General features: G+C 43.1%; 1 protein-coding gene across 4 annotated transcripts; it reads right to left on the bottom strand.

The window, feature by feature from the left end:
• Positions 1-65,509: 65,509 nt before the first annotated feature.
• Positions 65,510-135,052, bottom strand: CYRIA (CYFIP related Rac1 interactor A). 4 transcript variants are annotated; one of them, XM_066611893.1, is made up of 14 exons: positions 134,949-135,052; positions 113,529-113,579; positions 111,463-111,523; positions 109,643-109,678; positions 90,563-90,642; positions 85,003-85,124; positions 83,063-83,168; positions 79,868-80,004; positions 79,676-79,753; positions 77,216-77,332; positions 77,047-77,126; positions 73,942-74,068; positions 71,846-71,916; positions 65,510-71,150 (listed from the first exon to the last, which is right to left on the bottom strand). In XM_066611893.1, the coding sequence occupies exons 5-14, from the start codon at positions 90,630-90,632 to the stop codon at positions 71,087-71,089; spliced, it is 972 nt and encodes a 323-aa protein (XP_066467990.1). In that variant the 5' UTR covers positions 90,633-90,642; positions 109,643-109,678; positions 111,463-111,523; positions 113,529-113,579; positions 134,949-135,052; the 3' UTR covers positions 65,510-71,086. The 4 variants fall into 4 exon arrangements, with proteins under 4 accessions (XP_066467990.1, XP_066467973.1, XP_066467997.1 ...); XM_066611876.1 differs by lacking the exon at positions 90,563-90,642 and adding an exon at positions 90,324-90,403; XM_066611900.1 differs by lacking the exon at positions 90,563-90,642.
• Positions 135,053-144,179: the final 9,127 nt, after the last annotated feature.

The following is a 144,179-nucleotide window of genomic DNA, read 5'->3' as shown; positions in this document are numbered from 1 at the left end:
TTCTTACACAGTAATCCGTAATAATCCATATACAGTAATCCTCATACATGTCCTCTGCCAGTGGTGGAAGAACATAACTAAATACTGCTAAGACCATTCAAAGTTTGGTTTAAGATGGGGATATGAACTTCTTAAAAAAATTGTCAGGTTCTGATCATTTTTGTTTCAGGTGCATTCAGGTCAGTGTTTCTTCAGCTCAGGGCCCATTCAGAAGGTTCCATTTTGTTTTCATAACCCCATTTGTTTGATTGTTTTAAAGAAAAGAAATAAAACAGGGTGACACAGTGATGAGCGCATCTGATCGCAAAAATTCCCTTTATAGATTGAAACACCCTTCTATGAATGGAAGTAGTTTCTGTTCATGGAAAGCATTACCAGTGGTGAAAGAGTTAGTCATGGTAATACCCTTCAACTCTTACTTATAACTGTAGTTCTCTACAGAGGCTCCAATGCAGAACCTCCTCTTGGTGAGGTCTATCTTCCATATCCTAGGGATATGCCCTGACTTCTTGTTCAGGTGAAGCATATGATGTCACAGTATCCTGTGATCTGGAAGTGATCTGACTTCCGGAAGTTATGTCACTTTCAGGTCTCCTCCTGATGCAACCCCTCTGATCATGTCTGGAGGTGTTCCAAGGGCCGGAGAGGCTGCGTGCAGCCTCTCCGGCCCCTGGAAGGCATCCTAAGACCTCTGGAAGGCTTAGAAAAGCACTTCTGGTTTTTCCTTTCTAAGGCCTTCTGAGTACCTTTCTCAGGCATTCTGGAGGCCTCAGAATATCTTCTGAGGGCCACAGAGGCTGCAGGTGGCCCTTGGAAGGCTTTTGGAATGCCATAGAAAGGCCTGGAAAACCCAGACTAGCAAAAATCCATATTTATACATTTTAAAGTAGAAAAATAGCCTTGCTTCTATAGCATGTGCATCTTGCAACAATTATATTCTCAAGCATCAGTGAATGCCTGACGTTCATCCCACTTCACATATTATAGCCGCTTACACATTTTCTCATCCCACTTTTAGGTAGACAACATACTACGATGCACACAGCTGTCACATAGTAATAATGGCCAGGTAACCTGCAAGGCTTTTGGCTCTCATTCAGGCTTGAATCTGCAAAGCGCTGCCATTTGACTACTCTCTTACTGTCAGCATTGGGCAGGTATAGAGAAGGAGGCAAAAGAAGAGAGCGAATGAAAGTACCACGTAGTACTTTAGCAAGTTATCTAGCAGCCACCCTGTGGTCTCTGCTAGTACTTCAATTTACAGCAATAGTAGAGGAGAGATGAGGTCAGGTTGCTTTCCTCAGTTTCTTCCTAGCTCCCTAAGGAAATAGCACAATGTGTTTCATGCTGCTGAAGCAGGAAAATGACCATGGAGTGGAGTGGGGTGGGGTGGGCAATGGAAAGAAAGTCTGCAGCACATGATAACCACAGTTTCAAACAGCACAGTGAGCAAGTCATTGAAGGGTGCACAAGAGAATCCCCTCTGTAGATACAGGGTGATCACATAAGATGGAGGACAGAGTGCCTATACCTTTAGCCATTGCACAGAAGAGGGAATTTTGGCAGGTGCAGCTTTTTAAATCCTTCCCTGTTGAGCAGCACCTGACAAAATTCCCTCTTCTGTGCAATGGTTAAAGATATTGGCACTGGGCAGTGGCATCACTAGGAGGGTGCTGGGGGTGCAGTTCCCACCGGGTGACATGCATGGGGGGGTGATGCGCACTGGGGTTTACACCAATAGTTACCAAAATCACTAAAATTGTGGTTTGTAGGAATAATACCATCATGTCATATATCATTTGAGTGTAATTTACAGCAGAAAGCAATGAAACAAACTACTTTGAAATATCTCTATTCTAACAAAAGGTATGGCTAAAAAACCAACAGGGTGGGGTGATGGTACATCACCAAGCCCACCACTTGGGTTGTTACCCTGCCTACTGCATGGGAGGAGGTCCATCATGAGACAACACTCTGGCCTCCCTCACCGGTTGACACAAACCCTAGTGATGCCACTGGCACCGGGTCCTCCATTGTATCTGGTCACCGTATGTAGACATCTTGTGGGTTCAGGATAAGGGGATTGCTTTATGCGGGGGGGGGGGGGGCGGTGTTAGGGTTCCTTTACCCAAGCCCCACTAAAACCTTTCATCGTACCTGCCTGACTTTGTGAAATCATCAGCAGCCTTCTTCCATCCTGTTGAAATCCTTAGATTGAATCCATATGAAAAGTGTGTAGAAGGGTGACACAAGGGAAACCGGGAGGCAGATGGGGACATTTGTACACCTCTTTGGCTTCTCATCTCAGTGATCTCTCTCTCTCTCTCTCTCTCTCTCTCTCTCTCTCTCTCTCTCTCTCTCTCTCTTTGTGTGTGTGTGTAGCTGCTGTCAGGTACTGGTTATGTGAATACTGATTTGTTATTTTACTATTTCCTCTTTTCTTAATTGTTTTGCTTTCACTTCGATGTTCCCCTTGGATGTAAGGGTGAGATATACCTTAATATTTTGCCTACCTTCAAAGAATTCCTCTAAAAATTAGTATTGGATTGGTTTTCCTTTTTCTCTTCTCTTTGCTGTGAGACTCCACTCTGGCACAAGTTTTCTGTGGTCATTCAATAATATGCAACTACTGTATATGACATCACTAAGCCCTGACTTGTATGATCATTGAGCCCCACCTCTGAATGGAAGGGTACCTCTGGCTACTTCCCAAAAGCATCAGGTTGGCCAGTATAGGAAACAGGATGGTGGACTGGATAGAAGTTTGGTCAGCTCCAGCAGGGCTCTATAGTTGTATTACCTAGTTTATATGTGTATTGGATTGTGGCCTATTTTTGTTGAAAAAAGTGCATGTCTAGTCTTGGTCATTCACAAAAGCAAATTTTATTGTAAATTATATCTGCAGAGATGTATTCAAGTCCCTAAACCCAAGTCTCGAATCAAGTCTCTACCCTCAAGTCTCAAGTCTTCACTCAAATTCTTGAGAAGTCTGAGTCTCAAGTTTCTGAGCCAAATTTAACAGAAAAAGGGAGGTGGTGGTGGGATGTGCAGATAGGGGAGATGCCAACACTCCCTGATGGCAGGCACTTCTGGCTGCCTACTCCCACTGATCAGTTGATTGACAGCAATCATAGTGCTGCAGGCAGCATGGAGCCTTCCCACCTTGCCTGGGTAATCGTGCTTGCTTCCGGATTTGATCGCCCATGAGGTCTCGCGGTGCAACATGGAAGCACGGGGGGGGGGGGAAGACTAGCAATAACATACACACACTTGGACTTGAAAATGGCTTTGAGTGCCTATCAGTCCCAAGTCAAGTTCAAGACTATGACTGATGGGACGTAAGTCCGACTTGGGAGCAAGTCAAAGGTCTCGAGTCTGTATCACTGCTTTTCAGTACATGAATGTTCACGTAGCAAACATTCGGCATTTACATGCATTTCACTCAATGTCCATATTTAAGATGGTGATATAATTTTGCAAGATGTTGTGTATGTGGATCAACTCTGAGGGTTGTTTCAGTAACTCAAACCAAAGCTACCCAACAGGCATAGTCACCACAGTGAAGCAAATTAACAGCTTAACTTCTGTTTGTACTACAGTTCTAATTCTTTTAAAACAACGTATGTTAACATCCATCATAAATTTATTTTAACTATTGCAAGTGAGGATTTTTTTTTTTTTAACTTAAGAAAAAAATCCATCATTTGACCAGGGCCTTTTAAACTATAAAATGACTTTGCTTTTAAACGTCTGTACAGTGATTTAATAGAACTTGCATCTGGCAATTTTAATGGGAAGAAATAGGCATCTTATTAGTGGTTCCTTTCATGTTAACAATTATGACTTGTAAGGGATTGTCCTATAATTAGCTAAAGGTTAAAAAATGGTAGCAAGGCATAAATGCTTAAGGGTATCGTCAGCTACCTGGATGTTAAATGAAATCATGGCAAGTATGCACTGCATGTTTCCCCTTTTATTGCATGTAATTTTTGGCTTTAATCAAGAATCAGATGGTCTTTTTTATGTGAGAGAAATAATTCCCACACTCCTTACTGCCTCTAGCACCCATTAGTTCATGTGTTTTTCTCAAGAGGGATTATCCTCCTTGTTTTTACAGGAGTCTTGCGGGTAACCAGCTGATCAGCAAATGGAGAACTTCTTAATTTTTCATGATGTGCTCTTACGACTGATGTAGTTTAGGGGACATATTTGTGAAAATATTCTGAGAAGCTGTAAGTGTGCAATTCACTGGAATGGGTTCATTCTCAGCATGAAAGTCTTGCTGAGTCAAACTGAAGCTGTCCTTGTGGGCATGCTTACCTATACATGTTTTACACGAGGATTGCATTTTTGAAAAGTAGCATGTACTGGTGCTGGTTAGGGGAATGTTGCTCCACATGTTCTACTGTAGAACACTGAGCATAAGTGGTTTCCTTTGCACTTGCAAAGGTCCCCGATTGAGCATTTTTCTTTATCTTCTCAGTACTGGGTCAAATGTTACGAACAGTGCTTCCTCTTAAACCAAGCATGCAGCCAATATCCAATACTGTATACACTCTCCTCTCTGAAGGCAGTTGATCACATCTAATTTTGCATCAATTGTGATGGTTTTTTGTACCTTTTTTTTTTTTAGCTTTAGGCTGCCCAGACAAGGCAGATGGACATTTTCGAGACATGGCTGATAGGTAAAACAGAGTATCACAACTAACCACTCAAGAGTATGTGGGATCATGTTTTTTTCAAAATTTGTGCATGCAAGTTAGGTTTTGGAATTAATTAAACAAGCATGTTCTTCCAAAAATGTGGAGTAGTGGGCTAGGATTTGGCGCCCACTCCTCCTGGTGAACCCGCCCCAATCCTAGAGCCCTTTTCTCACCCCATCACTGCCCTGTTCTGCACTCTCCCTGACACCATTGCCTCCTCGTTCCACTCTCCCTGCTCCCATTTTACCTCCCACACTCTGTCTTGCCTCCCCCACAGCTTATGTGTGTTGGCAGGTCCATGGTGATCCTCTGATGTGCAGGGAAAGGCTCTGGCCTTTCCTCTGGAGCTCAGCATGCCTCTTTCTTCCACTGGTGGCCAGTCTCATGGATGCAGCATCAGTGGGGCAGCACAGGCCTCTCTGCCAGCGCTGCTTACTCTCCAGTAATGGTACATTTGTGACACCCTCGGCCTGCTTACTCTTCAGGTGTGCTTTTTAGCATATTTGTGTCACCCTCGGTTGGTGCAAGGACCACTGCACCAGCAGATCTGCAGGTTTAGACTCTGAGTTGCGCTCACTGAGTCGTGCTCCCACTGACATCACTGTAACGTAGTTCTGAGTTATCCAGTAGTATCAGGCTGTTAGGAGAATATCTAACTCTTCAGCTTATGCTTGAAATTTTCTTGGGAATCTCCAAGCCAGGAACTGCTCAGGCTATTAGGCACCATCTGAAGTTGTGCAAGTCATTGTGTTATGGCATAAATGAGCGACTATGATCCATTTTACTGTGCTATAGTATTCACCAATAGCGAATGGCATTTTCTGTTGCTGGCAGCCATAAGATAAAAGCTTGCATTGCAAATTCCACATACAGCTGAAATACTGTTAGCCATTTTATCCATTTTGTGTCAGTCTCAATGTACATTAGTGCTTCTTTGCCTCTCCAAAGTAACATTAGGTTTTTTAAGCAAAAAAAACAAAGAAGCATAAGTAATAGTGAAGCATCCTTAAGGCAAAGATTAGGACCAGATGAGAGCAATTTTCTACAGCTTCCAATCAACCAATCTTAAAAATAAACATGAAGGGCATCTACATGACAAACAAAACATGTCTGAAACCAGCTGAACTATCATGGCTTCTCTCAAAATTGAGGTTTTGTCAGAGTGCTTAGAACTTTTTTGTTAGAGACCCCTAGTGATTCCTTCACGGAAATTGTACAGTTTGAATAACTATGACACTCGCTGGTATACAAAGTATGATAAAAAGAAATTGGTGAAAGCAACTTTAATTAAATTATATTAAATCATCTACCTCAGAAAGCCAGATGCAGGGGAGAGTACTAGGATGCAAGTTTTGTCTTGTTGTCTTGTATGCTCCCTGAAGCATTTGAGGGCCCACTGTGAGATACAGGAACCTGGACTCAAAGGGCCTTTGGCCTAATCCAGGACTCTTCTTATGTTCTTATAACCAAATGAAAAATGTGGAGTGTCATTTATTTTCTCCATTTCATAAGTTTTCAGTGGCAAGGCCTCTAAAAGAGGGGAGCAGGGACTACACTGTACCTGGCCCAGGGTCAAAAAGGGAACTGAGGATCAAAAGGGAGCCAAAAAGATGGACCCAGGAGTCAAATTCATATCTGAAGGGAGAAGGGGTCCCAAATAAATTTTGTACCTCCAGATAAAATTCCTCTCAGTGGCTCTGATCAATGGTTTCTATACACCTGGAATAGGAATACAAGCAGTTAAAAAATATGTTAAAGGGTCGTTTTTGATTAAATTAATTATATTGAAAGCTTAAAATAGTTTGAAGTTGTTGTGGAGTTTGATTCAAACCATATTATCTGTTCCTCAAGCATTTTTTTCCCTGCTCACCTAAGGGAAAAGTGTGATCTGAAAATGATTCAAGGCAGTCCAAGAGATAGTGAGGCAGGGAGCATGAAGCAGGTCTGGGACCTGGCTGTTATGCAGGATCCCAATCCCATTCCCCAAGTAGCACCGAGCAGCTTGAAGCCTTTCCATTCTTCTCAGACTTTGCCACCTCCTGAGGTGGCGCAATTCTGAGGAGACCCATTGGGGCCGTGGAGGCTTACCCGGGAGGAAGGGGAACATTATTATTAATTATTATTAACAGTATTTATATACCGCTTTTCAACTAAAAGTTCACTAAGCGGTTTACAGAGAAAAGTCAAATAACTAAATGGCTCCCTGTCCCAAAAGGGCTCACAATCTAAAAAGATGCAAATGAATACCAGCAGGCAGCCACTAGAACAGACACTGCTGGGGTGAGGTGGGCCAGTTACTCTCCCCCTGCTAAAAAAAGGAGCACCCACTTGAAAAAGTGCCTCTTACCCAATTAGCAGGGGTTAGTAAACAGTTTCCCTTTACATCCGAGTGAGCCACTTTTGGTTCCAATCTTGCACTAGATACCCTGCAGGTCTCCTGGCCTGCCTGTTCCAGTGCAAGGTAGGATTGTGCTGTCAGTCTTTTTTTCATTAACTGCCTCTGGACTGGATGTTGAATGATGATGTTGAGCTCTTGAGAATGGCACTTGAGAAATAAGGGCACAAGGATGAGGGTGGGTGGCCATAGGAGAATTTATGACCATGGATGACTGAGATCACTAAGGGCACAATCCTAACCAGGTCTACTCAGAAGTAAGTCCTATTTTGTTCAATAGAGCTTACTCTCAGAAAAGTGTGGTTAGGATTGCAGCCAAAACCAAGGTACACATTCAAAATGCCATTGTCATAGCCTGACTAGTCCCCACCTTTCATCTCATATCATAAGCTAGTTGAGGTAGGGCGGCCTGATTAATCAAAGGAAATCAAACTAAAGAGGCGGTCACTTCACTGAAGGCAAAACCCTTCAGTTTCAGTTAGTCATCCCAAGGCAACTTTTATTGCCTGTTTCTTTAGTCTATTTGTGGTTTGAATGTTTGAGTCATCTGAATGGGATACGTCCTTAATACCATATTATGGTCCCCCAAATTCTGACAAAAACAGCTGGAAGTAGATTGAAAGGTGGGTGATGGAACTAACCGATGAGCAATTGACTGCTTGAGAATTTGTAACTGTCAGGAAATTTAAAAATACATTTTCTAGTTCTCAGATTCCAGCAAAGATGAAACGCAGCCAGTCTGAGCCTTCCAACACACAGCATATTTCTCTGCTGTCTACACTTGTTTATGCTGGATGGACCAAACAGAACCCGTGAAACATTTTCCTCTTCACCAGACATACGAGGTCAAAAGTTCATATTACAAATTGCGCGATGTGGTCCTCTAACAAGAGGCCTGCATATCAGAGATAGCAAACATCCCATGTGTTGCTGCTGATATTACATTATAAGGAAAGAACTATTTTTATTGAACAGCAGAGAAGATAATTGCACAGACTTTATGTAAATAACCTCTGCACACATGGCTGCCACCACTATTTCAATCCGCCCTTTTCTTTGATGCCTAATGTGTTTACAATGTTGCTGTAGCTATCTGGTTTTTTTGCTTTTCCACTTACTCTTCAGTGTGCAATGGCTCAGAAGCAAATATATCGTTATTTAAATATATGCATTTTCAAGGATCTGATCTCACGCGAATAACAGTTTTGTAGCAGTACTTAAAAGAAAGATAATTAGCTATATGAAGTACATAATGCAATTATCATACCTTCAGTTTTTTCCTGTGCAACCTGTCGGCTGTTCTAGGGATGAGTATGATTTTAAAGTGTTATTTTGGTTTGAGAACATCTGACGACCAATTTACCTGATCAGCACATAGAGTAAAATCTTTCGTTTTCTACATGGTACTACTCCAGGCTGCACTTGGGGAAGAATGTGCATACTTGAATATTCCCCATATACACATACATATAATTCTCCATATTTAATATTCCTCATATAATACACATATAATCACAAACTTTATAGTTAAAGGTCACTATGAGCCAAACATGGAGGTGGTCTCAGGGATCAGCAGTGGGCCCTGATGGGGACAATGGGTTCTTGGCAGCTGCCCTACAATGATACACCTGTTACCAGCTCCAATAACAAAATTCATGTATTACCTGAACTTGTGTTATTTGAAATACTAGAGTTTTCTAAATCCATTGTCTCCCTGCCATGCACCTAATGGGCCCAGACAATATTATCTGAAGGTACTTCATGTAGTTCCATCTTTGAAACAAGTATGGGCTTGGCTAGTCCCCAGATGAGCTACTGCTAGGAACATAAGCCTCTTTCACTGAAGTAAGGGTTAGCTATAAATGTAACAATAAATTAAGACCTGTCTTGCTGACTAGATCCTGCAAATTAACCCTACCTCTTATTCACAGAGTGTGCTTTGAGACATAGTGAAGGAAAGGGCTATTAACATCATGAACACATGCTGCATTTTGATACTTGCGAATGTAATAATAAACACACACATAAATAATAAACACACACATGCTGGCAGGGTCCCATTGACTGGGATTGCAGCCTTGATCATTATTTGCTCCATGCAGCTAAAATAGCCAATGCTTCTCAGGGATGGTCTAACGCTGTAAACATGGAAATAAGAGGTTCCCTTAATGGACCAAGGTATGTTTAAAAATGAGAACCATGGTGCTCTGCTTGATGAGACTTTCCTCAAAGCATTCATTCTCTTGCTGCGTTCAAATAATCCATCGGCATCTACAATGCAAATCAGCAGGAGCACAATGGATAGCATTTGGCAGCACAAGTTGCCATTTCCTCAGTCTATCAACACTGTGCGCATGCTTCAGACCCTTGTAGCAGAGCACATAGTGCTTAAGAAAGGATCCATAGCTCAGTGGTAGACCACCAGATTTGCATGCCAGACTCAAATATCTGGCATCTCCAGACTGGGTTGGGAAAGACTTCCTCTGTGAGCCCCTGCTGTCCCCTGTGAGCCTCTGCTGTCAGTCAGCACAGACAGTACTGAGCTAGATGGATCTATGAGGCAACTTCATGCACTTATCCACCCCAGCAACTAATGCTAAATGAAGGGCTTTAATATCACAGGAATACATGTAGATTAGCAAAGCAGGACCTCTAGATAAACAAAGGACATGGAGAGAAATGTATAGTAAGTAGCTGAGGACCTTCACATAAACAAAGCGCTTGACAGCCCTGCTGATGGGTATAAAAATGCATTTATGAACAAATACAATGGTTGCATACCCACAGGCTGCTTCCATGCCTCCACGCCCTCCTTATCATCCCTTTCGATGCTATTGTCAAGGAATCCAAAGCAAAGGAATCCAAAGCAAAGGCATTCGTGTCCCATCCCCCCCACCTAAAAAATGGTACCTACAGAGAGGTGGCAAATAGTTGAGAGAGCAGATAAAAGATAATTTAACAAGAAGCAAATTGCAAAGGGTGACAAAGTGTTATTTCCATAATAAGCTTATCTGAGCAAACTTTCCCAGAGCCTTAGTGAGTTCCTGAACAGGGTGTGGATTTGGCAATCGTAAAGAAACAGGCCACACAAAGAATGTCTGTTGAGCTAATGAATGCCACTGAAGTGGTTGACTTTCATTTCTCTGGCTTGGATCCCTGCCACCTTTACTCTCATGTCAGACTTTGCTTAATTGGCAAATACGCCTTCAAAGGACTGTAGACCCCTCCACATTGCTCCCTAGGCTGTTAATGTTTAATTGTGATTTGTTAAAGGCATACTAGCAGTTGATAAAATGAAGAGTCTGGGTGCTTTATTGTGGTACAGGCCAGCAACAATACAGTATGTGTCTCTCGTTGGCAAACATAAGCGTTTTTATAGAGAACCCTTCATTTAAGGCGATGATTAACATTTTACCTGTTCTGATATAATGAAAAAGTACTTTTGGGAAGAAAATTATGACCCTGTTCTGCTTAGTGCTACAGAATCTTTGCTTTCAGAGGGATTTAAGTAAGATATGTGTAAATGTAAACCAAGGACCGAGAAGAGGGCCTCTCTGAAAGATCTTATCAAACAGACAGGTTCAGATGAAGGAAGAAGGTGCTCCAGAAACTTTAACCTGCCTAAGCCATTTAAAGGCTTTACAGGTGAGCAACAGCACCTTGAACTGCACCCAAAAACATGATCAGCCAGAACGACAAGAACATGATAGAGCTTGAGGGGTAGCATGGGGGGATTCATGAGCCTGAAACCCATTCACAACCAGCCCAGAATGGAAGAGGTAACACATCACTTTAAAAAGTATATTAATTTCCATAACCTGCTGATTTGTCATCACTGGCTAACAAGGAAGAGTAATGCTAGTTCTCATTGTGTGATCAGCTATATTATGGAACATTGCCTCTTATCCTGTCAGCCAATCACCCACCACCAAGAGAACAAAGCTGTTTGGCGATAAGCACATTATGAGCTACCTATCAGTCACTGTCTGTGAGCTCAGACTTTGACGTCCTCAAATCTCAAAGAAGAGGGATTTCCACTTCAGTTTAACATTTGTCTGAATGAAAACAGTTTGGACAGCTGTAAAACTTGTTCACTTTCATACTCAGGAGCATATTCCTGGGGTTTTTGAACTCCAGAAGTCAAAACAAGTCAGAACCATGACTGGGAATAGTGGCTTTCCTTTCTCACAAAATCGACAGCTTGTCAGCTGTAAGGAATTACCACTATTTCCAAAGACTTCTGCTGAAAGCAAGCACTAATAAAATGATTAACAGATTTTTCTCCCCCTCCCTCCTTAGCTTGTTTAACACTCAGCACCTTTCCTTACCTTTCAGCTTAATTTCATTGGTTCATTTATTTTTACAAGGCCTGTTCAAGAATACCTTGGCATTTTCTTTAAACAGCTAGTTTACAAGGAGGCCTAGCGAAGGAGATTTGAATACACTCAGCGGGAAAGAGTGATGTAAATATCACTGCACAGAAAATAATGTGGCTTGTATCCAACCGAGGGTGATCAATGATCATTGATTTATCTCATGTTGCCGCTTCCTCCTCCTGCATTCCAGAAGGAACTTTTGAAATCTTTTTTCCGTTCCAAAGTACAATTCTCTTTGTCAGTCCAGGCAAGTAAACAAATGCAGCAAAAAAATTAGGGATGTATGACTATAGTTATCACTAATGTATTTCGTATATACATTTATTTACATAATAATCATTCACATTAACTTATCGTAGAATATAGCAAATGGGGATATCTCTGGAAGGATTAGAATGAAAGAGACTTGAGTATATCAATTCCGGTGGCTGTTATTGGGCCTTTCTGTGATCCATGTCAGCTTTCTTCCCTGACTTTCTCTATATTCCTCCCATGCACCCACCACCTCTCTCACCAAGAGACAAGGAACAAAGACCTTCATGAATTTGTCTCATGCTAAAAGAAAAAAAAAAGCCACTAAGCCACTAAGTTTCAGAACATCATATATATTCCCAATTCTGTGGAACATTCAATAACAAGTGTCAAAATTCTTCATAAGCTTCCATATTGTGCAGTGCAATCATATCTTGTGCTGGAACAGGCAGGCCAGGAGGCCTGAACTGTATCCAGCGCAAGATTGGGGCCAGAAGTGGCTCAGCAGGAGGTAAGGGAAACTCTTGCCCTTACCCCCGTGTCGTACACTTGGGTCTCACTCCCAGGGTTTTGGGTGCTCAGAGTTGTTGGTTCTGAACCCTAGAGCCCTCAAAGATCCCTGTTCAGTAGTACTGCCACCACCCTGTAAGAGCCAGTGCCTCAGTTCAGGGAAACCAAGACCCTTTAGGCTTAACTATATCCCTTGTAGGCACTGAGCACTTTCTTTACTTAAAGTCTCAGTCCTCAAGTTTCTAGTCCACAATGAGGATTTTTGGTAGCTTGCTGAACGGCTAGGCAGGATTCTGAACCTTTGTCCCCAACAGACAATGAACCAACATGGTAAAAAGATTTTCTACTTTATTAAATACATAGGGTTACAAAAGGTTACAAAAGGCAGCAAATGCTAGAGGCATAAAACTTCTAGGCAACATAACAGCATAAAACAACAAAGCTAACTGGCTAACTCTATTATTTCCTAACCCTCACCTGGGTCAGCTTCTTTTGTAGATCCTCAGGCCAGTTACCTATGGCCACATGGTCCTGGTAGGCAGGATGTGCACCCACCACCTCTCTCACCAAGAGACAAGGAACAAAGACCCTGTCCTCCGGAAGTGGGCTGGAAGCTAGCCCTCCCAGCTCTTCCCTCCCCCTGGAGATCTGCAGCTGCATTCCATCCTTGATGGGCATCTTTCTGGCTACCTAGGTGCTACATTATCACCTTCCATTGAATTGTAAATCCTGGCAGCTAGGACTGCAAGCCACTTCTGTGTTACTGTTTTAGCTTGGTTCAGGCCTTGCAATGCTACTAGGCCTGAACTGTACATGTTCATGACACCCCGGTAAGCCACTATGGCTCCAATGGTTCTCCTTGGACTTGTGCCACCTCAGGAGGTGGCGATATCTGAGGAGAATGGAGCGGCTTCAAGCTGCTCCACGCTGCTTGGGGAACAGGTTTGGGATCCGGCATAACATCCGGGTCCCAGCCCCGCCTCCCACTCCCCACCCACCTGCCCCCAGGACCACCCCCGCCTGCCCTCCCCCACCCCAGAACACCACCCTCCGTTTCTCCCCGCCCTCCCCAGTCCCCTGCACTGGCCAAACTTGGATTTATGGACTGATGTGCTCCAAAAAAATTGGTACAGATCAGAACTTTCAGTATATCAAAATCCTGTCCTTACAGGCAACTGGACTTCACTAACTATATATCTGAAATTATGACACCTTTGAATTAGACCTGTCAGATGGACATTTCAAAAGCACCAGACAACATAGTCCTCCTGTGGTGTTCCTTTGGTGGAGCTCTATGAAGTGCTTGTGTTTTGAAATAAAAGCTATCCATATGTGTCTATGATGTTCTGGAAGAAGGAACAATCCCTTGAGATAAGGGTCATTACTTAAAATACGAGACATCTGGCAACCCTATTAGACACATTCTTCTTGCACATGAAACATTATTACAAATCAGACAAAATCAAAGGGCAAATTCCCTGGAGTTCTGGTGGTTTCTCTGTTCCCAAAATTCCAATTTCTGCACTTGTAACATCCAAGCTGCATTCTGAAGAGACACCAATGTTGTAACTAAGGGCGTAATCCTAACTGCACCCTAGGCCAGTGCAAGTCCCTTGTGCCGGCTAAGGAGGGTCACAAACATGCCTTACAGCACCTCCTCTGAAGTTGTGTTTACTCAGAAGTAAGCTCCATTGAATTCAGGGGACGGATAGCCCAATTTTGGGCTTCCCAGCACCCATGGCTGCAGCAGCACCAAAATGGCTACCACTACATCCCATGGGGCTGGGAAGCAGCGCTGGGGCAGTGTATAATGGCCAGGTGGCCCTGATGAGTCTCCTCATCAGATCTGCAGCCACTATTGAGTGGGCGCAGATTCGAGTAGACCCATCTGAGGTCTCCCAGACTCCCAGAGCCTGCCGCCACCTCTGTCTCCCTCCTGCTTTCCACCATGCCTTCCCCACCCTCCCTCACCCCAGAACACCTGCCCCCCATACCCCAACTTACGATTTTGCTACCTGGTGCTTACTCAGAGTCTGGGCGGTGGTCTTCTGTCCACCACCTGGTGCTGGCTCAGCGCAGGCTCGCGCTGAGTCTGTGCTGGTGCCAGAGTAGCACAGAGTGTTGCTGGCTTACAGCACCTTTGTGACACTGAGCGCTGGCATTGGGCCAGCATGATGCTGATAGGATCGGGCCCTCAGGGAGCTGAACAGAGGATTGCAACGGTAAAGAACTGATAACATGCATGCAAGTTTCAACAAAGCTGTTTCAAAATAAATAAATAAATAAATAAATAAATAAATAAATAGCGTGCGGAAGGACATGTGATCAGCCTACAAAGATACTCCCCCAACTCCCCCAGCTGGGTTTTCAGGCTGTTCTGTTTGTCGCTCCTCCTATTTGCTTATGAAGAAATAATTAAAAGGCCAAATGCATGCTTGTCTGATTTTAGTTTTTACCACATTTAAATGTGATTTTAAGCCCAATTTGAGTGAGCTACAAACTGGATACAGTCCTAGGTATTGTGTGAATGAAAGTATGCCAGTTAGCATCCCTTTTCCATTACACCATATGTAGTTTGTATAATATTTAAATAGGATTTTAGTGTTGAGGGTAGTCAGTCAGAAAGAGTTGTGGTTAGTGCAAGCCTATGACAGCTGACATTTTATACTTGTGTACAAATAAGTGTTTACATGGATCGACAACTATCGCATCATCTTTAACTGAAACAAATCAGTCACATTCTCACTATGTTGTTTTCAAGACAGTCAAAGAGAGCACGATTCATAAAGATATACAGTTTTTGGTGAATCGGCAATACAGAAGGTACAATAAAAGACCACTAGAAGCTGTGTTTTCACAATACCAGGTTTGCTTTTGCAAGATGACCAGAAAAATGCCCTGAAGTGCTGACTTAAAAGACGTACCTAAGCACTTACTAATCTAATCAGACTTTGTGTTCAGATGGATTAAAAAATACAAGGTTGGCCTTTGTCTGCTTGTGAAAGAATTATGAACCATGGTTTTCCTCAACTAAATGAAAGGATGTCTTCCTTCATACAGATTTCCCGGCCAGGTCCAGCAAACAATCAGTCACCAGAAGCTATATTTTTTTAAAGAAATGAAAACTCTTTAAAGAAAGCTTTTTCTATTTCTTTGGGTCCAGGGAATAAACTGACCACAACTTAGACTCCTGCAGACGTGGTTTCCCCATCACATAACTCTTACCTTACAGGACAATGCCTTTTTCATCAGGGCAGAAGTCAGTTGACTCATGAACAAAAATGTGCTCAAGTCTGATAAATTCTTTAAAAGATACAGAAACTAATTTGCAAGCTCAGACATAGAGGATTTATTTATTTAAAAGATTGCAAATATCTCTTCTACCCTTCCAAACTGTAGTGTATGTGGGGACTGAGGTATTATTATTATTATTATTATTATTATTATTATTATTATTATTATTATTATTATTATTATTAACAGTATTTATATACCACTTTTCAACTAAAAGTTCACTAAGTGGTTTACAGAGAAAAATCAAATAACTAAATGGCTCCCTGTCCCAAAAGGGCTCACAATCTAAAAGATGCAAAAGAATGCCAGCAGACAGCCACTAGAACAGACAGTGCTGGAGTGAGGTGGGCAAGTTACTCTCCCCCTGCTAAAAAAAGGAGCACCCACTTGAAAAAGTGCCTCTTACCCAGTTAGCAGGTGTTGTGTATTGTTGCCTTTTCTAGCAGCGAAAGTTTACACACAGCCAAATCCTATTCCCCACCATCAGCACTGATGTGGCCATGCCCAAAAGTAAAAATTATTTTCATGTACCTTTGCATAAGCCCTGAAGCCACTTATGGGTCTCCTCCGACATCTACCACCTACTTTGGTGGCATATGTCTGAGGAAGGAAAAGGGGTGGGGAGGTTTGAGAAACAGGGGTTAAGATCCAGCATGTGCCACTGCCACCAGATCTACCCCTCCTGCCTCCTCCCTCCCAGTTCCCCCCCCCCCCCGCACAGAAACCCTGTTCCCTCTACCGCTCAGCCTCACCACCAACTCGTTAACACAGGTGGCGGTAACCTCTCCACCAGCTTGGGCATGTGGCTGCCAGCCATTGTGCTGGTGGTCTCATTGTACTCGCTGGTGGAACATCACTTCTGCCAGCATCCCTGCACTTCCACCAGTGGATAGGATTGGGCCATAAAAGAGGAGGAGGCCTTTGGACAGCTGAGTTTGAAGGAGCTGGACAAGTCAAGGGATATCTTGGGGTATATATATGAGGGAGATCAAAGTGCAAGGCCATTTGATCAGAAGTAAGGACAAGGAGTTTATGTTGTATCTCCAAGTAGAAAGAATTAGAACAGTTTATGACAGTTTTACAGCACTCGGATTTGTCTATATGTACATCCTATCAACCCCATCATCTCCTGTTAGGCTGTTTTCAGTTCTCCTGAGGTTCAAATACAGACACTTAAGGAGTGGAGATAGTGAGTCCAAGGGAGGCTTCTGCTGAAGCAGGGGATGGAGCCTGCTGATATTTTATTGTTGAGAGTTTTGTGTTGTTTTTTTTAAAGGGCCAAACTACACAAGTACTCAAGCATGTCCTGCTCAAGCATGCTTCCAACAGGTGGAGACTTTTTTTCTTAAAGGCTCCTTGAGGACAGCGTTTTTCATTTTTTCATCATGACCTGTTTTTCATCATGGTGGCATCCATTTTTTTACCCATTCCTCTCTGGGATAATGCTCCATGCCAGGACAGTATCAGGATTCGATAGCTTGTGGTGAAAACAAATGGAAAGTGAGCATTTTTTTAATTAAAAAAAAAAAAAAAGACTATACCTCAGATCAAATGGAGCTTCCATCAGGACATTCTAAATAGGTCACAAAACAAATGAGCTTCCAAAATTATGTTTATTCAAATGCACATGCCTCAACACCTGCAGTTGTTTAGAAACAACATTTTTATGCATCTCCCAATTTTCCTCCTGCTGTTAAATACTTTCATGAAGAACGACTATTAAGTTTACAAAATTATTGCACCCTTACTTCTAGCTGCCACTCAGTGGAAAGGAATGCTTAAGACGGTCTTTTCAAGCATTTAGAACAAACATTTGAAACACAAGAAAACAATTCTATTTTGTCATATAGGATAAAAATATATCTTCTTCAAAGCCTTGTGTGTGGTCCAACGTACACACACAGACCCGTATGCATGTAGGTTGCCCCATTCATTTCACTGAAAGTACCACATTTATGAACACAACCAGAGAGACCCTTTGGTGACATTCAGGTACACATGACAGGATTTCTCACTTTCCCCCTCTGACAGCTGCCTCTTGTGCTGTGTTAGAAGCTATTTTTGAGTTTCAAGGGGAGATAGTTATGTGATGAGGACTTGCTACATTCATATAGTTTTCCATGCAGTTCTCTGGATCAAGACCACGTGTGTAAAGGACTGCACACATGCATCGTCTATCTCAAGTAAAATTATTTATAGCATCATAAATGTGTATGGAACTTGACTTATAAAAGTACAGGTCCCTACTCTGTGAATCTTATAGTCTACTACAGTTTAACATAGGGAGAATGGAGAAAGACGGAGGCAAGGTTAATAGGAGAAGAATTTGTATTCAGTTCTGTTACTTAGAGCTAACTTCAATATGGGATGAGGACTAACAGCCCAATCTTGAGCTGCCCGGCGCATGGGGCTGCAGTGGCACCGAAAATGATTGCTGCCGCATCTTGTGCACTTCAAGTAGTCGCTGGCAGCTCCTCGGGAGAAGGGGACTTTTGTCCCCTTCCCCCAGGTAAAGCAAGTAGCCCTGCAATGGGGCTACTCTATCCTACAGCAACCCAAAGGTCGGCGTAGAATCGAGAGCCTCCATATTGGGTGGCCAGCCCAACACAGAGGATCTGGATTCGGTGGAGCGAAGCAGAAGCATCTCTCCACACAAGGCTCTGCATTCCTGGCCCATCAGCAGGTTGCTGTGGGCCAGAACAGTCAAGTTTTCCTACCACATGCCATAGGCTTCATCAAATCCTCCTGCAGGCTGGATTTGGCCCCCCGCCGCGGTTTGAAGACTCACATGCCATGGAGTTGAGCGCTGCATACTGTGGTGGGCAGGGGGATCAGGAGGCCTGGGAGATGTAAGGAAAAATATCCCTTACCTCTCCGTAGACCTCCTAATGACCTATGGAATCTGCACCAGCTGTATAACTACTATAAGTCTAGGAGAGAAAAGGGAAGGGACTGGTTGAAAAAAGACGGGATATGTTCCTAGCACAGGCTGGTGGCGCTGGGATCATCCCCCTTCCTCCCCAGTCTACCCTCTGCCCTCCCCCATCCCACCCTGAAATAGCAGGGGACCTCCCATAGGAAGAATGGGGCAAAAGCCCTGGGTGTGGAGCTTGTGTGACTCCAGAACCACAAAGGAAGCCCTAATGAGGCTCCCAACATGGTTGGAAACTGTGCTTCCGGATTTCCAGAAGCACAGTTTAAGGCTGTGGGGAAGCCTCAGATGGCTTCTCCTGGGAGTTGCACAAGGCTCCATGGTGATCCAGGTGGGGGGTGGGTGTGGCTTCATGGTGCTTTGCCCCAGCGCGCCTCAAGGGGAGGTCCACTACTGACCTGAAACTCCCTATGCCTCCCCTTGGGCTGTAAGAAAGGAGGAGGAAGCCTTTGGACAGCTGAAGCTGAAAGACCTGGACAAACAAGTCATATTCCCATATCTTGGGATATGAGGGTGATCAGAGTGCAAGGTCATGGTGGACTTCGAAAGCAAGGACAAGGAATTTATGCTGTATCTGTACGTATTTAAAAAGCCAGTAAAGAATCTGAAAGAGGGATATCACATGATCTGTACAAAATGAGAAATTTTGGCACCAGATTTATGACAGAAATGGGAGGGCTAAGCTGTAAGAGCAAAATGCCAGAGAAGAGAATTTTGCTGCATTCAAATGGTCATTATCAATGGCTAGGGACATTGTACAAAGAGAAGAAGCTTTGCGAGGGAAGATGAGAAATTAAGTATTGGACATATTTGAGATGGTGATGAAGCACTTGAACAGATAGAAATGCAGACGTGGATGTTGTAGAAAGTTCTGAGGTAGAGGAGTTTGTTTCATCAGTGTCTAGGACTTCAATCCTATACACAGTTTCTGGGGTTTAAGCCCACTGTATACATATTACACCTTTTGAGTAGAGGTGCAGAGAATTGGGCTGTTAGTCATTCCTATTGGCAAGTGAACCCAATAGGCACAGTCCAACAAAAGTTAATAGATCCTGGGATTTAAAAAATAGAACTTAAACAAAGTAATGAGATTTAAGATGCTTATTGTGGCTAAGCCCATTCTGTTGCTTCCAGTGGAAGATTCATTCACAATTGATTTTTCTGCTTGTCTCCCATTCATAAACTGGAGCTCCCAAATCTCTAAGAAGTTACTGAATCATAAAATATTGATTTACTCTTAGAATAAACAAACACTAATTCATAAATTATTGAGAATAGTATGTAAATATTTAATAATGTCTTTTATTTGGTAACACTTCCCTACAGTTGAAAAGCTTATGAATGAAATACGTATTTACCCTATATTTCTATCTGGTAATTTTTAAAATGGAGTCTGTTTTCACACCCAAGTTTCTGCAAACAACTTATCTCCCATGTGAAGGGTAAGGATACTTATATTCCTTAAGGATACGTCTCAGCTGACCATTGTTGCTGGTGTCAAAGTTAAAATGAGATCCTGGAAAGATTATTGGTCTGTAATTAGGGATTTGTAGTTACTTAATTAAAACTAAATCTTTTCTGACCCAGCTATTTGAATAAAATGCAGGCCCTGAGTAGGCCACCTTAATTGGGGCAGTCATAATCTGAAGAGTGCCTTGGTATCTTCCAGTCTTTTTTAATGAGACACTGTCAGCCCACTCTGAGGTGACTGGTTGGCCACCTTCAGTCTCGAAAGACTATGGTAGAAGCCTACAGCACCCGGTATTCCCAAGCGGTCTCCCATCCAACTACTAACCAGGCCTAACCCTGCTTAGCTTCCAAGATCAGACGAGATCGAGGTGACTATGGCTGTCACTTTAGCACTGTGGTAGCCTAAGACAGCCTCTCGTCATGTGTCTCTCTTGACTCAAAATCCCTGTGCCTTGTCATAAAGCTGAGGGGTTACCTTTCAAAAAGGCATATTACAGGTCAGTGTAAGTCTATGGAAATTGAATTTCACCTGTGATGAGTGGATTACTTTGAGTAAATCTAGGGTTGCCATTGTGAAATGAGACATCTGGTATTATTTTGTTTGAACTGAATGTAGGGCAATGCTAGCATCTAGCTCAAAGATTCATGCTTTCTCAGAAAAGGGGGGGGGGAACCAAGAAAACAAAACATGCAACTAAATGACATGACAACATACTAACCGTTTATTATTAACAGTATTTATTAACATTTATGGTTTTATAACACAGAGTTATAACAACCTTGGCCAAAGAAGCAATGGGCAAAGAGATGGCTGTCCCAGTTCATCCCAACACAGCATTCCTCACAGGGGCTGTTGCTGGTGTCTCCCTTGTGTTTATTTTTAAGGCCATGACAGCCTCTTTGGGACAGGGAACCATCTTTCAACGTAAACTGCTTTGTAAACCAATTTGATAACTTTTATCATAAAAGTGGTACACAAGTATTCTAAATCATACATACATACATACATACATACATACATACATTATAGAGGCTTAAAATAGGCCTCTGCATACAGTCTACTGAATGCAGACATTCAGAATATCAAGGAAACATCCCTGAACATTGTGTGTCAACAAGATTAGACTATTTCATGGGCTTCACCATGATTTTATTAATGCAGTAAATGCACCAGCTGCTTTGCAGAGCATTTTAAATGGAAGGGAGGAAAACCAAGATCTAACACAGCATAATGTAAAAGTGAAAGTGGACCTTTGCAATCTTGATACAGGAACAAGTGCTGCTTTCACAAATAATTTTCATCAATTTTGGCATTCTCTAATTCTGTAACCAACAGGCCAATCCTATCCCCCACCATTGAGGCTGATTCTTTGTTGGTGGAGCATGTGCTGCATGCATTGTGGTGGTGGGATGATCAGAAGGCTTGTCATAGGTAATAAAAATATTTTCACTTTCCTCTATATAGGCTACTCAGTGTCCTATGGTCTCCCAGGAGCCATGCCAGCTATATGGCTGGTGTAGGTTTGAAGAGGGGAAAAGGGTGGGGCAGGCCACAGAATGGGGATAGGACCTGGCATGCATGTTTGCCATCAAGATCTTAATTGTGCCCTAAGTTGCCAAGATAACCCTTTCAACATCTCACTGTAGACGTGTGGTATTCTTTTGTGATAACATTGTGCAGTGTATAGAGAGATGATCAAAGTTCATGTTTTCAGATTGCTTCCCATAAATCTTTCAATGGCACGCATGACTGTGATACAAGATGGTTGATCTTTAAAATTCAAGAATCTGTTGGGGGTAGTTGTGAGTACTGCATTGCTTTTTGAAATATATTATACTTCCTTTTTAAAAGTTTGGTTTTTGTCTGTGCTAAGTATTTTTTCTTGCTCCCTTACTACTATCTATAATTAAGTTAGGCCTGTAACGGATGGAAAAGCCTGTCAGAGCAAAATCCTAACCCCTTATGTTAGTACTTTCCAGCACTGACATAAGGGCAATGCAGCTCTGAGGTAAGGGAACAAACATTCCCTCACAGAGGGACAAACATTCCCTCTCCTTCACAGAGGAGGCCTCTGTGAGTGACACCCAACTGCAGGATGCAGCACATGTCCCATTGGCACCGCTATGCCAGTGCTGGAAAGCATGGACATAAGGGGTTAGGATTGCACCCTTAGTGGCAGAAGGCAGACATCCTAACTCAGGGGTGCTCAAACTTTCAACTTTAGGGATGCTGGATCTTTAACAAGTGTATAGAAGAGAGAATTGCAGCAGGTGCAACTTGTCATCCCACAGATAACAAGCTACACCTGCTGAAATTCTCTCTTCTATACACTTGTTAAAGGTCCAGCATCCCTAAAGTTGAAAGTTTGAGCACCCCTGTCCTACCTAATGAGAAATCACAAGGGCCTTCTGAGGCAGGGAAGTGATCTGTTTGTTTTAGGCATGCAATAGGTTAGTTCTTCTAAGGATATTACCACTTTACCACTAAGAGAATCAAGAAATTAATCTGATATGTTTAAATATATCTAGCGGTCACAACAAATGGCTTACAATAGGAAGTACTGTATTTATATCCTGCTGCACAATGCCTGAATTACACAAAGTTTGCTTACTTCTTCATGGTCCCAGATTTTCCATTGAGCATTGCAGTATCTGGAGCCATCAGTGGCATTGCTAGGGAGGTATGGGCCATACCAGGTGACGCGCACAGGGGGTGACACCACTCTTCGCCAAAATTTTTAAGATCTTGGTATTTTTGAATTATACCATCATGTTATATATCAATCAATGTGCAATTACATGCAGTATGCAGTGAAACATACTGCACCGAAATATGTCTATTCTATCAAAAAGTATTGGAAAAAAGCCCAGTGGGCGTAGGGCAATGGTACATCACCACTCCCACTGCCCAGAGGTCCATCATAGGAGAGACACACTGGCCTCTCACACTCAGTGGTGCAAACCCTAGTGACCCCACTGGGAGCTATGCCTATCCTTCCGTGATTCTTAGACCCATGTTACACTTTCTTGTTGTCTACACATGGGTTACGTAAGAGTTTCTCCAGTATAAAACAGAGGGTCTTCCCCAATGTGATTTGAAGTGGCCTGATAGAGATACCATCCAGACCGACCCAATGTTTTCTAAGATAACCTACAACCATATAGACTGTTTTTTCTTTATTACAAATATTTCCTTTTCTTTGAAGCCCTGTAAATATATATATACTTCCCAGTGACAGTTCATAGGTGCATGGCGATCCATTTCTCAGTCGCCCCCACTCACACAAATTGACATTGGTCACACCGGCTCACATGGCACTTCCTCAGTGTGACTGCTTCCATGGGGCTTGTGTATCAGATTTTGGAGCATATGAACCAGCCTACACAATAAGGTTTCATGAGGCATTTAATCACTATGCCTATCTATCTGAAAGTGCCATTGATTTCACAGAAATATATAATGCTAGAATCAGAAGTCTGTTGTTTTTCCAGAACTCCTCTCACTGAGTACAAGGTTGTCTCAGAGACAAGCCTCAGCCTCTTTCAAGAAACATACACAGAGAGTTGCAGAGAGCTGCTTCTTGGCAAAAGAGTACTGGTGGCGTAGCTGAGGTTTCTACAAATGGGAATTGCCCATAGGAAGTTTTGCCCAACAGAGCTCATGGAAAAAAAATACACAGCTACATTATGTATGGATTTTATCCCTATACTCTCAGTTTTTCACAGCAGGGAACGTTGTTTCATGACCAGTCCTCCTCTTCAATAAAGAGGCATATTGGAAAAGAACCGGAGTAATGTCCTATTCATTTTATCAAATATAGTCATCAGCTGTGGAGGGATGTGGAATATGTCTTTTTTCCCCATAAGGGATTTCTTTTGGCAAACAGCAATCTCTCAACTTGCCAATGTAAATGTAGTGAACTTATAAAATTAGTCATAACTACCAGGATAAGGGTAAACAAAGACCCCTCTACCTATATTGCAGGCAATGCAGAACAACAGTTGGCTTTATAGTCTCAAAGAGTAGACAAAGGTATCATTGCTTAATAACACCATTTAAAAAAATATGCAAGTATTTGATTATGAACATCAATGGAATGTTGTTTAAAATAGGAGCAGAGTGGAGACAGAAACCTACATGAATCATCTGGTAGAACGATATTTTTCCAGTCTCTTCATCTTCTCCTCCTTCCTACTTTCGGAAGGAACACTGACAGTGTAACAAACAAGGCATTTGGGGCTGTGTACATATGCAGAGTACAAGTATCTAAATTTAAAATCCCAGTCTCTAGACCTATTCACCCTACCCATTATCTTAGAAATTGCTTAAACAGTAGCTGTAATCTCCTGGGCTGCCTCTCCTCTAGAACGGTGTTTCTCAGTGTTTGTCCTCTGCTGTACCACTTCACATGGTCCACCTATTCGAAGCACTACCGTAAGTAACTGGCAATGACATCATCACCAGTTACTTCTGGATTGAGAGGCCAGATGTGACATGACAAACACCAATAAGAGGCTCAAGGTGAATGGAAGTGCTTTTATGAGCGTGGAAAAGCATGTTTTGGAGCTCTGTCCTCTGAGCCAAGCCTCCTACTGCTGTTTGTTGCATCACTTTCTTGGTCTTGCTAACAGGTGGCAGGGGTCCAGCAAGTACCACCAGACACCACCTGAACTACCACTAGTGGTACCTGTACCATTGGTTGAGAAACAGTGATCTAGACAGGGGTGGGAAAACCCAGGCCCAGGGGTCATTTGCAGCCCTCAGGGTCCCCAATCTGACCTGCAGGGAGCCCCCAGTCTCCAGTGAATCTCTGACCCATCGGAGACTGTTGGAGCCCATGCTGGTCCGCGACTGCCATTCATGTCATCAGTCACGAGCTGCAGGCCAAATTAGAGCAAAGCATTTTATAGTCTCCATGCATTTTCTGCTTTTCCTGAGCATTAGTTTAACATCCTCCCCCCCCCCTCCCCATTGCCTCTGAACTTTTGCCTCCATGTGTTTTTGGCTTGGTCTGTATGTTTTCACTGTGCAAGAGGTGTGTGGCAAACAGTTCATAGTGCTTGTGTGGTTCTACATGCCTGTATTATCGTTCTCATGCGTATTATAAATAAGCTCAGTAAAATTCATTCATTTATACGTATAACTTCCGTCTCTATTGTATTCACTTATGTAATTTTATTCAAATTTGAAATGTAAATTCACTTGCCTGGGATGCAAGGAAGCAAAGTTTAGTAATATTGACTGTTTTTCAAATTTTTAAGGAAAAAAAGTCCTAGTTCTTCTGCTGTCTCCAAAGTTTTGCCATTTTTCCTTTTTCATTGAGAATTATTTGATTAATTAAATAAAACTAATACAATGAATCAACTGTGATTCTATATTAGACCATGTATTGAATGTTTCATTTCAAATTGTGGGTCTGCTAAAAAGAACCACTGAAAGCTATGAGATGTAAACCACTTTGAGTATTTTTGTTGTTGGAAAGCAATGTATCTGTCACAATCATTATGACATTGGCATTACTAATAATGGGGAGAGATTGAGTTAGGCTTGGGGTGCTAGTCTCCACTAAATGCACATATTGGACCATTTAGAAATGTTAACCAAAGCGATTACCCAGGCAAAACAGTTTAACTGTTATCAAGATGTTTCTGTTATGACAATTTCAGAAAAGTTCTTAGGGTTCCCTATTTTTTGGCATCTTAGCATAATTTGCTCAGCTATTCATGTTTGGAATGTCTCCGTTTCTTATAAAAAGGAACATGTGAATGATGATATTTCACTACGTCTACTTCTCCGCACATTGATTTCTTCCTGTATTTTCACTTCGGCTTCTAGTAACCTTTCAAAAAATAATTTACAGCACCCCATAAAACTCTCAGAACGCTGCCTCCTGAATGCCCATCTGCATGTGTGAGGTTTCAATTAATATGCCTTTGAAGTCATCTTTATACGGGTTTATATTAGAGTCCAGAATCTGGGTTGTCACAACATCAAGGCCTCAGGTGGGCTTTTAATAAGTCAGGAAGTTTCATGTTGGCTGTTGTTTTTATTTTCAATACATTTAGATTGGCTACTGATACACAAATTCACTTATTGTTTGTACAAACTTGAATCACACATGGACCTGTTGTTACAATTCAGCACTAGAGATTATAGTTATTATATCTTATTAGTATGAGTAGTTACTAGTATTAGTTGTTAGAAGTGGTCATTGGAAGCACACTGTTGCACACGCAAATGGTTTATTTCTTCCCTCCGCCCCAGAAAAACGCTAGGTCACCAGCTGATATGATCCAGTTAAGCTTACATTGATGTCAAAGTAGGTGGGGTTTTCTGAAACCATTTATATGGCACATAGCCTGTTAATCGTGGTCAACAAAATATGACTCTGTGTCTGTTTTTCCTTTTTTTTTTTCCAACAGAGGTCTTTGGAAATACTAATCCCAGATATAGTCTAGGCTGCTGACAGATGTCCTCAATAATTATATTCTCGCATCTTTACTACATTTAGCATGATACTGGCATATGGCAATGTTGCTACAATACGAGGGCACAGAGCCAACACTGTCATTTCCTGTTTGCAAAGTAATATGTTTGGGAGCCAATAGTGATTGGAAAAGGGTGGAATCTTCTGATGAGTGCCTACGGACAATGCTTTCAAAATGGGAGTCATGATATATGCAAGTACAGATTAAGTGCTTAATTTTAATTAATGAGTTAATTAACTGAAGGCTCAGAATGAACAGCTGAACAGATAGGATTGGGAATGGAGGAGACTGGGTCAATTTTTTTTTCCTATCAGGTTCTCATAGCACTAATAATGCTTGAGTCTCCTCTTGCCTTCTCATCCCCTTCCCACTATTTAGCCAAGCTCTTTCAAATCCTGCTGCTAGTCTCATTAACATTGCCACACTAGCCCTGCCTTCATAAGCTCTACCCGATGCAGATCCTTGCTATGATAACTTGTCAGTCTGAAACATACATTTAGACATTTTTCATCTCTGTGCTGACCACACTAAAGTGATTGCATCTATGATAACTAATTCAGAGCCCAATCCAATCCAAATTTCCAGTGCCAGTGCAGCCATGCCAATGGGGCGTGAGCTCCATCCTGCAGTGGAGGGACAGTCACAGAGACCTCCTCAAACTATGGAAACATTTGTTCCCTTACCTCAGCACTGCATTGCAGCTGCACTGGTGCTCGAAAGTTGGATAGGATTGGGTCCTCAGCCTTCTCAGGCTTGGTAGGTGGCTACAAGGAAAAAGGGTATTTTCAGCAGAGATTATTATTACTTGCTTTTAAAAAAAACAAAACACCTCTGTTTATATTTATTTTACTTGCACTGTTGATAGTTGTCTGAAAGCTTAAAAACCTGTAGATGAGATGAGATATAGATTAATAAGGTAAAAAATACATTAAGGTATAGATTAGTAATTTATAAGGTATAAACAAACAAATCCTCTAGCCACCCAATTCTATCCCCTGCCACTCTGTAGCATGCAGCTACACCAATGGAGTGTGTGCTGCCTGCTATTTGGGGGACAGTCAGATGGCCAGCAATTAGGCGACCCTGACTTCAGCACTCTGTCTGCCACTTGAAAAAGTTGAAGCTGATGAACTGCCTGTCGCAAAAGTGTTCCCACAGCACAAAGCCTGCAGTTATAGGCAGCTCTGGTCCCAAAATATTTTGAGATGATGCAAGTGAGGGAGCTAATTCCTCCAAGGACATAGATCAAGCTTCTCCAGACAAACCTAGGAACTGGAACTACATATGCAGCCACAATATAAAGGCACCTTCTCTTGTGAGCAAGAGGGACTGGATAGACAAAGGAAAGGAAGGCCAAAGATCTTCAGCTAAGAGGAGTGCGACGGTGTGGAAGCAGTGAGGATGACCTGCTTCCTCACTGCCAAAGGATGACCTCACTTCCTCACTGCTTCCTCACTCCTTCTGGATGTGAATTGTATTGACATTTGCTATGCTTGCAGGATAGTGTGGGGAAGCCTGTATGAGATGTCTCTGTCTTTGGGGCAGAAGCTGTTGTGATAAAGTGGAAGATTTCTTTTGCAAGAGATGTCAACTGGTATATTTTAGCAGAACTTAAGTTCACTCATTATTAAAGGAGCAGAAATTAAGAAAAACGAAATTCTCTCAAGCATCCTAATGGTTCTTCCTGACAGTGCAGTGATTGAAACAGAATGAAATCTGTGATTAGGAAAAAGAAACAAAAAAAAAAGCAGGCTCTGTGAACGTACTTGATTAACCATGGTATGGTAACCTACTCCACAGTCCATGTTTATCAGTCTAGAGTGACAATAAGCTTATATTAATCCCTCATCATCAACTTTGACATTTCTAATTAGGTCATTCCTAACTGAATTACTTAAGCTACATTGTTGTCTGTGCCATTTGTTGAGGAAAAATAAAAGACAATAAATCCTAGCCTCAAATTATGTACTCCTTCTTTCTTATTCTTGTAATTTTACTGTGGTGTGGTCAAGAGTATCTCTTTGATTAGGGATCTAGCAATATGGTCAGGGAGCTTGGCTGCTTCTTCACACAAAAAATAAGCTCATTGCCCACAGCCTGCATTCTTTTAAGGGCATATATACATGACTAAGGGCCCAATTCTATCCATGGCTGGCCTGTGTGATGCAGGAATGCGGACATAGCCTCCATTGCATACTGTGGGCCTGCCAGGGACCAGGCTAAGAAGTAAAGAAAGAACATTTTTACTCACTCCTTTGCCACTCCCTGGTCCCCATGGGCCTTCTCAGATCTATGCCAGATATTTTACTGGATCTTATGGATGCTGATGCCACCAAGATCCACCCTTGACCTGCCCCAACCTGCGCACCCCAATGTACTCATAGCTGGGTCATGAAATGTCTAGGTTTGATTGAAAAATAACATATTGTTTCATTTGAGAAAATATTCATATTCCAACCACTGCACATTGTCCAACAAAAATCAGGTTTGCCATTCAGCTGGTGGCCATAGATCCAAAGTTATGAGACACTTTTAACCCTTGATTTGGTGTTAAGTCAAATTCCTCATGGCTTTTGAGGAATTTCAGGAATCACTACATGGAGGTAGAAAGTGGAGATATACATTTCTGAAACTCATGCATTCATATGGAAAAGGTTGTCTCTTTTGTTCCTGGGGCCATTAGCCTTTAAATGCTTCCAGGACTCCCAATCTGTGAGTCATTTCTGGGTGTCTTCAGTATATCTGAAAACTGGCACAGAGATTTCTACTAGCTGTAATGGGGATCAGGTCAGACCTCTATTGCATTCCAATGGCAAAACATATCCTCTTGAGAAGCAGTTGAGAAAAATGAAGTCCAGGAATGAACACCATATTGGGACAAGCTGAGGTAGAAATATGCAGAGACTGCATTCATCTTGAATGTCCATTCAGAACTAAGAGAATTAAAAAAAATAAAAAACCTATTTTCCCCAACCAGCTGATATATATTACAGAACATGCCTGATCCTGATTTTGGCATGCTGTTTAGAGCCACCACCTGTCTGTGTATAGTCCATGTGCTTAGATCCTTGTCCAGACCATCCTGAAGAAAGTCCCATCATCATGTTTTTGCATTTATCCTGAACTGGTGGGGAAGTAAAAAACACTGCAGTAGACGAGTGTGCAACCGGGCCTAACTGTCACAAGACCTTCACGCCCAGTAACTTGACTAGCGTTATAACATCCTACTTATCTGCCCCCTCTATTGTTTGAATCGACTTCAGCAGCTTATATTGCTGTCCTTGGAGAGTAAGGTCTGGAAGGTTCTTCAGTTCCAGTGCTTGTTTTGGGATGAGCATGTTCTTTTCCCTGTTCACCACAAACCCCAGCTTGTGTAAACATGCCAGTGTCAGTTGAATATCCTGCAGGGCCTGGACTCTGGACTGAGATCTGATGAGAATGTTGTTCAGGTAGGGATAAAAGAACATGCCCTCATAGCATAGATGAGCCACCAGAGCCATCTGCAAGCATAGACGAGCCAGTAGGACCACCAGAACTTTTTTGAAAACTGTTGGTGCCAGTGTCAGCCAGATATTAGAAATGGTGATGTCCATAACAGAAGTGATGTCATGGGAGAATGGGAATGTGCAGGAATGCCTCTGATAGATCTGTTGAGGCTAAGAAGTGTCTCTGCTCTACTGCAGCTGTGATTGATCTCAAACTATCCATTTTTAATTTACACTTTTTTCAGAAGCAGTTCAAACACTTTAGGTCTAGGATCACCCTGATACCCCCATTTTTCTTCAGTGCAAGAAAGAAAACTGAATAGAACCCTGCCACTTCTGCCACTGCAGGGCTGCTTCTATAACCCTGACATTGAACAATGCTGGATCACTGAAATCATGAGCACATCCTTTGGGCTGTCCTTGGAGCGAAGACAGCCAAATGTGCATATGTGAAATGTATCGTCTAATTTACAATCAAAGGTAATTTCTTTGGGGGTGGGGCTCAGTCTGTACTGGGACCATGGTGGAGAGGAAGGAGGTGTGCTCAGGAGGAATATCTGCTGTGCTCCCTGGGACATTTGGTGGGCCACTGTGAGATACAGGAAGCTGGACTAGATGGGCCTATGGCCTGAACCAGTGGGGCTGTTCTTATGAGGTTTAACCCTTTACTTCTGGGCTGTTTTTCTGCTGAAAATCCCTCCTGAAGTTACAGTGGGCCCCCAAAGATGCCATTTATTTCAATTACACCTTCATGGACCCCGAGCAGATATAGTGTGAATGGGGATTTTCAGCAGGAAAATGGCATGGAAATTAAGATTAAATACTTCCAGCAATTCACATCTTCCAAATACTATTTTGACTTTAATGATGCATTTCTTAAGTTAGAAGCATTTAATGTCACATTCAATCTGACCCTGACTTGTTTGAATTGTTAAATTTCCACCAATTTCAGTAAAGTGAGGACTGCAACACTTCAAAGTAGTTATTTATGATGACTAGTCCATGGAGCCCATTCTCACCACCATATACCAGAGATTTATCCATGCCAAGATGTGACGTTGAATCAAACTGAATCTAAGTTCTCAACAAAAACAAACAAACAAACCTAACCACAGGACATTTTGATCTGTGAGCTTACTGGCCAAATGCGTGTGGGGGTGGGGGAGGGAATGCTGGAATGCAAGCCAGAAGGATCAGCAATTTATCTAAAACACATTTCCTGCCTTTTAAAGGTATTAATATTTAGCCTACCCAAGTGACTTCAGTGACTGTATATATTTAACAATTCAATTAGCCATTCCCAAATGAAGCATGCTAATTGATTACCTTGCAGCATCCAGTGGTGATAAAGTTAATGGATGTTTTTGTCGAGTAAATTGGCTTCCGCTCTTAATATCACTTTCTTGATATCTCTGGTTCCAAGTAAGTGTCAGGGCATATTTCTATAAATAGAACAGTAGCTGGCAAAACCAAAATGGTTTGTATTTCCTGACACTGTAGATTTTGATCAGTTTTAATCTCTGCGAGTGTACACCTCTTGGGCCACCCTTGTGCTTTGCAGGGTCAGAGGAAGTAACCTGGGAATTAAGAGACTGGGGCATTAAACACAGAAATAGAAACCCATAAAAATGACCTAGATAAACATCAGTGATTTTCATTTGGGGAAACTGACTTTCTCCAAAGCAGCTAAAATATATGTTCCCCATTATGGTACATGCCTTGTGCTGCTCACAATGAACATGCCATTAATTTTGACAGTTTAGCCAAGATGCTCATGAAAAATGCAGGGTCAGCAATGCTGATTGAAGGGGGTCATTGCAGTAGTCTACTGAAGATGTATAAACTGGTGGTTTTTAAAGGACAGCAAACAGCCTCTCTACTCCCTAGATAGGGATAAGAAGCCAAGAGAAGAGACTTTAAATTCATGTTCAGGCTCCAAATTGTCTCTTCATGACAAACAGTGCATTAATCCTGACCAGTGCCCCAGTATCCACGGGGGATCTGTTCCAAACCCTCCCGCCCAACGGTTAACTGAAACCATAGAATCCCCACACCCTCTGGAGGCAAGGGAAGTTCTGCTTTCCAAAGACTGAGCCTCAAAGTAAAAAAAAAAAAAGGACTTCAGGTTTTTTCATAAAACCCGAAGTGATTTTTTAATCCCTTTTAAGGCATTAGAAGGCCCAGGGAAGTCACTGAGGCTCCAGAGGGGGCACACATGGGGGTGGGTGGGTTATTATTTGGCAGCTGCCACAGCCACCTCAACCACCAAACCCACCCCCTTCCTGAACCCAATCCACCTTCCCCATGCCCCCATTGCCACCGCGTTTGGCCCTCCCCTGCTCTGTCACTGCCTCGTTTCACCTTCCCCTGTCTCTGTTCCACCTTTAGTAAAGGCAAATCAGGGCATAGAATGGGGTGCAGGAACACTAGACATTACTCCTCTTGGTCAGCCTGCTATCTCCTGGGATTCCCCCTTCCCTGATAAAATAAATAAATATAAAATAATTTCTTATTCAAGATACACATTCCTGATGCTAACAATTCACAGACACTAACACGCAAAGATACTTTGGCTTGGCAACAGGATTATTGACATTTATATTTGTTATGAGAAAATCACCCATTTCTTCCATACGTCCCTTTGAATCAACATCGGGAAATGCAGCGTCCCAACTAGCAAGGAAGACTGGCTATGCACAAAGGAAAGTGCACTTTCTTTAGAACACCCTCTAAAGTGGGGGTAACACTTGAAAATAAATGTGCATAGACTGCTGGAACATGCTTAGAAGTCCTCACAAGGGGCACCTGGCACAGCCAGAAGGAGCATTCCACAGCACTAGGCACTTTCCAGCAGTCGCAAAACGCAACATGCCGGAGTGCGTAGACTGGCCACTGCTGGAACTGGCAAGAGGTTGGCAATAGGGGTGGGGAGGAGAGCATACTGGGATTGGGAAGGCGCACGTTTGGAGGTAGTGGCATCCTCCAAATCCAAGCCCCTTTTCCAGGCTCCATTTGCCTTCACAGGCCCATGCAGGTCTACGTGAAACACAAGTCTGAGTAGGCCCACTGCCCTGGCAGGAGCTTGCCCTGGGGGAAGGGAACAAATTTTCCTTCACTCCAAGGAGTCTTCCAGAGGCCAACCCTCCCAGGGATGCAGTGGACACCCTTCTGGTGCGGCTTCATTGCCGCACAGGGAGTTACATTGGATTGGGCTTTCCGTTTCTTCAAAATAGCATTGCCACTCTCAGGAACATGAGCAGCAGAAAAGATAGTAAATCTGGTTCTTGAATCATGAAATGGAGCAATGGTATTTCATTCCATGTTTACGCTGTGCAGTTCTGGTAAAGATCACATCAATCGTTTCCATACAAGTTTAAATGAAAGTATGTGCTAGTTGAACTGAACTAAACCACTCTGCTCAGTTCTGCCCTCTAATTTCTGCTACCTTAGCATCACAATAAATATGAATGTACTTGTACTGTTGTTATACAGTGAACCTTCAATTTAATAGACTAATGGAGAAGGAGTGTCCGTTAATGCCAAAATGTCCATTAATGCCCCAATCCTATCCAGGGCTGGCCTGCATGATGCGGCAGCCAGTGAAACAGCATCCCACAGGCCAGCTGGGGCCCAAGCACTGGTGGAGACAGAAATAAATTAAATTTTTGCTTACCAACTCCACCACTCCCTAGGTTCCAATAAGTCTGCTTGGATCTACTCCAGCTATTGTGCTGGCATAAATCCAGTAGCTTCAAGGAGCATGTCATACCCAGGCTGGGGGCATAGGATCTCATGAATGCCAATACCACCAAGATTCACCCCTGGCCTTTCCTGGCTTGGCCCAATCCCTACCCTGATCCTCCTTCGAACTGCCCCCTCTGCTGACCTACCTGCTCCAGCGGGGCTTCCTGGCTCCCATGCAGTGAGTAGTGAGTCACTCACTGTTGGAGTAGCTCATGTGGCAGGTCCAACCTCATGATGATGGATCACAAGGGGTGCAATCCTAACCCCTTATGTCAGTGCATTCCAGCACTGGCATAGCAGTGCCAATGGGGCATGCGCTGCATCCTGCAGTTGGGTGTCACTCACGGAGGCCTCCACAAAGTAAGGGAATGTTTGTTCTCTTACCTCAGAGCTTCATTGTCCTTATGTCAGTGCTGGAAAGCACTGACATAAGGGGTTAGGATTGCATCCAAGATCTGTCAATGCATGGCCCTGCTAGGTTTGGGTCCTAAATATGAATACCCCTTTCTCTCTATTTGTCCATTAAACCCTTCGAAAGTTCCCTTTGATCTCTCTGATGGAGCTCTCTAATGGCCTGATCCTGTCCCATGCTGGAATTCACTTCCTGAGGAGTTCTCCATTCGTAGAATGCCCTGCTCAAGGGCAAAAAGAGAGTACCAGCACCAAGGAATGTGGGTGTTGCCCATCCTTCAGACTCTTCACTACCTTACAGAGCTCTTTTTGTGTTGCTGCAAGAGCTCGTCAGGTAGGGTTTAACTGACCTCTGGGACCTCAGAAATTATTTGCTATTTCTGAAGTTCATTGAAGTCCATTAAATTGAGCGTTTCTGTATCTCTTTTTATTTATCAGTTGGCTAGGCTAACATACATGGAAGCAGGAGGAGGAGCTGAAAGTTGGAAAGGCAATAAAAATGAAAGAAATATTGTGGTACTTGCTCAGGCATGCCAAGAATTCTGGCCCTCAGAGAAACAACCTCAACAGTATGTATGACAAGGTACCGCATCCCCAAAGAAAGCTCAGCTTGTGTGGTCAGTAATCAATGGGAGGGCTGACACTGACTGTGGAAACTGTGCAGGGGTCACATTTTAGCAAGGTAAATGGATTGGCATTGGAATGTTTCCTGGGAGAAGGCTGTGTAACCTGTGCGTGGGGGTAACTATGTCTTCATCACAAAACTAAATTGCAGGCTGTACTTGAATGGGAGAGGTTTGCATCGCTACAAGTTAATGCAGTGATTCCCAAAGCATGTGCCATGTGAGGTACTGAAGCCACCATGTTGGTTATATCCACAGTTCTGTTCCTCTCAGACTTGAGAGGCTTTGTGCAGCTTTGATCCTTCCTTCCATTGTCAATTTGTGGGCAACAACATTGTCTTGAGGGACAAAACAAGGAAGTGCCACGATTCCCTGATGCAGCTCATGCTACAGTTGAGAGAGAGGTCCTGGAGTCTCCAAAATAATAATCCTTAGCATTATCCTTCCAACAACTCTGAAAGGTAAATAACATCATCATCATCACAGTATCGCAGCTGGGAAGGAGGCTGAAGAAAGTGATTTGCCTAAGGCCATCTCATGAGTTTATGACAGGAGTGAGATGCACCATTTAAACCAGTGGTCTCAACTTTTTTTGGCCATGAACCCAATAAACAAACAAACAAAACATGTATGAGGTTGGGGACCCCATTGTCGATTCTGCCTCCTCTCAGGTCCCTATCCAACCATCCCCATCCTTGTTGCTGCCCACTCCCTGCCCCCTTTATGCACTCCCAGCATTTCTCACTGTAACCAAACATTCTTAATAGAGAGAGCAGAAAAAGTTACCATGAAGCCTGGCACTAGTGAAAGCTATTTTAGCATAATTTTTAAGAACCTGGGACACAAACTCCTGGTACCTGAAGCAGCACACCAGATGCCTTCTCCTTTACCTGGTGGTGCTCTAGTACAGGGGTGCCCAAACCCCGGCCCTGGGGTCACTTGCGGCTCTCAAGGACTCCCAATCCGGCCCACAGGGAGCCCCTAGTCTCCAATGGGCCTCCGGCTCTCTGGAGACTTGCTGATGCCTGTGCTGGCCCAACACAACTGCTATCAGTGTGAGGGTGACTGTTTGACCTCTTGCGTGAGCTGTGGGATGAGGGCTCCCTCCAATACTTGCTGTTTCACATCTGTGAAACAGCGGCAGCAAAGGAAACACTGGTGTTGCTTTGTGCAAGGCCTTTTATAAGCCTTGAGCTATCACAAGACCTTCATTCATTCATATAAGTTCCATCTCTAATATATTCATTTATTTGAAATGTAAATTTCAAATTTATTCAAATTTTAAATGTAAATTAATTCTTTTTTTCCCTGGCCCCCAACACAGTGTCAGAGAGATGATGTGGCCCTCCTGCCAAAAAGTTTGGAACCCCTGCTCTAGTCCACTGATCTGCAACCTTTTTCATTCCCATAAGTTGCTGTGACCCCCAGAACTGAGGCTTCATGACCCCATTGGGGTCCTGACCCCAAGGTTGAAGAACTTCGTTGAATGATTCTCCTGGTCACTTGTGTGGAATTAAGAGCTTCTTCAAGAGGACCAAACAGGCAAGCCTTTGTACATTGTAAGGAACAAAAAGTTTTGCTTGTTTGCTTTCTCATATCAGACTTGATTGACATACAAATATATGACTCATAACTATATGTGGAAAATAGGCAGATAAGAATTGGTGTAGACTAGTCACTTTTATGGACTTATTGAAAGGATGGTGTAAAGATGGCATTCCACACTTAAGGACTTCCAAGAAATATGGAATAGTGTTTGAGAAGCTTCTAAAGCTGGCACCATTTAGAACTCATTTATATATGGAAGCACATCACTTAACGCCTATGACACTTGGTGATTTAGAACTTAATGTGCAAACTGCCTTCCACTGAAAAGTGTTTTGCTTGTGAGGATGTGAGGCGATATGAAAAGTCGGCTTCCAGCTCTTGATTTGTGAAGGTTGTTTCACACATAAAAAGGTACCTCTTTGTGGTAATTATCAAATGATGAACAGGCATGTGTAAATTCTCAGATAGCTCTAACACTTCACTAGTATTCTTGGAAAACTTTTTTATTAGAAGAGATTTTCATAGAGGAAAGCAAAATTGCAACAGTCCTGAGGCGGGGGGGAGGGAACTGAAATAATTTGCTGGGTAAGTGATCAAAGAAGGACATTTAGGATGAAGCACAAAATTGTACAACAAACCTTAAAAAGTTAGCAATATGACTTAAGGATTTCAGGAGAATATGGAAACTCTTATGCTAATGCAGGGCAAAGTCCCCTCCTTTTGATTTGGAAGAAGGGTCTCTGTAAATATTTTTAGGGAACTCTTAAGGAAAGTTCTTGCTCTTTCCTCAAAGTTCTAAACTGACTCACAGCCCAATCCTGAGCTGCCTGGGGCGAGGGGCTACGGCACCACCAAAAATGGCTGCCGCTGCATCCTGCGCAACTCAGGCAGCTGCCGGAGTCTCCTCGGGAGAAGGGGACTTTCATCCCCTTCCCCCAGGTAAATGAAGTAGCCCCGCAATGGCTCTAAATTCACTACATTAGAATGATTCAAAATTTCATCTTTTGCCTAAATCCCAAACACAAATCTCAGCTCAAACAGAACGGAGCAGATTCATCAAAGACCAAAGTTTAAGGGCCAGGCTACATATTACATGAAGATTCTGGCTAACAGATTTTATTTTTACAATGTAAATAGCTGCTGCATAGGGAGAGGGTACTGATCAGGATTGGGACCATGACATGGTGAGAGAAAGAGAGAGACTTTAACTTTACCCCATCATGGTCCTAATCCAGATTGCCTTTCCCCATGGTTGCTGTTTTCCCCCTCCAAGGAGGGCTGCTCCCATTTGTGCTAAGGGAAATTTCCAGGAAGATATAGCTGTTGTGGAGGAGGACTGAGATTGAAGTTGTCAAAACCAAGCATGTCAGCCCACTCACGGGCTGTGGTTTGTCGTCTGGCCATAGGGTTTGCCCTGGAGTGACTCTTGAGCAAACTCAATGGTAATCCCAAACCATTGGGGGAAAAAAGGTGCACAGTCTCTGCGTTTGTCTGACTGCCCCATGGGAAGCTCCTCAATCCAAGCAGCAAAAGCTTTTCATAAACTGTTATCAAAGCCTCTTCTAGCTATCCCTCAATCCTCCATGATATTTTATAGTGAGAAAAAAAAATCTTTCTCCCAGACACCTGAGTGTCCACTGCCAATGATGTTGCAGCAGGCAATATTATTGAGCTAAGGAGAGTTCACCCATCACTAGCATAAACAGGATGTGATCCCAACAAGGTAAATCCACAAGCAGAATTGTGGTGTTGTAAATCTACAGCAGAAGAATTGGATGCTCTGTGACTATCAAGATGAGAAAACGCTTTGGAGGATGTCCCCTAAAACGAAATGTTATCAGGCAAAATGCTTACAAAATGCAAACGTTATCCAACATTTTTCCAACTTCGGAATATCTCTAATTTTTTGTAGCTAAATCAATAAACAAATAAATAATCAAAAGAGCTGTGGAATAAATAACAGTCTGTGTAAAGCATGATTTCAACACTTCCATCTGAATCCATGCAAGTGTCCCAGAGCACATTAATAATTTGCATGGTGAATAGAGGGAGGGCTACATGGAGATATGGGGGGCATGAATGGACCTTCCATTCCCTGCAGTGGCCTTTCATGCTGTCTGTGTATGTATGTATGTATGTGCATGTGGAAGGAAGGAGGATATTGGGCTCTATTGAGCCCTGTGGGATCCTCTGAATCAGACCCCTGCTGTTTTTCTAATTGCCCTATGCTTGTTTTGCTCATAGTAATAACAAGATGGAACAAAAGTAAAAAGGGATTACAATTTAAAGCCTAATTTTCAACCGTGCAGCACTACCCTGTTTGCGCTTCTCTTTTCTGTACACTCCATTCTTGCCCCCCCCCCCACTTTCTTTCCCCTTCCATAAATGCAAGGCTTCTGCCATTGCAATTATTCATTGTTGCAGTTCAAGGTGCACAAAGTGCATAGAGGTGTGTAACTAAACAAGCAATTCCAAGCTTTAACTAGGGAGGAAATACACTCTGACAGCACCAAGTACAGGCCCTGATATATACAATTCAGCATCCCCCCTCTGTCTCATCAGCAGAATGTCGATTGTCACATTTTTTTTAATAAAGCCCCTTTGTTGATGAATGTAATGCAGACACCACCACCACCACCTGGCCAGACAGAGGAACAGAATAAAAGTGAGACAGCCCCATAAAACCATGGCTTCTTCAATAAGACTGATAGATTGGTGGTGTGATCACCTCCTTCCGCACACAATGGAAATACATATAGTTAATTTATCATCAGGGGAAATTAATTCAGGACTGTAGCCCATGTGGCTTTTCAATTTACACAGTTTTAAGGTAATTGCTTCAGATTTAAAGGGAAAAAAGAGAGAGATGAGCAAAGTATCACCAGTTTTCGAGAAAGCTCTTTGAAGGTACATAGCATTTTTCGTGTGGTCCAAAGGTTTGCCCTGCTATACGCTACATTCAGCATTATTTGTACGCATAAACATACAGATTCCATCTCAAGAAAAAAATCTGCAGCTGAATGTTGATTATATAAAGTAAATAAATGCAGTACGTGTACTAATTTTGCCTCTGCAGTCATTGGAACTGAGAATATGAATATTTTTGACACAGAGAGAGAGAGAGAGAGAGAGAGAGAGAGAAAATTTGCTGTTCCTTGGACATTTCAGAGTAGCTCATATGAGGTTCCCATAAACCAGTCGTTCTCACACATTTAGCACCGGGACCCACTTTTTAGAATGATAATCTGTCAGGACCCACCGGAAGTGATGTCATGACCGGAAGTGACACCATCAAGCAGGAAAATTTTTTGCAATCCCAGGCTGCAATCCTACCCACACGTACCCAGGAGTAAGTCCCATTTATTATCATTGTTTAAAGAATATATATAATAGCTTGCTAGAAGTACAGGTCTGTAACATTTCCCCAAATGCAGCCACATACCATGTAGCATCAAGTCTAATGTATTAAAAATAAAATATTGAAATGAATGGGGACCTACTTGAAATTGGCTCACGAGTGGGTCTCGACTCACGAGAAACACTACCATAAACAACACACTTGTAAAGTACAAAGGTGGCAGGGCTCAAGTTGTTCTGGAAGTCATTTTAACTTGATGCTAGCTGTGGAAGAGGCTTGTGGTAGCTATTCTGTGTAAAGAGATGCATTTGATGTATGCTCAGGAACAGTCTCCATTTCTTCACAAAACCTAGGCCATATAAATCCAACCCATACTACCCATCTGCCTAAGACCTTGTCCTCCTTTTAGCTTAGCACTTTAGTACCAAACTAAAAATTAGGTGGAAGTTTCCTGGAACAGAAGGTTCTATGCGGCAGGAGAGCAACATTGCTAGCAAGGCAAAATCTGGACTTGTCTGGGGCAGGTCTGTTTCACCAAATTAGGGATTGGAGACTTTGGGTCTGGCCAAACCCAAGAAGCAGAGTAAAGTGGCTGCTTTGAGTAGAGGCTGGAGGAGGCAGCAAATTGGTGGGGGATGCCCTACACCTGCCTGCCTACCTGCTCCTCCACACAGCTGGTGCCTCTTCCTCTTTTGATTTGCTCAACTTGGAAAGTGAGCAAGAGCAGAATGGGAGGGGACCAACTGACCTCCTGCTCCAATGCCATTGCCTCATCATGGCAGTGAAACTGAAAGAGGGAGAAACTACTGCGATCATGTTTCTTATGGCTTTCTGGTGAGCCCTTGGGAGAAGGATTGCTGTCTCCTTACCTCCTCTGCCACCTGGCACATCTTCAAAACAGGCTGGATGGAGAGAATCTTTGAAAGCCCAGGAGCCTCTCCACCCATAGTTCTTAAGGAGCACAAGGTGGAGGAAATAAGGAAATGGTGGTAACGATGGGGAAATAGAGGAGGATGAATAACAACCCTTCTGCTCCCAGGATCCTCCCCATCTCCCCAATTTTGAAGAAACATTGGGCAACAGAGAAGGTAGGGGTTGGCAATAGCAATGGGGGGGGGGCAGAGTGCATGCATAAAAAGGGGTGGAAAGTTGTGCAGCTGTGGAGGTTCACTGGGATGCTGTGACCCTGGGTGGCACTCCATGGGAGGCAGCAATCCTGTCCCTGCAGCAACAATCCAGTCACCCCCTCACTTACAGCCAAGCTGCTCAAAGCAAGACCTTCAAGAACCTCAGGCAGCACACCAGGTGGCTACATTGCTGGAGTGGGATTTGGGCACCACTTCAGGTGCTGGTCCAGCTTCACTCAGGCCTAGCAGATTGACAACCCAGTCCTATCCCCTGCCAGACCATAGCATGCAGCTGTGCCAATGGAGTGTGTGCTGCATGATAAGGTGGGAGGTAAATGGGAGGTAAGTGAAAATATATTTTGCTTACCTCTCAGTAGGCCACCTACAGCCCAATCCTGAGCTCCCACTGAAAAAGGATGTCACTGCATCCTGCGCACCTTGGGCAGCCAAGGCAGCACCTCGGGAGAAGGGACTTTCATCCCCTTCCCCCAGGCAAGGGAAGTAGTCCTGCAATGGGGCTTCTCGATTCACTGCCGACCAAAAGGTCGGTGGTAAGGGAAGAGTGTTTGTGTTGGGCTGTGAGCCCCACACAAATGCTCAGGATCCAGTGGAGCAGAGCTCCACTGGTCCCGCCTCCCCCCACCACTCCCTCTCCCCCACGCCTCTCCCTGCCCTCCACCCTGCCACGCCTCCTTCCTGTCCTCTGCCCCTTCCCCAGAACACCTTCTTCCCACCTCCCTCCACCCTGCTTTCATCTCCGTGGCTCGGCCTTACAGCATGTTTGCAACAGTGTGCACTGGCATGTCCAACTCAGGATTGGGCTCCTAATCCCCAGTGTGTTTCCTTGGACTCATTGCCAGCTATTTTGTTGGCTGAGGATGAGAGGGACAGGTCTAGACCAGGAAAGGGGAATAGGATCCACTGAGATCCTCCCAGTTCAGTCTGCTGCCCACCTTGAACTGCCCACAAACCACCTTCTCTGCCTGGATTCCCTGGACTGGCAGCGTATCTGAGTAGTTCCGGCACATGTGCAGGGCCTCTGGTCATTTCTGCTGGTGGCTCCATCACATGCAACAGCAGTGTGACACTTACACACTGATACCTGGTGGTCATTGATACCACCAGGTTGCGAGATCTGCTGTTGTAAATGGACTATCGGATTGGGCCATTACTCAAATCTCCGTGGTTTCTACAAGATTAAAGATTGCTTTCTCTCTCCTTCCATCTTTGCAATTTGTAACATTATCCATGCTTGATATCTTCACACATGAACAAAATTAGTTTGAGCACTGATGCCTCATGGGCTTTGTACTCTGCTGTTGTCTTACACCATTAGTGCAGTTCCCACCTCTGCTAAATCAAGTTATGTGGTTGCATTTATTTCTCTCCATTTAGCAGGAATTAATGAACCTCGCATTGGGAGGGTGACAACCTCAGTTGGCTTTAAGAAATCATTTCAGTGTTTATTTGAATAACTTGGAACATGACAATTAACATCTCATTTGTCTCATTTCAAGAGCGTGGATGAACTTGGAAAGATCAACCAGAAAGAGCAAAGATGTAATTAAGGAACTGATTTTGATTAGGTCCATTCTTTTGATAATAATTGATCAGCAGACAACATGAACTTCAGTGGAACATGGATGGACCTTTGGCTGACATGAGAACCTTTGGCTGACATGAGAATATTTATTAAGTGTGACCTGACATGGTTTGATCTTCAGTGGGATATAGATGTTACAGCCAATGCTCCCAAATTTGGCATCTGTTGACATCCTGTGAATGCTGACAAACCCGGATTAATTTTGTGAATGTCTGAAAACAGATGGATTGCATCTAAAGGTGCCTTACACAAGCGGGCATTTCTGCTTGAGCAAGGTGATCTGACATCTGCCAATTCCCCTTCCTACTGTAACTTCCTGTGCCCCAACTACACTGTTCTGAAAGAGGGGACCCCCACCCTCAAGAACAGATTTACAGGGGGCTGCATTGGGAAGAAGTTGCACTCTGTTGTTCCTAATTTACTGTCTCTTACCAAAAGACCTATTATTGTAATTGTGTGAAGGGAGGCCTGTTTACTTTTGGAGACTGCATTGCAGCTGTATGTAATCTACATGCAGTAACATATTACATCCCCCTGTCAGTTAGGGGCAAGCCCCTCACATCAAGGGTATTGAGCAGATTATCTCCCCCCCCCCCCAGTACAGCATTGTTGGAAGATGCAGTACCTTACTTTGACCCATGAGGATAAATGTAGTCATTGACTTATATGAGAGAGTGAAGGGGTGCATTCAATGGTGGGTTGGGGGACTAAACTAGTTCCCTGTGCCTGGTGACTCCAGCCAATAAGAATCAGTCTTCAGTGATGAGCCCTCATTTAGTTCATGTAGCTCACCATACAGCTATGGGGGGGGGGACCCTACTAAGAAGGAATGCAGATCAATTTTATTGGATTTTCTTCATTCCGGGATAGTGGCAATGACTTATGGATATGAGGCTCTGGCACCAGCACACTGATATAGGAACAAATATGTGACTGGGTCTGCTCCCTGCCTGTTCCAATAAGTTAGTGCTCAAAGGGCGCTTGCACATTGGTACCCCGACCAGACTGCGGAAGAAGACTGAGTGAAGAAGACATTGGATGGGCAATTGGAGAAAGGAAAATTAATTGGGGAGGGGAATGCAAGAGGGGAAATTAAGGTTAATCACTTGAGGGGCAGTTAATTGGGAGTGCAATTAATTGAAAGTGAGTGCATTAATTGAAAGGAAAATTATTTAGCAGAGTAGGTTGAAAGAGCATTGATTTGAGAGGATTTGGATAGAAAATTAATTGGGGAGATCAAAAAGGCGAATCAGCTTTGGGCAGGATCTTTGAGGGAAATTAACTGTTAGGTTGCAACATAAATGTGGGGTTGAAAAATGGTTTTGTTGTGTAGAGTCGCACACTCCACCTCTGCCTTATATTTAGTTTGTGGGCAAGTTACTATCCCTCAGTCTGATTGGTTTACTTTCTGTGAAATGGGTATTGTGGCAAAAGAATGGTTTAGTGTTTGGTGCTCAGACCCCAGCTCAGCCTTGTATTTAGTCTATGACCTTCAACAAGGAATTTTTCTTCATCCAGTCAAGTGCTCTAACAGAAGCTAGCCAAATGACTGTGGGACACATATGATAGGTGCATGCATTATGGAAAAGATGTGATCCCCCCCGCCCCAGAAAGTCTTCTATATATTTAATTCCTTGATCATTTAATGCATATGTACAGTGCCTTGTAGTCTGTGGGCTGGCAAAACTCAAATCACTTACAGGATGATTGACACCTCGCTGCTGCCAAGCAGTAAGCTGAACTTTTTATGACTTCTAGACCCAAGAGCCTCGGTTTCTTTATTTAGAACATGCTTTGAATCTTTGTAGACTCTTGGAAACTCTCAGAAAGTCTCAGGCCAATTGCACAGGTGCTCTGGAACGTGGAAGCTGCAGGACTGGGAGCTATAGTAGCAGTGTGCAGAAGACCATGGACACTGGTCAATGGGAGTCACTCACTAGAAGGGTGGGGGTGCGCACTGGTCACTCACCGAGCAGGGGGCATTTGCAAGCCAAAAAGAGCTGAAAACAAAGCAGCCCGGAAAGACGGGACTTGGAAAAGCTGTGCCGGAACGGAGGGAGCTGACAATCACTGTGGGGGCAGTGGATGGCAGCACTGTGGGGACACTCCTTCTCCATTGCCTGGGGTCACTCATAGCTGTTGCCCCCGCTCCCCACCGGTATGCAAGTGGCTGGCTCTTTTTCTTGAAGTATCTTTCTGCATGTTCTTACACACCATCTGCCTGCTGTTTATTTGATCTCCATCTGTTACCTGAGATTTTGTGGCTGCATGTTTTTAATGGCATTTTCATAAACGCGGGCACACAATGCATCCACAACATGTACATTTTGTGCTGAGATATTTTTAGACAAGTCTTAACAAGCACCAGTTCTCAGATCGTTTCACTTTTACATTACCTCTCCTTGCTTTATTTTTTAAGTTCTTAAACTCTGGTCTTCTTTTTCTTCCATTTATTCATTCCCATGGCCCCCCCCCCCCCAACTCGGCCATGTTGAACTAAAAGTTGCTACACATTCCACTCGATCAGAGATTATTCATTAGACCACGTTTTTCATGTGATCCAATTACACCTGAAATTTCAGTGCTCTGTGTGTGTAAAGTAAGACTAAGATACAATCCCGAATCTGGGGTGTTGTGTAGGTGTTCAGACGGCTAGAAGGTCACATATAGAACCCTCTCCAAGCCCAATCACCTATTCTCAGATTAACCTACCTCAGTGGTGTTGCTAAGGGGGGGCAATTGCCCTGGGCTCCACACTGCTGGGGACATCACTGCAACCCAGAATGCCCACTGGAACCTTAAACCTTGTCCCTGTTTAAATGCTCCAGGGGAATTCTGAGTTGAGGGATGTGATGTCACTTCCTGGTGGGATATGCCCCCCCCCCAATTTTGAAGTTTGTCCCAAGTGCCATAGTGGTTAGCTATTCCACTGAATTACTCACAGAGTTGTTGTGAGGATAAAGGGTGGAAGAACCATGTTTGTCTTCCTGTCCTTCCTGTCCTTGGAAGGACAGGTTAAATTAGTAAAGTTAATGAAAAATCTGTGGGTACCATTGGGCCAAAGCACTTTATCTCTTCTACAGCTCCCATTGGTGGGCCTGCTCCTGCTCCCCCTGAGAATACCTAGAGATCAGATTACCAGTGGAGGAGTGGACCCCTCCACAGAAAGGTAAATGGGGCAGAGCTTCAGGCTCCATTCTACTTGTGCTCTTCCAGAACAAACTTATTTCTGCTTGCAATGTGGCACCTACAGACAGAGGATCCAGCATTAAATGAGATGTGTTTCAACAGGGCTGGCCTGAAGAGCTGTGGGGCCCAACTGGAAACATTTTTGCAGGGCCCCAGGTTCAGAACCAAGGTCTGTATAATCTTAGAGATATAAATAAAATTTATTATAGACTTTATATCTCTATGGTAGAACGGAGAGCCATCAAAATGAGCACTTAAAAGGGCATGTGAGTTAATGGACCAAAAGCATCTAAGCATATTTTAATACAAAACTGCATACAAGATTGGATTATCCTAGCGCACGGGGCCCTTAGGCATAGGGCCCAATTTGGAGAAACTGGTCCAATGGCCTTAAAGCCAGTGCTGCTTTTCAAACACTGGACTTTTATTCTATCCAATGAAACAGCGTATTTCAAAATTATTAAGCAGCGGCAGACAGTGCCATCATTACTCTGAGCTCAGCTTTCTTAGATAGATCCCTGATGCTGAACAAAGGCAAAAATGGATGATGAAAGCTAGCAGTTCCCCCTTGATCATTTTCTATCCACCCAGTCCATATTTGACTCTCAGATTATGTCTCATTTTTTCAGGAAGAGTCAGCTCAGTGTTCACACAGCTGACCTCTCCAGCATTCCTGACATTACTGCAGTCAGGTCTTTCTGGCAGGGCTCCACACACAGTCAATTTAGTTGACATAAAGAGGGTTCCGCATGACACCTCAGGTTAAAATTCAGGCTAGGTTTTGCTAATCCAGGTCATAAAACATTTTCTTAGCTTCTTGTTCTTAAAAACAATCCACAGTAATTTCCATTTTCCTCCTGATCTGCTGATCTCAGGCTGTGGAAGCAGAAATAGCAGCTGCCCAGCCTTTCATAACATTTCCCCATCTGCTGCCTGAGGTAGTCTTTCAACTTTCATTGAGGATGAGAATGGTTCTCGTATGGGCTCACCCATATATTTTCAGTGGAAATTATTTAATTGTATCAAGTCCAGCGTATTTATAAATGCCACTGAGCCAAAACTGACAAGAAACCAAAAGACAGTTCCTCACAATTACAGCTTTTATCAGTCTGAAAAAAGGTATGAGTAGCCTTCATCTGAGTGTATCTTAGAGTCTTAGCAATGTTTCCTATATAGGTTGTGCCTCGATCTGGATCCCCCATTCCAGAATCCCAGTGCATAAAAAAAAAAATCAGTGGATACCAAATCAGTGGAAAAATAGCTTTAAAGACCCACTTCCAGGTTTCTTGCTCCTCCATTGTGCCCTACAATGCATTGGTATAGATGCTATACTGCATTCAGCCACTACATGGGTAAATAATGGAATCTAATGGAATGAAATTATAATTATCTAACAGCTGCCAAGGTAGGAAATTGCATTTTGTTTTTTTCTTTTGTTACAAGGCATTTAAATGAGTCAAATCAATAGATGCCAAATGAGTGGATACCAAGGTTCCACCTGTATCATTGGTCCTCATTGTAAGAAGTCTCAAGCCATGAGTTCTGGGACATGAAAACTATTTTAGGTTGCAAAAGCTTCTAATTTTAATTCAGAAAAAAGAGATAGGAAACACTAGAGTAGGTAATGCCTTGGATCATTTTCACCTAATGTAAAGTGACTAGCTTCATGGAAGGACAGGACTCATTACTTTAATAGATAGAAGAGCTATGAGATGCCACAGTATGCCACTGTCATGCAGAGGTGACAAATGCTGTACCTGCAGGAATCCCCACTCTTATATAAAGTTATAAGGTGTCGGAGCACTGTCTTCCCTCCCATCTGGTCAGCCTCCCTGTCTGGCAGTTACCTAACTAGTAATGGAACCTCCAGTCAGCAGGGCTAGTCTGTTCCCAGCAGTAATAAAAGACTAAGCAGAGGCATGAAATCTAGAGAACATTCTGTAGATGCATCACAATGGTGCTGGTGTTTGCAAATGTTATGTTTTATGTTATGGCAACAGGATGCACCATTTTGTTTTGTTCCCAGACAAAAAGTATGCTTTCCCCCCAAAACCTGACATGGTAACAGCTTCAATTGGCTTTAATTTGGAGCCAGCAGGGCCAGACCAAACATGAACACGTTTTGTGACTGTCATAAAGCACATGGTGCTATAGGATCACATGTGCTGGCAGTGTAGTGGCTTAGTAGAATTGGGCCATTAGACATCTTCTTCTTCTACTAGTTTTTTGGATCCAATCACCTATTTTTATAGCTGCTGTTCTGCAGGTGAGAATGCTTGTCCTTGGGCTCCCATGTGCTCAGTAAGGCAATGTTAATTCTGTCCAACACCTTTATTTGTTATCATATTCAGGAAGATGAATTTCAGGAACAGTGTAAGTTGACTAGTGAAAACTTGTATTGGTAATTTTTTTAGATATATGCAATGCTGCTCTGCATAACTGCAAGGTAAGTAGACATTCAACAGGTGATTATTTCTAGCATGCAGTTGGACTGATGTAGGCAATTCATCTGCTTGATTTCTGCTTGCCATCCACTTGTAAAATGCAGAGTCTCTGCTGAGGAAAAACAGGTGACCCTGCTGCTACTTCACCATGGGCAAGATGCTTCTGAAAAGAATCTCAATGGGAAAAATAAGCCCTCTCCCTTCCATGACGACTGTCTGAATTTGCCTAGAAAGTCACAGTAGGAGTTTGCTTCGGACCACCAAGGGAGTCCATAGCAAAACTGGAATTTTCACCCAGGTCAAAAGTCAGTAATTATCTCTTGCCCACACTGGCTCTCTATAAATCATGTTCGGCTCACCCTATCTCACCCAAGGAGACAGTCAAATAAATGGTGTAAAACCAATTCTAGAGAGAACGAGAGCTCAACTCATTATCTCCACTTGTTATGCTACCCTGTACACAAAGACCTCACTGCCCTATGCAAGAATCCAGGTGGATCATTACTTAACAAAGCACTAACAAATTATTAAGCTATTTGAGGGAGGGAGATACATCCTGGCTTGAGATGTGATCAATTCAGAGAGGACACTGACAACCAAAGAAAAGAATGACTTCAAGAGCTGTCTTTCCTGGAAGACAGCAGGATATTACTATCTCATGTCTTTGCTCTGAAAATAGCATTGGTTGCTATGCAAAGATTTTGGTGATCAGGAGAGCTAGGATACTGAGGGTGGGGGGGGGATGCTTGGGTTTTTTGGTTTGTTTTAAACACATACCTGAATGGTGTCTTGCAGTTCTTTCCTGATAGGTTAATTAGCTATGTCACTGTCAAACTCAAGTGGACTGGAGTGGCCCTTGAGATACAAGTCTACCCTTCTCTTCATATCTCTTCTCCCTAATCTGCATAGTCTTATCCTAAATTCTGGCTTTTGGCCACACATGAGTGTTGTTCACATGTGAAACTGTATCCTAAGCGCAGGTATTCACATATTCCGTTCAATGCAGGTAGAATCTGTGCATAAGGCACATGGATGTTGATGTGAAAACATGAATGCTGGTGCAGTTATTCACACAGGAATGTAAACCCAGGAACAGACATCGGTGCTTTTCCTTCTCAATCCTGCTGGCAGTCAACCTATTGAAGGAAATAAACAAATGTATGTCATTGGAGGTTGGGGGGGGGGGGCAAGCACCAGCCCAAACATATAGCTTGCCCACTACCTGCCCCTGCTGAATCATAATTTGGACATGGAAATCAGGCTACAATCCCAATCATGTTTACTAGGAACCCCAGCAAAATCAATAGGATTCACTTGAGAGAAAACGGGTTTAGAGTGGAAATGTCATGCCATGATTTTGTTTATGAAAACCTAACAAGTGGGATAAAGTTCACACACGTTCAATGCAGTTTGTTCCTTTGGTGCCTCCCTCAATTTTTTTTTTGCTGGTGCCACAACTATATGTGCTTTATGTTGTAATTTCCTTAATCATAATCCAGAAGGGATTTTGGGTTACCTGGCTGATTCCTTGAGCATTTTCAGGATTTTTTAAATCTAAGTCAGGTCCTTAGATTCCATCACACTCCAAGGACTGTTCACATGTTATACAAGGCACAGACCGTCTGTATCCTGGAGCAGTGGTTACACCAGAAGCGTGGATTTCAATTGGGCTGACTTCCATGGAAGTCCGCTTAGCCCGGCACTTTTAATGTTACAAAACAGCAGGTAAGAAGGCTGAGGAGGCCCTCCACTTTTTTGGTATGTAGTTCAGGGCATCCCAGATTCCATACTGGCTGTATGGTTCCCCTGGGCAAAAGATGCTGCATGTCAGTTACTGGTGAGGAAAAATCCCGGGTTAAAATAATAAAGGTGAAGAGGAAAAGCTCCATGGGTCATGGAGCCGGAACACGGCTTACGTTTCCAAGACTGCCTCCGCTCTGTGCTAAATGGAACCTTTTGCCACATGCCTTCAGAACTTCAGAGCGGCTCCCCCTTCACCTCTCAGGAAGTGGTGTGAAGCTTTTTCACAGTCCATAATTTAAATTATCCCATTGGGGGTGCCTGTGTGCAAGAGAAGGGCAAGGGGAGAGCGTGCCCTCGTGGCTCTGCCACTGATGGGGAAGAGATTAGGCCTGCCGGCTGAGGGGCTGAGCAATATGATCAGGAAGATAACTCAGCTAAGAATCTCTCCCCGAAATGATTTTTCCCCCCTTTTCACAAAATTGCAGCAGTTAAAAGGAATGTTTTTCTTGACAGCCCCCCTACTAAACTGGGATTAACTTCAAGTCTCCAAAGTGGGAACAGCTCCAGAGTGACCAGTAATCAAGACAATAGACAATGCTGCTTTCTTTAATCTCGGGCCTGCTGAAACAGCCCCTTGACAGGTGATGGATTAGCAGAAGCTAACACAACTTCCTAATGTCTTCATAGAAACACTGTACGGTTTATCTTCAGGCACACTGTGGCCATTATTTTGCCTCTGACGGGGCCTGCTTTCCCTAATCCTACTCTTTTCCTCTTGCTGCCGATTCCTTCTCCTTGGTTTATCCTTCACTCTCTCTCCAAGGCCTCCAGAATCCCCTTAATCAGCATCTAGCCGGCTGCTGTCACAGCAGGAAAATGGATAGGATCTGCATTGCAGATGAATCACCAGAGAACCAGATTAGCTGCTGAGGCGGAGGCTGGGGCGTCCTCTTCTGTGAACACTCTTGCTCTCGGCACTTTCCTTTGTCTTGGGCTGCTTGTGTGTGAGCATGCAGGCCGACAATTTCAGCTGTTGGTGCCAGCGAGTTGCATTTCTGCGGACAGATGGTGCCATCTCATCCCCCCCCCCCCATACAGCAGTCACACAGCACCACCCATCCAGATATCAATAAAAGAAATGTTATTGACTGGTATTTAGCACACCTAGCGGCTGAAGGCACAAGAAAAGGGGCGATTATTGTGACAACATCTACCAACAGGTCATGTTTTGGATGCAAAATGTAATGTTATCATGGGTTGGTTGGTCATATCTTATATTACACTGTGGTTTACTGCTATATAGAAAAGTGAAATGTGAGTAAAAGAAGCAGATTAAATGCAGAAGGAATTCAGAACCCACTGCTCCTGTGAGGAGATTATAGAATTCTTCAGGTTTGGTGGTGCTTGTTGAAGTTTTAGATTGGCTTATTTTATGGATGAGACACATGGTTTGTGAATGGAGCCGAGACGCCAGGTTGGCATTTTGAAAACTCAATTTGAAGATAGCTGGTTAGAAACTTACCAATATAAGGAGAGAGATGCTGCCTAAATAATAGAGGCTGCTTACTTACCTGGGGAAGAGGGAGGGGTGAGAGTATGATCAGCCCCACAGCACATCAGGGGGGTGGTATTAACCCTTTGCCCTGGTGTCATCTTTCTACCTTTCTCCTTTTATCTGCAGCAAATAGAAGGTTTGGGACAAACAGCAACTTGGCGGTGTGTGGATATTCTGTGAGAAAGTAGCACATGAGGCAAAAGTGGCAGGTAGGCACCCTGCCACAACTGGGTGACTTGAAACAAAGCATTAAAGGCAGGTTGCCTGTTTATTACTATCTTCTTATCACATGTGTGCCCCAAAACTGCTGGTGGCATAGGGATGGATTATATTTTTGCTTCCAAACCATCCACAAGTGATTATGGGCAAGTGTGCACATAGATGTCTATGTGAAGGAGATCATGTAGCATCAATCAAAAGCGCCACATAAAGGTGAGAGTAATCCACTTGGTACTGAAGAGGCTACAGGTAGGTAAATGACAAGTTCCCCATTCCACCAAAAGAGATCTGTGGGTGGTAGTGGGTTCTTTGACCAGGTCCAATTGAACTGACTGAACGGAGCTCCCATCTGGAGCTATTAATTGGTGCTAGAACATGCCAAAGTGGTGTTTTCAAAGAGAAGGTATTCATAGGTGGATTCTACATATAATAATATCTGAACCAAATTGTGTTCCTCTGGGCACTTGAAACATTGTAACAAAACATCCTTACAGAGCTCTTGAAAAATGCATGTATTATTCTCACCGTGTGCTTTTCCTGAAAGTTCAATTAAGGAGCACGGTTGCTCCCCCCCCCCCAATCTTAGCCATAAATCATTTACAAAAGCATCCTTTTTTCTTTCCTTGGAACACACAGTCATGGAGCCACTGCACCTGTAGCCAAACACTAAGAAGCATAAAATCATGGCAGGGAAAACACAGATAAATAACCTGACCTTGCATTGACCCCAATGGATATGCCTTGCACAGATTTCCCTATATTCCTACTTCTGCCTAAGCAAAGTTAAGGATCACACAAATGCATATTATGAAACCCCAGTGGAGGTGGTTTAGAATTGATACATCTGGGAGAGGGAAAAAGGTCTTTAATCCTTTCCCCAGCCTTCACTTCCTTCCTTCAAAATACTCCCCCATGTCATCTCTTCTCTATGGCATTCCAAATACATAAAATAGATGTGTTTACATTTGGGCCAGAACATTGTGGGCTCCTACTGGACTGTCAATACGATGGGTAATGCACTCCCTACCTATAACATTTTCTATCTAGTCATAGCATTTTTTTTGACATGGGAAGCCCAGTACTGGAAATCCATGGATGTTGTCTGTGTGAACACGCATTAGAGTTACTTCTATATACAAAGGCATAGTGACAGAACCATTTGGTCCTGGAAAACAGTGTCCCAGTCAAATGTGTCCTGGTGTTGGACATTTGCATCCGTTCATTTTGCGTCCCAGACATTTGTGTCCCAAAATAGGTATATTTATATTAGATGTACTTTTTAATTTTTAAACTGCCAAGATATGGTTAGATTTAAGGCTGGGATAAGAGTCCTATGGTGGTCAGCGTCCACAGGGAGAACAGCACTGAAATGGTTCCTGTTGTATCCTATGGATGCCAAGGCAGCCACGAGAGTATCCTCAGGGTAAGGCAGTGTTAGTCAAACTGTGAGGCGCAGCTCCCTGGGGAGGCACCACGAATGCACAGGGGAGGTGCAGGATGTCCTCTCGCAGTGATACAGTCACACCAGCTTTCCTGGGCAGAATGCGAGCCCCTCCGTCCCCAAATAAAACGCTTCCTATTTAACCAGTCACCAGGACTCTTAAAGTTGTTTCCATGCAGTTGGCGGGGGGAGGCAAGCACACACTTTACTTGGCCAAGAGCAGAAAAAGGGAACAGTTTTTAAAGTGATTTATAAATCCTGTTTGACTGAAGAGGAGAGGCTGTATTTTTAAAATGATGAATCTTGCTACTTGAAGGGAATACTTATGAGCCATTGATGAAGTGATTGCCAGCCCAATCCTATTCCTGGGAGTAAGCCAAATTGACTGTAATGGGACTTACTTCTGAGTAGACATTCATAGGATTGAGTTGTGCATCTCCTAGTATAAGAGACAAATCAGTCACCTAACCAAACCCTTATCAGCTGTGATATATTTTCATGGTCTATTTTTTTTTCCCCACCAGCTGCTGGAAAAATTTATTGTAATTTAATTAATAAAGGGTTCAATCCTATCCAAGGAGAATGGGAGAAATGACCAGTTGGATTGGAGTCCACAGGGGTGTGTGTGTGTAATGTTGGTCAGACTGGGTGTTCACAAAGTTCATTTGATAAAACAATTCAATTGGTATGCTTACAAAGTTAAAAAAAAAAAGTCCTCCTGGCCCAGACAAAATCTACCTACTCCAGCATCCTGTCTCCAACAGTGATCAGCAGCTGATCAATGATAAAGCATGCATATTGCTGTGTATTAATATATTTTTAAGATCTGCATTTAATTAATGATATGATTAATATAATTAATATTAATATAGCTAATATTTCTGGTCACTTCCTGTTTAATGATGTCACTTCCAGCCTTCAGGAATATGATGGGGAGTCATGGCCAACAGCCACAGGGGTCAAGGGAGCCACGGGCCGGAAAAGTTTGTGTACCATTGGGGTAAGGGAATGTTTGCATACTGTAGGTGCTGAAGAAGATAGGATTGGACCTTGGGATATACAGGTCTAACCTTGTTATACACTTTTTTTTAATAGACAGATTTGACTCAGCACAAATGGCCACTGCGAATGAGAAGGAATGTGCTGATCCCTGGAGAAGGGAAAAATGCATCTCTTTAAAATCACATTTTTTTTTAAAAAAACTGCTTTTCTTACTGTTGTAGAGAGAAAGTGATCCAAGTGATCATTCCATTCTTCAGCTGAGCCAGGCAAAGGCAGGCGGTCCTTTACATTTCTAATTGCTACCTCTCTGCAACAGTAAGAAAAGCTGTTTTTAGACCACAATTGTAAAGGGACGCACTTTTTAATTTTTTAACTGCTTAACACATTTTATAGTATCAGCAGGGAGTCCCGGAATCAAACCCCTGCAGATGTTGAGATATGACCTTATTCCATGAGGAACAATGGAGGGGTAAGAAACCTGGAAGTGGGTCTTTAAATCTATTTTTCCGTTGTTTTTTTATCTACTGATTTTTTTTGCCACTAGGGGTTCTGGAACGGAACCCCAGTGGACAACGTGGGATGACCTGCATAACATGAGGTTTGTTGCTCAGTTATGGTTGGTTTGCTGTCCAGTTATACTGGGATGCAAGTAACTGGAATGAAACACACACACTCACCCAGATGGCAAATATCCTAGTATCGCAAAGGCATTATACACTAAGGTTATCAACTTGAAATGCATACTGTGTTCTAAGCAGCATATCCTGCACCTCCATGAAAAGATGCACCAGCAAATTCCTGCAGGGTAAGCTGCATTTAAAGGGACACCTACAGAGGCTGGTTGAAAGGCCTGCAACTAAGGATGCCACCAATTTTATACTTGGAAAGAGGAAGCTGATGACTCATTAAGCTCATCTCCAATGAATGCTGTGCAGTAGAATGGTGACCACCAATGATGTTCTGAGGTGGAACTCCATTCTAGTGCTGCAGCCACTGGAGCAGCAAGCTAGGTGGGCTGGTGTGAGCCTCAACATTCACTAGACTAACACATATTGAAAGGGGGACTGGATCATCATTCCTGCTGACATCCGGAGGGGTGCAACATGGTCTAGAATGACTCAGAATGGAGACTGAACACTTTTTAAAGACTTTTTTAAAAATCTCCAGTGCCCTCAAAATTGTTGTTGGCAACCTTCAGTCTCGAAAGACTATGGTATCGCGCTCTGAAAGGTGGTTCTGGAACAGCGTCTAGTGTGGCTGAAAAGGCCAATCCGGGAGTGACAATCCCTTCCACACTGGCAGCAAGTGCAGTCTGTCCCTGGTCTGTCTCCCTGACTATGGGCCTTCCTTCTTTGCCTCTTTGCCTCAGACTGTTGGCCAAGTGTCTCTTCATACTGGGAAAGGCCATGCTGCACAGCCTGCCTCCAAGCGGGCCGCTCAGAGGCCAGGGTTTCCCACTTGTTGAGGTCCACTCCTAAGGCCTTCAGATCCCTCTTGCAGATGTCCTTGTATCGCAGCTGTGGTCTACCTGTAGGGCGCTTTCCTTGCACGAGTTCTCCATAGAGGAGATCCTTTGGGATCCGGCCATCATCCATTCTCACGACATGACCGAGCCAACGCAGGCGTCTCTGTTTCAGCAGTGCATACATGCTAGGGATTCCAGCTTGTTCCAGGTCTGTGTTGTTTGGAGCTTTGTCCTGCCAGGTGATGCCGAGGATGCAACGGAGGCGAACTTCATCATGACACTGTATTTCCCAGGGCATGATGGGCACAGAGAAAGAGAGAAAGTGCGTGCGTGCACATGCTTTTTGAGGCGCTCCAGCATTTCTGCTGCTGCTAAATGTAAAAAGACACCCACCAATCATTGGAAAGCTCCCCTTCCCAAAAAAACCCTTACTGAGACATTTATGCCCCACCCCCTAAATTACCAAATTTTTGCAACCTATGAATGGGGAGAGGAAAATGGGGTCTCTGATAACACTATTTTAAGTAGGATTGTTGCCAAGTCACAATACCAAGAACTGTCTTTCTACCTGCAACCACTAAGAACAATGCAACTGCAACTTCTTTCCTGCACACCCTCTGGTGTCACTACCCAGCATGTACACTAGAAGGGGCCTTAGGTCAGTGGAAGAGCACTATTTCTAGAGAGCTAGGTTCAAGATCTGGCATCTCATATGGGGATGGTGGAGATCATCTCAAGTACTAGTCAAGAAAGACCCCTGCCCAAGATATTTCAGTTGCTGGAAATACTGGAGCTAGGTGGAGCCATACTAGGACTTCAGGGTCTGAACAAGGCAACTCCATATTTTCATAAATATTAGTTACTTCTATGTCTTCTGGGAATAATGGAGTCCTGGTGGTTAGAGAACATAAGAGCCCCACTGGATCAGGCCAAAAGTCCATCTAGTCCAGTTTCCTTTATCTCACAGTGGCCCACCGGATGCCTTAGGAAGCACAGAACAAGAGACCTGCATCCTGGTGCCACTTCCTTGCATCTGACATCCTGAGGTAGTCTACTTCTAAAACCAGAAGGTTGTACATACCCCTCATGACTTCTAACCTGTGATGGATCTTCTAGAAATTTGTCCAATCCCTTTTAAAAGGCATCTAGGCGAGGTCCCATCACTACATTCTGTGGCAAGGAGTTCCACAAACTAGTCACATGCTGGGTAAAAAAAAAATTATTTGTCTGTTCTAACTCTGTTCTAACTGGGCAGGAGGTCTGGTCTAGAGGGTTGAGCCTCTGTTTGCCTGAAGATAACATCCGAAGGTCGCCAGTTCGAGGCCACCGGCACCGTGCGACCTTGAAGCATAAATAATGCCCTGGAGCCCTTTTCAGGTCTGGGAATGTTAGTACTTAAAACAGGGCTAGAGTTCAAGCTAACTACCATGTTTAAAGCCCAAGTAGAAAATTTGGCATGAATGGATAGACACCTTTACCTGCCTGAATTAAACCAGAAGTGACTTTGCTCAGGTGCTATCCTATGGCAACAAGTATAAATAAACAATTTAAGACAAATTAAATGCCATGCCAGTTATGCAGGTTCCTCCTAATAAAATTCTTCATTGTAGGAGAAATGTTCAGAGGGATAAATGCTCTCTGCCTTTGAACAGCTGCTTGTTGTTGTTGTTAAGTCTGCGCAGCTCCCCCCCCCCCTCCTCAAATTGGGAAACACTTCACACACTAATTCTGATATGCAATTTTGGGAATTCGATTTATGAACACATTCTATTGTTATTACATGATACAGCATCACAGAGCACAATAGAGTGAAGAGCACTCCTTTTTGACAGCCAAGTTACACGGAAACACAATATTATCCTTTGGAAACACAACTTTTACAAAGGGCAAGAATCATGGTTTCAAAGGAAACGTATTAGCCATCATGTTTAATTTGAGCATACACCAAGCCATTGTGAGTGCCAGTTTAATTTGACTGAGATGAGAGGTGGTAAGCGAAAAGGTAAAAGTAGTTGTGCATGACAAAAGGACGGGCAATAAATCACAGGCATCACATTTATCTTTCATGTTGACTTCATATTAGAAGTCTATCATACTGGAGCATAAGATATTCCTTTCCATGGAGGAACACACTTGATTGTGGAGTTGCCAAGGTCTCCCCCTCCAAGGCACCTATTGCTGCTGCGTCTTGATGCATGCTGTATGAACATTATTTATCCAATCCCATATTTATCACACTAAGAGCCCAATCCTATTCTCCTCCCCACCAATGCAGCACAGTCAAAATGGCTGCCACTGCATCCTGTGGGGGTGTGTCTGCAGAGGCCTCCTCTGGGTAATGGAACAATAATTCCCCTAGCCAGGGGTAAACCTCTGCAGTGTGGGGGCAGTCTACTCGGATCTGTGCTAGCCAAATAGTTGGTACAGGCCCATTTGAACCATGCTGAGGAATCGGGTCTGGGAAGGGGGTAAAGATTTGGCAGCTGCCCCTTCCCAGAATGATTCAGTCATCCCCTGTCCTGTCCTTTTCCCACCCTCCCCAACTCCTCCCACCTCTCCAGCTGACTTACTTGCTCTGGTGGGCAGTGGGAGGGCCAACAACATGGGCTGGTAGGTCTCAGGCTTCTCACTAACATCTGCAGCAGCAGTGAGCAGTTGGAGTGTTTTTAATGAGGCTGCCGATTGTTTTATGATGGCTGCTGCTTCCTTATATTGATGGTGTTAGAGGTCAGCCAGGTTGGGGACTGGATAATAGCCCATGCCCGTTACAGAGCCCACCTGGCCAACCCAACCCCAGAACCCTCTGTAGTGGTGGAAGAGGTAGGGCGCAAGCACCATGAGGGAGTGCGATTGTGGGTGTCTCCTCCTCCCCCTAAGAGGGTAGCTTACCTCAAAGGAGTTGCTAGCAGACAAGGTCCTGAACAGAACAGGCGGCCCAGATAAGGTGGAGAGCCTCCAGTGGGAGGCTACTTCACATGTATCAAAGGTAAGGATGTCATCACCTGATGCCGACAAAAGGAAGAATTATTTCAATTCTAACCCTAGCACAAAATCTACAGATAGGCCTGGTCTCTGGTTCAAGTGGAGGCACATCTTCTCCCTCTTGGTAAGGGCCCATGGGGATAAAAGAGCCCAGCCAATCTGCCTCAGAACCACAAGGATGCAGTCTAATTCTTCCAGATCCCAGCTCCTAGATGGGTGGCATGACCCAGGCTCTTCCCTGGCTCATGAAGGTGGATAGCCCAAAGTCCAGTCCAACACATTTTCATGTTTCTCCATGGTGTCAAGCATCTGGATCAACATGGATCTTACCTCCCCATGTGTAGGTGGTTCAGATAACCAAACCATGTTGCGTGGTTCACCAGCAGCAATGAGCTAGCAGTTAGTTAGATCATTGCTCTAATTTTCAAATGCTGACAGCTGCAAAGACAGGTGAACAGCATATCTAGTTTGTCAGCTAGCAGCTGATGATCCTGGGCCATAGCCAAGCAATTACATTTTATGTGTGGCAGTCCACCCTTTCCTGGTTTCTGTGCCATTCCTATTCTAAGAGCGAGCAAGCTGATAGAATGCCTTTATTCTATTTGCATCTGTGAGTACCCACACATTTTCTAGCAGGCAGATGATCCCAAACAGCTGAATTGCTTGCCTTCAAGAAGCTGAGTTTGAAGTTTTTGCCCAATATCTATAAAATATTTAGCAGCTGGCAGAGTCAAGGGTATGCTACATTAAAATGCTCCCTGCGGTATCTGACACGAGGTGCTGTGAAATCCACCGCATTTCGGTGTGAATGTGTTCAAAACAGAACTTGTGTGGAACAGCAACTTGCTTCATTTATCTTCAAGCATCCAAACCAGGTCCATTTTCCAAGGTCTCCCTAAAATGCTGCTCCAGTTCTCCCATTCATCAAAAGCACAGCAGATGGTGTTAGCATTTGTGAATTAAATAGAAGAGAAGCCAGACATTAAATGTGGAATATTTCCTGGCCTGTCAAGCTTGCTATAAAATTTGTCACCTTCCTTGCCCTATAGCTTTTAGTCAGCTTGTTTTGTTTTATGATAAAATCCCCAGTGCCTTGAGTGAAAGCGTATTTTACCCAGTACTGGAAAGTAATGATATTAAACCTACTAATTGAGAGATACACAATCGGTAAATTGATTCTGTTTTGAAGCCCAGAGTCGGCGATGAGGGAGTCTTTGACTATTTGTAGCCCTGGTTTTACTAAGCAACTATGAGCAAGGCACCTATCCCTCAGAGAACAGGCACAGGCATAACAGTAATGCCTGCTTTATAAACCTCTAAAACAGTGGTTTTCAAACTGTGGGTCTGACACCCACTAGTAATTGTGGCCCAGTTTTTGGTGGTTTGTGAAACTGACATGGCAGATTAGGTTCTGTACATCAAGGGTTAAACAAAGTGCTATGGGGGCAGAGCACTGCTGCCCAATCACTATTATAGCCTTACCCTTTGGCATTTATAAATCAGGCAAGCAGCCTCTAGGGCAGGGGACCAAATAGTATTCATGATGCCTGCTGAGGGCCAGATGCGATGTAATTAGGCAGGAAGTGATGTCATTAAACAGGTCATAAACAGAAATAAGCACTTTTTTCTCATTTAGGAGCACATTAACTGCAAATGACAGAAGAAAACATATGCAAATCTTGACCATATTTCAAGATATGGGAGAGCCCAACTATCATGCGGGCCGCCCTTTCAGCAGTGCCACCTCAACACTTCTCAGCAGTTGAGAGCTTGAGGGCCAGATAAAATCCTTCAGCGGGCCCCCGGGCTTTACGTCTGACACCCCTGCTCTAGGGCAGGGGTGTCCAAAGTTTTTGGCAGGAGGGCCACATCATCTCTCTGACACTGTGTTGGGGGCCAGGGAAAAAAAGAGTCAATTTACATTTAAAATTTGAATAAATTTACATAAATGAATATATTAAAGATGGATTTATATGAATGAATGAATGAAGGTCTTGCAATAGCTCAAGGCCTTGCACAAACCAAGGCTGGCCTTTCCTTTCCTGCCGCTACTGCATCACAAACATGAAACAACAAGCAGTGGAGGGAGCCCTCATCCCATAGCTCATTCGAGAGGTCAAACAGTTGCCCTCATGCTGAGTGCAGTTGCGTTGGGCCAGTATGGGGTCCAACAAATCTCCGGAGGGCTAGAGGCTTATTGGAGACTGGGGGCTCCCTGAGGGCTGCATTGAGGGGCCTTGAGGGCCGCAAGTGGCCCCAGGGCCGGGGTTTGGGCACCCCTGCTCTAGGGCAATGGTATTCAAACTCTGAAGGCCCTGGCCTCTGCCCCCTTGGGTGGGAACAGGGGGGAAGGCAGCAATGCGATCCCCAGGATCACATCGCTAACAGGCCTGCAGGGACTGGGATGCATTCACAAGTCCCTGCAGCAGCTGTCCTGCAGTGCAGGGAGCCCTGCATGTATGGAAGGGGACAAATGTTGAGAAACGCTACTGTAGAATTTGGGGTTGTAGAAGCAACAGCTATAACCTCAGACTTCTGTTGGAAGTAATAGGCATGGGCTGCAGCCAACAAATTGCAGCCATCCCTTGAATATATTTTGACATGGTTTGTTCCATTGCATTCTGCAATAAATTCTGCACTGAATGGTAAATAACATGATGGTATTATTTGATAAACCAAGGTTTTCACAATTTTGGCCAGTCCTATTCTAAGAGCTAGCAAGCTACTGTCTAGTCTCCAATATTCAGTTACCCTATCACCCTGGGCAAGCCTTCTCTGACATCTGAACACAGAAGCCCTTGCACACTCTGTGTGAAAATCCTCAGAAAATCATATCTTGAAAGCGAGAAGAGCATTTTGCAAGTTGTATGAGTCATTCCTGATTTCTGAACTGGATGTATAAAGCTGCCTTGTTCTTTATTTATACAGGTATTTATATACCGCCTTTCTTTGGTTGTCAGATTTCTCCTCAGACTTTAATCCAAGGCGGTTTACATAGGCAGGCTGTTCTAAACCCCCGTAGGGATTTTTACAATTGAATAGTTCTTGTCTTTCATAGAACTCCTCGTTCCAGCTGGATTCCTTCCCGGCCTGGCCTCTCTCTGGCCCTTCGCCTCCCACGCTCCACTTGACAGCAACTCCTCTCTGCCACCGAGGGTCACCTCATCAGTATATCAGCATGTCGTCAGTTCTCAGGTACTTCCAGTTGTTCCGAACTGGCAGCCTCAGATCTTCAGGCATACAAGGCTGCTGCTCTACCAACTGAGCCAGACCTCTTTCAGATCTGTTATCTATCTATTTTTACAGTCACACATGCTGTTCTGTACACTTATTGCTACTGTGACTCACTTCCCCCTCTGGCCTACATGCAGGATGTTGCAGAGCTTGGAGCTCGAGTCCTGCGTCTTTGCAAATGAACGGCCTCTCACTCCTGCAAAGTAGCCCACAATCCACAGGAATGCATCAACAGATCAGCCCAAGCTAGGAGCAATGAGCATCTCTAAAGAAAATCCTTGTATGCTGGCTCTGAAAGAAGGCTGATACAAGTAAGGAATTAGCATTTAGCCTTTGCCTTCAGGTTTGGTTTTAGGTCTTTGGTTTTAGTTTAGAAACACATAAAAAACAACCTCATAAATATGCAGCTTCAGTATATTTTCATTCATATAGCACCAATACAGCCAGGCACGAACATGAAAAAAAACAGAAAAGGTAGAAGGAAAAAAGGCCAGGGGCTGCCGAATGAGTAGAGGAGATGAGTGTGAGAGAGGCAGGCAATAACAGATGAGAGGTAAGGTTAAGGTGATTCAGGAATTAGATGAACAAAGAATTGTACCAAAAAGTATTACTATAGTGATAAAATACAGGAGCTACAGTTCAATCTTATGCTTGCCCCTTGCAGCTGGAATTCACATTCGGACAGTGCAGGGGAAGTTCTGATGGTGTTAAAGCTGTCATGCGCTGCTGCAATTGGTGAGTGGCAGCACCTCTTCAGCTATGGTAAGTTGATGCAGGGGGTGGGCAGTAGGAGGATCAGGGTGGGGATCAGGACTACTAGAGGGCATGTTGGGGGAGGGCAGTGGGCAGAAATCGATGGTGATGGCACTGCCGATCTCCCTATGCCCCCTGCCTGGCCTCGACACACCCGGAGATCCAAGTAGACCCAACAGCAAACGTAGCATGGTGGAGGAGGTAAGTAAAAATTTTTACCTATCCTTTATGTAAAGGTCCTCGGCTGGCCTGCAGGATGCAGTAGAGGCTATATCAGTGCTGCTGTACCCCACAGGTCAGCGGAGGATAGAATTAGGCTGTCAGTCAACTACACAGATTTGGGCAGCAATATCCTACGGATTCAACTTTATTGCTATTCAATACTATAGAATACTATTCAATACTATCTACCGGCCACAAAGAAGGCTGTCCCCACTGCTCTTAGTGAAAACAAAAGCACACAAAGGACATAAAGGCATCACATGAAGGTGCAGTAAAAGCAATGAGGATGATTGCTCTAAGAGGAGCAGTAATGCTAATTACCATACATGACAACAGCCTATTTATCCTATTTACCTCCAGTAATCCATTTCCACATAGTCTGCTAAGGAACTTCTGTGCATCTGCTATTCCTGCACTGACAAGGATTCTGGGGAACATCCTATAACACATTCTCATTCAGGTTCACACAAGACAGAGTTCAAGTCTATTGGCTTTCAGCATACACCTGAATGTATGCAACACTGTCTTGAGATATTCCAGGCCAAGATCAGCTGCAACAAGCAAGCTGATTTTCAGAGAGGCTTGTTTTGTCATTACCGATCTCCTCATGGAAGAACTTCTCACTGAAGAACCCCAATGAAAACTTCTGGGTCCTACTTCCCTAGACTCCAGTTAGGAAAAAGAGAGTAGATTCTAGCAGCAACAACTTGCATTAGGAACTTATCCCCTCTTTCCCAGGCCGCCGCACCCCTTTCCCCTCCTTGGACTTATGCCAGCAAAATGCCTGGCTTGGGTCTCAAAGGCAATTGGGTAGCCTGAATATTTTTACTTACCTGGCTGTTCAATTTCCCCTCCCCAACACTGGATGCAGAGCATGTTCCATCAGCTGCATTAATGCCAATGGTGGGGGATAGGATTGCTAATTTTGTCAAGTCTCTTGAATTTCATGGCAGTGGTGTGCTTGTCAGTTTTGCAGGAATTACAAAATGTTCCTTCACTTCTGTATTTTGTATATGTATTTCTGGTCCGTATTTCTATTTCACAATATGATTTCACTGCATAAAGGGCAAGGAAAGTTTCCTAAACAGAGAGACCTTAGAGTCTACAATATCAAACAGTGAGGTGATCTCAAAAGAAAACGAATTCCTTAAGGAGAAAGAAAAAAGGGGAGGGGGAGAAGACAAACACACCAAAAACACAAATATAGTTTCATGACAGGCCCTGCTTGTTTTATCCACCCATATCTGCTTCTGTGGTAACATATGTTTCATTTGAATCTATATTAAGATGAATCTTAACCTACAAATAACTAGATACAGCTATGCAGTAGGAGGGAATTCCTCCAGGATGATGTCAAGTTTCTTAAGCAGGCAAATTAAAAATAGCACATAAAACCTGACCAGTCATCTTGGCTCTGAATCCAACCAACACATTTGGGAAACATTATCAGCTTTATCAAGGGGAAACGTATCACAGTAAATCTGCTTCTGTTTATATACCATTTTATTATTCATTTCTGACATTTTCCTTTTTTCTTCAACCAGTTCCTCCCTCGCCCCCAGCAAATAAATATCAGCCTGTGCTGTGCTGAAAAGCAAAACAACAGTGTGGGACTTCCTTCCCCCCCCCCTCATCCCAACCCCCAGGAAAGACTAGAAAGGTCCAATTTGAAACAGAAATAAATTGAAAAGTTACCTATTTGCTCTGGTTCCTAAGAAATGAAAATGTGAGACAAGTTTTGAGGCTGTTGCATCTACGCAGTAAACAGGAAAAACTTATGGCTGATGAAAAATGAACTAGATGGGTTAAAAGTGATACAGGATAAGTTACATAAGATACATTATGTAGCTATAACACAACAGAATGCATATTATCCTGATCCAGCAATACATGATTCTCAGACAGTATATGCCCCCCCCCAAGTATACCCTATATATCTCCTTGATTATATGTATTCCAAACACAGTGTATGTTGCCCACAAAAAATGTATCTTAATGCCACCAGGAGAATATAGCTGGATGTTTACTGTTGCAGCCAAACCAATATGCTGCCTAGAATCAATACACAAAAATTATGAGATAAACACTTTTTTGTAAGTGAAAGTGCCCCGATAAGCATGAAGCCATTTTCAGATTGCATAACCTTTGAACATGCCGTATTAAATGCTCCTGAACAGCCTGACCCTTCTCAAGTGTCAGCTGGACTTTGAGATACTTTTGCTGGCTCAAAATCTACAGGTAGTTCAAGACAATGACTGGATAGTTTGCAGATCTTATGGCATCTCTTCACTGTGTGAGTGTGTGAGAGAGAGATCCATGCTGTGCATAGTTCCTATGCACAGTTCCTTCTGGGGGATTCACATCACAGCTGTTATACCAACTAAGCGTCTATACACACACAAAGTCCAGTATGTGTAGATTGCTACCCTTCCACATTTTGAGTCATGATCATGGGGAAAAGGCGTACATGAGTAGGCCACTATTCAAAACTGGGAACCAATGTATGAAAAACATGCAGGAGCTGAAGGCAGGAGGAGGTGTAATCATGACCCCCCTATCACATGTAGCTCTATACACAAAGAACTCCACAGCTGTGGGCAAATGGGAAGATAGGAAAATATTCCTAAACATCTGGGACAAATGCTTTCAAACATTAACACCAAAACTTGGATATGCTACAGTGGTATTTATACAGCTGAACTCCAATCTCTGCCCAAATGAAACATAACCACACCTAAAGCATTCCCTTCAGACAGCTGATAAGTCTTCTGCTTGATCTAGCTCCAGGTATACACACATATCAAGAGCCATTTGACTTTACCTTTCATTAGAATAGGCTTTTTACATTTTACCTAGAATGCCTACTGGCAACTCTGGTAGTTTCAGACCATTGTTTTCCCTCTGCAAATTCAACTTTTGCAGTAAGACCAAAACAACAGATCTCATCAAAATAGTTTAATGTCATATGAATGACACGTATGAACGTCAGTAAGACAAACTTCAACAGTCAATTTCTTGTCACTTTCACATTTGTTATTTTACATGGTTTCTGTTGTCATATTTTTATTGTTATTTCATAACAATATATAAAATTATATAAATTTTATTGTAAGCCACTACAAAACAAACGACTAGAAATTTTAAAAGGACACAGCTCTAAGTGGATCTCTTCAGATAGGTGGTTCCTTGACTGTAACATGCTCTGGATGCAAAGCCCAATCCTGAGCTTGGTGCTCTGGCTTTCTGCCAGAGTGCACTGTCGCAAACGTGCTGTAAGGCACGTCTGCGAGGCTTACTGCCCGGCTAGCACCCATGCTAGCCCAGTACTGGCCGGTGCTAGGCTAGCACGGGACAGGTGCCCGTCTTCCGCTGCTTGGTGGTCTCAGAGACCACCAAGCCGCGGCACCGTAAGTGGGGTTGGGGAGAGGGCGGGGTGGAGGCGTTCCAGGGAGGGGAGAGGCAAGCAGAGAGCAGAGAGAGAGGGCGGACGGGAGGCATGCTGGGGGAGGGAGCAGGAAGGCAGGAGGTGGGTCCGATGGAGCTCAGCTCCATTGGATCCTGACCGTTCGTGTAGGGCTCGGCGCCCTACACGAATGCCTTTACTTTACCACCAACCTTTTACCAACCAGTAAAGTAAAGTGAGTAGCCCCATTTCGGGACTGCTTCCCTTACCCGGGAGAAGGGGACAAAAGTCCCCTTCTTTTGAGGCGCTGCCTGCGACAGGCTGAGGCGCGCAGCATGCGGTGGCAGCTGTTTTCGGCGCTGCTGCAGGTGCACACCCCAGGCAGCTCAGGACTGGGCTGTCAGTCCACTACTTATACTTCATTTGTACTTTAGCCAGTCAAATTTACGTGTTTTAATCCAGTCAAATTTACGTGTTTTAACAAGCAATACTGTACACAGAAACAACAATTCCAATACTGAGAAAACATTCTTTAAAAAAAAACTGTCAAATTATCATTTCAAAATGCCTTTGTAATTATTTTTAACTAATACCTTGAAATGTATGAACAATTTGCGACCATCACATAATAGTTCTTTGAACTTTTTTTATTATACAGAAGGCAAATAACTCTCTTCTTTTATAAACAGATCTCCATTGTTAAAACATTAATTCCAAGTACAGTTAAAATCTGAGTACACATCTATGAACAGAGATTCAATTACCTACCAGGTTTAATATACATGTAGACTTCTGTAGACCATCAATTTTCATGTGACAAGTAAAAGGAAGTTTGGGTATGTACAGATGTGCATACTTTGAGCAGTGAATCTGCTATAGATGTGTACTAACTGTGTATTATTCAAACATACCACCTTCTGTCCTAGATGGAGCTCAGGGAAAACAAGTCCTGTACAGACATGCCAAGAATCTGGTTCCATTTTTACTGACTGGAAGCAGTGGTGATGCAAAATCTCCCTCTCCCCACAACTGTTTTTCAACGCTTTTTCAAATGACTGTGGTGTCTTTAAAAAGCAGCCAAATGTTATTTTTAATTTAATAAACATACCTGCATTAAACATAAAGATAAAAAGGTTGATATCCCATCTGAAGTATAGAGGGAGGAGCAAGAAAATGAACTAAATTAGCGGGTGGTGTTTTTTTTTTTGCCTATCAGTAACTTTGTCATTTGCTTTCTGAATTTCAGAGGAAGCCAATATCTCCTCTATGGAGAACAATGTGCTGAAATTCTTGGGTTTGTTTTCTACATGCGTATGCATGCTTTTCACTATGATTTGTTCTAACCTCATCCTAACGTCTTTTAACAGAATGTCAATAATGGGGACTCATTCCCTGAAACAATAGGAGGTTGATCAGTGAGATTAGAGAACAACCAAGGTTGGATGTCAGAAGACTTTGGGCCCAATCCTATCCAACTTTCCAGTGTAGATGCAGCTACAATACAGCCCAAGGTAAGGGAGCAAAGATTCCTTTACCCTGAGGAGGCCTCTGTGACTGCTTCTCCATCACAGGATACAGCACACATCCCGTTGACATGGCAGCATCAGTGCTGGAAAGTTGGATAGGATTGGACCCTTTGTGTTTTACATATAAGGTTAGTCTGTGTCATGCAACATCATCAAGTATTGGCAGTAATCATCATTTCAGAAGAGGCTCCTGTTCAGATTCTAGTTGCACAATGCTATTACAGATACAAAAATAAAAGCTATCCCTACCCCAAGCGGTTTACAATAAGGCTTACTAGGCTGAATTCAGAACAATTTATTCATGGTTAAAACAAGGTCAGTGAGATTACTTTGAAATACTTGGTTTTTGGATTTCTAGCAAGGAAGTGTCCAATCTAGACCATCTAAACTCTCTAATTATGGCCCAATCCTACCCAACTTTCCAGAGCTGATGAAGCCATGCCAACAGGGTGTGAGCTGCATCCTGCAGTGGGATGGGCAGTTATGGAAGCCTCCTCAGGGTAATGGAACATTTGTTCCCTTACCTCGGGGCTGCATCAGCACTAGAACATTGAGTAGGACTGCACCCTTAAATGTTATAGGTCCTTGTTTCCATGAATTTATGGAGGAACACTTTAGCTAGAAAACACAAATCTTGACTAATTCAGACAAAAGAAGGGGAAAAAAGGAAACAGAAGTAGTCATTGTGTAGCAAAACCTACAGTGTCTAAATATATGAATACCACATTCCATACACCATATTCCATACTTTTGAGAAACCTTATAAGCCAAACACTTCACAGCTGCTGCAGATCACTCAGAGGATACATTCAAAAGAAGAACTGGCAAAAAGTTCTCAATATTTTTTGACTGGGGACTCCAGTGGGAAAAAACACAAATGCAGCTCAGTGAGGAATTTTTCTTCTTGGAAGCATCACATTTGGGAACTCTGGCCAGCCAGGAACTGAAAATGTAACTCTCCAATTTCATACAGTGGCCAACTGTTGAACACAGCAGTAAAAGGAATTTAATGGCTTTCATATAAGCAGCTCAACTCCAACACAATGGAGCCATTTTTCCTCCATCTTTTCTGTTCTCACCTACAACTTCAGTGTGGCAAAATGCCACACAACATGCTGCTTAATATGTAAACGTCAAGGAAGTTAGTGCTGCAGAAGGCTTTTGGCTAGGTAAGCTGCATCTTGTTTCTGAGCTTAAAAAATGTGTGTGTTTTGTACAAAGCAGTAGGAGATGCACTCTCATGTTACTGGGGAACAAACAGGAGATTTAAAAAAATAAAAAGCAAACGTAACACATTTGGAACCATCTTATATTGCTAAACCTAGATACAATCTGGATCCATGGAGTGTGGGCTTTATAAGCTTTGGGGGCTTATTTTCTCTCCACTTGAATTATCCCATCACGCAAAGGCACAGTATGCATGGAGGAAGATAACATATCTATTTTTAGCAAAACACGTACCATGACAGATAGACCATGCTTATACATGATCTCTGTTAAAAATATTCAATGTGACTTGCAGAAATATGCTATCTTTGCAGCTCTGTCACTGCTAAGAAAAAGGAATACATGGGAAGTAATGCCTGTGTTACTTCCCACCGACACAAATTGGAGGGAGCACTTAACCACTTAAGTGCAGCCACAGACACACAAATGCCCACAAATCATGCATGACGCTTCAAACATGCCTGTTTTTCCTTCCCACACAGTTTTCCACTCGCATAGTTCCCTTTCCATGTAGAAATTATGCCACAGAGATAACTGGAACTTACAGCCCAATCCTAACTCCATCAGTCCAACATGCAGCCATGCTGGTGGAGGACATGCTCCATGCTATGATGGGAGATGGGACCGGATAGCCATTGAGGGGTAAATAAAACACTATTTCACTTTCCTCCTGGCAGACCATCTGGTTGCCTATGGGTTCCTCAGTCTACGGGGTTTCCCTAGATTGCCCATGAGTTTCCTCAGAGAGGAGAGGGGCATGTCAGGCCGCAAAAGGGGGATAGCATCCCAGAATACTTCTGCTCCTGGGATCCACCCCCTACAGACCTCTGCCCTACACTCTTCCCACCCAAATCTCCCCCAAACCACCCATGGTCTGCCCCCATCATCACCTTACCTGCTCTGGTGTGGGTCAGGTTCACCGGCAGTGGGTGTGTGGAGCTGCCAACCCTTTGCACCAAGCAGCTCCAACACATTCAGCAGTGGGGAGTCATTTACGGCAGTGCCACTCCATTTATAAAGGCAGAACGTGAGTGCCACTCCATTTATAATGGCAGAATGTGAGTGCCACTCCATTTATAATGGCAGAATGGATTGAGGCATTAATCTCCTACCCTCAAATATGGTAACTAAAAAGTTAGAAAGCTATTTTTACTTATTTTAAAAATTTTTTTATCCTTTCATGTGGCTCAACGGAGCCCTCAGGAAGGTTTACCATATTAACATATATTAAATAATAGATATTAAGCGAGAGGTTGACATTCTTCAAAGTGGACCTAAAAGTGCAAAGTTCCTTCTAAATAAACTCTTACAATAGTATTCAAAGCAATAGCCCCTTGGAGATCTCGCTCCTGTGAATTTCCATTTACTTCACTGAGCGTTACATGCAGAATGAGCTATGCCTAGACAAAATCCAAGTAACTACCCATAGATTTTCATGGTGGACAAAATGGCACGAAGTTGAATCTCAGTATTTGTTTTGTTAAAAGAAGAGTGATATCTCCCATGGCATGCACAACTTACCAAGTAGTGGGGAAAAGCACTAAGAGAGAAGTAAATAAAACATGTACACACACAACAACTCTAAGTGCTGTCAATATGCTCAACAGTGTACAAAATCAGGCAAAGATATAATACAACAGCGTTGCTTACTTCTAATTGGTTCTCTGTGCCATTCCACATATTAGTTATCAATTTAATAATTTATGTGCCACCTATGTGCCAAAAGGCACGCTAGACAGACAGAAAACTACATGAATTTAAAGCAATATAAAAGCAATTAGGTGTGCATGCACAGGCCTTGTGTAAAATCAACTAGAACTCTGTCAAGAAAAGGAGACTCTCCCAAAAGAAAGAAAAAGACCAGCACCCCACAGATTTAGTGCCAGCTGTTGCAACATATTCACTCCTCTCCAGGACATACATTCAGTGGTATAAAGATCTACCTGAGGGGAGACCAAGAGAATTCTTTTCAGAATTCTAGAAAACTCCATCCTAAGATCCTCACAGGCACATTTCCATATGAGGAACTGCCCAGAGGCCACAACAAACAATTACTACATTCATTATCTATCAGAAAGAGAAAAAACCCCAAAAGACAAAAGACCCAAGGCACATTGACAATTCTGTTATTTACATATTCAAATTAAGGTATGTCTTTAAATTGTAAGGGTGAGTCTAGCATATAAACAGATGCTGTGCTATAGGAAGTCAGTCATGTTATTGATACAAGTCCACATACTGCAGCACAGGAAGAAACCAGTTATGTAAATATGCATATGTATTTACTCCACACACTATTAAATTATGTAAACAAACATCTTCTCTAAATAATACAAAAGTCCATTTGTCAAAGGATGCATACTACTGAAGCATCGCTCGAACTTGTTTGGAAGTAGATTCATCGTTCAGGTGTTTGGTGGTGAACCTAGAAGAGACAAAGGCACAGTCAAAAGGGTACACTGGACATAGGAACTAGAACAGCATTTCTCAACCAGTGGTACTCGTACCACCAGTGATATTTGTGGTGGTATCTGGTGGTACGTATGGGACCCCCAGAACCCTGCCGTCTGGCAGCAAGACCAGCAACACAACACAACAAACAGTGATAGGAGGCTTGGCGGGCAGATGATTTTCCGCAATTGAAAAAGCCCTCCTGTCCACCCTGAGTCTCTTACTGGTGTTTGTCACTGTTGGTTCTCTGTGCCTCCATGTAACTCTCGATGATGTCATTGCCAATTACTTTCAGTGGTACTTTTAAAAAGGTGGACCATGTGAAGTGGTATGGTGGAGGACAAATATTGAGAAGCACTCAACTAGAGCCACCTCCAAGTTCTGTTAGCTGTCCCAACAAAATAACAGTCAAAGGCTTCAATTATATATATATATACCTTTTGGGGAAAAGCACCACTGAACATTGCAGGACTTACTTCTGAGTAAATCTGCATAGGACTGCACCGTAAGGCTGCAATCCTATGTGTGCTGACCTGGGATTAAGTCCCATGAAACTCACTGGGTTTTTCTGCTGAGTACACATATGTTACAAATGGAAAAAAATAATCACACACCATGAATACAAAATAATTGCATTATTAAATAAAGCTAGATAAATAAAGTAGGTACCTGAGAGCATTCAAAAGCCCTTCAACTGTGTCTGGCGGCTGTTCTCTTAAAACTTTTATGCAACCCTTCATCTGAGGAAAAAAACATGCAAAAATAAAAACTACTATTTGGATACAAGGATAACACAAGAGACAAAAGTTTCATCCGACAGTCACATCTTGAGGTTTTTAGAGAAAAACATGATTAGAAAGTGGGTGATGCCAGAAGAAAAATTGTCTTCTTGGAATCTGATGGAAGAGACAAGAAAGCCATACCTATAATCAACAAAGAACCCAAGCACGCCTTGCGGCGTTCAAGATAGTCAAAGTCAGGCCTACTAGCCAAATACCCCCAGCATGTCACAGTTTCATGAAATAAAGGATTTCCAGTGAGAAGATGCTCCTCACAGAACACACAGGCTAAATATACTTATATGTTAATAACCTCCTTGGTTGCCTGCTGTGAAGTAGTCTTCAATTCCTCATAGTCTTAAATTCTATTTAAAACAGGGCTGAAGCACCATAAATCATGTCAAGATTCCAGAGGGATGAGGTGGCAAATTGCTTATCTAGATAACACACCACGATTCTGCACACCACCTGCCTTTATGTGATCAGGATGAAGATGTCCCACACAGCCCATTACCTGCAGGATTTCCTATAAGTTTATCTATATACTGTGGCTGAATATTTTAGTGGCAGAGATGGAGGCACATAGATAAATCTGAGGTAGCCACATGGAGGTTTATTGTGTGACATGCAGAAACCTAATAGAAGTCGGCCATCATTAAACATGTGCTACTTTACCGTAATTTTATGCTCCACCAGGCCCATGGCTCACGGCCCACTTCTCTGGCTCCTCCCGAGCATCTAAACTCTTTAAAAATGTGACCAGAAGTGACTTCTGGTTCACATCCACAACTTTTCTGGTGGGATGTTTGTGCATACTCCAAGGAAGGTAGCGGCTGCACAATTCAAGGGCAAGATTACGCAGCAGATACCATTGGGCCATCCCTGGTGCAAACTGATGGTATGTTTGGCTGTCTCTTTATAGAGTCTATGTATGGCTTTGCACCTGCTGTAGGTTTTGTCTTCTGTGTATTCTTATAGCTGTTTTATGATTGTCCTCTCACTGTGCTATTAGCTGTTTTGAGGGTTTTCAGAACAGAAGGCAGGATAGCCAAATTTTAATTAACAAATAGCTATAATACAATAAATCAGTTGGTCATCCTGTCTCCAAATGGCTTTGGAGATTCATGATGGAGGGGACAAGGAGCATGACAAATTTCATAGGAACAGTGACATACTAGAAGTGCTTACCTAAGTTGCAATCCACTTAGTACCTACTTTGAATACCACTGACAGCATATCAACGGAGATGATCTTGCTATTTATAAACAGTGCTGGGGAGGGGTAGCTTGCATGAAAAAAGTCTGAAATCACAACAAGACGTTGTGGGGCTTGAGTACTTAGACCAGCCATTTTCAACCACTGTGCCATGGCACACTGGTGTGCTGCGAGCGGTCCACAGGTGTGCCCCAGGAATCTGGAGGAAGCTCATTTATTAATAGAGCCAATGGGAAATGTGAGCCCCACTGGCAGGATGGTGTACCTTGTCAATTGTCAACAACCTGGTGGTGTGCCTTGACCATTTTAGTGCCTTGTCAGTGCACTGGGTGATGAAAAAGGTTGATAAGCACTAACTTAGACTGTGCAGTGGTTGCTAACCTGATTGCACCTCCCCCAAGTGCTAGTTATAGTTTTAAAAAAACCCATCCAAAAGGCTTCTATTGGCTTTCCACAGAAGATTTTTTTTAACAACCAAAACAAATAAATGCACACAGGGAGAGGGCATGATCAAGTCAGAACCTGCTGTGGAGGATATTTACACTAAAAACAAGAGTGCCTATTGAAAGCAAATAAAAGTTTATAAAAGCCCCAACCCACCCTCCCACTGCAGTTTTAGGCCATTTCATAGCTATTTGTAAAACAACAACAACAGAATGATGACAGAACACATTTGTATGCGCATCAGAGTCTAAGGCACAAATATGACTCATGGCTGATACATCAAATTAAACCATTCCCTAAGAATATCTGGCTATGCATTAGTCTTACATCAATCTTCGAGGCCTTGGAGAAAGCTCCCACAGGATGGACATGGTCATAGAGAATTATAACACCAACCATTACTCTCATACAGAACATAAGAGTTTCTTCACTGGTGAACCTACTTCTGTATTCACTGGAAAAAAGCGAACAAAAACAATCACTGTTTCATTGTGACCTGATCTCATATTAAAAAGATTCACTTTCAAAGAAGCCAGACATAGCAGAATAAAATTAAAGAACAATGCTGTCCAGTAATTACTGGAAAACCAGAAGACTTATTTGCAAAGAGGAAAAACAAACAACACAAAGTGAATGCAAATGTCTAGCAGGGCTACCAAAACATTCAAGGCCCAATCTTATCCTCAAGATATGCCAGTGTCATATCTTGGATTGGCGAAATTAAAAATGCTAGCAAGTTTGAAGTTGTGAGCTGGCAGAAGAATCCTTGGGGTACACAGTTGTTCTCTTTAGGAATCTTGTTGCAGGATTAGTGGTTATGCTATCTGTATATGTGCATGCATTTGTTTCCACTGTGGTCTGGTCATATAAATGAAACAGTTATGAAGGCACCCAAGTCTCCAGTGGTCTCTCAACCAAAGAAATCCAAACCTGCCTTTAGAACTACACATACTTGTAGAAGGCAAAGTGAACAAGTAGAAAAATATACAAAGAGACAACATCAATCATAGTACTACCCGTCACGGGACCTCTTCAGTAGTTTGGGATACAGAATGTTCATTTTAGGTCATCTTATATCATTAAAGGTAAGGCACTCAAAACATGGGTGTATCTCCAAAAATGTAAAGGAACTGTCAAAAAGTTAGTTTTGCATAAAATCCATTTTTTTGGGGGGGGGGGGGCTGCAGACGGCACAATTTTTTAAAGATCATCACAAAATCAAGACCGGTATGTTTTTGTTGCCTGTAGATAACCACAGGCGATGGGTGTAAGGTTCATTAGGTTTCCCTGACAGAATGACCAACCTCTGAACATCAAAGCTTGTAAAAATGCACAGTTGACTAAAAGGGCAAGTCATGTGGAAATTGACCCGTTTTAAAGATCTCTGACCCTCTTTTTGTCCTCCCGTATCTCTTTGTTTCCTCTCCACTCCAACTTTAAATATTTGTCAGGAAGGACAAAACCAGGATGCAGCAGCTCATAAGAGAAAGTTAAAAAAAAATAAGATATTTTTAATTCTCAGAATGGCAAATGGTACAAAAAGAATTCTAATTAGAATGGATCTGTATGTTAAATATACATGCAGATCAAAGCCTGCATATTCAATTTAAGTATTACTCCAGTGCAGTATTTTCTTTTTGAGGTTAGAGAAAAATATTTACAACATCTTTTAGCCTCTCTTCTATGGAAAAAGCATACTCAAAGCAACTTGCAAAAGCAATACAAATGTAAGAATCAATACAGTACCAGGGGCAGCCCAATCCAAAGCTGACCTAGCGCTATGAGGTACAGAGGCTCTGAAATGGCTGGCGCTGTATCCTCCAGGGCCAGAGCAGCCACCAGTCTCTCCTCGGGGTAAGGGAACATAGGTTCTCTTACCCTAAGTAGAACTCTGCTGGTGCCAATGGTTCTCTTCAGAGCTGTGCCTGCTATGTAGCGGGCACAGAACCAAGGAAGACCATGTTGGGTGGCATGGCTAGGAAGGGGGCATTGGATTCAATGGCAGCTTCTGTCAACATCCCCAACCCTTCCTGGGTCCAATCCACCTGCCAGCCCTCGCTTCTTCTGCCCAGTTCTGCCCCCTACCCACCTTTCCCCCACCCCGAAATGTCTCCCCGCTGCTTGGTGGGGATGCTCACCACCCAGTGCCCCTGGCTCATGTCCTTCTGGTGCTGCCCTCTCTGCCAGTGTAGCATGCTCACTACTTGCATCAGAATGACTTATGGCACTTTTGCAATACCCAGCCCCGCCAGCAGTGGGGCTGGAGCACCGGTTGAGTGCCTGATAGGATCGGGCACTAAGATATTAAATAAAACAACTTACAAGGTCAGGTGGAGAAGACCCTGCCACATGTCCTAGTTAATTTAACTTCTGTAAATAAAGGCAGAATTAGACATTACAGATGCACAGGCCAGCATCAAAAATAGGAGGCCAGTGTTTCATTCTTTCCTTTAATTTAGCGGTCTCCAAAGTGGAGACCACCGCATGTTAGTAAACCAGTCCCAGGCACAGACAGTGCTTACTGTTCAATCCGGGGGCCTCTCTCCGGTGCCACAGATTGCCCCCAATCGTTGCACTGGTCAGTCATACAGGCTTGGAAAACCAGCTGGTGCGAAAGACCCCAGAAGCACAAAGCAAGCACAAAGGTCAGGGGCGCTCTGTAGTGTGAACGAGATGCTCTCCCATGAACTAGTAAGCGCCATTCACACAGGGGAGGGATTTGGCATGGCATCAGATCTGGCCTGTGGACTGGAGTCTGGAGAACCCTGCTCTAATTTGTAGAGCATTAAATGAGCAACGTGATATCACAATGTGAGTTTTCCTGCCTTTGCAAGCAGCAACCAATGAAACGGAGGAGGGACTGGGAAACCTGCAGTGTTATAGTATCACATCATGCACTGCATATGTTACGAAGGAAGGCTCACAACACAGAACTGTTTTCAGTCTAGATCCTAGAGTCTAGGAACAGTCAGGCTTCATCTGCAGATCTTCAAGAATGATAAAAGAGTGTGTGAGTGTGCCTAAATGCATGCAGGCATGGTTGGAGACAGACAATAGTTTTTAACAAGTTGAAAGTGGTATGGCAGCAGCATGCTTACCCACTGCATACATATGCACTTGTTTCTTTTGTCTCACCCTTGCCTATACTCAAGCATGTTTTTAAAGCACTACAAAAACTTGCCAAACCTGTTTGCCAAAGATGACAGCGGAGTGCCTGAACATACCATTGCCCGCAATCTCTCTTCATCATCCTCAATCCTTTGAAATAAGAGTATCTATTGTTTGTCTCTAGCCTTAGGGAGAAGGTGCTTCCAAAGATTATAAACAGACTACATCTACAAACTTTAAGCAATCTAGATTTCTTTGGATGATTAACAAAAAAAAGAAGCATAAAATAAAACTGCATATCTCAATCTCTCATAAGTTACTTACGGTGTTTCCAGCATTACTTTACATATACTGGCCATTGTACTTAGACAGTCTGTTGTATTCTCAATTGGGAGAGTTTTGTTCTACAAAAATTAAAAAGAAAAAACAAGTTAGTTGTTTGATATTTCCTTCTGCATGTATCTTTTAATTTTATTTTTTAGGTATAACTCACTTCAGCAACAAAACGTGTTGTGGCATTGCTCAGTGTTTTTAGCACAGGTGTAGCTTCTGCATAAAAGAGGGACATCCTATTGGCCATCTCGTTGTTCACTTCGCTTTCAATGTCAAGCTGATGAAAACAGCAAGAAAACACTTGTTAATGTGTCGCTTTGTCCCACTGGTTGCTGTGGGAAACCTTGGCCTCTGAGCATCCCACTTGGAGGTAGGCTGTGCAGCATGGCCTCTTCCAGTTTGAAGAGGTACTTGCCCAACAGATTGAGGCAAAGAGGCAAAGAAGGAAGGCCTACAGCCAGGGAGACACACCAGGGACAGACTACATTTCAGTGTGGAAGGGATTGTCACTCCCGAATTGGCCTCTTCAGCCACACTAGATGCTGTTCCAGAACCACTTTTCAGAGCGCAATACCATAGTCTCCCAAGACTGAAGGATACCAATGATGTGTTTGAAGTATAACATGATCCTGACAGAACAGACAGGATCCAAAGAGTCATGTAACTTGTATGCTTAAGGGGAAAATTGGGCTTGTATCACTTGAATAGCACTCCCCCTTCGGCACAAAGCTAATTGCTTTTGAGACAAGGGGAACCTGCAAAGGAAGTCTGTAATACAACATTATACAGGGGTTGGGGCTCTGCTGTTCAAAATGCCCAAGCCCTTAAGCACATCTATATTAAGTCTCTGGATGCAATTACAATATATTCTCTTTAATGCTCTTACTAATGTACTTGCTACTGTTCTTGTGGCTGTGCTCCCATGCTGATTACAAAGGTTACAATCATGAGGGAGAACCCCTGAGCAGCATTGCCTCTAAGAGATCTGTGCCAGTGTGCGGGCCCATTCAGCAGCTTCATGGCATCGCAAATCCACCTCCAGATATAAAGAAATGATGTAATCACTAAAATTTTAGGTTGCCAAACTTCATGCTGTGCGGAGTTTGGCTGGGAGGTGGGGGGCTGCACAGTCATGCACCTTAAAAGGAACACTGCCCCACAGTTCCATAGCAGCAATTCATATTGGAAGAAGATTCTGAACATTCTCAGAGTAATGTTAGAAAACCTTATAGTAGCAACAACCATTGACAACAAGAGGATGTCTAAATGGGGCTTAATGATTAAATCCTATCCACACAGCACACCATTGCAGTAGCAGGCCTTGTGCCGTCAACAATGCCCTACAGATCAGTCGCTCTCATGGTTTTGCTGGCAGCAAGGGCTGATTAGGGTTGCATCAGAATGGGGCAGATTTCAATGGCAGTGGCACCCAGTGGCTATCTAGAACCGGCCTGGCCTGGATATTCCCCCAGAAGGTTCCTCAAGGCTAAGCCAGCAAAAAAGTTGGTGCAGCTTTGAGGAGCAGAACAGGCAGTGGCAAGTAACATTTTTCTTTACTTACTTTTACAGACCAGCCTGGTCCCCAGTCAGCCTACAGGATGCAGTGGACACAGTGTCAGTGGCCCTGCACCCAGGATAGGACTGTGATATAAATATAGAAAGAAATAAAAGTTTTATTCATGGCTTTCACCATGAATAAGAACTCATTGATGCGAATTACGGCCCAATCCTATTGATAGCCTGCACAGGTGGAACATACATTCTGCAAGCATGCACTGTTGCAAGCACACCATGAAGCACTTCCTGCCCAGGTGTACCAGCATGAAGGCCAGAGCCTTCTTGCTGGTGCCAGCAGTCATTAGAAGGCCTGCTGAAGCAGGTAAGTCCAGCACAGGGGTGGTGGGAGAGCAGGGAGGGGGTTGAACAGGGCAGGGAGGGAGGAATAGGGTGGTGCTGGTAGGGGAGGTGGACAGATCAGGCCTAGGAGGGAAGTGGGGATGCCAGCACACACTGTATTGAAACCCCCTTCCTGGATCTGATCCACCTGCATGGATCAACATGGACTTGCACCAATGATATTGCTAGTGCAGGTCAGAAGTGACCCATTGTAGCTGCTGGAACTTACCTTGGAGCAAAGGAAAAAAATGCCCCCTTACCCAAAGGAGACCTCCAGCAGCCAAGAATCCCCTGTGGGATACAGAGGAAGTCACGCTGGTGCAGCTACATCACCTCATGGGAATTTAAGTGGAATTGGGCTGTAAATGTTATTCTTATGGCCAATATAAAATCAAGAAGAGAGCTAATATAAAAATCCCTAATATTATATATTTATACAAATATAATAAGAAAGGTTATAAAAATCAGTTTTATCAATTGATAAGCTTGTCATTTGAAAACACTGCTGATAAATACTGCTTTTTCATTGTGAGAACATACTATTCACACCACTGGGTCCCTTAAAAAAAAAGAAGTTCCACACACTGCTAATATCTTATGTGAATTACAAATAATTAGCCAATGGCATATTCTGCCTTTTGAGCAGATAAAACTTAATGAAGAGGAAGACAACAGCTTCTAGGGCAAGATACATGTAATTTCCAGAAGAGAACATTTTACTTACATGCATATTGTTTATTCTGTTGCGACTTATTGTCCTCCTATAATAGCTGAAATCATTCTGAATTGCTGGGTTTCTCATCTTTAAGAGAGGAAAAACAAAGAGGTAAAACAAACAAGTGGAGAATCTTCTAACACTCCAAGTAAAAAAAGCACACATTTTGGCATTTGTTGAACACCACTCCCTCCTGCTCACCTTGAGCTCGTCAAAACGGAGAGTAAAATGCAAGATCTCTGCAAACTGCTTGGCTAGGGCCTGCTCTCGCTCCAAGTGCTGAGTTGGTGTATAAGGGGGACAGGTCAAGGATTCCAATAAGCTCTGCAGTGCTTTCTCTGAAAGAAGAACAGGAAATCACATTCCCCACTCTATCTCTTTAAAGACTATTTCTAGCTCCAACATGTCAGTGTTGCTTAAGCAAAGTTGTCACCTAATTAAACATTTTTGAAAAAAACATTAACTGCCTTCATTTTATTCGAGTGCTTACATGTGTAAGCATGTTTACACATTACAAACCTCAATGAAGGCTGCCTTTGGAAGAACCTAGAAGAAACAGAAGAAATTACCTTCATTGAGAAGTATCCTATAACTTAACATATTTCATTATTTCTTCTGAACCTCAGCAAGGAATGTGAAATAAAGGGTATCAAAATGTTGAATCTTCCCCTACCCTGTTGCCCAAGTGGTTTAACCCATTTCTGCCCAGCCCACAGGCGAACACATTTGATCTCTGTTGGTATATGCAATGTTAGGCAGAAATGGTTTAAGCAGAACAATTGCCTCTCCCTGCCTTATTTAGTATGTCATGGAGTATGCCTTATAGCCCATACTCCATGTTCTGCTTTTGTTTTCCAACTGACAGCCAACATTTCAAGGCTCCTGAGCACTTTTTTAAGCTGTGTGGTTGTGCAGCTCAAAGTCCTCCAAAGGGAAGCTCCAGTCAGCTTGGAGCTCAGTGTTCCTGGAAGTCCAGCGATGACATAAGATGTCATCGCCATGCATTTGGAAATGCCAAGCTGCTGCACATGCAAAGGGGACTGTGCAGTAGCACAGATCCCCTTAGGGCAGGGGTGCCCTAACCTCAGCCTGGGGGCCACTTGGGACCCTCCAGAGACTTGCTGGAGCCTGCGCTGGCCTGATGCAACTGCTCTCAGCATGAGAGCAACTGTTTGACCTGTCGTGTGAGCTGTAGGGCGGGGGCTCCTTCCACTGCTTGCTGTCTCATGCCTGTGGGGCAGCAGCAGCAAAACGAAGGTTGGCCTTGCTTTGTGCAAGGCCTTTTATAGGTCTTGAGCTATTGCAAGACCTTCATTCATTCATATAAGTTCCATCTCAAATATTATGTAAATGTATTTAAATTTGAAGTGTAAATTAATTCTTTTTTCCCTGCCCCCGACATTGTGTCAGAGAGATGATGTGGCCCTCCTGCCAAAATGTTTGGACACCCCTGCCTTAGGGGAAATATAGCTGAGGGGGCCACTGAACTTCAGTCCACATTAGGCTGCCTTTTTTGTTTGTTTACTTGGTTTTTTGAGGTGGTGGTGGTGGTGATTCCCTTTTCCTTTAATTTGTATACTTACTTACTTCTGTATACTGGGATCCCCCCCCCCCAGCATGTCAAAATCAATACCTTATCTCAGGATTTCTCAAAATGTGGGTTGTGACCCACTTGGTGGGTTGCAACCTGATTGTTGGCTGGCTGCGAAACTGCAACTGACAAGCTGATAGGAAACAAACAGGATGCATTGAGCCCTATGGAAAGTGAAGTTGAGCCACACTGTGTGTTTAGTCATGAGTAGACAAACGTGCCATGGTTCAGTGTAAAGGACAGGCCAAGAAGAATCCAATGCCACCAGAATGGTCCCAATTTGATAAACACAGGCCCCCCAAAATACCTGAGAAGGAAGTCCTTCCCTCCAAGCAGACAGATTTATTGAGCCCTATGGAAAGTGAAACTAAGGGTGCAATTCTAATCCCTTATGTCAGTGCTTTCCAGCACTGGCATAGTGGTACCAATGGGACATGTGTTGCTTCCTGCAGTTGGGTGTCACTCACGGAGGCCTCCTCAAAGTAAGAGAATGTTTGTTCCCTTACCTCAGAGCTGCATTGCTCTTATGTCAGTGCTGGAAAGCACTGACATAAAGGGTTAGGATTGTGCCCTAAGTCACACAACCATGTTTACTCAAGAGTAAGCAACCATGCCAGCTCCTGTTGAAAGTCAGGCGAAGCGGAATGCATGGCTACCAGAATGGTTCCAATCCATCAATGTGAAATTCAACAAGTGCTCCAGAAGGCAGCTTCCCCTCCACCATAATACAGTAAAAAGAGACTTGAGCTGGTAAGACTTTTTTCTTTTTTAGTCTTGGAAAGCTAGGTGAGTCCTGATAGTGTGCAATTTTAAAAAGTGGGTTCTGGTGCTAAAAGGTTTGGGAACTGCTGCTTTATTGGAAAGGGTTGTTGTCTCTGCCCCTCCCCCCGGCGTAGCCTCATTGTCTCTCCTCCTCACTCAGGTTTTAATGGTGTTAAGAGGGAAGCTTTGAAGCTCAATTCAGCCCAGACAAAAAACATAATGGATTTTAAATGGATTTTGTCCCAAACAGCACTGAAGTGGCTTAAATATAAGAACTTAAATTGAACTGGGCAGGGCTGAAAATCTTACTAATTTGGGGGGGGAGGGCTTTAGGTTTTTGCAGGCAGGCTACAGAGATAATTTGCTTTGTGGAACAGGGCTGACTTCCCCATCTCATCACCCCTTATTTAATTTTTTGTTTTACTTTATATAAATTAAAATTGAATAATTATGAATAATTAATTATTTATAGCCCACCTATTTGGGGAAAATGGCACAAATTAAATGCTTGCCATGGGCAATTTCAGTGCTTGTTGTGTTCTCAGGAAAGCACTTCCTACCCGATGATGTCACTTCTGGCCATGACATCATTTCCAGGTTAATGACATCACTTCCGGCAAGTCCTGGACAGATTGACATTCTGAAAAGTTGGTCCTGAAGCAAAACGTTTGGGAGCCACTGCCTTATATGCTGGGAACTCTATTGTATTGCTAGTCCTACCATTTTGGAGGGGGGGGGTCTGTAACTGCACTAAGGAGCAATTCAATTCAGATATGCAGAAAAAGCATATGGTTCAAGTATTTTCTAGTTCATTCTTTTTGCCCATGTGCATACAAATGCCTGGGGCTTGAATGGACATCATTTTCTTGCTTAGAGATAAACTGGTAGTTGATGATGTCAGAAATTTTTAAGATTGGCAACAAGCCTGTAGATGAAGGGTAGAAGAATAAGCCAATACATTGGTCTATGAACAAGGAAACCATGTGCAAATGTGCATACTTGGAAAGAGCAGAGGAATGCCAAAAGTGCCATCACATTCTCACCTAGCCTAAGAGAAAATTCGTAGAACCGCTTCAGCCTTACAACTAGAGGGCACACTGAATTCCAGGCTCTCTCCTGGAGTTGTATATCATTTGGGTTTTGTATTGCCTGAAAAAACCAACACATAATTTTACTAATGTCAGATACAGGATGAAAGCAATAAATAGACATAAGTAAGTTAGCATGCCACTATATTTACATATATCTGGAAAAAAATATGTATTTATATTTTGCAGTTTCTACCCCACCTTAGAGCATCTATGGCGGCTTATAACACAAAAATGATAAAATACAACTTTAAAAATACGCCTTAATAAAAGAATAAAAAGTGAAAACAGCATAAATAAAACCAGAGAAAGCATAAAATGCAAATAGAAACAATGAATAAGTGCAGGCTAAAGCAGCAAAAAGATAATGATTATCATCATCATCATCATTAACAGTATTTATAAACTGCTTTTCAAAGAAAATGTTCACAAAGTGATTTAGAGAGAAAAATCAAAGAACCGATTACTAATAATGACTAATAATCAGCATAAATCAAGGCAGTAAAAGTAATAATATATAATGTGCCTATCAGTGCAGATTAGCTGCAACCCCCCCCCAACTACACACACACACACACCCCAAATATCCCACATAATTTTTATTCATTTATTAAAGACAGGTCTTTCCCCTAGCAGATCCTTACGATTTCAGTAGATTACTGTTGATTACCCTCATCTCATTCCCCTCCCCTCTATTAATTAGTCTGCTTCTTAGGACAGGCATCAGTCTGGGTTCCTCCCTTCCCCTGCTTTTCACTTTTCTTTGAGACACCACATACATTGATGGGACTATGAATTAGGAATATAATCTCAATACATTACAGGTTTTTTGTTAATTAAAAAAAGAAGCAGATCATCAAACCAAGCTGCTTGTTATATCTAGCTTTTTTTCATGCAGTCTGGAAAGGTTCATCAGAAATCTTTCAGCCAACATTGTGTGCTCTCATCCCACAGCAGATTTTATTATCCATTCTCCAAGTTATTAACAACATGTTGGATGGAATAGTTTTAGGAACTATTTGTAATAAACTATTTTACAAACTAAACCAAACCAACAGCTCAATCCTATGCCCTGGAATTGATAATGATGCAGGTGTGCTGATGGAGCACGTGCTGATTCCAGCTGGGGGAGGGGATGACCAGAAGGCCAACCAGATGAAAGTAAAAGACTTTTAAACTGAATAGGCCTCCTGGACACATATGGGACTCTTTGGACCACCACTAGCTATTTTGCTGATGTAATTTCTGAGGAGAGGGAGGAGGCACCAGACAACTGGGGCTCCAGCATGTGCCTTGGAAGCCAAGATACAAGCCTGCAGCCCTCCCCTGTGCCCACCAGGAACACCTCTGAAACAACTCCAGAGCTGGGGCCTCCTGGAGCTGTTGGTATGCACCTCTAGCTATTTACAGCAGTGCGAGTTCTAGCAGTACAAGGTCCAGATAGGACTGGGCTGTAAAACTATTTGTAATCCTACCACATGCATAAATAAACCTAATTGCATGTATGTATGCATGGCTTTGTGCGTGTACATTAACTCACAAAGAGGAACTCTCACGCTTGGATCCAAGGTCAGCCCTGCAATCAAATGCCTTCCCATCAACAGAAGGGGTAAATTTGGATCAAAGCCTTACTTTTCTTTTGAAATGCCAGAAACGTTGCTACAATTTTCAGTGTGATTATAGTTTTGGTGATTTTATACAGTAACCTGGTTGTAGTGATATCATCTTGTGGAGGCAAGTTTAAGTAATTTTAGACCTATGAAAACACAATTTAAAAAACTTTTAAATGCATTCCTCAGGCATGGAAATCTAAATGTAAAATACGGCAGTTTGCAATGTTGCCATTTAATTTTTTTTCCTGAGAAGATGCTGAAGCCATAGCACAGGTAACATACATCTCTAATCTCTTGCCCCGCTCCTTTGTAAGACTGCAGATCTGAAAGCATGCTTTCCGAATCCTGTAAGACAGCATTGACCTGGTTCCATACTTCCCGTTCTCCATCTGTAGGCTGAGCATCTAGTTGAAACATAAAAAGCAGATATTTTAAACTGCAAACCAAACAGCTATGAAACATAATTCAGATCTGTAGACAACATTACAGTGACCATTTGTACAGTGATCCGTATTTCATTAACTCACAGGCCATTCAGGTGGTGTTTCACTAACTTTCAGAGACATACACCTTGGTATTTAGCTCAATCCATGAAGAGAGTTAGAACTAATTCCGAACACAAATGAAAATATGATCACAAGCATATTTGCAATTACAGAACAAAGACAAAATAATATTTAACAAATTTCAGGTCAGGTGAACACTTCATAGGGTTGAACTCCACCCAGTCAAGACTAGGTGAATGCATAAAATTTAAACAAAAAAAAATAGTTGCAATCCTACAGCATTTCAAAAAGTAGAAAGCAACCTCTAGGAACACAGTTTCAACCACAGTACCAAACTGTTCCAAATGACACTAGTTTTGGACGCTCAAAGCAACAAGAGACAATTGCCTGGAAAAGTTCAAAAATATAGTGCTTCATTGAGATTTTGTGAGTCCCTGCGAGAATAACCACCATATTATTTAAGTCATCTGAAAGCAAAAGAGGAAGCAGACTCTTCATAAAAGGTTAGCTACAATATGCTGGATCTCTACAAAACTGGAAGGGTCAGCATTCTTGGGAACTGGAAGTTATATTATGAGAGAAGAGGCAGGGGAAAAGTTAATTCAAAGATTATCACCCAGACCCAGGAGAAACAATCTTTTGAGGAAACAGATCTCTCAGCATGCAGACTGACTGCAGCGCCAGCACAAAAGGCAACCATCCTTCCTGTATGAGGAACAGATGTCATGCGGGGGTGGGGGGAGGAAGAGCAAGAAGACATGGACACTGGTTTAAGCATAGCATTCCTTCAAACAGGTGACTACTAGAGGCATTATCGGACAGCACCAATCATACCCAGCAGGGTGTATGTGCTGCAAAGCTTAGTCGCTGACATGCAGCCCTACACTTCATTCAGTGTTCCCTGAAACAGTGTTTGTATATGCTCAGCTAAGCTATCAAATGGATCATACACAGCCTTCATGAAGATTCGGGGAAACCTGCACTTGGAAGATACATTTTCCTTCTCCTTCATCAAGACTGAATAAAAGCCTCTAACTACATGCAGCAGTAAAATCTAACAAGATGCATTTTACGAGAAAAATGCCTGCTGCAAATAGCCTTAAGTGTTCAAAATTCATCTTACTCGTTATTAACTTGGGCAGGTACAAGGTCTAAAAAGCCTAAAGAGGTCTTTCATTTTAACAAGATTCATGGTGGTAGAATTTGCTGTAGGTGCAAATGAAAAAAGAAAAACTGCACCGGTGGTGGAAAAAAAAATATATCATCTGCAGTGCCCGAACTGAAGGTGTTTTAAGGCTTTGCTATCATTTTAAAGATGGCAGAACTCCACAGGCAAAGGCACATATTCTTTGTATGTATGACAGGCACTAGCTCCTGAATTCAATCTCAATTTAAAGGCTAGGCAGACAACCTTCACAGAACACATCTGCAATGTGACATGTGGAAAAGACCCCCAAACCAACTGGCAGAATGGTGCATACGGCCAAGTTACCTGCGGACAGAAGAGCTCAGCCCACAACAGTTTAGTCACGTGTACGAGCTGAGAGCATGATCAAGAAATTGAACCCAGAATGGAGCTATGCAGAGAGCATCAGGCTTGATTCTCATGCAGTTAACAAGGGCAGGGGAAAGGTTTAGCTGCCCAAGGTTTAACCATCTTAAACCAAGGTTTAGTTTCCAAGTGCAACAGTTTACATTCGCCTATATAATACTTTCATTCACTCCTATGGGGAAAAATAATGTGCTACATTTGGGGGTAATACCAGCCAGCCACTATAGACATGGACATGGGAGGAGGGGGGATAGAGAGACTGTCTCTCCTCCTGTTTCAGATGGCAGCTCTAAGGTTATATAGTATGACATCCCTCTGCCATCTGCCAAACTTGAGAGAACTTTAAAATATTAGCTGAATAAAAACCAATACAAAATTCAAGTACATAACCCTAGAACTACCAAATAAAGGAAATCTTAAAACATCTTTTTGAATATATTAATACCTTTGTAATAAGGTAGTAAGGAGATTTTGAGACGGAGAGCACTCTGAAACAAATCACACACCTCAATATGCATCCTATGAGAGGACTAAGCTAGATGAAGTCTTGGAAAACTCACAGTGGGTTTCCTTATCCATGAGATTTTCAGGTGCTGCCTGATCATCCCAAGATTTTTCATCTGCAGGTCTGACTCAACGTGAGTCCCTGATCCACACTGAGCCCTTACCAGGCCCAGACTGAACCCTCCAAACAACGGAGCAGAGAGCAAGCAGAGAGTGTTCCAAGGGCCAAAAATCATCACAAAAACCAAAATGACAATTATCAGGCCCCAGAAGGTATGGGGCGGGCACCAGATTCAGCCTGCATGTCAGGATTTGGAGCCTGCTGTTACAGAGGAACATACAGTTTGCTTTGTGTGCATTTGTAAATAGCTGTTGTTGCACTGGAACATTCAGAAATTCTACTGAAGGATAACTGGCAGCAAAGAAAGACTAGCACAGCCTTTGTCATGAAGAAAATCCCAGATTGCTGTGAGCATATAGTTGTGAATCCAGCATGGTTATGGCTCACAGATGCATTTTGCCATGAAACTGCAATTTGGGGAGGGCCTTAGATCCTAGAACATACGAATCCACCTAAGCATCGCCTACAACACTATATGCTAAATACAACTGATCATAGCCACAAGAACTGTAAATCAACAGGTACCTTGAAATACCTGGACACTAGTACAAATAGTATATAGTACACAGTATAATATACTATTTATACTATGTAGTATAAATATAATAAGTACAAGCACTTATTATATTTATATTCCATCTTTCTTTAACAGAACTCACTAGATACACAGGACTCCCAGGCATTGACCAGAACTCCTCACTTAATACAAAGTGGTTGCACCATGTGCCTTCAGGCTATAGCACTGACCCTTAGAGAAAGGGTAGTGCTCTAAAGAAATTCAATAGTATCAAAGACACATACCCCGTTACAAATAAAGTCATTATGGTGGACGCTGCATACTGGCCACAAGTCTAGAAGTAGTTTTCACAATGAATGAACAGGAACTAGTGTCTTTGAAAAAAATGAAAATTTTGAGCACCTTTGTCTCTCTTTTGTTGCTTTTTTAAAGACTTCTCATACCAAGTTTGCAATTCTGGCAGAATCAACCCCTTTCATTCCGTGATGGAAACTGTTTCTTCTAATACAGTGGTTCCCAAAGCCCTACTCGGACATTGGGACTGCTGTGAGAACTTGCGGGGAGGTGGCCCCAACAGCACAGCAGTGATAGCAGTGCTGCGGGGACCTCTGGACATCTCCACATACCTGGGGGTGTCCTGCAGGCTCAGGAGGGGTCCTGGAGGCTGCAGCCACCTCCACGACCCTCCGCATGGCTGCAACAAACTCCATTCTGATCTCAGAGTTCACTTCCAGTTTGTGCAAAGTGAGCTTCAAGATCTGAACAGAGCCTGTTGCAGCCACATGCAGAACGAAGCTTACTGCATTCCCTTTAAGTGGGAATGGCCCAGGTTTTGTTCCCAACCATGTGTCACAACCCACACATTGGGAACCACTGTTCTAATAGAAATGGAAAACCCAGTTAACATTCAGTGGAAAACCCAGTTAACATGTAAAATGGCCCTGGGTTTTGCTTTAAAAGTCAGAGCCTAGAACAAGTACTGTAGTGCATAATTATCATGAAGCTTTGCGAAAACACAGACATTAGAAATTCTCTGATACTTTCAAAGAAAACAGGGTTTGCTACCAGAACTAGAACAGTGGTTCTTAGAAAGCTTTTTCAATAAAATGTTACTTTAAAAACCATAACAGCTTGTGCTGAAAAGCAACATCCACCTGCCTTTTCGGTGTTTAGAAAGATATTGTGTAGCAAGCAAAGTTGAGGTGCAATATATCTTTAGTGGATGAAGGCATTTTAATGCATTTGCTGATCGGTTTTCAAGCGAATGCCCAAATGACATGCATTCAGTCTTTAAGCAAAAAGATCATATAAGCTGTAATCCAGTGAAAGATGTGGTTAGAAAATTAACGTGAAATGCGTATTATATTTCACTAGATGATAGATGCACAGCTAAAGAAAATGCAATCAAGCACTCACTTCATTGTTTTTCAAATTAATGAACATAATCCCATTAATTCAATATGGAACAAAGGGAAAAAAGTGTCCCACAAACAATTATTTAGCCTTATCCTTTACAGGACATATACACAGAAAAAAATGTTAACTATAAGTCTTTTAGGAAATGTTTGGGAATCATGGACATGTATCTTAAAATCTTAGTATTTGCTCCTTTGCTCCATTATAATATACACATTTTGAAACTAAAAGGAAAAAGGAAGAACCTAATTCCATATCAACTATGCAGACACTTTTCTGCCCAGTAGAGTTTTAGCAGTTTCAGGGGAATGTATTTATACACATTTTAATAAAATGTAAAGGGCAAAGCAATTTACACACCAGCCCTTTTTGAATACAGCACAAGCCACTTCTAATGATGAAGCTGTATTGCCCATGGTGAAAGAAGCCAGGAGAGGGAGTGGACGTCACCCTGAAATTCATTCCTGCTCTCCTTAGGTACAACCTGACAAGGAAGTCAATGTCTGAAGAGTGCCCCACTGATAGCACAATCCTATGTACACTTACTCAAAAACAGATCTTACTTTGTTAAATAGGGATTACTTTCAAGTAAGTGTGTACAGGATCACGCCTGCAATTATACTAAAATCTTTGCTGTCTCTGTTCTTTGTAAAAAAATAAAACTTTAAAAATTACATTATAAAATTAAAAAGCAAAGCAAACCACTGCCAAGGTAGTGACGGCTGCCAGATGAGCTGTCATCTGCTCAGAAGGCAGCTAGAATCAATGGCAGCATTAAGATGATTCGCCAGGTCTTTCTAATTGATGCTAACAACAGTAAAAAACGATGTTGGGAATTTGGATGAACTGAGCAGCTAACAGCCAATATGAGGCAGGAAAGGGATAAGTGGCGTGCACTGTACTATTCGTCTGGTACATTAAAACATGCAATTTATTAGGAATAAGAGTGAGAAAAAGAATGCAAGCCAGGCAAGAAGCTTTGCTCACTTTCAAAGTCAAGGAAAAAATTTGGTCCCTGATCAAACTCTGTGCAAGTGAGAACTTTTAAAAGATTTCCCATTTGGTTCCTGAAAAATAGAAAAGGAACAGGAAAGACAATCTGAGAACAAATCTTGAAGCATTGAATCAGATCATTTTGTACTGCTTCAACATGTTTATCAGGCTTAAACATTCCTTCTAACCAGCTCCCAAGTCAGGGAAAATGAGGTTCCAATTTTTGAACTTACTTTCAAAATCCAGGAAAAAATGTGGGTAGTTTTCAATTTCCCTGGTAAGGACTTTAAGAAGATTACCCATACCAGCAAACCTAGTGAATGCAACAAAATTATAAAGAGTTATATATGAAAATTAGGATGTTGAAAAAGGAAGGGCTTGACATACACTGCTAAATCACATTCAAATAGAAACTATAAAATCTATTTAATTTTCTCAATCTGTGCCAAAATCAGTGGCATTAGAAATACAGGTCATCCTTCTTTACCCACTGGGGTTCCGTTCTGGAACCCCTAGTGGACCAAAAAAAATCTATGCATTAAAAAACAGTGGAAAAATAGATTTAAAGACCCATTTCCAGGTTTCTTGCCCTGCTATTCCTCCTAATGGAATAAAGTCTTGCCTTGATACCCGCAGGGGTTTGATTCTGGGACTCCCTGCTTATACCATAAAATGTGTTAAGTAAAAGCAGTTTAAAAAAACAAAAAGTGCATCCCTTTACAACTGTGGTTTAAAAACGGCTTTTCTTACTGTTGTAGAGAGGCAGTTAGCAATTAGAAATGCAAAGGATCCTCTTCCTTTGCCTGGCTCAGCTGAAGAATGGAAAGATCGCTTGCATGACTCTCTTCTCTACAACAGTAAGAGAAGCAGTTTTTTAAACTGTGATTTTAAACTTTAAGGGATGCATTTTCCCCCTTCTCCAGGGATCAGCACATTCTCTCTCATTTGCAGTGGCCATTTGTATTGAGTCAAATTCGTGCATAACAAGGTTGGACCTGTAGTTCAAAGAGCAATTAGTGGCCAACTTCCATTATTTCCGAATATGGAAGAAGACATGCAGAAATTACAGTCATTACTGAGGCTGGAGACTGATAAATTTTATAGGTGCTGAAAGTAGTACAACAGGCATTATTGCCAGTACTGTACACACCAGTATTAATTATTTTTCTTATGACACACACTTACTCCCCCCCCCCTCCCCAGAGATTGTATTCTGGCAGCAGGGCACACTTTTCAGCCATCACAAATGGCCTTCCAAAAAAGTGAGGTTCTGCATGTTTCCAGAATGCCAGTGGTGAGGCCGGAGCAGCCCTGCACATGGCAGTGGAACAAAGAGGTAGGGCAGCAGGAAGGCATAATGGGACAGGGGAGAGGGTAGAACAGGTCCAGGAAGGGCACAGGTTCAGTAGCAGTTGTAGCCACCAAATCCAAATCCCCTTCCCGAACTCAATCCCCCAGCCTGGGTCCATGTGTGCCAGCAATTTTGCTGGTGCATGTCCAAGTAGACTCATTTCAGCACCAGTATCTTACCCCCAGGTAAGGGAACAAATGCTCCACTGCCCAGAGGAGACCTCGGGGACTACCCCCGCCGCAATACAAACATAGGATGCAGTGCAAGCAGTTTGGAAGGATAGGTTTGGGCGCTACAAGTCTGAGAGTTTACTGAGTCCCCCTATTTCCCTTCCATGCTATTTGTATGTCCCAATGACTTGGGCCCCAATCCTGTCTGGAGGTTACAGCAGTGGATCTCACAATTTGCTGCCATAAGACCTGGGCCAGCATAATCAAAGTTGCTCCAACAGTGCATGGGACAAGGCCAGCAAGACAAATGGCAGGAAGCCCTGCCTGTACACCATCAGCTTACCCAGCCCTCATCAGAGCAGGTAAGGTAGTGGCAGAGGCGGTTCTGGGGTGGACTGGAGTGGGGAGGAGAATCTCAATGGCAGTGTACACACCAAGATCCTACCCTTTTTTCTAAGTCCAATACCCCTTGACTCTGCCCAAACTTACAGCAGTTAAACAGCTGGTATAGGTCTGAAGAGACTTATTGGCAGCCAGGCAGCCTACAGGGAGGTAAGTAAAAAAGATTTTTACTTGCCTCCCTTGGGCTATCTGATCACCACCACTACCGATCCCAACACAGAATGCAGGATGTGCTTCAGTGGTGGTGGTGCTGCAAGCTATGGGCTGGCAGAAGATAGGAGAGGGCTGTTTACACTGGCATATGTGGGCAGCCAGCAAGTAAAAATATATCTGGGCTAGTAAGTTATTTGTTTGGCTGGTTTAACTGGAAATTAATTTACATATAGCCTCCTGAATACCCAAGCTTCAGTAATGAAAGAATTTCAAGTTCTAAGAAGAATGAACAAGAAGGGCTCGATGGTACATGTCTGTCATTCATTTGCAAGAAGGTCCACCATAACATTATCTATAGCAGTGGTTCTCAAACTTTTTGGGAGCTTTACTCCCAAAGTCTTTGTGGGGGGAGGAATTAGAGCAGTGACATGATCCCCAGGATCTATAGGGGTGGTCTCATGCTAAGAGGGGGGCAAGGGGGCTTCTTTTACTTACTGTGTGTTAGGGCAAGCAGCAGGAGGTGCAGGGAGTCCTGAGCAGCCCTCCGCAGGGCTCCCCAAGGTTTGGCATCTACAGAAATAAAAAGCGCAAGCCACCTCCTGGTTGTGTTCGCAAACCATAAGTGGCTTGTGCTTACTATTTCTGAAGATTCTAAGCCTCGGGGAGCCCTGCGGAGGGCTGCGTGATGCTCCCTGCACCTCCTGCTGCTTGCCCTAGCACACAGTAAGTAAAAGCACCCCCTCCCCCCTTTAGCAGGGGGATTCCCAGGATCGCGTCACTACCTCCCCCTCCCCCCACCCTTTAAAGGGATGGGGGAAGCATTACACGAACTGGTGGGTCACAACCCACCAGTTTGAGAACCACAGATCTATAGGGGTTGTCTCCTAATTAATTGCTTTCTCTATATTTATAACAGAGCTCTTTATTGCCTAAAAAGCTGTACTGGAAATGATACAAAGCTAGGTCAACCACTGGTGAAATCAGTTGTGCCTTTGGGCAGTGAAGATCCTTCCAAAACTGATTTATCACTTTCAGTGTAACCACACTGAGTTTCAATGGTCCAGAATAGTAAAAAATTAAAAACAAAAAAAAAACAAAAAACACAACTTTAAAACCTGCAGGACTCAGCAGTAGTTATATTGCATATACTTTTCCTGAAAGACAGGTATGTCAAACCCTTTCAATTAGTAACATTTTGCATACAATGTATTAAAACATGCAAGACCAACATAAGTTTAAGAAACCATAACCTAGTCATAAGGGGAAAAAAGGAGGAGAATTACATTTACTTTTAAAAATTTGTAACAACGATGCAACTAGGATAAAATAAATTTAATACCATTAAACTTAATTCAGTAACTTTACACATGATTGCGTCAATGCCATTTCACTGCCACACAGTATATTTCACAGAACAAAATTCTTGAAACTCAGAAATACAAGGATCATGCTAAAAAATTCCATTTTGAAAGACAATAAATCTTAGATTGTAACGCAATCAGGGACTACATGCTCACAAAACTATTTAAAAAAAAACTTACCTCAGTATAAGAGTGAAATCAAATTACAAACCAAAAGTATATTTTACTTCTAAAGCTACAAACCATCCTGGTTAATCTCAGGGTGCTATTAGAGCAAACAGATTCTCATAGACCAACAGTTGCCAAAGCATGACACGATTCTGTGGGGTGTCACACGGCACTTGCTGAGGTGTTGTAGGTTGCCCACTCACCAGCACAGAGACCATGTAGCGAGCCTCTAAGCAGTGGTAGGAGGCTCAGCATGGCCAGCAAATCTGTGGGGTGTGAAAGCCATGCACTACAAAAAGCCCTCCCATCCACTCCGAGCTTCTTACTACTGTTTGGAAGCTTTAACAACCTCCAAACCTGGAAGCAAGTGGCCGGTGATGTCATACCATGATGCTTTTTGTATCACCACCACTCACTTTTAGGTTCTGAGGGTGCCACAGCTTCCTCAGTTTGGGAACCGCTGTCACAGCCCCATATATTCGGATACCTGTGGCTGCACAGTTTGCACTAAGTAGTATCCTCTACCAAACCCTGTGAATCTGAGCTGAAGGGCCTAATTCACACTTCAAACAAAGCTTACATTAAAAGAAACAGCAACTTATTTGTGTCCAGCATCCTTTCCTCATTAGGAATGAAACGGCTCATGATGCTGTACAGGGAGTCAGAGGGCCAAATCTGCCCCACACACCTGTCCGCTCCAACAGTATTTGAAAACATGTTTTGCACAGAGTTGGTGCATTCGGTAAGGGGGGGGGGTGAAGGGTGCTGGCAACACAGAACCAAACACACATTCATGGGGGTGAGTGTGAGATCACCAAAAATGCAAAGGTGAATAAAACAAATGTGTATCATACAAGCGCACTCAGCAGGGGTGAACTGTATGAAACAGTCACAAGTCACCAGACTTCTAAAAAAGTACAGGGAATCATAAGTATCAGAAGGGACTTTTGGCTCCCAGCATCTCTCCATAACCATCAAAATGGGAGCATTTGAATTTGAGGAAAAAACACGAATATGTCAATATTAACATTATCTTGCTTTTTTCCCCTACAAGCTGCAACCTGCCAAGGCTTTCTCTGAAGCAAGGCAACAACTTTGGATATCTGAAGATACTTCTGGCACACCTACATAATTCACATCCCTGATTTACATCACAGAAGTAGGTTTCAGACAAAAGATCCACAAAACATAGACTTCTATGATGCCTTAGCATCCTGACAAAACTATTCATTCATCCAAATGCTGTAGCTATGTTGCTATTTATTGTCAAGCATCTCCTTCTTCCCCAACTGACTGGTGTATGAAGCACAGGAATTTGGGCCAGTTCATTGCACCATGAAGTCCATTTGATTTCCAGAGCAGGCAATTCAGAAACCTGCTTCCTCCAGTAACCAATTCCACAGGGTCCACAGGTAAAGCAGGGTTAAAGCCCACAAGTCATATAAAGCAGGGATACGGACAAATGGACACATACAACACTTTGCCCATGTGCACCCATCAACACTAGACACATCTGGTGCTTCATAGGGGAGCTCACCCACTCGCCTTGCTTAAAGTCCAGCTGCCAGGACAAATACACTGGAACAGCATTACTATACCTTTGTTTTATTTGCAGCTTGCTTCTTAACTTGCTTGCCATCCCCCCCCCCCCCCGTTCTCTGCCCTTTTGATAATAAATCAGTGCCTGGTGCTTATCCTCTTCATTTTTTCTTCCTGTTTTGGATTTTCAGCAAATTAATAAACTTCTACTTTTGTAATGCACTTGTTGCACAGTTCACTCAGGAGGAAGTGGGTGGCCTTGCCTACAAGATTCCACACTCTGCTACTGGTTAGTTTTAAAGGGACTCTGAATCTTGAGGTTCTTTGCTAACTACGGGAAGGGGCACTTTCCCAAGTCAACCTCCTCCTATCTGGGCTTTCTAGCTTTGGGTGGTGGAAGGGAAGACTACTTTTCCCCGATCCAATTTCAGTTTACCCAAAGAAGGTGAAGCAGTTGGAGTGCTAGTCATTAACCGCTAGGCCCAGTGTTCAGGCTAGCTCCATCTTCCTTTACAACCCTACAACTTTGGGCTCTGGATAAGTTTGAGTTGTTCCTCACACTTTGTGCTCCTTCTGTCATTATCCCTACTAAAGATTGAGATGCATACAAAATGCCTGAAGCCTATGCTCACATGGGAGAAGACCCACTCTAGCTTCTTCTCATGTCAGCATTACTCCAGCTTTATTTCTGGCCATCATATGCTTAATGACATCACTTGCTGCTTAACTATGTCACTTCCAGCCCTCAGCAGGTGCCATAAATGCTTTTCGGTTTGCTTTATGAAAAGAGTTTGACACGCTAGCTCATGGGTCAATCCATGCTGCTTTTTACCAATGTACACACAAAGGAATTACTTTCCACACGACTGTCAACAGGCCCGGAAGTGTAATGCAACCACTTAAAACAGTTTCCATGCTGCTGCCAACACCTGTGAATCAGTCCAAAGGTCTTCAGTTATACCACAGGAATTAAAAGAAACCTCAAGAGGAATAGATCATTAGCTTTCACTTCTTAATTATGAACCTGAGCCTTACGACCTCTGGTTCTATGCATGTCCTCCTTGTAATTGTCTGTATTCAGAAAACTGTAAAATCAAACAGGTATCAAGGTAAGGCAATTCTACTTTTCCACCTGTCTGTGAAAATCCCTTAGTCAGTGGATTCTTCTTCTAATCTCTTGTATTAATTCCCGGTACTATTTCAGCCATTTGCAGTCACATCAGCGAAAATGAATGGATGCCTACAAGAAGCGTAAAAGAGCTGTCCGACCCAAGTGCATTTATTATTATTAATCGTGAACAGATCACGTAACAGCTGCACACATATTAATGAGCAAAAAGTATCACCTCTGTCTTATGCTGTGGCAGTAGAAATTCTTGGGCAACACATCAATCAGGTTTAACTGGAGAATGGCTTAAGATCAGCCAGTTCTGTTCCATTTATAGGGCAAAAATTCTTATTGTGCCTTATAACAAGGACCTATTGCCTAGAAAAGGCAAAATAATGACTCGTCTGGCAGTAAAAAAATAAGTTCAGCAGCTGATTAAAAAAGGCTCTCCTTTCCAAGTGAACATGCTTTGCAAGCTGAGAACTGTAAAATGTAAATAGTGGCGTGTATGTATGTGTGTGTTTTTTTAAAAGAAGTGTATTTAACAATAAGCAACTAAAAACCATGCTCAATTTAGCAATAAAATTCATACAGTAATGTCTTGTTAAGACAATTAAGTTTACACAATGTTCCACTTTTATATTCAAGATCAAGTTTGTTCCAAGACCGCTAGTTTTAAGCCATGACAAATCCGCACAATGATTAATCATAAACACACACCCCTTTATGGCAAATATCATTTGCCTCATTCATAATACTAGTTGCACGTGACTAAAGAGATCTATTATACAAAGAAAACAGACATTGTTCAGTGATGGGAGCAAAGTTAAACATATGCATAGAAGTGGACATTGTGCAGTTGTTTGGACAACCCTGCAGAGCTACACGGTGGATTTCCTGTGAAGGAGACATTTAAAACTCACAGACCAGTCTATAGACATTTGCTCATTCAACATGGCTTCAAAGAAGGAGGAAGGGGGGGAGAAAAGGGTAACAAGCTCAAGATAAATTTTGCTGATTATATAGCGTCCTCTGCTGCTGGATACAGAAATCAAAAGACAAATAACTGCTTCCCCCCCCCCCAAGTATTATTACTTAATCGAGCATTCTACACTACTGGTCTAGCGCTAGCAACTACAAAGTTTAAGATTACAAAATCTTACTTACGTAGCTTAAGGTTTAACAAAACTAACAATGAAAATACAATGTTAAACTAAATTCCATATAAATTATCTTCAGGAGATAGTAATTAAGAAGAAAACAGGAAGTGGGCTTAATTAGTACATCTTAAAATATCCTCAGATTAGACTAATTAAGGGAAGCTGACCTCCATGATCTACAACTATACATATATTGTGTCCCTTTACATTAAAGTACAGAACTGATATGCATCCGAAGCCTTTCAAGGCATGCCACAAATGAAATTAAACCTATTACTAAGGTTGGCAGACATGTTTTTAACTGAGTGATCATCATCTTGCCCCCCCCCCCACCTCTGCAAACCAGGAGAATGGCAGGGGGTTAGGAAGCTATACCATATCCCCAATTGTGTCCATTCTGGATTGGCCCCCTCCCTATGGCTATTTTTTGCAACGATTGCAGGTAGTGCACACAGGAGGCTCAAACCAGATCAGCAACATGGCAGAGAACAGTGTTAAAACATCCATATCCTCATAAACTGCAATCCTAAGCACCGTTAGCAAAGGAATAAGCCTTCCCACTCTGCACTGAGCAAGCAGGCTTAGGAAGCCAAGCCCCAACAGTTATACCAAGCACACTGAAGACCATGCTGGTGTTGTTGGGACAGTACAATGACAGCTAAGGTAGATATAATCTTGCAGATATTAGGATTTGAATGCCAGCATTGGGTTTAAGGACACACATACCCCGTAATAAGCTACTATTAAAAGTATCCTGAAATTTAAAAAGGAGCTTCTATCTATAGGATTTTGCATAATTAGTAAGATGAAAAAAATACTGTAAAAGCTATCACATTCAGGTCTCTGCATATTCATACATCAGCTTGCATTCCATATGACATTAAGGGCCCAATCCTATCCAGCTTTCCAGTGGAGATGCAGCTATGCCAGTGGGGTGTGCACTGCATCCTGCAGTGAGGAGGCAGTCATGTAGGCTTCCTCAAGGTAAGGGAACACTTGGTCCCTTACCTTGGGGCTGCACTGGCACTGGAGAGTTTGATAAGATTAAGCCCCAAGTGTTGGGCTGAGAAAATGAAAGTTTCATAACCCTCACATATTTGATTTCATCCACATGTTCCAACAAAATCTCTTCACAGAGGCAGAAAGGGGACCTTCACTATGCTCTCCATATGATAATAGCTGAATAGCAAGCGATTCTTAGGTTGCTCATCAGCTCTGGAATGTTCTTGCTTCAGAGATCCAATAAAACCCAAAGACATTTCTGAAATGTACACATTTATTGTATAGATGTCATTCTCAAGAAGAAAGCCATTGGTTGATCCTGAGGTAACACATCTGGAGGGAAGAATACAGGGCTTTGTGACCAAAGCCAGTCTTGAGAAGAGCTCAGAATACTTCAAAAATCCAAACTGAATAGCACTAGTGTGATCTGCACCAGCTTTTATTGGTGGAAGGAGGCAAGGTACCTCTACCTGCTACCTCTGCTACCTCTACCTTCGTTATTAGATATTTGCATCTTATGCAAGAATCTGCAATCTAAGGACAAAGGACTAGCTTGTGAAATAGCCACATGCTTGGTCACCCAAGGTCGGAAATAACAACCTCTTGGGAACTAAGCAAGCAAGCCTTCATTAACCAACTTCAAGTCACAGTGGAGGCTGCCCTTCTGTCACAAAGCTGTGGCAGTTTACTTCTCTCACTGAGGATGCTGGGGAATAAATCGTATTTTAATGGAATGCATATGCTTGTCAAGAGGAAGGTAAACTGAGAAAAAGAAGGTAGCAGTCTCAGACACGCACATAACATATATGCCTACAATCTACAATAATATGTCTACAGTGTCTATGCATCATGAGATTGTAGACTGCTTATGCTATCTACAGCCCAATCCTATGGACTGTTGCACTGATGGAACCAGCGTTCCACCTGCCTTACATCAGTCTTAAAAACACTTCCAGCAACACGCAGACTCTTGTGCTGCTGGAGCGCCAGCAGGATGGCCAGAGCCTTCCGGCATGTGCAACAGCAGTGAAGAAAACCAACTGAATGAAGTAAGGTGGCAGGGAAGCTGGGACAGAGTGGGAGGAGGCAGAACTGGGGCAAGGCAGCACACTTAGTGAAGGGGCAGGAGAAGGGAGGCAAGGCAAGGTGATGGGAACAAACGGATCGGGTCCACAAAGAGTGGGTTTGGCGCCAATGGACCCTAGTCCCCTTCCCAGGCCCAATCCATCATCCCAAGTCAATGCAGACTTGTGCCAGTAAAACAGCTGGTGCAGGTCCAAGTAGACCCCCCCCCCACAAACAAAAGTTGCCTTACCCAGAGCAGTGCTCCGCGACTGCTCCTGCCTGCAGGTTGCAATGGTAGCCTTTTTGGTGCCACTGGATTGGTGGGGGAGGAAAGGGTAGAATTGGGCTCTTAGGCCCAAATCCTAATCAACTTTTCAGCACTGACATAGCTGTACCAATGGGACACGTGCAGCATCCTGCAGTTGGGTGACAGTCACGGAAGTCTCCTCAAGGTAAGGGTATGTTTGTTCCCTTACCTTGAAGCTGCATGGCCTTTACCTCACTGCTGGAAAGCTGGTTAGGATTGCGCCTTTATTCTGTTTTACTGTGTCAACTTTTTCCTTATGCTATTAGGCATTTAGGGTGATTTTTGGGGTGAACTTGGAATGGCTTTGGAACAAGTTAAAATTTTTCCCTTTGAAATTAATGTAATAATTGAATTCGTTAATCCAGATGTTCACTATAAGGGCTGTTTTCAGAAACGGATAAGATACAAAAAAAGAGAGAAAGGCATACTGTCTTCATATTATGCTAGAATTTCCCAGACATGAGTTTGCCAATTAATGGAAGCACAGTGGTGGTGGACATTTCCACAGGAGAATCAGTCAGGCAGGGGTGTTTCACCTTCATCCCACACAGTCCCTCTATCCAGACATTCTCCCCACCAGCCAGGCTTATTTCTGGCCTCAGAAATGAGGTCAGAAGGGTTGTGGGGGACAATTGGTGACTGGAGAAACATTGTACATCCATGACTTTCCAACGCATATACCTCCATCTTAGCATCTGGACAAACACATTTGCTTCTCAAGGTATAATTCTCCCAACTGTCTTCCCTGTCAGAAACATAAAAATGAACAGAAGAGTTGGGGCCACAGCTAATTGTATGAAAGTGGTGTTCAAGAATGATGTTTTTCATTGTAGTCACCGCTGTGTCTTCCAACTGGTCTTCCCCCCACTTCTCGTATAGGAATATGTTATATTCTGAGTTTATTCTTAGAATCTCAGGTAGCAGTGAGAGAGGAGTACACATCACTTTATGCGACATTGATATGACTGAATATTTTATTTATATAAAAATGTTAACAAAACATTGGTCAAAAATTCAATCAATGATTATACCGATAATTACTCAATTGTGGTCTCTTTGGCTCTGCACTCTCTGTTTATTTAGTGTTTTGATTCCTTCAATATCACATTTATAGATTTTGTGCCATTTTGCCACAAGTGGACATATTGTTTAGGCACATGTGCTTGATAATAGTTATCCCTCATTAGATGAACAATCATATTACAAGATTTTGCTATATGAAGGTGTAGACATTCATACTTTTAAATTCAATATACGAGCACTTTTTCACTTATACAAAATTTCAGCTTGTAAAGCGCAGCCAGAACTGACATTGGATTGATACAAGAGGAAAAGGGGCAGTTATGATCAAGAAGCATGGGCAATTTACCCAGTTCTAGTGTTTGCCTGCATTGCCATTGCCTCACGGTGTATGCAAACACACTCCCTTCCTTGTGCAGCCAGTCCCTCCTTCTCCAAACCCCTCCCTTCTTAGCGTGGTCCATCTGCCTGCCCACGTGACCATGCCTGCAAACTCGAGTGCAGCACAGTGTGTGAGGAAAGAGGAACCAGGCTGTGCTCTCACTGCAGTGGCAGAAGGAGGGTAAGAAACTGATGGGGGAGGAGCCTTGCCTGGATTGCTACTGTGTCGTGGTGTGAGCACCCTCTCTCACTTGTGCCGTCTGGCCTCCCCCTTCAGCTCCCCTCTCTTTTGAGTGGTCCATCTGCCTGGCTGCTCTCCATGTTTGTCAACACAAGCATGCCACAGAGGGGGAGGAAAGAGGGTGTGGATAGTGGCAGCAGGAGGAACTCTGGCCTCAGGGTGTAACCAATGCCCTCAGCAGCACCTGCCCCTCGAACAGTAACACAGCTAGAGCGGTGCAAAATGGTAAGTAGTGCAGGCTCCCAAACTGTGAAAGCAGCCCCTCCCTCAGAGCCACTCAGGCAGCAACTCTTGCATGTTGCTGTTGATGCTTGAACAGCTCCCAAGGCAAGTGAGAGGGGCTGCTTACTTTCACGTTTGAGAGTCTGCACTGCTTACCATTTTGTCCCACCATAGTTGTGCTACTTCCCTTACAAAAGTAAACATGTTCTCAGCTAGGAGCATGACTGCCAATTACAACACAAGAAGCCTTCTGTTCAGCCTGGGCACCTGACATCAGAGACACTAGTCTCTAATTAGGTATTGTTCTGTGCTGTGTTTGGGTCAATTTTCAGATTTGGGAGATTAATTTTTGGGGCCAGGAACTAATCAGAAATTACAACATGGGATCCTATAGGAAAAACTTTATTGTATGAGTTTTTGCCTAAAAGTAGTTTTCATAGAATGGATTAAGCTCCAGTAAACTAATGGGGGATAACTATACAGAGAAAACTCTCCCACACACATAAACACACAGTTTTGATTTAAGAAACTTAATGGTCATTGCCAACCTATGCCACCTAAAAACAAAGCCAATTTATGGGTCATCAATATATATTTTAGAAGGGAGTGCAGTTAGAGGAGTAATCCACTAAGTGGCAATATTAGCCTATCAAAGTGAAAAACAGCAAAGAAAGAAAGAAAAATCGCATTGCAGATACATTTCTCCAGCTAAATAGATATTCTTACTTGATCAATCTTACATATTGCATTGTTTAATCTGAACACTACTGCCATTTGAAATACCAGCAGGACTAGGTACATTCAGATTAGGTACACTCAAAATCATCCTGCAGAATTCGGCCAATGCTGGTAGGGAGAAAAGCAGCAAAAGCAACAACAGAAGATTCAGGGTCTTTTTAAAAGAAGAAAGCTTAATTTTAAACCTAGCCTCAGAAATATAATCATCATGAAAGCAGAAGGCTGAATATAAGCCACTGCTAACATTTTTCAAATGTGTGTTTGCAAACAAATGCAACACTTCTCTAACTCTCATGTTTTACTCAGTCTTAAAAAAAAAAATCAGTAAGATTTTTAAACAAAGCTTTTCAACTTAGAACAATTTGGGTCAATCTGTAGCTGTGAATTAAGAGCTATGACGCCATGATACAGAGCCACAGGTCTCCCATTGTCTTCTATGATAGATAATGCCCCACAAAAGCAAGTATGCTTTCAAACACTGCCACTGCCAATAATGAGAGAGTCCTTCGCCTGTGCTTGGAAAGCGGCCACACTGGACTCTGTCCATTAGCTTCAGGTGACATGACACACAAAAACGTGGAGGTATAGAATGCTTCTCCTAGCCACAGTTCCTCTGCATAAGCCATCTACTTACATGGGCTTAACATTTGTTTTCGAAACACAAATTCAGGCTTAGCAGGCTTTACGTATGATAAGTTCCTCTTATAAGTTGCAAATCAGCCCAGCTGATTAAAAAACCAATAGTAGTATCTTAAGCATTTGGATTTGACTATAAAAGCCAACATCTACAAAATATGATATAGCCAAATAATATTAATTCAGGCCTTTAACAAAACTTGAAGGCAGTGCAGTTAAAGTTAAATTTAAGTCTTGTCCCTTGCTGCCAACATTTTAATTTTCCAGTTAACAAATATGTGAAGCCCACTGAAGTACTTTCATTCCCTGCCTTATTACTGCCTTTCCTTACATTATTTTCAAATGATGCTTAAGTTTATTCTGCACATTTTTATCTGCTTTTCATGGTCAATTACCTCCTACTCATGCTTTCTAGCAAAAGGTTTTATGCTTGTTTAAGTAGTTATTTTCCTTCCATATCCCCTCCCCTTTGTCGCCCCATTTTAGTTTACAATCCCTACAACAAACTCACACATTTGTACCCAGTGCCATCCATCAACTCCATCTTTCCCCCCTGCATATCTGTCATTGTTCAATGTGAGAAATCAAGATCATCACACAGGATTTTCTGCTTCCTATCCCTGTAAATCAAGATGAATAATTCTTAAATGAGCTACATTTAAATTTGTATCCTGAACTGTCTTACATCAACTTACTTACTTACTGCACAATGTCAGTCTGCATCCTTCACAGGCGCACCAACAACACGCTACTCAGTATGCTGCTGGGAGCACCAGCAGGAAGGCCAACACCTTCCCACCCACCTCATTGTGCCTCCTGCCAAAGCAGATAAGTCAGCGGAAGAGGCAGGAGGGATAGTGGAAGGTGGAACGGGGCAAACAGGGCAGGGAGGGGGTGGGTGTGGCAGTCTCCAAATCTTTGTCCCTTTCCTGGGCCTGTTCCTGGGGCATGAGTCCAAGCAGATCGGAACCAGCTATTTAGCTAGCACAAGTTAAAGCAATATCCTCTGTGCCATGGAGGCTTACCCCCAGATAAAGGAACAAGGAGAACTCCACCACAGGATGCAGCTGTTGCCATTTTGGCGCCACTGCATGGGCAAGGGGGGGAGGTTAGGATTAGGCCATATGGCTAAAAAACAGATAAACTGAACATTGAAAGATGTTCAATTAATTAAAAAAACAGATATACTGTTTTTTTGAGCAATTTGAGTAAATTGAGCAAACAGCAAAATTGCAAAGGTTGCTTATTTGGATATGTTCACAAAAGCAAAAAGTAGTTTATTCCATGTCCTAAATTACTGAATTCTATATGATGCATGTTATTTGCAAAATAAATATGCTACATAGTAGAAAGACAGCATTTTTGATAAATACCATGGTGAACATTTTGGCTAATGCCAAGCTGAATTATGTGGAGTTCTCCGTTCCCCACTAGTTAGCATCAGGTCTACAATATTTACAGATGCATGTCACACTCTATGGATTGGTATCCTGTTTTGTAACTTTGCCTGGGTGTGGCTCCAAATCCATTTCTGGCAACATGTCCTATGACAATAAGCTGCCAGATTTATTCCTACTACACAGGAAAAACAGACTGATATTTGGCTCATCTGTTTCTTCCAATGGATCATATGCAATTTTTTTTTTCTGGCTAGTCCTTCACTACTATTAACAAAATGCTTCCATGTAAACATGACATTTTATATGAACTTTTCACATGACATGTTTCAACTTTTAGTTGAAAAGCAGTATATAAATACTGTTAATAATAATAATAATAATAATAATATGAAGTTACAAAGCTCCCTTATACCAAATCAGACCATTGGTCCATATGGCTCTACACTAAATGGGGGGGGGGGCTCTCTAAGATTTTAGACAAGAGTCTTTTCCAGCTCTACATGAACTGGAAATCCCAGACATTCATGCTCAGACTTTCCACAGGCTTAGCACGCGCTCTCTCACAGAGCCACAGTCCTTTCCCTTAGTCAATGGCAAAGCATTTCAAAGTGATACTCATTGCTCCAGAGATGCTCAAGCTACTATTGCCATTTCAAAATACAAAACACAAGGACATTTTGGAGCTCTGACATATGACAGGCATCCATTCTGCTCTGTGGATGTGTGCAGTTTAGAAATAAGAGACATAATACTGTAGGAGACTGGCCTATTGTTGTGAAAGGAATCGATGGCTTTCTAAAATAAGGGTAACTCGACTTCGCTATGGTCACACAGTTATGGGCTTGCATCTGATCACTGTGAATGGATCTATCACTAGGACTGTGCTTGAAATGACTCCAGTTAGAAATGGGAAATCGACATGCCAAATTACGAAAACTTGATGTTTCCTTAATGGTTATGGGTATTTCCCTATAAGGACAATTCACCTCTACAGGGTGGGGAGGGGGGCCTGGCTCTGAGACAAATACTTAAGAGGAACAGGAGTTTGGAAGCTTTGAAAAGAGTGCTGCACTCTTCAAAGGTGACAATGAAGCACTTTGCAGTACAGAGGATAATAAATCAGATTTTACAAAGGCACCATTAATCTCCTGTGCTCTTTAGGTTACAAAACTTAGTAGCACTGCCTCTGGAATTTCTCATGGTTCAGGAAGGTGGGGGGGGAGTGCCTAACAGTACCTTTGAACTCTTATGCCCACATTCCAGTTACATATCCTTCCTTTAAGCAGATGAAGTTTAGTCCTGGAAACATGAGACAGTGGGTTTGTTGTATGCATGTGTAGGAGCATTCAGGAAGGACTGGCAGGTTTAGTCAGGAAAGAAACAGAGTTTGATTTTTCAACAGATTCTGGTTATTTGAATTAATGGAAGATCTTCAACACAGCCTTGTGCAAAAGGCTACATAACGTGTTCGAAATAAACCAGTACATACCTCCCTGTACTATATGTGTATCCCCCCCCCCACAGCAGGGTCAAAGACTAGAAGCAAGTGGTCAGTAGTCCACACTAAAGGATGCTAGGGAATGGAGACTTCTCTTTTTCTTACAGGAGGGGTGTGCTGTAATGGACTGTGAGGCCACACCAAGGTCTCAGAGTCACTGGCAGGGAGGGGGTTAACACATCCAGACTCATCCTCAGTTGCACTTTCTGAAGAGTTAGCTTCCCTGGGAAGGGCAGCCACATGCAATAACACTTTCCTCAGTTTCTCACCTAGCTTCCTTGTCACAAACCTGTGTCAGTGTTTTATGATCCCTGGGAACTCCTCTCCTCCCCATCTCCCCTGCATCTGGACCAGTCACTGGTGGGGGGGGGAGAGTCTGGACCAGGCTCTCCCCCCCCCGGAAGGGGCTCACTGGTCATCTCTCTATTGGGACAGGTATTTTTTTCATCCTGCCTCCCACCAGTGCAGGGCCAGCTGCTGCTTTGGGTGGGGTCTCCAGCGAGAGGCGCCAGGGCAGGCCTATCCCAACTTACCCTGACTTTCCCAGCTTGGGAAAGCTCAGGGAAGGCACCAAGAATGACTGTGCAAGCCATGGCAGCCTCTCCAGACCCTGGTAAGTCTGAGACCAGACAGCAAGATCGTCAATTCATCCCCACTTTGTATTCCATTATTTCTGGTAAGGAAAGATACACAGCAGGAGTCTCCCAGTTGTGGCACCTTCACCCTTTGAATTTCTTTACCAAGAAGGTTCCAGTGTCCCCTACTTGGATTTCTTTCAGCATTCACCTAACATGTTGCCACTTTAAAAATAATTTTTTGGGTACAGCAGAGCTGCAGATTGTTTTAAGCCTTTTGTTGATGGGCTGTTGCTTTCACATTTGGTTTTATGCTATATTTACCTCCTGTAGGGCACAATCCTATGCATGCCTACTCAGAAGTCTCATTATATTCAATAGGACCTACTCCCAGGAAAGGGTATATAGGATTGCAGCCTTAATGGTTTTTAAAATTATTTTTGCTTTTCGTTTTGTATGTTACCAAGATAACAAAGTTGGAGAGTGTTTCTTAAACATAAGCAGGGTGCTTCAACCTCAAACCCTACACCAAAACTACAATTAGTTTCTAGTTGTCTGGTGTTGAACACCACCAAGCCTTCTCCAGTAGCATGTATTAATTGGGACACAATCTTTTGAGCAGGTCGTAGTGGAAACCTGCTGCTAGTGGCACATTCCTCTGTTGAGCACTTAAGAAGGTTTAGTGCTGAGAAACCCAGCAGCAGTTCTTTCCACAGCACTTATACATAATGCCTCAGAGATCTGCCAACAGGGGTTTCCTCACAGTCAAATTGAGAGTGTTTTGAAGGTGAACGCTAAAAAAACCCATATCATCCTATCTATCATATTTTTACCCTGCCTCTCTCCCCCTAAGAGGACCCAAGGCAGCTTACAAGAAGTACAAAAAATAAAAACACAATTTAAAAACTACAATGTTAATAAAACATTCTATAATCAGATTTCAATAAAAACATAAATACGATAAAAATGCAAGGGCAGCAGTAAAACACCATATAAAATATCCAACCTGTAAAAGCTATTCAGATGTCCACATTTAAAAGGCCAAGAACTCAGAAGGCTAGTCTAAAAAGCCTTCAGGCCCTGCCAGAAAGTCACTAAAGGAGAACATAAATCAAGGAGAGGCAGTTTTATAGGATAGGTGCCACTACTGAGAAGGCCCTATTTCTTGCTGCTGCCTCTCACACCTCCTAGGCTATGGCACTTGTAAGAGGGCCTTCTCTGATGACCTGAGGGGACATGCCAGATTATATAGAAGTAGGCAGTCTCTCAAATATCCTAGCCCCAAGTTGTATAAAGCTTTAAAGGTCGAAACCAGCACCTTAAATTAGGCCTGGAAACAAATAGGCAGCCCGACCGAATCAAGCCGCCTACCTCCAGTGATCACATGGGCTGCCGCATTCTGCACTAGCTGCAGTTTCCAAACCGTCTTCAAGGACAGCCCCATATACAGCAAGTTACAATAGTCTAACCTCAGTGTCACAGTGGCATGGATCACTGTGGCTAGGTCAGCACTATCCAAGTTCAGCTGCAGCTGGAGCAACCAGCCGAAACTGGGCAAAGGCCTCCCTGGCCACAGCCACCACCTGGGAATCCAGGAGCAGTTGTGGATCCAGATGAACCTCCAACCCCCATTCTCTGCATTTCCTAGTACACCTTGGCTTTACATAGTCCATATCCTCCACTGTTTCCCTGAATATTTATCCAAATCCAAAGATGCTAAATGGAGACCCTGGAGACTGAGGACTGGGCAGAGACAGAAAGGAGATACTCTGCATTCCCACCACCCTACATTTCTCCACGACTGAGTCTCTCTAGGAAACATGTTCATGGCCAAGCTTCCTGGGATTCTTAGCAGCAGCAGCAGCAGCCAGAGCAACCAGTTAAGCAAAACAATAAATGACAAGCAGTGGGTTGTTCTGGCAGCAGGAAAAGAGGAGTCTGTGATAAATTAAGGGAGGTGGGTGGAAGGGAAGAAACTTTGCTCTTTCTTTTCCCTATCCTTGTATTGCCTCCCTGAGCTTCCTTTGCAAGTCAGTAGATGCAGCACACACAAAGCACTCAATTCTTTCCATTAAATCCTAAAATTTCCCTAAGCCATGTGGTTTCTCATTTGGGGCCTGTCTTCCAACAGTCCAAGCCATGGCATTCCACAAGCACTCCCTGAAAGCAGTTCTGTGCTGATGCTTTGCAAATCACTCATGTCACCAAGAAACGAAATTTCATTTCGAAAACGAAAGAAGCAAGCAGTTTCCCCATGGCCTAATCACATCAACCTACTGCCTATTTCACTTCCCAATTGGCCTTTGATTAGTTCTACTCGTCCCATTCTCAGTGGCTGAGAATGTTTCAGAAGCTTGAAACTAATGTGTCTGTACTAACTGTGAAAGTTTAAGTTTGGGTGCTTTGCCCCAACATTATTTTTTTCTCTACCAAGAAATTTAGCAAAAGCAAGATAATGATTAAACTACTTTAAGAACACTGAACACTTTGTTATTTTGTAAATGCAGACTTCTGTTTAAAAACAGATTAGCCTTAAATCAGTGGTTCTTTGTGTGTACTCCAAGCTCCAATACACTTGCAAGACCAAAGCAGGATCATCCCCATTCTCTAGCGCACTAACAGCTGCAATGACACATAGCTAAGAGGAAGCCTCCTTTGCGGAGGTACACAAGTCATCAGAGCCCCAGAAAGCTAAGGAATGGGAGCAGGTGCATTTATATACAAGTAATACATAGTGTCAGATTCACAAGACACACCTAACAACCTCATTGGTATGTTGCCTAAGAGAGAATGAGAGAAGCTGAGCAATGTCTTACCTGGAAATGTATTTCTTCTGAATCACGTTCAATAATCTGTAACAATGGAATAGAGTAGTCAGTAACTGTCTCATAGAGAACTCAGGTTTATACACAAAGTCCTTCCTTACACAACTTTTCTTCAGGTTCACATGTTGGACTCTCTCCTGGGTGTCTTTTAGCCTCTACAGATCTTCTCAACATCCACCACATTTATGACACTACAAGACATTCCCATAAGTGGAAAGGAAGTCATATTTACTCCCAGACACAAGGTTTTCTTACTAAAGATACTTATACCTGGAGAAATCAGGACTTTGAATCATCTCACTTCACAATACCTCAGTTACGTTCCCAAACAATCTGAACGCCCCATAATTCCTCTCCCCCTACTCATTCTACTAATGAGTAGAATGTATTGTTTCAGTATTGTTTGTGCTTATGTTAACCTACTACATACCTATCCTAGGTCCTGTATAACAAAATTAGACATGCACTTTCTGGGGATGCCTTTTTATCCACGGGGATTCCGTTCCCAGACCTCCCGCAAATACAGAAAACCATGAATAATTAAATCCGCAATTTTCAGAGCTCGTTGGAGCTCCCAAGCGACTGGAGCCTCAGAAAGGCTCAGAAAGCTGCCAGGAGCCTTTTTCTGGCAACCTCCGGTTTTTGGTGAAAAATTTAGCAAAAGCAAGACAATGATTAAAGTACTTTAATACCTTGTTATTTTGTAAATATATTCTCCTGTTTAAAAACAGATTAGCCTTGAATCAGTGGTTCTTTGTGTGAAGAATCAGTGGTTCTTTTTGGTGAAAACCAGAAGTCACTGAAAAAAGGCTCTGGGCGGCATTCTGAGCCTCGGAGAAGCTGCACGAGAAAGCACGTGGTCCCTCCAAAGTTCAGAAAACCTCCCAGACACAACTGGAACGAGATTCCAGTCAGGTCTCGGAGGTCTTCAGTAGGGCGATTCAGGGGTTCGGAACTCGCGGTGAGACAAACTCACAGATAAAGATGCCTCACCTATATACAGCATCCATTGCAACTAAGTAAAAGGATGAATCCTCAGTTGAATCACAAGTGCAAAGACGGCAAAAACAGTTGGCTCCCATGTTATGCACACTTTACTTATGCAAATTCAACTGCAAGCACTTGGCAAAAAAAAAGAGTTTAGATAGTGCAGGTAATTCTACCTACCATTCCACTTATTAAATGCATGCCACAGAGTGATCCTGAGATTAGAGAATGAGGCTGCTGTTCCTTCAATTGGTCTGTTCCTGTCTGCCTCTTGTAGTTTTTAAAGAGACAGCAAGTATTTTACAGATGTAAGGGATTTTCAACGTAATTTTAAGTATACATTATTTCAGTTTTACGCACTGACTCTGGAATGTAAGATGCATAGGAAACAGGCCTACTGTACTTCTGAGATGCACTTCTTTTTAACTTCACTCACAAGTGCCCTTTAAGAAGTATGAAATTTGTTCACAGACAAATTTTATTTTGATTGAAACAAATATATTGAAAGAACATGACTATGAAAAAGATGACATAAAAAAGATCCTGAATGCTTTGGAGTTATTAAAGATATTCAGAGCTGCCAATGAAAGCCCCCTGCCTCCCTGTGATCAGAAGATCAGTGTCTTCCACTTGAGTCTTTTTCCTTTGGGACACATGAATCTGAATCAATAAAAATGACGCAAAGGATCAATCAAGCACACAACTGTGAAAGATCACAATTTTTTTAAGCTCCTCAGTTGAGTTTAAGTGGGAGTGGAAAGCAATCATAAAATGTCATTCTCCAAACTTTTCCCAAGGCTGTGACAACCAGGATAATAACGTACCTGTCATTTTACTCCTTGATAAGTAGTTTCAGACAAACTACTTAGCCTTCCTTTGGAGAACCTACACAGATTCAAAGAACAGGAGAAAAAAAGGCTATGTTTAGATGAATACAATCAATGTTCCTGTCCCAGAGATAAACTAGAGAGGTGGTTGGGGGGCAACCAATGGAAATCTTTTCAGAATTTTAACTCTGCACTAGGGACAGAACTGACTGGTCTAAGTCAATGCTCTGCGGAAACCAATAAACCAATAAATAAACCAATAAACCAATAAATAAAAGGTTACAGAATACCTTTTCAAAAAATGATTTCCAGAGAGAGGGAACTGTGTGTATCACAAAATCAGAGGTCATAGCCCCAAGTTACAGAGCAAAGGACAGAAAAGTATCATGTTGCTTGGTGGCTGGTGGAGAGAAACAATTCAGTTGAGCATCATGGCATGGGGAAGGGAAGTTTGAACCTTTAGATCTGTACCACAGTGCCAGCTAAGATCGCTCCCAATCCTGCAAAGCTACTCTTTGCTCCTGCAAGGGAACTGGCGCTGACTACAGCTTCCCTCTCGGGACAAATAGCAACAACTTGGGAGGTGGGTGGAAGAGTTGTTAGGACAATGGTGCAAGGGGAAAGAGTTAAGCCTTCCTCATACTGCTGTATCAAGTTGTAGCAGTACCCACCCCTCATACTGCAATATCCTCCACCACCACAGCTATTTTAAAAACAAAAGGAAAAACACAATTATGCTTTTTACCTATTATGCACTTTGCCCCTTAGAAACAAGATCTAGGTTGATCTTTCTTTGAGGCATCCAACTGAATAATTTTTTTTTAAACTTGGTGCTCCCAATTTATTGTATGATTCACTATTTGCATAGGTTGTCTTTTTTAAAAATCTTCTCAGGATTTTATGTTTCTCACAGTCTAATCCTATGAACCACTGATGACAGCGGATCTCACAGTCCACTAAAGTAAGTGACCCAGTGACAGCACAATGGCGCACCACTGTCATATGTGATGGAGCAAGCCTCCAGTGGGAATGGCAGGAGATTCCACGCACATGCTAGTGGTCCAGGTAAATTGGCAAAGGAAGTTGTTTGTGGGCAGTTCAGGGGAGGGAGTAGACCGAACTGGGGGTAGTTTGAAGGATGGAGGGGGATCTTGGCAGCAGTCACACATGCCAAATCAGACATCCTTTCCCCCAGCAAAATAGCTGGTGTGGGTCCAAGGAGACCCAATGGGGATCAGGAGACCTACAGGGAGATAACCAAACATATTTTTACTTACCTCCTGCTGGCTATCTGATTGGCCTGCCACCATAGCATGCAGGGCACTCTCCAATGGCAGGGCTGCCTGCTAGTAGCTGGTGGGGGGTACAACTGGGCTGACCGTCATGGAAAGTCAACCACCTTTCTTATGGTAGGGTTCTTCCACCCTAATTTGTAGGTAGCAAATCAACAGACTATGATGCGGATGATACAAAGGATGACTTCTCTATACATATTTTTCTCACATCTCAAAACTGTAGGCCTTCAAAAGAGGAAGGCAAATTTCCATATGATTTCAATCTGATGCTGTCAGCATTCGCTACTGAGATGGTCATAACAAAATTAGTGAAACTGGCTAGAAGTAAGGCAAGAAGATTCTAGAACTAATTTCTAGAACTAGATTCTAGTTCTGGCATTCATTTCCCGACTGAAATGTGGAGAATGGGAAAGAAAAAAAGTGAGGCAGTTTCGTCTCTTGCAGTTTGGCTTTTGAAGAAATTCCAGCAGGGTCTTGTTGCTATTGCCAGTTTCTTATGCAAAATCCAAGAGAAAGGAAACAAAACAACTTCTCTTTCCTCCATGGAAAGTTTGAGGAAAGAAAAGAGAGTCAAATACCCATCATCATCCGAGTCCTCTGTACAGGACTCATGGGAGGAAGGAGTGGGTGATGATACTATAATTTGTTTTGCCTGTAAGCCAAGTCAAAACTTGTGAATCTAAGTAAAACAAGACCATACTAACAATAACAAATTAAAGAGAATGATTTTCCCCCCCTTAGGACCAGTAACAGCAAGTGAGATCTTACCTGTTTAAAGATTCTCCAGTGCCTTCAAGTGGTCTACGTTAAGAGTGAAACCTGTCAATTTTAAATTTAGAACATTAGGTAGCACATTTTAGAAAAACCTGCAGTTTAAATTACTTACCATATAAAATGATGTATATACAGACATGAAACATGATAAGGTTAAAGGCTGGGTTAATTAAAGTGTTCTGTGGGCCAGTGTGCTCTCCACCCATCCATTCCATACACATCCTCCCCTTTTCAGCTTAGCGTCCTCCTTTTCCAGCTTAGCATTAATCACAGTGGCATTATGCCTACATCAAGATTAATACTAATGATTTTTAACTTTAAATCAGAAATTAAAATCTGGTTTAGAGTTGCTTTCCAAACTAAGTCAAACTTACTACCCAATGCTATTCCTCACCATTGGTGTCAACGCAGCTGCACTGAAAGAGCAGTGGAGAGAACAGGACAGCCCGGAAGAAGTAATAAAAATTTTTTACTTATCCCCCCCTCCCCGGGGAGGCTGCTCCATTGCCTATGGGTCTCCTTGGACCCATGCTAGCCATTTTGCTGATCTGAGAAAAGAGGAAGGGCAGCTTGGGAAAGAAAGTAAGATTCTGCGCAAGTTGCTGCTGCCAGGATCCACCCCCTCCCTTTCCACCTCCAGTTGTCCTCCATTCTGCTCCAAAACGCCCCCTGCCCTCCTGCTCCCCACAAATGACTCACCTCCCCACCACTGACACACCTCTACTGCCAACTTACCAGCACCAATGGAGGCTTTGGAAGCTGCTACTTCATATGCCATGCTGCTGCCCACTTGCAGCAGTTGTCTCGCAGCACACCACAGCAGCCAAACTTTCACACCACCAGAAAGCACCCTGCACTGCTGGAATACGAGTTCCAGCAGCACAGGGCAATAATAGGATTGACCCCTAAGCTGTATTAATATTTAGAGAGCCAGTGTGGCTTAGCAAACTTAAACATGGAGACTTGGGTTGCTCAGCTCCAGAAAAGTTGCTACCTTTCATTTGATATTTCCCATCTATAAATTGGGAAGATTACTGACCCATCTCACAGAATCACAGCTGTTGCTAGGATAGAAGGAACAAGGATTCTAATCTAAAAAGGTATCTGAGACAATAAAAATTCTGAAGATATACATCTCATTCTAGAAAAAAATTTACTACTAAACTCTTTTGAATATTTTATTCTTGCAAATCTATTCTCTTCCAAATCTGTTGGATACTGAATTTTAGCTTTGCACTTTCTTTTTATACATCACTCTTGGAGAATAACACATGCGGTTTGATCCATCTGCTCCCACCAGTGACATTAAAGAAGGTCACGCACTAGTTAAGATGCAATGAATTTCAAATATAGATGTGTTAACAGAGACACCAAGAGTGAAGGAGGCTGGAAAATAAGGGATGAGAAAAGAGCAGCCAAAATCCTAGTTTCACAAAGAAGGGAAAGAATGGCAGTAAAAGGATCTTATTAGCAACACAAGAAATGAAACTTTAACAATGCACTACATTATTATATTCTTCAGGAAAATATTTTAAGAAACAGAATTCAGGTGCATAACAGCTGCGTTTTTGTGCCTGGTGACAGGGGCATAGCTGTTCGACACTGTTGGGTTGCTGCTTGGGTGGCTGAATTGACTTGCCAATTTGTTTTCATCCCAATTCAAGGTACTAGTGTTGCTCTTTGTGGTTTAAGACCAGGGCACCTGAGCGACTGTCTTCTCTCATATACTCTGTCCCCCGAGATATTTGGAGGGGGCCCTTTTACACATGCTCTCCCCACAGAGTTCAGGGGGACAGTGGTAAGAAGTAGGGTCTTCAGTGCAGTGGCACTGCAGTTGTGGAACTTCCTTCCCTTGTGTTGTTCTGGTGGAGATTACAAACATTTTTGTTTAGGTTAGCAATTTTTTATGTGGGTGGGGAGTTGGATGTACTTTTACTACTGTCTTATTGTTGCTTGTTTGCTACTTTGTTACAATTTTTCTGTTTATGTTTGTTACTGCTGCTCTATTGTGTGTGCTGCTATTTTATGTGCTGGGTTGTGTTTTATGATTTTGCCTCTACTTTTAATTGTTTTTTTTCTGTGCTAGAGATCTTTTTAAACTGTGTGGGCAATGGTGATTTTGTGAATTTTTAAATTTTCAGTATTGGTGGTTTTACAGCATTTATATTTTATTGCATCTATATTTTTAACCTTGCCAGCCAACTCAGGCTGCAAACCTAATCACACTTTCCTGAGAGTAAGCCCCATTGAACAAAATACATCTTAATTCTGAGTAGATCTGATTAGAATTGTGCCCTCAGCCGCCCACAATTAAAAAAATAATAAAAATAAAGGAAAACTGACTGTTAAGGTCAAGTATTATATTAAGAGACATGCATATCATGCTTTTGTTGCTCCCCCCTTTTGGGTTATTGCAGATTTCCTCTCGCCTTAAAAAAATACCCAGTCAACAGACACAAGGAACCATGGTCAGACCAGGAACCATTGTGTATCTCACCTACTGAGTCCACCTGGCTGGTTTTACACTGTGGGTTTGTGCCCTTTACTGGCCGCATTCAAAGCCTTAAGTTCTCAAATAAGGAAAACGGACAAGATGAATGTATAGTTTTCATCTCATGAATCTCTAGTCACTAACAACACAATTCTTTGCAAGCTTTACATTATTTAGAATGTTGTTGTTTTTTTTTAATGCTTATCAACTCTTATGCATGGTACCCAAAGAGCTATTTTAAGCATGTGCAGTAGGGTGTTTTGACTTTTGTTTGTTTTGTTTTTGAACAGCGGGTTTCCATGCCACATCACACATTGCTTTTGAAATTCCTTTGCACTTCAAAAGCAGTTGACACTGTACAAAGAAGGGCAGATGTTTGAGAAATATAAATCCAAAACCCCATGATATCTAGAGTTTAGATATACAGTCCTACGTATTTCAAGGATAGAAATGAGTGCAATAGTATTGTTTAGATGACACTTAACTAATCCATTTAATCATAAAACACACTTTTCAAAAGAGTTAGGTCAGTGCCTGCAACACAGCAGTCAACTATAGGTTCTCAGAGCAAAGCTTATTACGCATGCCAAGTTTGAGCAATCATGCTTTACAGTCAATTTAACTTAAGGCAATACACAGCTGCTGCTTTGGAAGTTTCCTGCTGAGGAATAAATAACGAAGGCCATATGATCAGTCTTCCAGCACACATTAAAAATTAAGACATGTTTTTAAAAAGAACTGTGTAACAGCATGGTTAAAGACAACATGAAGCATAGTGGCAAGATAAAAAAGATTCTGAAATAAAATGAGTAGTCCACAACAAGGCTTGACTAAGCCATCTTTTTCTTATTATGGAGGTGTGGCAAACAATGGAAGGTCAAGAACATACACACAGATTGTGTTCCAATGCTGTTACCCCTCTCTAATGCATGAGGCTATCATACAACAACATCACAACCAGGGCTGTGGAGTCAGTACACAAGACCTCCAACTCCACTCAAAATTCCTTCCAACTCCTTGTAGAGTGAGAGCTGTGGAGCTGGAAGCAATTTTACGTGGCATCAGAGTCGGAGGGCTTGTGTGCCGACTCCAAAGCACTGATTGGCTGGAGAGCGAAACATATCTAGAAACCTCCACTGACATTGGAAGCCAATATATTCAAGTAGCTAACACTTGGGATTCGGGTGTTATATTCATTCTATGCATTACCCAGGATGAGATGCTAAATACTGGGCTGCGATACGACAGAATGCAGGAGAGAATGGGCTACTTATTCCTTTTTTCAGCTGTAAACTGAAAGGAGAAAGGAGCTGCGCCACACCTTATACTCTTATCTACGCACAGTAGTTTATTATTATTATTGCGCAGGGAGAATTTAAAAAAAACAAACATGATCTTTCACCTCCAGCATAAATAGGCATAATCTGGCCCAAGGACCTTTCCATCTCTACCCAGCTTGTAGAACTGCTCCATGAACTGCTTCAGCTTCTCATTTGAAAACTGGGAATAATGTTGGCTCACCTCAGAGTTAAAACAAGAACCAGTGAAAGACATCTAAGAACTGTACAAGTTAAAAGAGCTGTAGAATTTATTAATAACTGGGAGTGACCTTTCTGAATTCCCATCTCTAGCACACAATCCAACACCACAATAATGTCATTCACATTAACGGTAGATACTTCTGCCCAGTCTGGGCCAAATACTCTCAACAGTCCTCTTGTTTCTTACCTCAATTACAGCTGCAGAAAGAAAATCGGCCAGGAGGAAGCCTGGATCTTAGAACTTATACATTCTTCTATTTCACTACTCCCCCATACTGCACTACACCTACCCATACTACTACAATTATTTTTGGAATCAATCCAAAATATATTAGATCTAGATTTTTATATACCAGTTTTCAATAAAGTCTTCTCAAAGAGGCTTACATAACAGAAAATGGAGAAAAATAAAAATAAAAGGTTTTCTGTCCCGAAAGAGCTCACAGTCTAAAAAAAGACAAATGAAAGTCATCAGCAAATAGCTACTGGAAAATATACTGTGCTGGGATGAATAGGGTCAGTTGTTCTCCCCCTGAGAAATACAAGAGAACCACATCTGAAATCAAATTAAATCTTTTCTTGCATATATAAGATGCATGCCTGAAACCTTTGCCTTAAAAGTTAACTTCTCACCCAGGAGAAACAACAAAACCTTCATGAAAATTAGCTTGCAAGACCCAACAATCAGGGCAGGCTGCCCCGGTGACCCAGAGGTACATGCCGGCAGCCAAAATCAAGGGATTTTCTTAACTGGCCTGATGTAGGTCCAGAAACACAGAAGGACTAAACTAGAGGGCATCAAGCTATTAACATATTCTCATCAGAATTCTATTCAGTTCAACTAAGGTTCTACAGATTATAGTTTAAGAAGGTGATTCAGTGGAGAAGTTCACGATGTTACGAATTAAGGATTTCATTAAAACGCTTAAAGCTAAACATTATCTTACTATGAACAGAAGAAGTTGCATACAAAGGACTACAGTTGTCCACTAACAAAACCAAAGATGAACTTCAAAGAAACAGCTCTCCTACATTCTCAGGCACGACTAATGTTAACTGTACAGAAATTACATGAGAAATCTTGGCATAAATATCAACATTATGTCTTCTGAAATAAGACAGTGTTTTGAACTTGTGATTATTTTTTTTCTTCACTACAGAAGTCACGTGGCACTGCTTTTCTCCTTTTATGGGCATAAAACAGAAGGAAGCCAAGCCAGCTAGAAAAGCTACTCGCTTTAGCACAGCCAGATGAATTAAACACACTGCAAGCTAGCTGTAACGCAAGTCATTCTTTTTCCCACCTCAGCAAGCAAAACACACACGTTCTGAAGGGGAAAAAAGCTTTCATTATTGCCTCTTCAAATGCACATGATATTAGATTGCTTCACACAGTATTTGCTCATGACATAGAAAAAGAGGGTTTTAAAAACAAGTGACATTTCCCATATTACATGCTTTTAACTCCTTTTAAAATTCACTTTTGTGAGGAGTGTTAACAGACTTATTAGTACATGCATTTTGTTTTTCCAAACAGATGCACTGACAACCTGTCACAGAACAGCAATAAAAATGCATTATTTGCATAATCTGGCATTTGCCATTCCATAGATTTCTACAGATGTCCTATAATGTTTCAGCATCTGCCTCCCACTACCAATCTGCTAAATGTTCCTTTTGTTCCAGAAAAAAAGTAGTTTAGTGCAACCAGAAAAACAGCTGAATTTAAATATTCAGCTATAAAAGCTAAATATTCAGCTAAAAAAGCTATAGTTCTGTCATCCTGTACAAAGATTCATATTTCAGACTGATGGGCAGCCCAATCCTGAGCTGCCTGACACACAGGGCTGTAGAGGCGCCAAAAATGGCTGCCGCTGCATCCAGTGCACTCCAGGCAGCCGCCACCTCCTCCTTGGGAGAAGGGGGCTTTTGTCCCACAATAGGACTACTTAATTCTACAACGACCCAAAGGTCGGCGTAGAATGAAGGACCTCTGTGTCGGGCTGCCAGTCTGACACAGAGGCTCCAGATCCAGTGGAGCAAAGCTCCACCGGTTCCACCTCCCTCCCACCATGCTTCTCCTGTCCGGCATGCCTCCTCCCTCTCCCGACCCTCCTTCTGCCTCCCCCCACCCCAGAACGCCTCCCCCATGCCCCCACCTACCTCTCCACTGCTCAGCGGTCCACATGACCACCAAGCGGCAGAGCTCCGGTGCTTCATTGGCACTAGCCCAGGGCTGCCCAGCACTGGGCTAGCACCGACGGAACACCTGCTCTAGTCCACACCAGCAGTGACCCAGCATGTGCTGAGTAGGATTGGGCCTTTAGTCTAGAATGCACTCTCTATCTAGAGCAGCAATTTTTCAACCAGTGTGCCATGGCACATTGGTGTGCTGCAAAAGGTTCACAGGTATGCCACTGAAGTCGGGGAGAAGGGCCATTGGGGGATGTGAGCTCCCCCCAGCAGCATGGAGTGCCCTGTCAACTGTCAAAAAACTGATGGTGTACCTTGACCATTTTAGGACCTCGTCAGTGTGCCATGAGATGAAAAAGGTTGAAAAATCACTGATCTAGAGCAAGGATGGGTTACTAATCACGCAAGGCACTATCTTATTAGAATCTCCATGTTTCGTTAGGCCACACAAACACACTCATGTTTCTGTTTGCATCCCTCAGTGTTGTAGAAATAAATATGAGTAAGTGAATGACAAACAATCCCAAACAGCCCACAAAATGCCAAAACTGCAATCCTGTAATATTTTTATAATGGCCAACTTAAAAGACAAAAAAATCTTCAGAAAGTCTTTGAGTTACCTAAAAGTCTTTATCAGGTTGGATGTACAGTAAAGCAAAGCAAAAAAAGGGGGGGTAGCTAGGCATGAGATAAAATTCTTATTGATTCGATATTTTAAAAAATAGCCAGACTACTCACCCAGATGGTCCAAACATCAACAACACTCTTACTTTTATGCTACTGGAGCTTCAAAGAGGCTGGGTCCTAAATTTCTCTGGTCACATCTGGATGACTAACAGCCCAATCCTAAACCAGCCTCTTGCCAGCAGGACACACTGTTGCGAGCATGCCATAAGGCACACTGCGGCAGTGGAAATGATCGTCATGCTGGTGGTAAGACCAATGCTGGCCTGCCACTACCAGTTGGAGACCTGCTCCCACCAGGATATTTGGATGCTCCGCTAGGCAGTGGGGGCAAGTGGGGGGATGGCAAAATGGGGGAGTTTTGAGGCAGGGAGGGGTGGTTCAGGCCTGGGAGGGGACTTGGAAGCCCAACACAGGGTAGCTGTGCAATATTGCTGATGCAGATCTGAGTAGCCCCATAGAGGCTGCTAGGGCTCTACATGGGATAAGGGGAAAATGACCCCTTATCCCGAGACTTCCAGCAGCCTCAGTCTCACATGGAGGCAAGAGAGGCTGCACTGGCTCCACTGCACTGCAGTGTGGGACTTTTGTTAGGAATGAGTTGTGAATCTTGTTAGGTATGATCTTGCGGGTATTTCTCACCCACAGCAGCAGTCAGAGTGGACCCTACTTATTCTAGCAATATCATAGTTCCAGTGGTATAAAACCATATAAAATTGGGCTGTCAGTGAGACATGAATTGAGCCATAAATTGGCAAACTGCGGCAGCACCACCAAACAGCAGAGAGAAAGCATCATGCTGTATTCTGGCCTCTTTAAGACAGAAGAATAAAAAAAGGATCAATAGAAGAATAATGCTAAGGAGAGAAAAGGGGAAGGACTGAGAGAAGATCTTGGTGTACACCAGTGCCACTGAGCTCCTGCCACTGAGCTCCACCCACTCCCTCCCTTGGTCTGCACCCTGTCCCCTGAACCACCCCAAACATTCTGTGCTGCCCCTCCCCCTGCCCATGACATGCACCCACTACGGGGGACGGACACAGTGACTGACGCAGTCCAAGTCCCATGGCCACATGGCTCTGAAGCTGCAGTAGCATGGCTCCAGACCATTGCCACTTTGTGGTGGAGGCTTGGACTGGCCCTGTCGCAGTGTGCTTCACGCACTCTTGCTGGGCCTTTTGCAACAGCAGGACACTCCTCCCACTGTCACAAATGGGAGTACAGAATTTGGCCATTAGCCTTCTAACCTTCCTCCACACTCCCAAATTTCCTATCTCGAATTTTGCTGTTACTGCAGTCAACCCCGCTTAACGAATGATCAATAGACAGCTTTAAAGAAAAGTATCTTAAAAAAACAGACATTATAAAAACATACCAATCAAATCCTTGCTAGCAAGACATTAATGAATGACTAAATAAAAAAAGCTTCATGTTATTTCCAGTTGCCATAACAGAAAATACAATGCTTCAAAGGATCAAATGCCTTGTAATTTTCTTGCTTCCTTATTTTAAAATGTTCATTCCCAGGAATGGAAGCAACTCTATGGAATCAACAGACTCCAATGCATCATAGGGCACAACCATTTTAAAGCCCATTAAATGCAACAGTAATGCTAGCTTCAAAGTCTATACAAGTCAGTTAAGCTGACCAACCTGGAAGGTGCAGAAGTTTAAAGCCCACATTAGTCTTTAGTCACTAACTAAATCTATTTCAGTTTCTGTCTTGACCCATCCTTTTAGCTAAGGGCACATTTAAAATCTATATACAGCGTGCTTGGAATATTCCAACACAACCATTCTGCTCCTTGGTCCTCAGTGCTGATTCACAGTCCCAACTCTCTCTCTCCCATTCAATAATGTCTCACAGCTGAACATGTTAACCATCTTGCTTCAAAGATTGCCGACAGGCAGCCCAATACTGAGCTGAGCTGGCACAGTTGGACTGCATGGCCTATGCTGCATCCAACACAGCTTTGGGGCAGGCTGGAGCAGTGGTGTAGCTACACCATCTGGCACCCAAGGCAAATATTTTTGATGCTACCTTGAAACATGCTTCCAGTTTTCTCAAAACCAGGAAGTGCGTTTCTCAAAACCAGGCAGGCCTACTCACTGCATCCCCGACCCTCAGAAGGGCTGCTGGAGGCCTTACAAACACACTTCCCTGGCCTCAGAAAGACACCCCTGACACCCCCCCCCAAGCATGGAGCCGGGGTAGTTCCATCCCCTTAAGAATGCCACTGAGTAAGTAAGTAAGTACAAAACATTTAATGTATGCAGTTGAAACAAGCCCTGCTAAGATAGCAAAGGCCAATATAGCCCAGCATCCTGTTTCCCACACTGGTCAAACAGGTACCTCTAAGAAGACCACAAGTAGCGCATGAACATGACAGCTCTCCTATCTTGTTGCCCCCCCCGCTGCCAAACATGGGGGTTTCATAACCAACAGTTGTTGACAGAACAGTACTTCACAAACATCTTATTGCCTTTTATAATCATTTAAAATATTATCATATTTTAAAATATAAAATATTATATCATATAAAATATAAAATACCATAACCTGTGGCAATGAATTCTAGAAATGAATTACAGATTGCAAGTTCTGGAGAAATCAAATACTTGTTCTTTACTATATATTTCAGTGGGTCCTACTAAAGTATTATCTTAGACCCAGTGAGAAGAAACACTGACCTGAACCTACTGCCAATAAATTTCCCCACCAGACCATCTTATTATAATAGAAAGGGGGGAAAAATTCATCTCTGTACACTATGCATAATTTTATAAACCTGCAATAAAAAGCCCCAAATGCTTTGCACTTCCTCCCACAGAGGATGCTATAACTATGTGATCATGCGAGTTGAGTTGCAGCTTTTCTTGCTCTTAAATAAACTTCCTTTGACTCCTCTCCTAATAAAACCATATCATGGCATTTCCTTTTTTTCATGGCGATTGAATATTGATGTGATATTTTCACTGACCTATCAAACATGACGACTCCAATATTTTTTTCCTACATCACTACTATCACCTATGACACATTTCAGTTTACAAATGTTAGGATTCTAAGCCTTGTTTTCCTTCACCATTAAAATCTCCTTCCAGAATGGAAGGAGTTTCTGATTACAGAGTTCCACTCCAAAGAATGTTACAATGCAGCCCAGTATTTATATGGCACTTTTTGAATGTTCAGAGTACTTTCGGCCACATTTTTATACCACCCTTTCATCTGAGTAGGTAGCTTCAGGTGGTGTACATGGTTACTTCTCTCCTTTTGCCTTCACAACAATCTTGTGAGGTTAGGCTGAGAGACAGTGACTGGCCCAATGTCACCCAAGAAACTTATTGGCTGAGTGGGGATTTGAACCTGGATCTGCCTAAGTCCAACACCATAAGTCAAACATCATAACCATTAAGTCCAACACCATAACCATGATACCAGTGCAACACTAGACAAGTCTAATCAGAAGTCCCATTAGTTCAATGGGACTTACTTCTAAGTTTAGGATTGAGTGAGTAAAGGATTGCAGAACCAGTATTTTTTTTTTGCTTGTTTAATCAAGATTGAACATCTTATCTGATGAAAAGATATTACTAAAAAGCCTTCATACTCCTATATTGCACTATAGCAAGCATGCTTCACTAAAAGTCTAACACTATATCACCCACATCTCTTTTGTGTGTTTTACTTGTGCTATAAATGTGACTCTTACAGTATCGATGAAAATTAGGACTTGGGGTCATGCTGCAAAAGAGCTTCACAAGGGAAAAACAATGACTTATTTTGTTTTTTGCTGCAGGGAGGAGACAGGCAAGACAAGTTCCATACGGGAATACTGTACACTGATCAGAACTCCAGGTAGCTATTACTATTCACACCAACATTTTTCTTTTTAACTGTTCTACATATGCAAACATATACATTAAGTTTATAGCCCAATCTTGATATACACCCATACATACATACATGCATGCATACAGACACATACACAATTTATATACTACCTTTCTCACCGACTCACATTGAGAGAAAGTCTTACAGACTCGAGGTGATTTACTAGGCAGGCTGTCACCAAACTCTTTAACAAATGGGAGTTTTTACAATTATTGTTCTATGAGAAACTCATAAAACCCTTGTCAGATGTTTCCCTTCACGGTATGGTCATCATTCCTTTTGTTGCATAGTTCGCATGCCTTCTGAGCTTCCTGCAGGAACAGCTACAAACAGCCAGACTGTTATTCATTCTTGGCAGCTGACCTCCATGCTCCTCCACCTTCTCACAGCAGTATATCACAGTGACTGTTTTGCCCTCACAGCTCCATTCTCTCACAACCGCTTGACAGCTTTGGTCTCCCATCCAAGGCACAATTAGAGTTACTCCTGCTTAGCTTCTTCGGGCAGAGCAATAGCTCAAACCCCAGATCACACCTCCTGCCCATTATACACATATACACATAACACACACACACACTATATGTTCAAGAACATAAGGACTATGACTACTAAAATAAGAATGAATTCCTTTCTCTCTCAACACGGGAATCATAGTTGCCATTAGTAGTACAGCTGGTGCATTCACTCTAAAAAAATATCATGGGTGATGTTTGATGAGTGAGTGATGTTTGATGATTTGGATACCTTGAAAATGGCATTCAGCAGAGTTTATAACAAATTCAAAATATCAGAAATTGAGTTAAATTGTAAATTTATAGTGTAAGTCTATGCATGTCTACTCAGAAGTCCCATTAATTTCAATAGGACTTACTCCCAGGGAAGTGTGTATAGGACTGCAGCCTTAGAATTCTATAAATCATAAAAAAATGATAGTACGAAACAGGGAACAGATTCAGGCTGCAATCCTATACACACTTACCTACTTCTGAGCAGACAGGCACAGGATTGGACTATCAGTTATTCTTCCACTTGAAGTTAGTTATCAAGTACAATACACAGGCAGTAACCCAGCACATTCACTGGAAGTATCCCTCCCTCTACTACTTCCTTCTAAAAAGGTTTTGATGCAATCTGACATGCTGGACTACAGTTCTGGCTGCAGGCAAAATGGAAATGGTGGCAAAACAATTAGTCTGTACTTATCAGACCATTAGAGAGAAGATTTTTTACAAAAATTTAACACTCTCACAGATGCCTTAAAGCCAGTAGAAGCATTATTTTCAACTCCTGTTCATTCCATAATCACTCTATTAAGCTGATCACTATACCATGACCTAGAAGTCTCCATGAATAATGACAACAGAAGCATGCCTGAAAGTTTGTGCTTTCATGACTCCAGTAACCACATATGTGATAAAAGGTAATTTCATAGAAAAGAGGTTCATTCTGCTGGAATTACTCTAAGAGAAAATAATGTTGTGCACTGCTGGATGCCTAATTAATAATAATATTGCTCTTACTAAAGCCAATTGAGAACAAAAGTATAACACAGCATATAGGGTCTGTAAATAAATATACTACAGCAAAAACTCAATGTATGGAGAAAAATAAGAAGATATTACTGTGAAACTATAAACACTGTCACAATCACCATCTACTTTAAATGGATCCAATTTCTAGGCATTAAAATGGTAGCGCCAATATAACCCTAAGGCCATTACTGACATAGAAGGAAAGGCTTTGCTAGAATACTCTCTTGTTGTTTTGCTTAAAGCATACTCAATACTTTTCACTGGAAAATCTAGCTGCATACTATACCAGTCACCTGGTATCAGTTTGCTTCGGGGCTACATCTGCTATGCTACAGCTGCTAGGTTAGAATGTCCTACCCTGAGACACTAAAGATCTGCATAGTTAATAAGAGAAATGTTGTGAAACGTAGAGGGGTCTTCTAATTATTGGGACAGCATCATACATTATTAATTTCTAGAGAGAGCTAAATTTCCACATAGGTGAAAGTACATACATTGCAAAGCTTGCAGTGACGCTGCCAATCATGGCATATAGACTTGGATAAAGCATCCATACCATGGCATGAGTTTCCAAGCAGCAAGAGATATCCAGTCTTGCAATTCAAACTTTTCTCTTGTAGAATCACTTGCCATGGTTCTCTCATTATCCTAACCACATCTTGCCTTTGCAATGATTATTCTGAAAAATACTGCATCTTAAATTATGCTAACACAGAAAATTTATAAGATCAATGACACCACAAACGTGCTGTGATACTGCAACAGTTTTACCATAAGTTCAGAGACAGGATCTAATGTATACTTATTATCTACAAAATAAACTGTAATTATTTCCAATCTATAGGCATCACTTCCGGTTTTGCCAAAAAAATGGAAGTGACTTTTTCACTTGTAAAAGTCATTCTGAGCCCTGCAGAGGCTGCTGGTGGATGTGTGCAGCCTCTGTGGGCTCAGAAGAGCCTCTGGTGGGGGCATGGAGTCCCATGGATAAATGAAACCGCAGATACAGAATCCGTAGATATCGGAGCCCCTCTGCATTTGTAAGTTTCTGACCCAGAAGGCAGCTTACTAGAAACTGATGGATTAGCTGCCTTGAAATTAAGAACATAAGCGGGATATAAATATAAACAAGATAAACACATAAGTGAATCCCCAATGCTATTTACTTTGTATGTTACGACATCTCGTATTAACACTTATAGCGCAAACCTAGGCATGTCTACTTAGAAGTTTCATTGTGTTCAATGGGGCTTACTCCCAGGAAAGTGTATACAGAATTGCAGCTGCAATTCTTTTCCAGTTTCATTTGTATCTTGATTAGCCCCTTACATACTGATGAAAATAGCTAATCTTTACTAATTTCGATGTGCTGAACACAAAAAATGACAATGAAATCTCTCAATTGACTTTAGTTTAAGAGAAACTACATACGCTGATTTATCGCTGATCTCCCACAAACCATAGCCAATTTCACATTTCCATTGACATATTTGTGTTCAGCATTTCAAAATCTATAAGAAATGACTAATTTAATCTTGGGGGGCATGACCTGTGTAAAAAGTTGTTGTCCAGTGTAATTAAAAGCATTTTAAAATGCTGTCTATATTTGCCATTTAAAAAGTAGTATTTGATAATGGAAGTGAGAAAAGAGAATTGCAAACAAGCAACATATTACTGCACAAGCCTATGCATGTCAATGCAGAAGTAAGACTCAATGAACTTAGAGAAATTTACACTCAGACAAATGAGTATAGCAAACCGCAGCCTTTAAAATGCCTGGACAAAACAGATGATTCTAGTGAATTTACCAACATTCCAACACATACACGGCTCAAAGATCTTACTTAAATGTTCTCAAATGTTACTCAACTTCACTCTCTGGTATTTAGAGATCAGAACTTCAGTCATTATATCATATAGGTTCAAATAATGAGTGTGTTATGGTATACAGCAGTACTCTAACTCTGATTAATAAAAATGATCTCAAATTCCCCAGAGGGGAAACTAATGATGGAAGAAACTGGGTCAAATTAAAGAGGAACTGCCAACTTTAAACTGGGTCAACAAAATGGCAAGCATGAAAAGCATGCCAGACAAAAACCAAAGAGAGAAATTAAAAGATATTAACAGGAAAATAATTTATTAACACTACACATACAACTGAAGTTTGATTGCTGGCTGTTGCTTTTTCCCCTTCTTTGTCAAGAACTCCCAAAAGAAACACTGGCATTTAGGAATTATTCCTAAATATACAACTTACCTTATGGAAATTAGCTGAACATTTAAAAGTTATACAAGATATGACTTACAAAAAAATTATTATTTTCAGGCTAACTGCCCATCCACACTAAAAAAGAAAGACTTTTAAGAGGTGGGGAAAATATCATGGGTGTATTATGTAGCCACGTTTGTGAATACATATTTTAGCACCAACTTTGTATATTAACATTTGGATAACAGATAATGTGGTTTTGGAAATGTGCCAGCTTGCTATATATTTGCATATAATTCAAAGAAAATATAAAATACATGGGAGTAAAGATATTGGCAGTGCCAAAGTTATGGGAGCATACCCCTCCCCCTGCATGCATTTAGCACAGCTACTACATCAACAACCACTGGACTAAGATGCCAGCAATTCTCCTGCAAAAAGATTCCAAATAATTTTCTTTTATATATATGCCTGGAAATGCAGCAAAGCTGCCCATAACGCAGATGGGAAAGAAGTGGTCAGGTGGATTCGCTACCCTAAAGAGCGGAGTACATGAAAATATTAACAAAATTATAGTGCAAATCTTACAAAAATCTTCCCACTGCTGTTTTCTTGAGCTGTTTTTATTCCTTTGGTATTCTGAAAAACACACCCACACGCACACCAATTTCTGCACATGTTTTGAGGGTGCATAGGCTATATGGAAGCTGAGTGCCACGTCCATAATTTGTTTTTGATATGTGAGGTTTTAATGACCAGCTCCACCCATGAGCTGCCATGATGACACAATGTGGCACTGGCAAGGCTAAAGGTCCAAATCATGTTCCTGTGTGAAAGGACCATAAGGGTGGGGCTTTCATCAGCAGACCTCTCATGTTTCAGCAGCTAGGGGAAAGTGTAACAGCTGTGCAAATGTGAACAACCACCATTACTGCTACTTAAACCTGGTCAAAATATTTCAGAACGTTTCAATAGAAAACCCAAGCTAGAATTGTAATAGAACTTTCCCACTGCTGGCTATGGAGTGGCTTACATTTGTGATCTTTTGCTTTCTCATGGTTAATAACAAGCCTAGCCTGCACCTGTCATTATGTGAATGGCAACAATGACAGTGAACAAGAAATTGCGTAACCCTGAAACTGATACCCTGATGAAAATAGGTGTGAGTATGTGAGTGTGAAAACATGAGAAGATGGCGCTAGAACCATTAATGCAACAAGGAATACTGCTAAAACAAATGCTTAGCTCAGCTTTTATTTGTAAAGCATATAACTGTAAATGTTAGGCCAAGTATACAATCCTGATGTACTTATGAAGAATAATGAACTTAGAACTGGTCTTCCTACTTTGCTTACGCTGGTTCATAGAGCAAACAAGAAAAGCAATAAAATACATGCACTTCAGGCGCAGGTTCAGTCCATCATCACACAAAACAGAATGGCACTGTCACGGGTTGAGCCCCAGTCCTGACAAGTAATTTACTGGCTGCATAGTAGCAGGCCTGAAGCCTTGGCCAAAGCAAGCCAGCACAGCACCCTGGGAACTTGGAGCTGATGCAACATCGGGTGATGTGCGTCATGTGACCTTATGTGAGTGTGTGAATGTGTGACTGCACCTGCATAGTCAGCATGACTGTGCAGTATTTCCTGCACTGTGATTGGTCACTAGAAGTATAAGTTCCAGCAGGGGCAAGCAAAGTTGTGGGAGATGCAGAGTAGTGTTGAGCCGGAGGCTACGGCCGTTGGAATTGAGAATTGTGTACTGTATGTACTATCTGGACATTGTAAATATTTTGTATATAGTAAAGGAGGAGTGTGGTGGAGAACTTCTGCCTTTGAGTCCTTCTTTCTCGCCGGGAGCAGAGAGCGCTCCAACTTTGGGAGATAGGCACACAATAACTGGGCAGCTATCTGTGTGCCACGCCATCGGCAGAGCTCCAGCAGCAGCAGATATCGGAGCGGAGTCCCAGCGGCCTGAGCACAGCAGGGGAGGAGAAAACAACATGGGCTTGACACCACTATGAGGTTTGTCTGCTATTTTGGTCTAATGATGGGTGTGTAAAAGAGTCGCTTTCTCCGAGCTAATGCGTAATACATTTACGCCTTTCTTCCCCTCCAACAAGACAGATTCACCACCAAATGAGTTTCTGATGAGGCAGAAGAGAAAAAAAGGCTAAGCGGGAAGGGGGAGAATAAGAACAATATTAAAATAGAAAATGCATTTTCAGCACTACTTGCAGAGGTGGTTTTGTACTAATATTTATTCCTATCGTGACAAAGCAGTGCCAAAGAGAAAATGGGAGTTTTCTCTGTGTTACTATATTGAGAGCCAGACCAAAGATTTTGGCTGAATGAGATTGGACAAACATATTAAAATCAAGCCCAGCGCCAGGCCTCTATGAGAGACATCAACAAACACCAGGAACATGAGGATGAAGCTAGCAGAATACAACCAATGTTACAAAGGATCTTTTATAAGATGCGCTTGCTTTCAACTTACACAATGAGAACTGTGATTCTTTAAGCTACGCAAGAGCCTATTTGTGTCACAACTAGATATTAACATCAACCCAAGATAAACAGAACACAGAAAAGGGATCAATGACACATCTATACATTTTAAAAGGCATTGGGCACATTAAAACTGCTATTTCTTCTCTTTCAAGAACAAAATGAAAGACAGCTGAACTACTAAATATTTTTCCCAGCATACTAGATCCCAATACTAACTCTGTGAAGAAAATAAAATAAAATTGTACAACCCCAATGAGCATGTTGGTTCTTCTATTTATTACAGATATGAGAAAATGAAAAACCCAGATGCCAAACAGGCAGACTAAATAGTCCAACATTTGCTTGTTTTCCTCATCAACAATTTTTATGTGGTCATTTTTTGTTTGTTACATAAGAACATAAGAACAGCCCCACTGGATCAGGCCATAGGCCCATCTAGTCCAGCTTCCTGTATCTCACAGCGGCCCACCAAATGCCCCAGGGAGCACACCAGATAACAAGAGACCTCGTCCTGGTGCTCTCCCCTACATCTGGCATTCTGACTTAACCCATTCCTAAAATCAGGAGGTTGCGCATACACATCATGGCTTGTACCCCATAATGGATTTTTCCTCCAGAAACTCGTCCAATCCCCTTTTAAAGGCGTCTAGGCTAGACGCCAGCACCACATCCTGTGGCAAGGAGTTCCACAGACCGACCACGCGCTGAGTAAAGAAATATTTTCTTTTGTCGGTCCTAACCCGCCCAACACTCAATTTTAGTGGATGTCCCCTGGTTCTGGTATTATGTGAGAGTGTAAAGAGCATCTCCCTATCCACTCTGTCCATCCCCTGCATAATTTTGTATGTCTCAATCATGTCCCCCCTCAAGCGTCTCTTTTCTAGGCTGAAGAGGCCCAAACGCCGTAGCCTTTCCTCATAAGGAAGGTGCCCCAGCCCCGTAATCAGCTTAGTCGCTCTCTTTTGCACCTTTTCCATTTCCACTATGTCTTTTTTGAGATGCGGCGACCAGAACTGGACACAATACTCCAGGTGTGGCCTTACCATCGATTTGTACAACGGCATTATAATATTAGCCGTTTTGTTCTCAATACCCTTCCTAATGATCCCAAGCATAGAATTGGCCTTCTTCACTGCCGCCGCACATTGGGTCGACACTTTCATCGACCTGTCCACCACCACCCCAAGATCTCTCTCCTGATCTGTCACAGACAGCTCAGAACCCATCAGCCTATATCTAAAGTTTTGATTTTTTGCCCCAATGTGCATGACTTTACACTTACTGACATTGAAGCGCATCTGCCATTTTGCTGCCCATTCTGCCAGTCTGGAGAGATCCTTCAGACTTGTTGTGTCCCTTCAGTATGGGCAGACACAAAGCAGTAAGTTGTCTGAGAAATGAATTTTCCCATCTCTTTATTTAGGTATTAATGAAGATCCTGAAACACAGAAACCCTTGTTGGCTCTGCAAGGCATTATCGTGACCCAAATAAGTAATAACCACTAGAGAAGATCTCAGCCATGCTACTGACTCATGACACCTTCCTGATCAAAGCACTTATTGTATCTAAAAATCAAAACCTTGTTTTGATAACTAAGAAGGTTTTACATTTCATAACTAAGAGGAGAATGGAAGCAGAACAATCTTTGCCAACTCCTGCTTTGCGGCCCCTTCCTCTGGTTAGGGGTGGGAGGAAGGCAATTAAAAATCTTTCTTTGTTTTACAGAAAATACAATTATTTAGGGCACTGACGTTGTTAATATGATGAACAAATCTGGCGTCCATTGACGCCTTTAATCTACACAACTACACTGAGATGCAACAAATGTTTTGCAAGAGCTCTAGCACAGTATTTCTCAACCTGTGGTACTTGCACCACCAATGGTACTTGAGGTGGTGTCTACTAGTACTCAAGGGACCCCCACACTTCCACTACCTGGCAGCAAGACCAGCACTGCAATGCAACAAGCAGCAGTAGGGGACTCAGCTTGGTGGGCAGAACTCCAGTGTGCACTTTTCGCACTCTCCAAAAAGCCCTTCCATCTGCCCTGAGCCTCTTATTGGTGTTTGTCATGTTGTGTCTGGCCTCCTAATCCAGAAATAACTCATGATGACTTCATCACCTGTTACTTCCGGTAGTACTTCAAATGGGTGAACCATGCAAAGTGGTACAGCAGAGGACAAACATTAGAGAAATGCTGCTCTAGTGCAATGTAAACCATACACCTGTTTTAACCTCAGCCTGATTTTCACTGCTGATAAGGGGGGAAACCAGCTTGGAAATTAGTACACAACCCTCAACATAAACATAATGTCCTCCAATTTGAGGAGTAAGTTCAGAAAACCATAAACAACCTACTGTAATTTTAATTTTCCAAATCTCAGTATGGTGGTAAGATAGGAGAGGAAGGAGGGAGATGCAGAAAAGATGTACAACAAGGGGAAATATTTAACCTATACCTGGATCTTTCAATGTTTATGGACAAATTTGGTGGTAGCACGCTATCAAAAATACTATTGCAAGATCATGCAATAGTATTGTAGATCATGTTTGCCCCTATCATGCGAGGGGCAAACAACACATCACACAGGAAATAACTAAGGAACAGGAAATAACTAAGTGACTAGATCTCCAGACATTACTGTTTTTATTGAATGGGGCAGAGGTGCTGGAGACAGGCTGTTTAATCCTTTCCCACCACTACTACTCTTCTCCAAACTAATCTGTCTTCCCACAGCTTTTTCATCTATAGGGTAACAGCAGCTTCCGGCATAATTTGGACTAGGAAAAATGAATGTTAGGTCAGACTAAGTTTGAGAAAAATGATGCAGAGAAGAGAGGATATTAACATGCCCCAAGTGTAACTGCTTCAACTGAATCTGGAGCCCCTCTGGCAGCTTTCAAGTTAAAAACAAGTGATCCAAACACAGATCACTCACATCACATGTAGTCTGGCAATATATTTTCACAATATTTTCTTCCCCCACACCCAAAATATACTTTTAGCTGGAATACCCATTTAATCTTTACTGCACCCTCCCCAAGGGCTCTGACACAGTACAGTCCTATTTCAAGGCTGCACAACTTCAACACCTCTGAGAGATCATTCGGAAACCACAAAGCCCTATGAAGGCCATACCATACCATATCATTGTGTTTGATGCTATCCTAAAAGGTCAATTCAGATTCTTTCCAAACTTCTGAATTGACCTTTTAGGACAGCATCAAACACCATAATCACCAAGTGGCTGCCACAAATGGGAAAGGAGGAATGCTTTGCATGGTGGGGGATTGGTGACTGGTGTTAGGAAAGCACTGTGGGGACTCACCACAAGATTCACACGGCTGCAGCTGCAGTGTGGAGGCCCCACAGTATATTCCTGGTGACAACCACAGCCCAGTTGCTGAAGCCAGTTTATGCCATGGACATGGTGTATTTTTGTCAGGCTTTGAATTCTGTTTATCTTATCTAAATCTGACAAGCCACGCACTGACTGAGTTGAACCCTCCTAGTCCATGCAGCTTACCATGGAAACAGCAGGGTCAATTTTGGAAGGTGGGTACTGGGTGCAAGCCATACCCAACTTGACCACCACTGCCCAGCTACCCTTTCCCTAGAGATCATCAGGAAGGCAAACCCAAGATGTACAGGAAGAGGGTCCCCCACCCACCTACCCACCCTGCCAGTGAGCCACACAAAAACCAAACCTGAAAAGGAACATCTCCCTCCACCAAGAAAACCTGGGGGTTGGGTGCCCCCCCGCCCTGGGACCACCCCACCGAAAGCCAAAGCAGGTAAGCCTCCTTCACCCACGTCCAACTTCACTGCCTCCAATCTGGGAGCGGGGGAGGCTCTGCAGCCGGGGTAATCCTTTTAGCCAGCCACATCGCAGTTGAAGCCGAGGTCAGCGCTGAGGGAGGGGGGAGCGATGGCTGGAGGGATGCCATGCAAAGCACCAGCAACAGGTGCCTCGCCCTCCCCCACGCACCACCCACTCACCACCCCTCGTCTCCTCCGCACCTTGCCTTGGGGGGGGTCAAGCCCCCCCTTTCCGACTCCAGAGCAAAACGCGCGGGGGCGAAAAAGCATCCACAGTGGGGAGGGGAGGCTCAGTGTGGGGGGAATGAAAGACCCAAAGAACCTGCGCCACCCCCAGCGCCTTGTGCAGGCAAGCAGCCTCAAGCTGCACCGGAGGCCGGACCCTTCCTTCCCTTTTTTCCTTCCCAGCAGTGCCAGCTCTTCCTCCTCCTCTCCCCCAGGCACCAAGTTCTGGGTCCGTCCCCTCCTCCACCACCACCAGCACCCCCTTGGCTCCTCCACCTCCCCCAGTGCCGAGCACGCACGCCCTCACCTGCTCCCTTCGCCTCCCTTGCACAGCGCTGCACACCGAGCATGGAACGCTGAGCCATCCCCGGGCGGCGCGCGCAAGAATGACCCGACCCAGCAAAGCGCGCGCGCGCCAGCCAGCCAGCGAGCAGAGGGGACGGGCGGGCGGGCTCGTCACTCCCTGGGAGCCGCTGCCGCTTCTTCTTCTTTTTCTTCCTCTCAGTCTTCTGTCTGGGGGAGGCGCTCCGGGCTGTCTGTCAGGCAGGGCGCGCTCTGCTCTGCCCTGCCTCCTCCCCGGCTGCCTCAGGCGCCGCCTCAGCTGTTGCCAGGGGGGCAGCCCAGTGCTCTCTCCTGGCCAGCAATGCTTGGCCTCTGTAGGCTTCAGCTGCAGCCTTCGGCACACTTTCCTTGGAGGAAGCCCCACTGAACAGAATGGGACTTACTTCTGAGTAGACCTGCAAAGGGTTGGGCTGACACAGATGACAAGCTGCACCTGCTGAAATTCTCTCTTCTATACACTTGTTAAAGGTCCAGCATCCCTAAAGTTGAAAGTTTGAGCACCCCTGATCTAATCACTACATTAATAAATTTTAAACTGTATTACGTATAATTTATTAATTACAAGAAGGCTATGCACTGCCTGCAGGGGCCCACTCCCAGGGAAAAGGAGGACATTTAAGTTCTTTCCCAGGACACGAGGCTGAAAAAGAGGACATCTGGTCACCCTGCAAACAGCAGTAGGAGGCTTGGCTCAGCAGTAAGAGCATCAAAGCATACTTTTCGTGCTTGAAAAAGCTCTCTTGTCCACTTTGAGTCTCTTACTAGTGTTTGTAGCATCGCCTCTGGCCTCCCAACCCAGAAGTAACTGGTGATGATGTCATCGCCAATTACTTCTGGAGGTATTTTGAATAGGTGCGCCATGTGAAGTGGTACAGTGGACAACAAACATTGAGAAACGATGCCTAACCAGGTCTACTCAGAAGTAAGTCCTATTTTGTTCAATGGGGCTTACTCTCAGGAAAGTGTGGTTAGGATTGCAGCCACTGTCTTATAACACTTCCAGTTTCTGGCCCCTAGCCTTGGGAATGAATCAATTTTACAAACCTATGGCAATTCCTCTTAGCTACACACAAGTTGTTCCAAATACCCCAAAGGAAAACTTGAGAAAATATTTGTTCCACCTGTTCATAAGAAATAGAATGCAATGTGCAGTCATGCTTCAGACTTCCCATATCACTGTCTGATCCTGGACTTAACTGGCTCTGGAGGAAGTGCCCACAACTTTGGAAGCCAGAAGGAGTGCATCTGGGTCCTTCTTAGGTTATGGTGGAGGAGAGAGCGACAAGGCACAGTGGCAAGAGCTCATACATGCTCCCCACCTGACACAGCGCATATCTGCAAGGCAAGAGGAGACCTTGGGTGTGTGAAAGCTGGAAGACTTAGGCGGGGCCATCTGGATCAGCCAGCATGTCCCACCGGGAATGCCGCCCAGAGTGGCAGCAAGGAATGCCTTGGTTCTGCTGTGGAAAGAGGCAGGAAGGAAAAGGACCAGGGAATTAGCAATGACCCCTCCTGGGAGAAGGCCTTGGGGAACATGTTGCCTTTCTAGGACAGCTAGGACAGACTTGGCAATGCACCCTCAGGTTGGCTGCTACCAAGAACCAGAAGAACAAATCTAATGTTCAGGCCAGTGTTTTCTTTGTGCCCTGATGTCCCATCCAGTTAGGACATAGGCATGTTGAAGTACCTGGGCCCTAGGGAAAGGGGACCAACAACGGCCATCAAGTTCCTTCCCTGGCAGTGGCCTGGTCAACCTGTCACCATAGACCTCGCTCATATTCCACCTGGGGACGATGCCCCTCCCTCCAGGTGCTACTACCACCCTATAACTTATAGTGTTGGCATCCCACAAATGCTTCAAGATGGTGTCTTTGTGCTGAGCTTTTACAAACTATGTCTCTGGTTCACTCAGGTTGTGGATTCCTTATGCAGTCTGCCATGGCAAGGGTGGCAGAGGAGGGTCCTCCCTCCTGAAGGTTGTCTCCTACTTCCATCCAGCTCCAGACCATCATGAGTGCAGAGGGTATATGGAGGGTGTCATGCCCCAACAAGGCAGGATACAGCGTCATGCCCCCACAAGACAAGGTTCAACTATTTCTTTATTCAAAAGAGTTTGACACAGTGTTCCTCCCCCATATACTGGATCTGCAGGCTGCAGAAGGGGACAACTAGGTGACTGGGCAGGGAGGTGTTTGGAGTGCCCAATATGCCCTGCCAGAAACACTGGCTAGGCAGCAGCGGAGAAAACCTTGGCTCTGCCATGAAGGGAACAAATGTACCCTTACCCAGAGGAGATTTCTGCTTCTTGCCTTCCCCACAGGATGCAGCACAAGCCATTTCAGCACAGCTGCATTAGCAGGGGTGGGGGAAGGAGAAGGACAGGATTTAGCTGTAAGACATTCCTAAGCAATTATTGACATAGAAAGTGCCTTGAGATATGAGATGTCTACCTTAGTTCAAGGTTGCAGAGAAGAAAAGAGGAAAAGCCATAGGGTGCAATCCTAACTGCGCCCTAGGCCAGTGCAAGTCCCTTGTGCCGGCGCAGGAGGGTCGCAAATGTGCCGTAAAACACGTTTGTGCCTCCTCCGGAGTCAGTTGGGCCAGCACAGAGATGCATGCCAGCCCATGGAGGCTGCATCCAGCCTCCACGCCGACTTGGGGAGGCAGAGTTGTATTGGCCAACACAGGTCTGAGAAGGGCAAGGAGGATGAGGGAGGGAGGTGTTCTGCTGTGGGGGGGAGGGCAGGTGAAGGGCAGTTCTGGGGCGGGCAGGCGGGGAGCAGGAGGCGGGGCTGGGACCCAGCTGTTATGCCGGATCCCAAGCCCGGTTCCCAAGCAGCACAGAGCGACTTGAAGCTGTTCTGTTCTCCTCAGACTTGTGCTACCTCCTGAGGTAGTGCAAGTCCAAGAAGACTCATTGGGGCTGTGGTGGTTTACCCAGGGGTAAGTTTCCCTTTACCATTGGCTGAGGAAATTCTGATCTCAATCTTGTGCTAGATACAGTGCAGGCCCCCTTAACAGATGTCTTCAGCATGTGCAGAGTATAGTGCTCTCACTATGTAATCATCACAGTTAGGTGCTACATGATTGGGTTTTATTGGATGCCACTTCCAGTCATGCCTTTGGAAGCATGTCTTTGGAACTGCAACAGAAGGCATCTATCTCCGGACCAGATCAGACGGAAAGCTCTTCAACCTCTCCAGACTGAGAGCAAAGTCCAAAGTCCAGCTGAAATGTCTGCGTGACTTCCTCTTTGCCGACGATGCAGCTGTCACTACCCACTCTGCCAAAGATCTCCAGCAGCTCATGGATCATTTTAGCAAGGCCTGCCAAGATTTTGAACTGACGATCAGCCTAAAGAAAACACAGGTCATGGTTTAGGATGTGGACTCACCTCCCTGCATTACAATCTCTGCGCATGAACTGGAGGTTGTCCATGACTTTGTGTACCTTAGCTCAACGATCTCCAACACTCTTTCTCTCGATACCGAGCTAAACAAACGCATCGGTAAAGCAGCTACCACGTTTTCCAAACTCACAAAGAGAGTCTGGTCCAACAAGAAGCTGACGGAACATACCAAGATCCAGGTCTACAGAGCTTGCGTCCTAAGTACACTTCTGTACTACAGCGAGTCATGGACTTTTCGCTCACAACAGGAGAGGAAACTGAATGCTTTCTACATGCGCTGCCTCCGACGCATCCTCAGCATCACCTGGCAGGACAAAGTTCCAAACAACACATTCCTGGAACGTGCTGGAATCCCTAGCATGTATGCACTGCTGAAACAGAGACATCTGCGTTGGCTCGGTCATGTTGTGAGAATGAATGATGGCCGGATCCCAAAGGATCTCCTCTATGGAGAACTCGTGCAAGGAAAGCACCCTACAGGTAGACCACAGCTGCGATACAAGGACATCTGCAAGAGGGATCTGAAGGCCTTAGAAGTGGAACTCAACAAGTGGGAGACCCTGGCCTCTGAGCAGCCCGCTTGGAGGCAGGCTGTGCAGCATCGCCTTTCCCAGTTTGAAGAGACATTTGGCCAACAGTCTGAGGCAAAGAGGCAAAGAAGGAAGGCCCATAGCCAGGGAGACAGACCAGGGACAGACTGCACTTGCTCCCAGTGTGGAAGGGATTGTCACTCCCGAATTGGCCTTTTCAGCCACACTAGACGCTGTTCCAGAACCACCATTCAGAGCGCGATAGCAGAGTCTTTCGAGGCTGAAGGTTGCCAACTTCCAGTCAACATGGAGTCCAGCATCTCTCATTTTTGAGAACTTAAAGAATGTACACTCATAAATGGAAGTACTATGAAGCAAGCCAGGGATCAACAGTCCAATCTTATTTATGTTTACTTGGAGGTAAGCCCAACAGAGTTCAGTAGGACTTAAACATGCATAGGATTGCACAACCCTACACAGAATTCAGAGTGCATAGGACTGGGCTGTTCATTTCCTCCCCAATACTACCTTTAACAAAGGTGAGGGATATCGGAAAGTATAACAGCAAGCCAAAGAAAGAGTTTCATTGTCCCAAACTGCTGAAGTATATTCTAAGGACTGTCAATCTGATCATAAGCATGGTTAGCAAAGGAAGTAAATGATGGGATGGTAGTCATGGACGTGATTTCTGTTAAAAGTTCACCCAATACCACCAGTAATAATGCCACTGTTTCTGACACCACACAGGCATAGAGTATTACAACCTTATAAACCTTGTAAACAAATTCAGACAAGCTAGCACCTTACAGCCTTCCTGAGCTGCCTTGGGTGCCCTTTAGGGAGAAAGGTGGAGTATATATCAAATGAATAAATAAATATATAAATAAATAAGTGCTATGTTGGTGAGACATTTAGCCTTCAACAGCAGCAGAACAGGGAGAAATGTATTTATTGAACATCTATCTCTTATACATGGTAAAGGCAGCTTACAATATAAAGTCAAGAAAAGTATATAACCATAACAAAATTATGCTAATAAAACAAATTTTGCAGATGAAGCAACATGGATATAAACAATGGGAGAAAAGCTTCACCTGTTAAATGTCTGCCTGCAGAGTGGCTGCCACACACAAACCCTGCCACAAAAAAAGCAATCCTGTCATCCTGTGCTAGCTAATTCCTCTCCACAGCAGAGCTCTCATCCTGTGCTAGATGCACGACAGAAACAAATTCTAAAGGTGAAGATTTCCCCAGCAGGAATGTGAAGTGATGTGAAAAGCTGCAACTGCTAAATTTTTGCCTGCCATGCAGCCACTTAAGGCACAGAATCCCCAAGAAAGTAAAAAAGGAGAATTGTAGAATTCCCACTTCACAGATAAGCATGCATGGAAAAGATTAAAGCCCATCCTTTAACTGTGAGAAGGCTAGATGACTGACACCCAATCCTATGCATGTCTACTCAGTAAGTCCCATTAGAGTCAATGAGGCTTACTCCCAGGAAAGTGTGGGTAGGATTGGGCTGTGAGGCTTCAGTCATAGAGACAGTTGGGCCACCAGACTCAGTGGGAGGACTTCTAAGTATTTATTTATAACATTTTTATCTCATTTTTCCTCCAAGGCATTCAGGGCAGTGTGTGTGTGGTCCTTGCCCCATTTTATCCTCACAACAACCTTAAGGGCTAGGCTGAGAGAGAGCAAATGACACAAATGAGCTTCATAGCTGTAGGTGATTTGAACCTGGGTGTCCCCATTTCTAGTCTGATGCACTAATCAGTACACCACTTTGGCCCTGTTAGGACTGTGCCACACAACACATTAAAAAGAAAGTGGCCACCACAATAGTGGCAGTTGCGTGAATGAAGCCAGTATATGCCGTTGAAGCGCAGGTGTTCCCTCGGTATAGGACAAGTCATATGAATTGGTCCAAAAAACATATGAAAACATAACGTCTGAAAACCTAAGCAAATGACAAAGCAATCAACAACCCAATCCTCTACAAGTTCCCACATGGCAATGCAGTGGTGCCAACATGGTATCCACTGAATCCTTTTAGGGAGTTTTGTCTTCCAGAGACCTCCTCAGGGTAAAGGAACATTTGTTCCCTTAACCTGGGGCAAGCCACTGCTGGCCCAGTAAGTCAACTCAGAACTGCTGCAGCAATCTCGCTGGTGCAAGTTCACATTAACCTGTGAAGGTGGATCAGGGCCAGTAAGGGGGTCAGGATTCAGTGGGCACTACTGCCACTGAATCCACCCCCATCCCAGGCACAATCTGTCCTCCTCCCAACCCTCCTCACTACCCTGTTCCGTCCTCCCCTGCCCCCTCTGATCCTGTACACGACCTTAATTGTGGTGGCAGGTGTCTGTCACCGAGCAGACACGACCACTTACCATTTGGGGGGCGGGGGCAGTCAGGCTACACTCTCAGGCAGAGTCACTTTCACAACAGCCGTAAAGCTTGCAGAACGCTGGCAGAACACCAGCACACATTTTTCCCATTTACAGAAAAATATTAGCTGCTGAGATTAAACAGTCTAAAATTCAATTTTGTTTAAAATTGGTGATATCACATGTGTCTCAGTAAATATTTGTGGCAGATTAAACCAAGTTACTGCCATGTAATTTGACAGTTAAGTATGCTCTGTAATACCTGGCTGGGAAATACAGGCCAGCTTGTCTAATGTCAAGAGTTCTCTGCATCACAATCCAGTAACCTCTTCTCTAATTTGGCGGTTACATTAATGAATGGCTTAGAGCGCAATCCAAACTAAGTGCCTGGTTGGGCGCTTGGTAAGTCCCTTGTGTTGGCCTGGAAGGGTCACAAACATGTCGTAAAACATGTTTGCGCCTATTTAGGAGTCAGTTGGGCCAGCGCAAGGACGTGTGCCAGCCCACAGAGGCTGCATCCAGCTTCCACTGTGCCAAAACCTGGTACGCCCACACCGGCTGGGTTTGGCCGGTGAGGGGGTCTGGGGGAGAGTGGGGAGGACAGGGAGGAGGTGTTTAGGGGCGGGGGTGGGCAGCAGGCGGGCTTTAGGTGGAGCCAGGACCCGGCAGTTATGCCGGATCCTGACCCCATTCCTGGGAAGCGCGGAGCAGCTCCAGGCTGCTCAGTTCTGCACCACCTCTTTAGATGGCCGAGCCACTTGCAACCTGAAACTGGATAAAGCGCAGACCAGCTGGCCTGCATGTTCCAGCACAAGTTAGGATTGTGTTGCCCAAGAATCAGACCACTAGACTAATACCTTTAACTGGCAGTGGTCAGGAATATTGACCTCAAAATTTGGTTGATTTTACATCACCAGTCCTGTAAACAGGATTTGCTTGTATAAATCGAAATGATTCTGCTTAAGAATGTCTGTGAAAATTTGAATGAAATCCTTAAAAGAGATGTAATCAACAAAAGGCACATTGTCAATATTGATATACTTAGCTTTTCATACAACTCAGTTCAAATGTTGAAAGAAGAATGCTGATTACAAATTCCTCAGCTTGTGGTTTCCCTGGAATTGACTAGGTAACTATATGTGAGCTTGTAACATTTAGGATAAGAGGGGCAATCCTTTGCTCATTATGGGCACAGTGTCAAGAACCATGTAGCAAAGGGCCAATTACACACCATCGGTACTTAGCACAATCCCCATACAGCCTAAAGTCAGCAGGAGAATAGGGAAGGATCATAGTGTCGGGAAAACACAGACCGAGCAAACAGGAAATGCTGTTCCCAGGATCGGTGTGTGGCATCAAGCAACAGCTGGGAATCAGCATATGAACATCGACAGCATCAGGCAAGACAAGCAATAGATGAATGCAGGAGGCAATTTCTGCTACCTGCCATTAGCTATGTTAACCCACCAGCAGAAGGACATTTCACTTTTATACACACCAGCATAGTTTTTCCAGCTAGCTCTGGGGATTTCCCTTGGGTTCCCCACGCTGAGTGTCACACGGTTACACAGATTTCCCTTGGAGTTGCAAGACCAGGTCTTCCTACAGCATCAGGAGCCCCATGGATTTGGCCCTACTTAATGTCTGATGTGTCTATGTTGATAATGGGCCTGGCTCCCCCACTACACACACACCATTCCGTCATCATAGCATTATAACATGCTCATCCACAGCACTGACAAAAATAGCAGTTTGCTGTGGCAACTGCAGTTTAAAAACAAAAGAAGCGCCTACACAGAACCATTAAAATGCATCATGCGGCCCAATCCTAATGAGGGCCTGTGCTGGCAGAGTGCACATTCTATCAGCGCATGCTGTTGCAAAAGCTCATTCAGGCCCAGGTGGAAAGTCCTGGTGCCAGGAAAGTCCTGCTGGTGCCAGTGGAGCAACTGAGGTCCGCTGGAGCATGTAGGTTCAGCACAGGGGCAGAGGCAGGATGGGGAGGGGGTCGCGTGAGGCAGGCGAAGGCAGAACGGGGTGGTGCATCATGGCCCATGCTGGAGTTGCTGCATTGCTACATGGAGATTTAGGTATGATTGAGCTGTTAACCACTCTAACATCGCAACACTATACATGTCTACTCAGAAGCAAATCCTACTAAGTTTAGTGGACCTTATTCCCAGGTGAGTGTGCATAGGACTGCAGCCTAAATCTTCTGGCTAAAACTGAACATTGAAGACATATCTGTGCCACATAACAAGCCCCCTTTAAATACAGTGGCAGACAAAGCAAGCTTGCACGCACTCCCATGTACAAACTAGCAAGAAATGTACTTATCAAAGCCCGCTCCATCCCCTGAATAATGGAGATAATAAAAAGCTAGTGAGGAAATGGTTTTCTTACTGCCTTCAAAAGACATCTTTCCATACAGCCCACATTAAACAATAACCAAAGCTTTGTTGTATAAGTACAGTGCAACTGAACAGAAAGATAGTTACGCAATGTGACGATTCTTCCATAGTGACAGCCGCTCTGGACAGAATAGATATAAAATAAATTCATTTTATTACTGAAAGGGTAGATTCCCATGACATAATGGTAATATCTCAAATATTATTCTTCATAATACAAGCAGATGCAGCACAATGGTTATATCATATTTACTCACAGGCCAATTCTATTGGGGACTGGGCTGGCATGCGGAGCCCTTTGCGACAGCAGAAGGCACTTCCACTGATTGCCAGGAAACTGGCAGAGTAGGTTGGGGAGGGGGCAGGATGAGGTGGATCCAGTGAGGCTGGTGTGCCCCAGATCCAATTCCTTTCTTCAGCAGCCTCCCCGCCCCCCTTCTCTCATCAGACTTGTGCCAG

Source organism: Tiliqua scincoides, chromosome 1 (assembly GCF_035046505.1).
Source record: "Tiliqua scincoides isolate rTilSci1 chromosome 1, rTilSci1.hap2, whole genome shotgun sequence".
Classification (NCBI taxonomy): domain Eukaryota; kingdom Metazoa; phylum Chordata; class Lepidosauria; order Squamata; family Scincidae; genus Tiliqua; species Tiliqua scincoides.
This window is presented reverse-complemented; position numbering and strand designations above follow the sequence as displayed.

Bases quoted from the DNA above. Each gene is read 5' to 3' on its own strand.
- CYRIA (XM_066611876.1), bottom strand. From the start codon at position 90,396: ATGGGAAATCTTTTAAAAGTTCTCACTTGCACAGAGTTTGATCAGGGA. The intron at 85,125-90,323 runs GTGAGCAAAGCT...TGTTTCAACTAG, and splicing joins TTTTTTCCTTGACTTTGAAA to ATGCTCAGCCTACAGATGGA. The intron at 80,005-83,062 runs GTGAGAATGTGA...TTCTTCTTTCAG, and splicing joins CGAATTTTCTCTTAGGCTAG to AGAAAGCACTGCAGAGCTTA.